The 144,179-nt window shown below is 41.6% G+C and overlaps 1 protein-coding gene across 2 annotated transcripts; it reads right to left on the bottom strand.

Moving 5' to 3' along the window:
- Positions 1-66,278: 66,278 nt before the first annotated feature.
- Positions 66,279-124,316, bottom strand: RNF182 (ring finger protein 182). Of its 2 annotated transcripts, none has more exons than XM_067752036.1 (2): positions 124,213-124,316; positions 66,279-69,392 (listed from the first exon to the last, which is right to left on the bottom strand). In XM_067752036.1, exon 2 carries the CDS (start codon positions 69,179-69,181, stop codon positions 68,438-68,440), a length of 744 nt encoding a protein of 247 aa, XP_067608137.1. In that variant the 5' UTR covers positions 69,182-69,392; positions 124,213-124,316; the 3' UTR covers positions 66,279-68,437. The 2 variants fall into 2 exon arrangements, with proteins under 2 accessions (XP_067608137.1, XP_067608136.1); XM_067752035.1 differs by lacking the exon at positions 124,213-124,316 and adding an exon at positions 123,904-124,182.
- Positions 124,317-144,179: the final 19,863 nt, after the last annotated feature.

Here is a 144,179-nt window from a genome sequence, read left to right as displayed (position 1 = left end):
CCAACGATTCCCCTTTTCTTCTGTTCCTCCCACCCTGGACGTTTGCATCTGAGCTCAGGGCTTGAGGCTGAAGCTGAGCTAAGAAAAATATCAAGGAATCAGAACAATAGAGGCTGAGCCCACAGACTGGGCTCTGAGGGTTGAGGTGGAAAACAGGAGGCCACTAACCAGGAGGTGGGAGGCTGGAGGTGGTAACTGGGATTGCCTTCGCCCCAGCTTGGCCCTGGCTGATCTCTAACCTTCGCTCAGCTGGTACACTGCAGCTCTTGCCCACTGAGCTCTGGGTCAGGACAGCTTTAATGCTCCAAAAGCCAAATGATAGACCTGAGCAACAGACTAGAGAATTCAGAAACAAACCCTACTACAGTCAGCTTTTCAGAATAAAAGAGAAGTGGTAGATTTTCCCCGCACTGACCACCAACCACCTTGACATCTGCCCATCCCAGTATCAGTGAGTAACTCAGATGGGCACCCATGCCTTCCACCAGTATGGACACTTGATGGGCTTATTAAAATAAAGACCCTCAATATATTTTTTAAAAATAAACTCATTTGAGGGCTTCCCTGGTGGCGCAGTGGTTGAGAGTCCGCCTGCCAGTGCAAGGGATGTGGGTTGGAGCCCTGGTCCGGGAGGATCCCACATGCTGCGGAACGACTGGGCCCGTGGGCCACAGCTACTGAGCCTGTGCTCTAGAGTCCACGAGCCATAACTACTGAGCCCACATGCCACAACTGCTGGATCCCACATGCCTGGTGCCCATGCTCTGCAACAAGAGAAGCCACCGAAACAACAAGGAGTAGCGCCCCACTTGCCGCAACTAGAGAAAGCCCATGCACAGCAATGAAGACCCAAAGCAGCCAAAAATAATAAATAAATTAAAAAAAAAACTCATTTGAGAATAATGTTAGATTTACAGAAAAGTTGCAAAGACAGCACAGAGAGTTCCTGTATACCCCTCACCCAGATTCCCCTAAGGTTATTACCGCGATACTTTGTCAACACAGAGAAATTAACATGGGTGCGTTACTATTAAGTGAACTCAGACTTCATTGAAACGTCGCCATTATTTTTTCCATTATTGTCCTTGTTCTGTTCCCAGATCGAATCTGGGACCCCACATTGTTTAGTGGTCACATCTCCTTAGGCTTCTCTAGTCTATGGCAGTTTCTCAGTCTTTTCCTTCATTTTCATGACTTTGAATGTCTCGAGGAGTACTGGTCAGGCATTTCATACAATGTCCCTCAGTTTAGGTTTCACCAGTGTTTTCTCTCGTGATTGCACTGGTGCCACCTCAGTGGTTTGACTCAGTAAATCTAGGGTTTCCTGAAATCTGGACTTTTAACATGTGCCCCAACTGGTTCTGATGCAAACGGTCAATATTTGAGAAATATTGTTAGGCACCAAAACAAACTGCAGGAGGATTAAAGGATTAAATTTTTTAAATATTCAAAATTACTTTTAAAAATGAGGAATGAGAATAAAATACTAGATAAATCATTGAAGATGATACTTTTCTAAAATTTAAAACATTAGGAGAAATCACCAATAAATAAAAAGATTGACATGCTTGACCATGTCAAATATATTTCTTTATAATAAAAAATAAAATTATTTGCCACCAATATGAACAGCAAAATGTTAATATCTATAAAGAAGTCCTTCCAATGTAAGAAAGCATGATGAACCCACTAGATAAATTGTAAAAGATATGGACAGATAATTCCCCCAAAGAGAAAACACAAATAGAAAACAGTTGTTTGAGGGAATGTCCAGTTTCATCAGTAAGCAGATGTAAATGAACTATTTCATACCCTCCAAATTAGCAAAAAAAAATTTTAAGACAGGACTTTGTGCTGCTGAATTTCTGATGACATGAGAACATCCTTCATTGCTGGTAATATTGTCAATGTTCACAATGCTTTTGCAAAGCAAAATGATAATATTGATTTAGATAAAATATTTATATTGTATGATCCAGGTATACAACTCTTGAGAATTTGTCCTAAAAATTTATGCTTAATTCAAATGAAGGAAATGCTCTTTAAAGGAAATATTTCAAAATAGCACGTCACTGGAAAAGAAATACATGAGCAATGATAGCAGCATGATTAATAAATTATAATACATTGTCTCCATATATCCAGCTAGTTGCTAATTACAAAGGCTACAGGTTATGATGGGAAAATATACATAATGTATTATTTAAACAACACAAATTATATAAAAAGTGTGTTATGTTTAGATTTGCATTAAAATGTTAATGTAAATAAAAAACTAAAAGGATATTTACCAAAATAAACTGTTTAAATTATAAAAAATTTTACATCCTCTGGTGTTCCTTTATTCAGTCCAAATCATTTTAGTGTCTGTCATCTCAAAAAACAAAGACCCTTAAAAACCAAGAGATCTTTCCATCAGGCTGTCCTCCTAATTCTTTTGGAGAATTCTGTGGTTTATCTATTGACATGAGTCGAATGCTGGGAAGAGGTGAGCTCACGTCCACTTTGTTCATTGGATGTGGCCCATGTGCTTTAAAATAATCTCTTTGGCTTTTTGTGGTAACAGAGATGGAACTAGGGAAATGAGTAGGTGTGTCTGAGTCATACTGAGAATTTCCCTTTTCACAAGGAATCGTTGGGATAACTCCATTTTTTAAAGCTCCAAATGAATTCCTCGAGCTGCCCTTTCCTTCCTTCTTCCTTCCACCAGCTGCTTGCCCTGCACTGCCCACAGTCCTGGTTTCGCTCCTGCCCCACCCATCACAACCAGGCCTGGCTTGGGAGAGCTGCCCAGGGGTTGGGATGCAGCTAGGAGACTGCTTTCCTCCTCCTGATGGTGGGGGAGGCAGGGGGAGGCCAGAAAAGTCACAGTGTGTACACTGGACTGCAGTGAACCTCAAGCCTCCCTAGACTGAAAGCTTTACGTAAGCCTACACTCCTCTATGCTAAACAAGTACCAGTAAAGCTCTTAACTTGGAGGGAGGGGAAGCATCTACGTGAAGCCCTTTAGCTCAGACTAAAACAACTTGCTTTAGGACAGGACCGGGGGTTACTTTTTGTTTTGCTTTGCTCTGCTCCCGTGTCTAGAAAATGTATTTCAACATGTCACCTCTAGGTGGCAGTAATGAACCACGGAGATTTGTGGTTCACTCGCTTAGAAACAGCCTGCAAACTTTTAAGGCTGAGGAGAACCTCAAGGAAATTTTTACGTGATTCCCAGATGCCAAGGCTACCTACCTGATGGTCAGTCACCACCGTTGTCTCTGGGGTGGAGGGAGGAGGGAAAGAAAGCCACAGGCTCATATGAAGGATGCAATGGAATAAGATATTTGATGGGGGTTTGTGCAAATTGTCTTCTATATTTACTCTCTACACACACACACACACACACACACATATAAACACATACATACACACACATACACACGTATATGCACACATACAGAGACACATGCATACACACATACTGAAGCATGTGAGCCTAAGGAGAGAGTGCATTGGAGGGACAGTTTATTAAATCATTCTCCTGGATTTATTTACAAGAGATTATGTGTCAGTATCCTCATATGTAAAATGGGGCTAATAGTTTCAACTTCATAGGGTTATGAGGAATAAATCAGTTAACTATATAAAGAGAATGAGTTGCCTAACACACCGGAGTACAGAGACACACAGACACATGCACACAGACACACACACATAACCTCTGCAGAACAGAGACACACATGGAACCAGGTAAGTAAGAATGTCAAAAGGAGTTTAAAAGGGAACAATGAAAGCCTGAAGGAGGTGTGCAAAGGTCTTGGCTAATTTGCCTTAGGAATGGGTAGGTAGCGAACCTATTTTTTCAGAGTGAAGGAAGGAAAAGAAGATAGGGTTCATGGGCTGATTATGTGAACAAACCTTGTTTTTAGGAAGTAGCTTTTCTTTCTCCAGTGTCTGAACCCCCTGGGCTATGTGTGCAGGATTGTACGATGGCAGAGTCCAACGCCCTCACCGTGGCCTGTCTTTCTAGGACCTGAGGCACCGCCCTGACCCAGGCCGCGGCGGGGCGTCATGAGTGGAGCCCAGCTGGGTGGGATCAGAGTGGGTTTGCTCTTGGTGAGAGCCTTGTTTGGAAAGTTCATAGCTTTTTGGCCCTATGTTGATTTATGTATCCTGCTTTGAGACAATCGAATACATGGAAATACAAACGTATAAATCAAAAATGAGTGGGAAAGTCTTCAGGTAGGAAGAAAAACTCTACAGTTTACAAAATAATTCACCATTGGACTCCCTTAAATCACTGACGGGATCATGCTTACATTTCCATACCACCTCCCAGAACCGTATTATGGAGTCATCAAATCTGAAGATCTTCTTTAAAGTAGATTCATTAGAAAGCAAAAAGCTTTATAGATTATACAGTAATTATGTCACTATCATTATTTTGCAAAGGCTTTTTTTTTTTTTTTACCTCGTTGTAAGAGGAGAAGACAGAATTTTAACACCTAGGTTCCAGCAGACATGCTACAGAAGCGGTTGTGAGGATGAATGTGGATTTGAAAGGGAAAGGCCTCTCACTCACAGGAAACTCCCACACTGAGCTTCCCGGAGGTTTGTACTAAATCATGATAGACACCACAACTCGAGCGTCCAGATTGCTTTACAGCTGCAAAAACAAGATATGCAAAATGGTACTTTTTCTCTTCCTGGGAACATTTTAATGGTTGGGACCACTTCTAATTAAATCAGTGACCAAATTCACAAATAGTCCCCATCATAACTTTTTATGCTTGGCAGGAGCTGCGTACTGTGACGTGAACCTTCGCTTGGGAAACCTTTTCCTTTCAAGACAATCACAGAAGTTATAAGAAAAAAATGGCATCTCACCAAAACAATAAAAGCTTTTAAAACTCTAAATCTAATTTGCATTTATTATTTTTCCAAAAAATGTTATGGGGCTCACTAACCTGCCTTTAGAAGTTAACCCATTAATTAATGTGGAAAGCTAGAAAGGTATTATCCCAAGGTTGCTATGTAGTTTGTTAGCCGAGACATATGTTTGCTTTTTGCTTTCTGGATAACGTGGAGACAAGACTACACCTTCTGCTTATCTTGTATTCCTCATTGGTTCCAGTGTGGCGCTGGTCAGGGTGTGTAATTAAATGCTTGTTGATCTGATTTGCTAAAAGTCTAGAAGTCTGTCGCAGGAGAGAACGTTATATCAGAAAGAGCACTGGATTGAGATATTAAAGGTCCAAGCCTAATCCAGGGCCTGCAACACTACGACATTATCCTATAAATCTCTTCATCCCTCCAGACTTCAAATATTCCAAATGAAAAGAATAACAATGTTGATGTTTTCCTCTCCCTCAAGCCCATGAGGAAGGTCTCAAAATATATAAGGCAATAATAGCATTATAGCATCTCATCTTTATACAGCAGCTTATGATTTATAAGTACTTCTTGCATTTGGTCCTCACAGCCACCCTATAAGGCAAAAGGCAGCACATTCATCAAAATATTACATACAGGATGGATAAACAACAAGGTCCTACTGTATAGCACAGAGAAATATGTTCAATATCCTGTGATAAACCATGAGGAAAAGAATATAAAAAATAATGTATATATATGTATAACTAAATCACTTTGATGTACAGTAGAAATTAACACAACATTGTAAATCAACTGTACTTCAATAAAATAAAATTTATTTTAAAAAGGCAGTGCATTCGTGTGTTGCAGTATGAAGAGGCTGAGGGGTTTCCAAAACTTCAAGCTCGGGTTCCTTTCTGCTGAGCAATTATTTCTTCAGTTCTTCTCTCCTCTCGCATTTTACTACAATATAAACAGTCAGGAGACACGAGGCTCCACCTTCAACACTTTGCTTAGAAATCTCCTCAGCTAAACATCCAAGTTTATTACTTCCGAGTTCTACCTTCCATGAAACTCAATTCAGCCAAGATCTTTGCCACTCTGTAGCGAGGATCACTTTCCAGCACCCAATGACACGTCCTCGTTCCCATCTGAGCTCTCCCCACGATTGCCGTTAAGATCCACCTTTCTATCAACAGTCTCTTCAAAAGCAGTCTAGGTTTTTCTCACATGTGCCTCGAAACTCTTCCAGCCTCTGCCCACTACCGGTTCCAAAGCCACTTCCACATTCTTTGGGGCACTTGTCATGGCAGTACCCAGATCCCAACACCAAAATCTGTATGAGTTTGCTGGGTCCACAACTACAGAGGACCACAGACTGGGGGCTTAGCCAACAGACATTTATTTCCTCCGAGTTCTGAGGGCCAGAGCTCCGAGATCAAGGTGTCTTCAGGATTGATGTCATTCTGAGGCCTCTCTCCTTGGCTTGTAGAAGGCCACCTTCTCCCTGTGTCCTCACATGGTCTTCCCTCTGTGCGTGTCTGTGTTCAAATTTCTTCTTCTCATACGGACATCAGTTACATTGGATTAGAGCCAACCCTAATGACTTCATTTTCATCTAATTACTTCTTTAAAGACCGTATCTCCATATACAGTTACATTCGGAGAGACAGAGGGGTTAGAATGTCAACATATGCATTCAATACAGCCCATAGCATGCAGTAGAACACAGATGAGAATTAAACCCACAGGTGAGGATATTAACGTGCATAGGAACTTAAAATCTTTGAAATTCTTAAAATTCTTTGAAAAGAATTACACAATAGATTCAAACATCATTGTGCAAACATAAAAAAGACATGAAATTTTAGGTATGTCCTTGCGATCACTGGGGGTTCCAAGAGCTGAATACAACTCCTTGGACCTAAGTTCAGGTCCCTCTCTCACTGGGACTGTATGACCACTGAGAGCAAGTTTGGGGCAAAACAAAACTAATCAAGCTATAAATTGTCAGTCACCTGGTGAGGCCAGGAAAAGAGGAGACTGGAATTGTTCCTCACCAAGGTCCTTTTGGATCCAAAATTCATGGGTCAATGCACAGATTTCTTTGTCATTTGGGACCAGATAAAACCCCAAGATCCTTTCATTTGGGGGCTTCTGCACAGGACAGAAGTGCTGTGGTTGTCAGGCAGCCCCAGGAAAGGAGGCAAGATCTGACGGTTACAATATTTTCCCCTGAGCCTGTCTTTGGTTCTATGGTAATTAATTTAAAAGGACACTAGCACTTGTGCCAAATAATAGAAAAATTGGATTAAGAATGTAATCAGCTGGCTTCTCAACATTCCTGGCAAGTCATGATCAGAGCTGCCCCTTGGCGAGCAGCTTCTGTGTGGGACACATCTTGGCAGGTCTCCAGGGGAAGATGGGCAGGAAGGGGTGGGAGCAGTCAGATGGCTTTGCTGAGGCTGAGCCATCCCAATGCTCTGCACTTGGAGGCTGGTCAGAAACTCTTTAAAGCCTCCCCGGAAGTTTCTGCAGCTCAAGTGTCCATCACAGAGTGAATGATCCCCATTGTCTCCCAACTGGCCTCCCTGCTTCGAGTCTTGCTGCCCCATAGTGTCCTTTCCACGTGGCAACCAGGGCAACCCTGGTGGCACCTAAGTGGGGTCATGCACCCCTCTGCAGAGCAAACCATCCAATGTGTCCCCAGCACACAGAACACAGCCCAAAATCCTGACCGGGGCTTTGATTTGGTCCCCATTACCTCCCTGACCTACTCATCTGGCACTTTCCTGCTCCATCACTCTGCAGCAACCTTACTGGCCCCCCAGCTAGTTCCTAAACACCTCTGCACATTCGGTTCCCTCTGCCTAGAATGCTCTTCCTCCAGATACCCACTTTCTCCCTCACTTCATTCAGGTCCCAGGTCAAGTGTCACCTTGTTAGAGAGGCCCTCCTTCCCCCACAACTCTCTCCTCTCCCTATCACTTCTTCTTGTCTGAAACAACCTCAAACTTAATGAGAAGTTGCAAAAAGAATACAAAGGCCTTTTTTCCTGAACTATTTGAGAGTAAGTTGCCAACACGATGCCCCATCAGCCTCAAATGTTTAAGTCTGGAAGTCCTACAACAAGAATATTCTCCCACACAACCATAATCCAGCCAACCAGATGGGGAAGTTAACACTGGTCCATTACTGCTATCCAGTCCTCAGACCTCATTCAAGTGTCACTAACTGTCCCAACGACATCCTTTACAGCCAAAGGACCCTCTACACAATCCTGTACCTCTTACTTAAAAATTATTAGGAATTTCAAGACAGCGACAGCAGAGCATTAAAACCAAGCATGGGATCCTGCGCAACTACAAACATCTCACGCCTGTGAAGCTCACCTCATCTGTGTTCTTAATGTTGCTCCATTATCAGATGGTAAACGATTCAGCTTCATCTGTTGCTGGTGATATTAACTTTGATCGTCCATTAAGTGGGGGTCAGCCAGGCTTCTCCACCATAACGTTAATCTTCCTCCCCTTGCGGTTGGTAAGTGTTTGTCTGCAAGAACTTATATCAATATGAACACAAGGTTTCAGATTTTATTTAATGGTTTGTAACTCATCACTATCATTGCTCATTTCTTCATTTATTACCATGTTTAAGTTTACATACCGTCCACTTGGCTTTCCTTCTACAAGTATTAACACATGTCTAAACAAGTGTACCTCCCACCACAAAGAGAACACAGAGCACTTCCAGCACCCCCAGAATTTTCTGATGCTGCCCCTTTGTAGTCAAGTCTCCCTGTCAACCACTGAACTCTGCCCCTACAGTTTTGTCTTTCCCAGAATGTTATATAAATGGAATCACACTGTGTGTGATATTTTGAGATTTGAGTCTTTTGCTCACTCGTGTTGTTCCCTGAGTAGGTTTCCATTGCATACGGGCATGCAATTTATTTATCCACTCATCCAATTGTTACATTAAAATTTCTCTATTCAAATTAACGAAGCTGTCTTCATACTGGATCCTCACTGACAGACAGTATGGGTCTTGCATTTCTAACAAGTTCCCAGGTGATGTTGCTGCTGCTGGCCCAGGAATCATGCTTGCATGAGCAAGGCCATAGAGAGGTGACTGTGACAGTGATGCTTGGAAGGGGTAGGGCTGCAGGCCGCGAAGGAGGGTGCTCCAGCAATGCAGGTGAGCAGTAATGAGGGCCTGAGCCAAGCCATGACAGTGGAGATAATAGAAGAGACACAGCAGAAAGATGGCCCAACAGGCTTGAGGGGTGGGGACACCATTGCCAAGAAACCGGAGGTGGAAGCAGGGTGGAAGCGTCTGATCTTGGCGACCCCTGTCTGAGTCCCGGGAGACTGCGGCTCCCTCTATTTTAGAGGCAACGTATACCCGAAAGCTCTTTTCTGCATTTCCTCTTAGCACAGGCAGCATTAATATTTTTACCATGGAGTAAGCTACAGGAAATCGTTACAGAAATATGCATTTAGTAGCAATAGTCTAATTTCCAAAATCAAGATTCTGGTTCAAAAGACATCACAAAAAACCATGACAGGATTCCAAGACCTCAGATTCTCTGACCCCAGGAATAGCATATTCTAGACAGAAGGGCTTGGACGAATCACTTGGTTTCCTCCATTCTAATATTGCATTCCCTCAAGAAACATCACTTTATTTCCCTCCAATACTACGAGGCTAAAGGGACATTTTGTCCCTCCCAAGACCAGTGCAAAAACCTTATTAATATTAAAACTTCTTCACTGTATAATTTTAAATCAAAAAGCATTATATTAAGTATGATCCCAATTTTGCAACCACGGGTAACAGATGCACTAGAAAGTCTGGAAGAAAACAATAAATATCTTAGAGTGATTATGACTGTTTTCCTTTTGTTCTCACTTATTTGTATAATATTTTGTAATTGTCTTCTACAATAAATATGCTTTGCTTTTGTAAGAAAAAGTCCATGAAGGTTCGTAAATGTTTGAAAACTCACACTGCTCAGATTCCAGGTAGGCACTTGGTACTTATTAACTCATTAGCTGAGCGAGGGAGTGAGAATAAATGAAGATGAATGAAGGTCAGAGGCACAGTCTCATGCAGGGTGTCCCTGATCATCTCCTGACCTTCTGACGGATGGCTGCCGCCTCCTGTGCTTGCAAAGAAGTGAAGCCAATACAACTCTAGGCTGGCCTTCTGTGGCTGCGGCTCCCTGAACCCACCCACAGATCACTCATAGAAGAATAACGTCACAGAGGGGCGCGCCACAAGGGAAGTTGTTCGGCTTTTGTGAATCAAAAGCACAGCTCGGAGGCCCCACCTCTAGTTAACTGCAAGGATAAAGGTGAGTGTCTCCCAGGTAAACAGCCTGTCAGCAGCTGTTTGAGACAAATCCCAGAAGACCAGACCCCTGCTAGCCAATTAGCAGCTGCTCGTCTGAGAAGACATTATGTTCCGGGGCCTAAGAAACCTGCTGGTATGTTTCAGTTAGCTCCGCTAGGGGTTATTATTCCACGCTGAACAAGAGGGGATCAAATGGTAGGGGCCTAGTTTTAAAATGCAAGCTGTGCCTTCAGAGGAAGGGTAGAAAATCACGCTGCAGCTGAGAAAACAGACTGATTGCAGTCAGTGTGGTATTTGCTAATACTGTGTAGTTCGGATGTAGTTACTCTGCCGCTGGTTGTATGAACGTGCTTTGATCAGAGCAAATAGATAATCTACTGAAAGTCTCCATTCATTCAATATACATGCACGGAGCACCTGGTTTATATGTTCCACTTTAGCAGCCAAGTGTCACAGCATTTACGATAAGAACTAATCTTTCCCACCTACATGGGAGTGATACGGGCGGTGGTGTGCTCAAGCTGGTTTGTACCAGCTCTTGAAAGCCCATTGTTAAATTTTCAGGATTTTTGCAAGCCAGTTGTTAAATACAACCATGATTTAAAAGTAAATTGTGGGCTTCCCTGGTGGAGCAGTGGTTAAGAATCCGCCTGCCAATGCAGGGGACACAGGTTCAAGCCCTGGTCTGGGAAGATCCCACATGCCGCGGAGTGACTAAGTCTGTGCGCCACAACTACTGAGCCTGCGCTCTAGAGCCCGCGAGCCACAGCTACTGAAGCCCACGCACCTAGAGCCCATGCTCCGCAACAAGAGAAGCCACCGCAATGAAAAGCCCGCGCACTGCAACGAAGAATAACTCCCGCTCGCCGCGACTAGAGAAAGCCTGTGCACAGCAACGAAGACCCAACGCAGCCAAAAATAAATAAATAAATTTATTATTTAAAAAATGTAAATTGTATAAATTTACACTTAAATTATATTTAAAATAAAGGTAATAAATACTCAAATTTTCTATCTCTTCCTAATTATTTTACTACATTTTGCTATTATCTATGGTCTCAAGGTTATTTTCTACAATTGTGCTTATATCATGGAAATACTACATGGCCGTATGCTACTACACATCTCAGGTTGGTAGCGTGAAATAATGGAAGGAGCATTTACACCACAGAAATTGGCAAACACTACAAACCAGGGCTTGGTTTCTTGTTTTTCGTTGCTTGTCCAGACTTAAGAAGGTGATGGAGAAAACGTTAATGATGCAGATTAAACATAACAGTATGTCCTATCTGTGGTTGCTCGATTGTGAATAACACCAAAAAATGAGGAAATACTCTTCTAGTGTTCAAAAACTGTGGTCTGATTCCGGGAAGACGCCACATACTGATGAATGAATGGGGCGCCTACATGTCTTCATTTTTTTCTCTTGTCTCATTCAAAGGACATAACAGCATCCACCAACATTCATGTTTAAGCCATGCTCATCTGTCAGTGCTTTCAGTGACTTTGCTGAACCGGATGGTAATCAAACATTTATTCATAGTCTGATTTTGTCCATTCATGGTCTGATCCCAACTGTAGACTGACAATGGATGCAAGAGTCCAGCGGAAGTCAACAAAAGCACTCTGCAAGTATCAATTGGCTATACAGAATTTACAATAAAGAGTACTGTGTATTTTATAATTATTTGTGAATTGTGTGCTAACACAATGAGAACAACTATGAATATCAACTTGATAGAAAATTTAGTGATAAGAAAACCTACCGGAAATGTGAGATAAGAGAGTGTAAAGCCAGACTGCATTCTCCACTAGAAAATGACAGCATAGCATTTATAAATCCTTCGGGGAGCACCGTCATCCCTCCCACCCATCAAAACCAAAAGTTTACCAAAAACTATGGCAAATATAAAAGGGGAGGCTAGTAATTGACAACAGTCCTCAATGATCGATTCTTTCGCTAGTTCTAGATAAAACAGCTGGTTCTGTCGTGACGTCTTTACCAAATTTATCATGCAATATTAGAAGTCGAAGGCAAAAGAACAATCGAGCTTTTCCTATACACCCCCCGAAATGGTTACGTGATTACTGATAAGTTTCTTGAAGATGGTGACTTTTTTTTTTTGCTGTTTGAAGGTGGAGAACAGGATGTAGACAGACTTGCGGTATTTGGCACAGAATCTGCCTCAGATGATTGGGTGAAATACAAGGTCTAGGTATGCAACATAACATTTAAATGTAGTCCAGACATGAGCTACCAGTTCTATACATCACATATATTGATAAGAAATAGCAGCACCCCTTGTCTGTTTGTTTTACTTCCAGGGAGTCTGAAGAGAGTCACTGCAGACCTTTTCATATCATAAAAGACTTAGATCCGACATTAGACCCTGAATCCTTCATGATCGACTCTGAGAAAGCAAGTATCGTCGTTTTCTCTAAGATATACAGGAATAAAACTACAACCATGAATTTACACACATATTATATGTATGCAACTGTGTTTTTCATTTTCACAATAAAATCTTTTTAAAATTTGTTATTAATTTTTCATATTTCATTATGTCTTTTTTAATGTCCTTCTATTTTATTAGTGTTATTCTATCTTTTACAGCAAAATAGTCTTACAGGGCACAATTCATTGTGCAGTGAAACTGCCTGCAGCAAAGATTCTTACAGTAAAAATACCTAGAACCAAACAAATGAGCTGTGCCGTCCTCAGAGTTCAGAGGCTGCTGTCCCTACCAAACAAGGGACATAGGATGTGTTTCCAATGGACCAATGAACCAGCCCGGCAGTCCAGCATTGTGTGGGTTAAACAAGCTTTTGTGGGCTAGCCTAGGAATCTAACTACCATTTTTAACAGTTTTGGGGGGCATTTAAAAAATAAACCATGTGGGCTTCCCTGGTGGCACAGTGGTTGAGAGTCTGCCTGCCGATGCGGGGGACACAGGTTTGTGCCCTGGTCTGGGAAGATCCCACATGCCGCGGAGCGGCTGGGCCCGTGAGCCATGGCCGCTGAGCCTGCGCGTCCGGAGCCTGTGCTCTGCAACGGGAGAGGCCACAGCAGTGAGAGGCCCGCGTACCGCAAAAAAAAAAAATTAAATCAATCAATCAATCAATAAATAAACCATATGGGCAAGATTGCCTGTTCTACCAAAAAAATAAAAAACGAACAAACAGAAAAACAAACAAACACACACATGCTACCCCATCCAATTAGCCAGCCCCCAAATATGCCATCATGGATATTACTTGACTTCGAGGGGTCTGAATCCTATTGCCCCAAAATGTATACCTTCCACTTCTCTATGTGCTACAGCCTGCATTGACTTAATTAAATAGCAGCACAGCAAAAGTAAATCAATTTGCATTCAATGCAGCATGATTTGTGGGAATTATTTCTCCCACTGAATTCACCACACCAGTTAATAAAAACACATTCAGGGCTCTGCCGGTGTTTGAGGCAGGAGCTCTGCAGGGGAGTCACACGTGCCCCAGCTGGCATGGGGAGTGACACCTTCTCCCCATGTGCAGTCTCTGTCTCCATACTTCACTTCCTCCTTTGGTCCTGTGCTGCTTCCGGGCTCATTCAGCGAAGTGTGTCCAGGTTGTGGAGAGCAGGACCCCTGCTGGAGCGGCCCTCAAGCAGAGGACAGGTTGGCTTTAATTATTTGTGTTAATTTCTGAAAGCAACAGAGATGTCTGCCGAATGACAGAGCATGTAAAAGGCTGAGCCCATAATTAATCTTCCCAGAGCATCAGATTCCTGGCAAGCTTGGTGAGCTGCTGCTCGCCCTACACGTCCTCATGGCCCTCTCCAGCCCCTCCACACATCAAGTCAATGTATGTGAACCCGAGGTGGGGCAAACAAGCACAGTGTCCATAGCTCAGATCTGTGAGATCCTGAGCATGAGGACAGAAAGCCCCGGGGTCCCCTGAACAGGTGCGGCAACAGCAGGAAGGATGCTAACTGAACAGGAAACGGTTCTATCTTTTTAATTGTGTGGCAGAGCCCTTCCCAGCCTGACCAGCAGCACAGCTACGTAGAGACAGTAGTTTTGCTTTAGCAAAATGGACTCTTTTTGCTTCCTGCCATTTGTTTCTTTGTGTATAGTTCTGTGTGAAAGATCTACACTCGCTTCCTGAACTCTGTTTTCCTCCCAAACTCTGGAGACCAGAGAGCTGACAGGAAAGAGAACATCTTCCCAGATGGTCACCAAACCCCCAGGAATGTAGGTAAAGAAGGCTGCATTTTGTGGTAGAAAAGCAAAGACGCCTCCCTCCCTGCCCCAAAAGTGTGGATGTGCCCACATTCCTGCTGTAGGGAATGGATTGGTTCCCACCTGCAAGGGTGATTTAAAGGGAGTAGGGGTGAATTAAAGGGGATTGGGGGACTTCCCTGGTGGTCCAGTGGTTAAGAATCTGCCTTCCAATGCAGGGTACTCGGGTTTGATCCCTGGTCAGGAAACTAAGATCCCACATGCCGTGGGGCAACTAAGCCCGCGTGCTGCAACTACTGAGCCCACACCCCACAACTACTGAGCCCTCACTCCACACTGAGCCCACACGTTCTTGAGCCTGCACACCACAACTAGAGAGAAGCCCACATGCTACAACAAATATCCCGTGTGCCACAACTAAGACCCAACACAGCCAAATAAATATTTAAAAAATAATAATAATACAAACAAAGGGGATTGGGGGGGCAGGACTCAAGTTCCCAAGCCTGATGCTTCACACTGGACAGTCTATCAGATTCGTGTGCTTCCTGACACCTTTGGTCAAAAATAATCACCTGCCTTCTGTTAGCAGCAGACAGATCAACGTGACCTCCCTTGAATCTGAAGGCTCCCCAGGAAAGCCATCTCCAGCCCGGCCTCAACATGTCCTTAAAGTGTTTCTCTGATTGGTTCATTTGAGCGCCCCTCATTTCACCCGCCCTGCCTGCTTCTGTTTGGGAATCCAGTCCTTCTCCATGCCCAGCAGTCTAGCCACGATGCCGGCAGGCAAGACAGGGAGAACAAGGGGCCTTCCAGTAGAACCTGTCTTGCAGTTTAATAAGAATCACTCTCCCTTGCATGTGCGTATGTAAATACGTAATCTGAACAGAGACAAGGATGGAGACAGCTTCCTGCTCCCTGGTCTAGCACTGGGGCCAATCCCAAGCCCCACCAGGGCCAGGTGGGGAATCAGGGTTCAGCAGTCTACACTGGGCATGCCTGGGAGAAGACTTGGTTGGAGAGAGACGCCAAAGTCTGCTCTGTTCCCCTCTGTCTATCTAGAAGACACAACGCAGCATTGGGCTGATACTGGAGGTTGGGGAAAGGGTGGGAAGGTGCAAGGGAGACGCTCAAAAGAGAAAACTCGCTGACTCATGTCAGCCTAACCAACTCCTACACATCCTGCAAAGCTCAGTTCACAACGTCCTCCTTATCACAGATTTCCCTGCCCCCCATCCACCTGGCTTCTCTCACAGGTTCCTGGCTCCATTCTGTGTTCCTACGACAGAAAGGGTCATGGCTTCCCCGGCCTGTGATACAAAATAATTACCAAAAATACCTGAGTTTTACTAGCTTGTTAACCTGCTGACCCAAGCCTTAAGTTCATCCTCAAAGTATCCCCCAGTTATTTCTGTGGGCCTCCAAGGAGTGCAGTAAAGGCACTCAGCAAGCCCTCCGGGTAAACTTGGGCCGTGGTCTTCACCTAGAGATACTATACCACAAGTCCCCTCAAGGAAGACACCCCCATCTGCCCAGCAGATGCCCTGGTGGAAGGTCTTTCCTTCCTGGTCCCTCTGCCTCTCTGGGCTTCTCTAGTCTGTGGAGCAGCACAGGGAAATGGCTCTCCTTCAGCTCTGTGCCTTATTTCATCACCTGGGCCTTGAAACACTCTGTGTGTACCCCGACTCTGAAGAGGCCCCCTTCACCTTCTGTTGTTCTCCCCTTTCTGTTGATCCAGCCTCTTAGACCAGGCCGGAGGAGGGCGCCATGCTGCCCCTCCAGGTTCCTGTCTTTTTCTTGATTATCCTGGGACCCAAGCATAAACCTTTCCTCCCTCTCCTTTAAGAAAACAAAACAAAACAGGAAGGTAACCAGGCTTATGAACCCATGCAAGTTAATAACGTGGTCAGGGCAGGTAACTGGCCACATTCACACGATGTCTGCTCAGACTGAACTGGGGACACCAGAGACACACACTTTAGCACAAGTGGTAAGGACGCTAGTATAACATTTGTCACATTTGTTGTGATTCCATCGCCACAGCCAGCCTCCAAGCTCCCTGAGGGCAGTGACCACAGACTGTTCATCTTTGCGTTCACACCCGCATCCTGGCACTCAGTGAATAACCATCACAACAACTGGCATTTATTGGGCACTTACTGTGGATGGACCAGTGCAGGCTAGGACTTGTCCAACGTGTCCAATTCCTAAATAAAAGTTGTTTGCACTAAAAGCTGAGAAAGATGAGTGATTAACCTTTAACCCCTTTCTCTACTCCCCCTGTTAATTACCAAACCTCCCACAAGACCAAGACAGTGTACACAAAGGTCTGGGACATGACACAAAGACAGCAACTTCTCTAGGTAGAGTGTAGTGAGCAAGGAACCTTTCTTTTTCCTTGACTGGGTTCAAAATACATCTTTCATGTGATACATCTCCCTAAAAGTAGCCCAGCCATGATCTGAGTTTCCTCTCCAAACCCTAAAGATTGGGAATGAGACATATAGAAATTATTCATCGCGAGCCTGACCACGGTACAGAATTTGGAAGGTGGGATATTTGAGCCTGGGCATTAAAGGTTAGCCATTTCTACCCTCTGAGGATGATAGAATCTATGGAGTTTTACGACATATTTGCTTAAAATACCTACCAGAATCCCATCTTGGCTTTCTCGATTTGGTGTTTGATCTTGGTGATACTCCTTCCATAGACTACACCTGCCACTATTACCATTAATAAAAGGACAGTAACTTCCCTGATCTTCTGGAGCCATAAAACCTTCTGGTTAGACATGCGAGATCATTCAGCCCAGTTACCCTCTGATGCCTCAGTCTGCCAGCCCAGCGATGCCCGAAGAGTCTGCAGAAGCTGCCTCCGACTCGCCAGGGAGCTTATTCTAAAAAAAGAGGTTCCTGGGACCCCCCCCCCGCCGGATATTCTGATTCAGTCTGTCTGGGGAAGGTCTCAGGAAAATGAATGTTTAAAAACATCCCAGTTTGAGAATCATTACAACTGATGACATCTCCTGACAGAAGTTCCTCCTGGCTGTGATTAAGTGCCTCAGATGATGGTGAAAAGTCATCCAGGACGACTTCAGACAATTCTGAGATTTTTGTCGAGTCAAAATAATTTCCCTGTACCTTCTACCGATTGGTATGTTCTTTGGAAATAAATTGAAATAGTCCAATCTTTCTTCCACAGGACAGCTCCTCAAATACTAAAGTTAAGTATGAGCGACTCCCTGGAGACTATCTCCCCCAGATTACAATGCACTAGTTGTGCTGACAGCTCTTCCTATAACCATCATTTTTTGGGTACAATTCTTCTATATTGTAGGTCCTAAAAGGCCAGAACTGTGTGTTATTAATCTTTGATCACAGCACCCAGTCCTAAGATATACTTGATACTCATTCATTTATTCAACTACTGTTTATAGAACAGCTACTAAGTGCCAGGCATTGTTCTAGGCTCAAGGATACAGCTGTGAGCCAAATGAAGTCCTGGATCTCATGAAGCTTACCTTCTAGTCAAGGAAACAGACAAAGGGCAAATAAATAAGTGGAGATCCATAAAATGGGATAAGTGCTAAGAAGAGAAATTAGGCAAGTCAAGGAGATGAGATAAGGAGTGGAGGGTACATTTCATAAAAATCTGTTAATTTGAAATCCAAATAGACCTTTATCCTGTTCCACATGTACAAAATGCACCAGATGAGTATTTGTGAACACGTTACCATTACTCTTCTATCCTCAGGGAAGCCACTGGTAGAGAGAACAATCCATGTTTCAGCCAGTAGAGGGCAGCTGAGCGCAAGACATATTTCTGGGAGCTGAGCTCAATAGGAAAAACTTCTCAAGAGTTTATTATTATTAAATTGTCGCCAGGCCACAAAAATACTTCTACTGTATTGAGAATTTTCTTTCCTTACTTGTGCAGAACCAGTAGTCCAGCCTAATAGTAGTCTTCCTAATAGGAAGAAAAAAATATTTCTTTTCCAGGATTTTCCTGAGGTTGAGTTCACGAGCTACACACACAGAAATGAGTTCACTTACTTCTCACAGCCTAAAGAGATTTTTATCTGCAATGTTTGCTTGACTACCCCCTCACTTAATTAACCAGGATTTGATTCATGAAGTAGTCAGTTGTTTTGACACAATGCAGGTCCCAACATAGTAGTCATTGAAAGAAAGGGGACTAGGAAAAATGGCTGGATCTTTAGAGAAAGGAATCAGAGAAAACCAATAAATTATGTTCCTTATTACCCCCAACCTACAGCGTGACCCCACTGATGAAATATCCTGGAATTCAGAGTGGGTACCTAATCTCATCTGACTCAGTAAGCATTAAGATTTCGATAAAATTCAGGACCCACAAAATCACCACCTGTGAAAGTGGGTCACACCTCCATCTGCCCCCATGATGTCCAGCACACACAGGAAAAATTCAAAACATATTTTTACTGCAAGGCAGGGGGTGGGCATCTGATAAACATTCTCTTAACTGATGTCCCCTTTTCCTGGAGACTGAATTAACAGCTCAACGACTTGGCCTCTACAGTCACCTCCCAGAGAGCCATTTATGTTGCCTGCTGGCTTTACCTGACAGCAGGTGCAAGGTAGAAAAACCATGCATCCAAACGTTGAAGCACAATAATAACTGTAATAATTCCTATCATTCATTGAGCACTTTCTATATATTATGCTTTATTGTTCACATATTACACTATTCACCACCTCATTCAACCATACAATGATGTGGACATGGTCTGCATTTTACTATGATGGAAGCTCAGAAAGCTCCAGGAAGAGGGTGGGATTTCAGGCTATCCATAAACAGCTCTAAAACCTAAACTGAAATCACTATCTAATTCTTGTTTAATGGAATTTTGGGGGCAAAATTTTTTTGAGATGCATAGCTTCTGTAGAAAATGAGGGACATTATAACCTGGAGAGACGCGTGGTTCAGAGCAATGGACTGACCCAGAAATCTGCAGAAGATGAGAAAAAAATAAGTAAACTTTTATTTTCTTTTTCACGCTTTTTAAGTTCATCTATGTAGGGCACCCATTAGTAAAATCAGACTTCATAAAAGAAACTGGCAATCCATGTCATGGTGGTGGATTTCATTTCAGTCTTTTCCTTTCTGAACATAAAACATCTGTTTTTGATCTGTGTTTGTTCACGAGACCTTCTGTTTCTCTGATGGAGCAGGAAAATGTCATCGAAAAGCCACTGGAAAATGTGCACAGTTAGTGACCTAGGAGGTATGTATTCACATCACAGAGCACTGAAACAGCATCAGCGGTATCCCATCTTATCTTCCCAACGTCCTGCATCCCTGTTCGGTTGCCTATACACACTTGAGAAGGCTATTTTGGGAGAGTCACAGTAGACAGAAGCTTCTTCAGCCCCCAGGGAAATCTCCAGTTCAACTGGAGGGTGTATCCAGGAGACACTGGAACACCCGCATCTGGCTCAGTGGCGCCCCCTGTGGAGGACAGGAGAAGGACCGGCGGACTGCCCTGGCTTCCTTAAAAGGCATCCTTAGCAGGCGGTGCAGAATCTCTTCCCCAGCAAACCTTTTGCTGTGCCCCACGCCTTTCAGAGCCTTGTTAACAGAAAGCAGACGTGTCCACTTACAGTGATAGTATCACGCCTCTCTGTCTTATGAAACCCTGCACTTTAACCAACACTGTCACAGCCATTACCATCTCATTTAATTTAAACAAACGGACCAGTTTAGCAAAAGCAAAAAAATTCTCTTCTCAAAATAACTGTTAAATAAGCCAGTTTAGTCTCTGTTCATTAGCACTTTGCACTGTTCCTCACACCCATGTAATTAGCGACACCTCTGCTACCAGCCTCCTGGGGTCCTCAGGCTTCCTCAGGGAGAAAGTGAACCTTAACGAAAACCAACCTGGGGAACAGGCATTAGTGTCACTGGCATTGAGGTGACTCAGAGTCCTGGTGGGTCAATGTGTTTATCTGGGTCACTCAGACTTGACTGAGCGCTCCTGGGCGGGTCTATCTTCAGTAAGTACCAGCTGTGGAGCAGAGCATGGAATTTGCCTTCATTCCTTGAAAGAAAAACCTCATTACACAGTCTACGGAGAGACATAGTTCCGAAGATTTGATAAAGAGAGGGTTCCGATGTCTGCGCGCAGCGAAACTCACCCAAATCCCAATGGGCACCGTCTGACCCCTGTGCCCTGTGGGCCACCAGCTGCTTCTACGCCCACCACCCCTCGTCATGCAGGGTCTCCTGGCCTCTGGACTCTTGGGTCCTTCCCTCCAGCTCTCTTTGCATCTTATCCCTTCTTTTCAGGACCTTGCACTTTCTCCTGCCTTCTCCAAACTTGTCTCCTCACACACATTCATTCACTCACTCATTCCTATCTCTCGAGTAGCTGATAGGATATATCAGAGTTCTAGGTGCTGGGGTGACAGCAGGAAACAAAACAAGGTCCGCACCCTTATGTCCTTTACGTTCTACTCAGAAAGACGTGCAGCAAAGAATCTGCATATAATATATATACTGCTAAGTGGTGAACGGTGCTGTGAAGAGGAAAAAAAAAAACAGAAATAGGAAAAGACAAGGTGGGAAGGGGAGGTGTGAGGTAGGGCAGCGGGTCTCGGTCAGGGGAGATTTTTGCCTCCCATGGGAATTTCCCAATGTCTGGAAACACTTTTTACTGTTACAGCTGTGAGAGTGCTACTGGCATCTGGTGGGGAGAGGCCAGGGGTGATGCTCAACAGCTCACAGGAAAGCCCCGCACAACTCAGGATGGTGCAGCCTCAAATGTCACTAGTGCTGAACTTGAGAAACCCTGAGATAGGGCGTTTCCCAATAAGGGGACAAAAGCCACACGGTATCCTGAACAGGGAAAGGTAAATCCAAAGAATTATTAACAGGGAGGCTGGGGAGAATTAAAGAGAATTCTGAAGAATACAGAAGCATCAGCTGTAAGGCTCGGACACTCCCTCCAGGGCTGAGATAGGCCACCCGAGGATGAGCCCAGCTCCGGAGCTGAGATCCCGACGTCCTTGGAGAGGCCGGGGCTTCAGTTCACTGGCTGGTAGGGAAGTCACGGCTGGACCACGTGGAAATCTGACCCCTGGGGTGCCGCTGCTGGGGGCCCAGCCCTGCTGGAAAGGGAGCTGGGGAAGGAGTCTCTGAGGAAACCGAAGAGCTGGAGAAAGCGGCAATGCTGCAGGAGCCAAATGGTACAGAAAGTGACCTGCAGGAGCCTCACGCTGGAGGACAGGGTGCCACTGCGCCTGTCAAGCACGGGAGAAAGTGTGCCCAGCAAGAGCCCGGAGCTGAAGAAAGCCCACCAGGTATGAGGCCAGCAGGTGGGTGCGGAGGAGGTCAGGAGACAGGATTGCAGGGCCGGCCGGCTGGGCGGTGCCCGGCCTGGAGTGTGCAGGGTCTGCGTGTGGGTGCGAGGCATAGGGAGGTGGCTGTCAGGCCAGGGCCAGAGGTGCGGGCACCGCAAGGATCTGCACGCCCTGCACGTGCATTGCTGGATACACGGTGCGACAGGAGCAAGAGAAAACACCACCACAGCGGCCCTGGAACCTGGAAAAGAAGCCCTCCAGCGCCCTCTACTGACAGAACTTAACATCAGACCGCCGTAAGGAGAAACGCTTTCAGACTCCACGCTATTACTGCAGAGCAGGTACTGAAGGGTAAATTTGGAGCCGAGAGGTAGTAAATCGGTAACTGTCACAGGCGACCAGAAGTCCACTCTGAGAAGACAGTACAGTCGGCCCTCTGTATCCATGGGTTCTGCATCTGCAGATTTAACCAACCATGGATAGAAAATAGTTGAAAAAATATTCCAGAAATTTCCAAAAAGGAAAACTTGAATTTGCCATGTGTTTGGCAACTACTTACATAGCATTTACATTGTATTAGGTATTACAAGTAATCTAGAGATGACTGAAATTATACTGGCAGATGTGCATAGGTCATTTGAAAATGCTATGCCATAAGGACTCGCACATCCTTGGAATTCGGTAGCCATGGGTCTGGGGGACGAGAACCAATCCCCCATGATACTGAGGGATGACTATATTTCAGTATTTGCACAAAGGTCTCGATGGAGGGAGGGAGGAAGCTGTGCAGACATCCAGAGACAGAAAGAAGAAGTTCAAAGGCCCCACGGTGAGGTCTAAGCAGAGACGCTGATTGTCCATCACCATCCTCAGCAATAAGGGCCTCTCCTTACAAGGCAGCGGCTGAGGACTGTAAATCACGTTTGTATTCCTGATGCTTCCATAATTTCAGTTTTGATTGGTGTTTGATTTATGTACACTTTTTTGTTAAAGATTTGCACAAATACAATAGGCTGTACCAAAAGAGTGCCTTGGATATCTGCACTTGGATATGATTCCAGCTCTGCCACTTTTTTTTTGGCAGAGTTACTTAACTCTTTCAGTTTCCACTTTCTTATGCTGAAATGAGAACTTGGTCTCCTTTGCAGGGTTACAGTAAGGGTTCAGTGAGACGATGTATGCAACTATATAGCAGTTCCGGGTGCACAGGAGGATCTGCAACATGGTAGCCGTGGTGAGGATGATGGAAAAAACTATAATAAGCAGGTCCCAGGTAGGCATATATTCTGGGCTTTCAGCCCCATATTAGGCAATGTTTTCTTTTTTAATGGGGATGGGGGATATATGGTATCTGACTTGAAAAAAAAAATATCTGCCCCCGAAGAACACTTGTAACACATCTTTCTAGGCATAGGAAGAAGAAAACAATTTTTTTCACCTGCGTTCCTGTCCCAGCCACCTCGGTTTCTCAGCCTCAAATTGTAGAGGTAGGAAAGACCTTCAAGATGGAGTTTAACCATCCATTTTATAGATTAGGAAGAGGAGGCCCAAGTGCTAGCAGAATGAGGAAGATTTGATGGGCTGGGGCCTGACTGTTTCTGTTGGGCATAAGAGTGGTGAGGAGAGCTTACAGGGAGAGGGCTCCCGTAGGCGGACAGCTTCTAGAAGGGGGAGAGTTAGAAACAAAGGGGTCCAATCAGTTCACCTTCAAAAGCTCAGGGAGATTCCTTGGGTAGACCACCTGAGAGTTCCTTATTTACACACTTGCCTATTTCTTTATTCTTTTCTTCTCGCACTAAAATCGGTGTTCTATGAGCTCAGGCTCTTTGTGTATCTGGTCGTAGCTGTAGCCCCTAAACCTCTCCAGGCACTGAACAGGAGCTCAGTAAATGTTGAAGGAGGGCTCACCACCTCCACAGGCCAAACGCTCCTTCAGAGCTCAGAGGTCGTGATGAAAACCCCATCTCTGCCTCTTAGCCTTGGAGTCTCTTATTCAGGTACAACTCCACGCTACAGTTAATAACACAAATACAGTTAAACACTGCAGCTACTTAGCATTGCCTTTGCCAGTAACAACAATATTTTTGAAAGTGTACAGAAATCAAGAGTAAACAAGTGCTTCCATATACATTATTGGATTTTTTCCAATGTATTAGCAACTCTTTTTTAATCATGAACATTCTATCATTAATCACCTTACTCATTGGGCCTTTTGTCTCTTTCCAGGGTTAGGCTGAACCTGGTAAAAGTTGCTGGGGTGGAACTGGATTGGGAAGGTCTTGGGGTCAAATATAACCAGAACGATGTACGCTCAGGAGACCTGAAGATACAGCCAGGATAGACCAAGATTGTTACCAAGAGAACCCAAGTTCGTAACCAGAGATCACACAGGGCTTCACATCAAATCCAGGAAGAAGAAGAATGGAAATCAGAGGAAGAGCCGCAGTGTCTTGACTGGGAGGGTCTCCATGAGGTGTCGCGACCGAGAACAGGAGCAGGGTTCAGCGCGAACCTGGAGAGGTAGATAAGCAATCTCTTCATCTGGTGCCGGTACCAAATGCAGCCAGATGGGGGTTTACAGGAGCTTTCAGACAGGCCGCCAGCAGGCCACCTCACAGGCCCTGCAGTCACTGGAGCGCGAAGGAGATGCATTTTGATAGGGGATTAGGTCTGACAGAAGTAGGCAGCCTTTTTCTCCGTAGCTCTGTCTCACTTGCTTTGACTCCTACAAAGAGCTTTAATGTGGGGTGAGAAGCCCTGTAAGCACTCATAACTGGGGTGTCCTTGCCACTTTTAAATAATTAAACTAAATCAAAAGCCTTTTTACGAGAGAGAATGGAAACTTTATATGAAGTGGGCAGTTCAGAAAATGTCGTAAATCATTCAGAAAGAAAAAGAGAAAGAACCAGCCCGGGAGAAGGAAGGGCTCACTCAGCCTAAAGTGGATTGTCCGGTTTTGCACACGCATTCTTTTGTTCAGCAAGAATTGACGTCTCCGAACACCTGTCTTCACTAGATAATTCTTTCACTCTGCTCCTTGCTGCTTGGGCAGAGACAGCCCTTTCTCTCTCTGTAGCCAGAGAACTGCCCACTGCAAAGTTCAGCTACAGAGGTCCACAGGGCAGCTGCCCCTTCAGGAATTCCCTCCTCACTTGCCATTGGCATTTGATTTTGTGAGTCTCCACCGCCTTATCGGTGCAGCTCAGGAGGCAGCAGGAGGTGGCTTCGTCAGGCCCGGAGAAGAATCACCAATCAGGATGGTGCCGGAGCATCTCTTCAGATGCTTCATAATAAATGCTTCCGTGGGCAGTGCCCCCCACCAATTTTGACACGGGGAAGGATGATAAAATCAAAGCTCCCCGTTGGCGACAGAATTTCTGCCCGTGACCCCAGTTCTACTCAAGGAATTAGTTTATACACAACCTGTTTAAAAGAGTACACATGACAAATCTCTCAAAAGTCAGTGGAAGCAGACACATTTAAAATCTCAGTAAAGAAAAAGAACCCACCCAGTGAGAAAACATGCAAGATTAATGGTCTCCCCACACTGCAGGGAGAAATCAACACCAGCTGGGGGATAGATCTGTCAGAGGCAATGAATGACGTGGGCAGAGGCTGCCGATGAGTTCATTCAGTGCAGAATTTGAAATATGATTTACTGTTGCCCACAGAACACGCAGGAGTATCATTCTTTGCAGAGGATAAATACTCCCCGAATACTCATGGTCCAGCTACAGAATGCAACTTTTTTTGGCTTCTTATTTTGTCCTGACCCTGTGCCCTTGTTGCCATACAATGCATGGGGTATGAAGTACGAAAATTACAAATATAAGTTTTCTTAAGTAGTAGTAAAAAAGGCAACGTGGGGCTGCCCTGGTGGCGCAGTGGTTGAGAGTCTGCCTGCCGATGCAGGGGACACGGGTTCGTGCCCCGGTCCGGGAAGATCCCACATGCCGCGGAGTGGCTGGGCCCGTGAGCCATGGCCGCTGAGCCTGCGCGTCCGGAGCCTGTGCTCCGCAGCGGGAGAGGCCACAGCGGTGAGAGGCCCGTGTACTGCAAAAAAAAAAAATTAAAAAAAAAGGCAATGTGTTGGGGTTGACATATACACACTGCTATATATAAAATAGATAACTAATAAGAACCTACTGTACAGCACAGGGAACTCAATACTCTGTAATGACCTATATTGGAATAGAATCTAAAAAAGAGTGGATATATGTATATGTGTAACTGACTCACTTTGCTGTACAGCAGAAACTAGCACAACATTGTAAATCTACTATACTCCAATAAAAAAATTAATTTAAAAAAGGCAATGTATTCGTGATAAGCATTTTCATAGCAAAACCATCTCAAAAAGTCAACTTCCTATTTGCAAGGACACTTGTTTATGCAAATACTTTAGAGGTATAAATATACCAAGTGTATATTATTTCCATGTAATGCATAATACATTCTTTAAATTGAAACTGATGCTGGTTTTAAGAGATTCTGGTTTAAATGTCCTTGATATGTTGGAGGGCATATGTTTCCAGCTGCCCAACTTGTATAAGGCAAACATTTCTATAACGGCAGCATGATTACCTGTTAGGAGAAAATAAATTCAAATTATGTTCATATCGTTTAATTCCTATGGTGTCAAGCCAATGTAACTGATTTTAAAATATTTTTACCAGACATGAGACTGAATTAACTTTAGGATTTAAATCCACAAATAATCTAATAAAGACAGGGCTTGAATCCCTAAGTCATCTAAACGTAAACGGCATTTCACTTCCTTCCCCAAACCTCTCACCAAAGCATATCACACTCAGCCTTAAATGTCCCCTCCTGGAGCATCCTGACAATGGCATCCTCGTGGTCACAAGTAGTCCAGCAGCAGAGTCACTGCCTGAAAAGGAAAGCGAAAGAAAGCAAGAGAGCAAAGATGACCCACAAACTAGGGCAACTCTGCCCAGCTGAGGGTCAGTCGGGATCCGAAGCAAGCAGCCCCCAAGGCTTCCAGGTGAAAAGCCTTACATTGGAGACACTCAAGCTTTGATCGTAGACTTGATTTTTTTTAAACCTAAAAGTGAGACTTTTCATTAAGATCTAAAACTGACCAGGAAAGCGGTGGGATCAGACAGTAGGCCAAAAAGCTGGGGAAGGAAAGGCAAGGACGGAGAGGAAGCCTCAGGTTTCTCTTGCTGACACTGCATCAAGTCTAGTCCATTCAGTAAACTGGTTACACCAGTTCCACGGGGGCAATGTTCCCAGTCATGCAAACCTTGGACCTTTTGTGGATAAGGGAGCTTTCTGACATGTTGGATGGACACTCACTTGGGCTCCAGGTAAGCTTAAATTGGGGCCAGTAAACAAAACTGCTCTATAACCTTAACTAACTTTTAAGTTTGGCCATCCCGAGCTAAGGGGGCAACCTTGGTCTCAACTCTCCTGTAGCCACTAGGGTATTCATGATTCTGCCCGGAGAATAGTCATCTGCTAACACAGAGCCTTGAGACACTCTCTTCAGGGGAGGGGAGACATGCCGCATCCAGGCCACCAAAGGAATTCTGCGCTGACATCTTAGGGATACGTCAGCCTGCCTGGTGAGGGTAGTCGCAGGTGCAGACCCAAGAGCTAGAAAATGTCAGGCTTTGCTCAGCAAGTCCCTTCTGTGGCTGAGAGGGACTGACGGGCTTGGAGGGAATACAGATGGGACAACTGCTTAAAGCAGCCGCCTGAATCCACCAGCCTCTCCTTGACCCTTTAGAGTGGGTGAAGAAAGAGAGAAGGTAAATCCGTCCCAGCGATCTCTCCCTCACATCGCGGAGACATTACCTTTCTGTGCATGTGAGTCTTTCACATTCTAAATTTCAAGAACTGGTGAAGAGCTACACCTCAGTATTCCTCCCTATTTACAGTTTTCTTTCTGAAATTTTTGGTGTAGAATTGTGTGTGTGTGTGTGTGTGTGTGTGTGTGTGTTGATGTATTAGTTTCTTAGAACTGCTGTAACAAATTACCACAAATTTGGTGGCTTAAAACGACAGAAATTTATCCTCTCACTGTTTTGTCCTCGGCTTCCAAAGGACCATGTCTTTCCAAATTGGAGGCCAGGCAGGTCTTCTCTGAGGATCCCATAGAAGAAAAAAAAATGTTGTTTCTAAAGGAAAATCATCTGATACAATTCTGCCTTCAGTGAAGACATTTTAATTATGTAAAACATTTAGATTCTTGTTGTCTTAAACGTCTTCATTGCAGAAGATGATCTGGGATTTATGAATTTCATAACCAGAAAGTCCATTAAAGTGTTATTCTGCAATTAATGAGAAAGTCTGTCCTCTATCTCTAGAGGAAAATAAACATTACAGGCAGCTTCAAAAAGAGCAGGTCTTTTCTGAGGCTTCCACAGAAGAAAAACAATGTTTCTGAAGAAAAATCATCAGAGACTTACAATTCTGCCCTCAGTGAAGACATTTTAATTATGTAAAACATTTAGATTCTTGTCTTAAACATCTCCACTGCAGAAGATGATCTGGGATTTATGAGTTTCATAACCAGAAGGTCCATTAAAGTGTTATTCTGGGGCTTCCCTGGTGGTACAGTGGTTGAGAGCCTGCCTGCCGATGCAGGGGACACGGGTTCGTGCTCCAGTCCGGGAAGATCCCACATGCCACGGAGCGGCTGGGCCCGTGAGCCATGGCCGCTGAGCCTGCGCGTCCGGAACCTGTGCTCCGCAACGGGAGAGGCCACAGCAGTGAGAGGCCCGCGTACCACAAAAAAAAAAAAAAAAAAAAAAAAAAAAGTGTTATTCTGCAATAAATGAAAAATCTGTCCTCTATCTCTAGAGGAAAAGAAACGTTACAGGCAGCTTCAAAAAGAGCAGTTTCTTCCTATATTGGTGTTTCCTAGGAAAAAAGAAAAAAGAGTGTAGGCACCCTCTGAGCACCCTGTTGTATGCAAGAATGAAGGGATGGAAAGAAGGAAGAAGGGAGGAAGGAAAGAGGACAGGCAGGCAGGGAGGGAGGGAGGGGAAGCTGCTTGGTCAAGTTTGCAGAACTTGGTCATATAATATTTTAATTCTTTGTTTACTCATTTGTCTCTCTCACTACAGTAAGCAACTGAAGAGCAAAAGCTGTGACCTAATAATTGTATATCCCCACATAATGGGGTCTAACAGGTGGTCGGTGAAAGTTTGATACGTGGATTCATGGATGGATGGATGGACACATGGATGTGTGGGTGCATGGATGAGTACATGGGAGGGAGGGAGGGAGAGAGGGAGGAGGGAAGAGCACGGGTAAAATGTTAAGATATGCAATCATCCTTTCCCTTCCTTTGTACCATTTGAAGTGAAACACGATTCTGTCAGCCTTTACCCTCTCGTTAGTGATTCTCATGGAGATGAGGGGTAGTGAGAGTATAAAAACCTCCAGGTTGCCCTTAGGGCCTTGTGTGGTCTATAACCCACATGTTCTCTCCGCCCACTAAGAGCTGCGAGCCTGTGGATCCCGGAGGAGAAACAATGAAAAATATGGTTTTAACCTTCGATGTCTGGCATCTGCTTAAACGTTTGTAGAGGGTAGTGCTCTCTCACGTCCTGACCGCCTTTTGACTCCCGGTAAGGAATTTACACTGGGCGTCTCCATCTCACAGTTGAAGACATTAAGGGTAACCAAGTGATGCGAAGAACCAAGGTCAAGCAGCTGGAGCTTAAATCTAGGTTTTCTGACTCTCCGTCCAGGACTTATTCTATTTCACCACAAGTTAAAACACAGTATTGGTGGGTGTCTTCGTTTCACAGCAAACAAAGTTCCTTGTTAATGTTTAAAGTCTCGGGAGTCTACCTTGCCAAAACCATCAGTTACTGACATGATGCATCAGAGTGAGAGAACAAGCTGTCACCTGCTCCCAGGACAATAATTCCGCGTAAGCCATAGTTAATAACACCCAACAGGGAGCTGAAAGGTGATCAATTCAACCAGAGGAAGAAAGCAAAGTGTACTGCCAACACTGGAGAGGCCCTTTGAGGATGCGCCGCTGAGCACCAGGCTGGTGGAAGGAAAGTCGCCTGGACCAGGTAGCTGGGGCCACACTTGTGTCTCCTGTCAGTGCACAGTGACAGGGCCATGTGTCCTTGAGCGGGTCACTCGGTTAAGCATGCACCACTGGAAGAGCAAGATGAAGGGCAATCCCTGAAGGTGATGTGGGGATGCGTCAGCCGGGCTGCCAGGCTACGGTGCGATAAGATCACAGGCACCGTGAGAGAAAAGGCACATGTGGCAGAGCTGTGCTTAAAGGTACACAGCCGTGTCCAGGTGATGCTGGGCCTGTGTGTAACATCACCGGGGCATCGGCTTAGGGCAGCGATTCCTGTACGTAGAAGCAGGAGGCTAGAGGACTGAAAATGGGCTAAAGGCAAATCAGGGTAGATGTTCTCCACCTCCAGGCCACCCCCTCCTCCCCGTAGGACTGGTGAAGAGGCAGCAGGAAGAAGACGATATGGCAGAAAGTGAACAGGTTTCTGAATCACACAAGCCTTGTTAGATGCTGGCTCTGCAAACCATTGGCTGTCAACTGGGTCCAGGTTCTACAGCTCCTCAGAGACCCGGTTCCCTCACCTGCTTGAGCAAAGATGGAAGTACTCCACCCCGAGAAGTGCACACCCTTTATGAGGCCCTTAACGTATCTGAATAAGGCTAAAAATGTCAAGTACTCATCGAAAGACTCCTTAATTCCTCCAGGACGTGGAGTGCTCACTAACCAGACATGGCAGCACAGGACCCCCAGTTCAACTCCTTCTCATCACGAGTCATAAAAAAAGGTAAGAAATTAAGGCATGTAATGACCCAATGGTGATTATCTTCTCTGAAAAATAACGTCCCTTAAACAGTGTTACAGATTAGGAATCCAATTTGTAGCAAGATTTTAAAACATCGAACTCCTACCCTCAAAGCTAGCATTGCTTTGCACTGAAGCATCCACTGTGGCTCAGTTTAATCTTACCCGTTAGCTTACATGCTTCCTTTCCTATTTCCCCAAATGTTAGAGCTGTATTTCCTTAGTAGTACCATGACTTCGAGACTCCACAGAGCTGTGTTTAAAAAAGAAAGAAAGAAAAAAAAGGAAAAGGAGGGGGGAGAGGGGAGGGGAGGAGGAGAGGGGAGGGGAGGGAAGGGGAGGGGAAAAGAAAACAGAAAAGAAAAGAAAAGCCTCTTGATTTAGCAGGATGGCATGTCACTTCTGCTTTCAAGTTCTACCAATTAGCCCCAGCACGTGGCTTCTCTCGGCAGCCTTCTGCTTCCCATCACAGATGGTATGGAAAAGTCTGACTGCTGACTTTCTGGCTCTCCTTTCCTATCTCCTCTCCCCACCGCTAATTTAAGAAAGGCTACATGGTACCAGGACAACTGTCAGCCCTGCCTCGCTTCCCCGGCCTCTGCCGCCTCCAGCCAGCCCCAGCCCCAGCCCCTGCTGGTCCCCTCCAGAACCCGAGCATGATCTGACAGCAATGGGAAAAAAATCAGCCTCCTTAGCCAGGGTGGCATGGGATTAAGTGACACCCCCCGATGCGGAACCAGTGACCCTGAGCTTCTGGACTCCTCCAAGGTCCAACCACCTTGAGTCTGAGCATCCCTGCCCTTGCAGTCTGGGTCCGGTCCGAGGAGCTGGGCTACCCCCTACTGTGCTGATGCCTCACTCACCTTGGGCAGGGCAGTCCTAAAGTCTGCAGTTCATAGGCCATATCCTAGCTCTCGAGGGCCACTTATTTCTCGATGCCTATCAGCAAGTAGACAGGACTCAACAGGCTCTGTCCATGCAGCCCCGGCTGTGATTATACCTGTCCAGGCCAGCATCTCCACCTGGGTGCTTTCCTAATCCAAACACTCACTTCCTTCACTTAGCTTCCAGAATGCAGGGGCTAGCTCCCTTGGCAGGCAGGCAGGGCAGGGCAGAGCAGAGCCCTCTGCTGGATGGGAGAGAGCAAGAGAGATGAGGTAGGACAGAGTCTCAGCAGTTCCTGAGGACGAAAGTCCAATCTGAGTCTGTGGGAATGGAAAGAGACAGCTTTCCAAACATTGCAGGTAATGGGACAAAAACTCCTTACTGATGGCTGCACGACAGGACGCCACTGCTGCCAGGGAGGGACAGAGAGAGATTTATTCTAAGGAATTAGCTCATTGATTGTGAAGGCTGGCAAGTTCGAGATCTGCAGAGCAGGCCAGCAGGCTGGAGACCCAGAGAAGAAATGACGTTGTAGCTCAAGTCCAAAGGCAACCTGCCAGCAGAGCTCCCTCTTCTTTGGGGAAGGTCAGTCTCTTTTCTATTAACACCTTCAACTAATTAGATGGGGCCCACCCACATTATGGAGGGTAATCTGCTTTACTCAAAGTCCACTAATTTAAACGTCCATCTCATCTAAAACAAGCCTTCACAAAAACATCTAGAATAATGTTTGATCAAATATCTGGGTCCTTTGGCTCAGCCAAGTTGACACATAAAATTAACCATCACAGACATGGTGTTCCAGCTTCTCTTCCTATCATGCTCCTACACGAGCCCTTTTTCTGGCCCACTCAGAGACCAGTGACAGTTCCCTGGACACACAAGGAACTTCAGTAGCTCTGGGCCCTTGTCCATCCCCGTGCGGTCCCAGAGCTCTGTTCCTGTGTCTCAATATATTTCATCACAATTAGGTGTTTACCTGCCTGTCTGCTCACTGGGCTTTGACATCCTCAAAGACACCTTCAGTCTTTTATCTTTTATTTATTTATTTATTTTTGGCTGCGTTGGGTCTTCGTTGCTGTGCACGGGCTTTCTCTAGTTGTGGCGAGCGGGAGTTACTCTTCGTTGTGGTGCGAGGGCTTCTCATTGCAGTGGCTTCTCTTGTTGTGGAACACGGGTTCTAGGTATGTGGGCTTCAGTAGTTGTGGCACGTAGGCTCAGTAGTTGTGGCGCACGGGCTTAGTTGCTCCGTGACGTGTGGGCTCTTCCCGGACCAGGGCTTGAACCTGTGTCCCCTGCATTGGCAGGCAGATTCTTAACCACTGAGCCACCAGGGAAGCCCCTCGGTCTCTTATTCATCCTCGTATTGCCAGTATCTAACATAGTAGTTGGAACTTGAAGAACTTCAGTGATGTTTGTGGAAAAAAAATTGGTCCAGAAAGCTGAAGACACCAAAGATGAGGGCTGAGAGGATAACCAGGGACTGAGAGGGACAAGGAGATGGGAATTCAAAACGTCACAATGAAGCCCAGAATCACTTCGGGCTCTGGAAATCACAGAAGCCTTCATCAAGGATATAGTATTTGCATTGTGCCCCAAAGGATGATGGGATTTCAAAACAGGTAGAGATGGAGGAAGGGCATTTCAGTGAAGGCAATGCCGTCAGTAAAAGCCCAGAAGTGGGAAGATGCAGAGAATGTTCAGGGAAGGGTGGATAGAGTTCTTTCAGAGCATAGGTCACATGGAGGTGGGGAAGGAGGCTGGAAAGGCAGCAGGAACCAGATGCTCGCAGCCTGCGATGCCGGGCTCGGCACGCTGGATGTATTCACATGCGGTGATAAACCATCGGAGACTGTCTACACCGGGCAGGGGTTGGGGAGTGACGTAATGGTTCAGGACAGGCTGTCACTTCTGCCTCTGCCTGGAAAGTTATTTGAGTGAGGTCACTGATGTGCCAGTCCTGAGAGGTGAGCTCACTGATGCTTGAGTGAATTAAGTGCCAGGAGTGGGCAAGGGAAGCCACCTTCACTGTCATTCATTTGCGAACCCTAGCCGGGGCCAGAGATCTGACTGCTTCCATTTCATTTCGTGGTGTCATTTAGACACTATCTGAAAGCAGTGAAGGAAAATGTTCCAGATGCGGAAAGACGAAAACAATGGCTGGGCTTTAGTCCTGGCTGCAAATGCAAGTAAACAAAAGGATGCGTGGAACGATGTCATCAAGATCCTCCCTAACATGGGTGGAAAGGTGGGGCTCAGGGGGTGGGGGCTGGCGTCCACACCTCAGCAAGGCCTGGGGTAGGGGGGCTGGGCTTCATGCCCTCTCCTCTGCAGCCTCGGGATGACCATGGTCTGTCCAGGAGAGTCAGAACCCGGCTCACTCCCTGAAGCACCCACCCAGGGAGGCCGGATAGGTGCAAAATAGGCTGGGGGCTGCTTGGTAGTTGCAATCCCTCCACCCTCTGTTGTTTTCCACTTAGTTCGGTCTTAAACATGATTGGGAAGGAAGACCTACCCAGAACATCTTCTTCAAATGATTTCCCTGGCCATGAGCATCGAGGAAAGAGCGAGTCCCCACCACGCCCCTCGGATGCCTCCTCCCTACCGCTGTCGGAAATTCGTTGCCTGGGGCCCTCTGTTTCACGCCTGCACCTCCCCTGAGGGACTGAAAGATGCTCGTGCCTATTCTCTTGGGTCCCTCACATCTGATAAGCCTGGCCCGGCAGGTGCGCCCCCAGTAACCCCGGGTAGCGGGGGTCCAGTTTCCTGGGCCAGGGCTGGACGTACACTCAAGCATGTTGTCAGCTGGCAGAAAGCTCTGCGCATAAAACACTCAACGCCAAAGTTCTGAGATGCAGGGCGGAGCCTGCCCCGCTGTGCGCACCCCCAGGCGGTGAGATGCTCCCCCTGGGCAAGCTGGCTGCGCCACTCCCATCCTATTTTATTCCTAACTGGGTGTTGGCTGCAGTGCTTTGGAGTGATGAAATCAGAGCTTTAGGAAGGAGAAAGAAGGGCAGAGGACCAAATATCCCAAAATATTTCTTCTACTAAGGTCTTTCAGTGAGGAAAAAAATAGACAAAATGATTTTTCCATTTAAGAAAAGGAAAAGAGTCCTTAGTAGGAGATTAAGAAAATGAATGAAAGGCGTATTAAGCACAGAGGTATTTTGTTTATTCCCTACAGGCTGCATTTCACAAGTATTACCTTTCTTCCTTTAAGAAAAAAAAAAAACGGTTAAATGATAGGATAAATTGTCTACCTACAGCCTCATAAAACTTTACTGAGGCAAGAAAGATCATGTGGCAGGTCCTCGGAGCTCTGTTTCTTCCAGTAAAACGGCGAGTGGTAGGTAATTCCAAGGGCTGTGTCAGGGGTCCCCTGACTCCCTAAGATAAAGCAGGTGGAGCATTACAGACTCCTCCCCAAGAGAAAAACCACGAAGCCCGATTCAGCAACAACAAGATTGGATTTTGACCCTTAAGCACCAAGGAGGGAAGGGCACCCTGTAAGCAGTAAGGTCCCTCCAGCTCTGCTACCCCGTGTCCCATTGTTCCTGGGGCCATGAAGGGCAGCAATACTGGGCGGGCGGCCCACACTGGGCACCGAAACAAGAAGAGGAGATGCTTTGGGTGGATTCATTCAATGAGATGGACAAGACTGGAAGAACACAAGTTTCATGTGAATAATAATCTGGCCCTTAGAAGCAGAAACATATCACATCTAGCTTAAGTGCAGATTATAGTAACAAAGGATTCGTAAGGCTGCTACCCACCAATCCACCCACAATAAAGCCGGATATTAAACACATACACACAAAAACAAAAAAAGAAGAGTAGATCCTTCCCAAGTTCACCACCCACTGCATTATCTGACTTAGCCCTCACTCCAGCTCCATGGGTTAAGGAGGTCCTATGATCATCTCCATTGTTCACATAGAAAACAGAAGCCCAGAGAGGTTAAATAATTTGCCCAAGCTCACACAGCTAGTAGAATTCAAACTCAGGACTGTCTGAGCCCATAGCCTGAGACCCTGACCTTTTTTTTAATTCTCTGCCAAACGGGCTGGCCTGAGTGCTGTCATCAGCTCCTTCCCATCTAGCCCTGTCGAGTGGCCTCTCAGGGTTAGGGAACAGGGAGAGGAACATGGTTGAGCAGAACAGCCAAAGCCTAAGTACAGGGGGAAAAACAGGGACACAGATATGGGCGAACGACACCCCATCCATTCCTCCAGCAATGATGCCACACTCTTTCCAGTACCCCTGGGGGTGACCCCCAGTCTGTGACTCCAACTGGTCATAGATAATTTTTTGCCCAGATATTCTGGGTCTTACCGACATAAAACAGAAACATCAAGCCTTGTGAGATGCAGCATAAGACGAAAAATTTAATACATGTGACCTCCTCCTTTCCCTCTCTTTCAGTCTGCGCTGGGATGTGCCGGGTAACAGGGAGTGTGTTTACAAATGATGGTGTTTTTCTTCACCTTTCTTCACCTCGACTCTCCTCTGTCAGCTACCTCGAAAGCTAAAGGGGTGGGAATTGTCAGGGACAAAACAAATATGGGGCAATGTCATTTTCAGATGCTTAATCATTTTTGAAGATCCGCTGCAAAGGCCAGTGCATAAATCTGCACACCATTGCCATGCGGCACGGTCGCTGTGTTGGCCGGAAACTCTACCAAAGACCTGACAAATCCCGGTCTCAGCTTGGCGATCCATGGAGCTGCCCCAAGACAGACGAGTTCTCCCACTTTGCACAAATCTGTCACTGCTGATGGGTGCCCAATGTGACACGCAGGATTTGTGTAAGATGCAGCTTAAATGACACAAGGTCCCACACGTAGCATCTTTGTCTTCATTAGCTGAGAGAGCGAGGGGATGCAGTGTCTCCATTTGTGTGATTAAACCCTAGCAAGACTTCTTTTTAGTCCTGAGTCATTCATTTTCTACGTTGTTATGATTACTTTCCAAAAGCTTTGCAGGAAGACTCCAAGGACGCCAAATCTTCAATCAGCTCTCTGGGGTGTTGGTTATGTGATACCTGGCAGCCTTCTCACAGGGCAGGGCAGTGGCAAGACAAATAGTGGTTTCTCATTACTGAGAGCAGTGGGGTGTCAGGATGGCGCAGTGGCTGGCAGTACTTCAACAAAAGACGCAAGTCTCAAAAATCACCTTGCCTCTGTATGACAGTAATCCCTAATGAGAAAACAGCATTTACTTATCCCACATAGTCTCTGGGGAACACAACCACAGAAACATCTATCCTGATGCACAGAATCAAAATACCCACTTTGGAACAGTCATCTCTAATCTTGTAGTGCGCTCAGCTGCACCCCATTCCCGGGGCTGCTCCAGCCGTGCACCCTACCTCTTTCTAATGGAAACATACTAGGATAGAGCTGATGCTTTCTCTCTGCTATAAATCAAAAAACAAAAATGACAAGAGCACCAAAGAAAGGAGAATTCTAGAGAGAAAGTAAGCTACTGTCAGAGCAACTTATAGGAGACACCCACTCAGATATTGGTCTACTCCCAAGATCTACAAAACCTATTTATAAATCAGCCGTTGAATTGCTGGGGAACACCTTTGCACAAATAAACGCTGACCAGGAACGTTAGTCCGCAGTAGAAAAAGATTCTTAAGGGACAAATGATGATCTGCAGATAGATAGAAGTAATTCATAGCACTGGTTTCAACTAGACCTTCCCCTGCCCTGCTTTGAGTTGGTAACAAGTGAATTTAGATATTCATTTGTGGCAGACATCTGCTTTTTTGTTTCCATTGCATGGCTGCCTTTTGGGAAATGTTCTTCCTCACCCCCTGTGATTTCCCGGAGCTGTCATTCCTGTAATCGTGCCTTCCATGCACAGGAATGAACATGGTCTGTGCCCTTGTTGTCTGAGGGCGACGGCTGCCAAGATGGCCCCCCAAAATCCTGCCTCCTTGTGCTCACACAGAGGTGTAGCCCCACCATCAGGGGACCAGAGTTGGTCTGTATGACCAATAGGATACAGAGGACATGATGGTATGTCACTTCCAAGATTAGGTTGTAAAAGACTATGGCTTCTATATTGGGTTCTTCTCTCCCCCCTCTTCCCCTCTCCTCTTTCCCTCCTGTCACTCTGGGGAAAGCCAGCTGCCACATGGAAAGGACACTCAGGTGGGCAATGGAGAGGCCATTTGGTGAGGCCTACAAGCGACCACATGGGTGAGCAAGCTTGGAAGTGGACCGTCCAGCCCCAGGTGTGCCTTGACAAGATGGCAGCCCTGGCCAACAGCCTGACTGCAACCTTGTGAGACACCATGAGTTACTACCACCCAACAAAGCTGTTGGCAGATTCCTGCCCCATAGAAATTATTTGAGCTAATAAAGGTTTTAAGCTGCTAAATTTGGGAGCAATTTGCAACACAGCAATAGGTAACTAATACGTGGGCCAATCAGACAAACTCCTGAGCACATCGAACACCATGATTGGTCCAGGGGTGGAAACACAATCTAAGCAGTGCCAGTAGGTATCCTTACAAGGACTGAGATGGAGACGAAGCAACAGAGAGGCCATTTTCTCTGGGATCTCGACCAGAAGCCACACTGCCTCCCTGAGGGGCATTTGGAGATGTAGGGGGCATAGTTAGCAGTCACGATGGACCGCAGCACTACTGGCGTTTGACGCCTGGAATCCAGGGATGCTAACTATCTCGCAAGGCATGGGGTTGCCCCACACAACAAAGAATTATCTATGCCAAATTGTCAATAGCACCTGCACTGAGAAACCCTGGCTGGAACTTTCAGTGGCTTTATTTATTTGTTTGTTTATTTAAGCCACATGGAGAGACCTTTTATGAAAACGGAGCAAATCTAGATGACAGCAGAACTGAAATATAGTGTATTGAAAGAGAGAAAGATAGAATCCCGATGATGGAGTTTGAATCCTTGGGTCCAGTCAAGCCTGAAGCCATAAGTGGTACCCACTGATCTTCCCAATTACGTGAGCCAATAAATTTTCTCTTATGCTTGAAATAGGTTAAACTGAGGTTTTGGTGTTGGCTACCAAAAGAACTGTGGCTGCTTCTTCATTCAACCATCCATTCATTCCAATAATATTTATTAAGCCTTTGCTTTGTGCAAGTCACAGATTTAGATCCTGGGGAATCTATAGTTAAAGATGGCATATTCCAGAAGGACTACAAGTTAACTACTAATTATAATACAGAGTGATATGAGATATTTACACACACACACACACACTTTTTTTTAATGCTGAGGAAATACCAAAGAGGAACATCAGCTCAGTCCAATGGTAGGAGGAGGTGCCTGGGAAGACCTCAGTCAAATATAAGCGGAAATTGATAACTTATAAAGGACTGTCTAGAAATGCCAGGGAGCAGGTAGAGGAGCCTTACTTGACAAACAACAAGTGACTCATGGCACAGGCCCAAGCTTTTAATATAATCTAGTCCTGGCCATAGAGGCCGAGAACACAGTGATTCAAGAATCACTTAGGGGTCATTTGGGAAAACACAGAGTAATAAGTCAAAGCGGCCCTGATCCAATAAACTGTCCTTTATAAAGCACCTGGGTCATTCTCTTTCTCTATTTCTTTATGATTGCTAGTATTTCATCTTGAGAAATAAGTCTCTATTATTAAAGCAACTCTTGTTTTTTAAAAGTGATAAAAAGAAGAAGATATTCTTTCCCAACCAGACTCAGGTCAGAGTGGGCAAAATCGTTTTCATCATCCCTGACATTCTTGCATCTCTTTCACCCAGTACACAGAATTATGGGAGGGAGTCACATGCTATTAATTGGCACACTGCAATAACTACTTCCTAGAGAAGAGAAGAACGTAGAGCTGCATGTCAAGGAGGCTCTCAATCTCTTGCAAACACCCAGGCTGGAGTCTTGCGTATAAGTGGAGAAAAGAAGTAGCCGCTGGATTTTTTTTCTAGAGACTTCTAAACATTCCCCGAGTAGCTCCCCAACCCAGAACTTTCCAGACCTTCCATCAATCACATCATAATATTGACTGGGGGTCATTCCAGGCAACAGAGTAAAACATGGAGAAAGAGTGTCTGAACTTGTTCTCAAAAAACTTAACAATCTTATTAGGGAGACGATCAGGAAATGACAAGAATGGATGTCACAGAGCTGGCTGAACCACAGCGGAAGGATAGTAAGGAGGCAGTCCACGGATGCCTGCCAGGGCCTTGAGCAGAATGGGTAGAATCTGACCAAGAAGAGAGAAGGAAGAACACTTTTCCTAAGGCCAGGAAGATCAGAGGCTAGAGTAGAATCAGAGGAGAAGCTTGAGCCAGACAGGCGGAGCAGTCACAGGCCAGGGTCTAGCTATACACCTATTGCCCATCAGTCTCAAATCCACGCTTCTTCACCTGCTCTGTGACAAGACAGCTTTAAGCATTTCTCCTTTGCAGCAAATGCAATATTAAGCTTTGTCAGCAAAGAGCTCTGTAGGGGGTGTGCAGGAGGAAGGGGCCTCTCTTCCTGGTTCTGGGGTGATGCTATCTTCTCCCCGCCTTGGCCTGCATGGCTCTCAGCAGCTGGCCTCAGCGGTACACCCAGCCTCATCACCCCCGTCACCCAGCCCCAGTCCCTTGTTCACTCAGAGTGACCACTTGGGGAAAATGAAAAATGCAAAACTGAGCTGACGGGCTGTGGGACTAGAGAGTCCGATGAAGAATGGACAGGGTCTGCAGGCAGACTGGGTCCCAACAAGAAAGGATTCTGGGGGAGGAGAGGGGAGGGAAGCAGTAGTTATTTCCAGGAAACCTCCCTTAAGAAAGAGGACACAAGGGGAGGGAAGGAAAGAATTGGCCTCTCTCCCGGCAGCTTCCTTGCTTATAGGGTAAACATACTAACACCTACCGTAGAGTATGGTCTTAAGGATTCAATGCAACACGCTTATATGGCGTTTGGAACTTGGAAATGCTTATTATGTGGGAAAGCAGAGAGCAGGGATGGGTGCCCCATGGGTAGGCTTGGGCCTCGTGGGGGAGGGGAGGGAGATGGATGGGACTGGCTTCAAGACAGGGCTCCTGGCTCCTGGAAAAGAGGGAACAGCAGGCGGGCACAGGCCCTGGGCAGGGATGAGGGGCCCCTAGTGATGAGCAGACATCAGCAAGGAGGGAGTGGTAAGACCCCCCCATGACTTTGCCTGGGGCTGGTGGGCTTTTGAAATTTCAAACTAATGACAGCAACACATTTGTTTGATGTTCCTTGTCCTTTTCTGCAGGGCAGGGTCACTGTATAGGGTCATTCAGAGCGTGTAAGTACCCTTTTTAATGGTAACCTACTGCTTTACACTGGTGGGTCAGAGGTAACTCCTGCTCATCCACAAGTCAGGAAAAGGGCTTCCCTGGTGGCGCAGTGGTTGGGAGTCCGCCTGCCGATGCAGGGGACGCGGGTTCGTGCCCCGGCTCGGGAAGATCCCACATGCCGCGGAGCGGCTGGGCCCGTGAGCCATGGCCGCTGAGCCTGCGCGTCCGGAGCCTGTGCTCCGCAACGGGAGAGGCCACAGCAGTGAGAGGCCCGCGTAACACAAAAAAATAAATAAATAAAATAAAATAAAAGAATAAACCTATGATCTTAGAAAATTCCCTGCAGGTTAATTAAAAGCTTTACTTTCCAGCCTCTGGCGTGTTGTGCTAAATATACTTGTTGGTTTGGATGTCAACAGCAACAGATACTAGTGAAGATCTTAGCAACATCCAAGTGTTGAGTAAAAGAGGGCAAAAAACCTCAAATACCACATGCCTCAGCTGAATAACTGCCTCACCTTCAGCGCTTATTACAATCCTGTAAGTGTACACAAGAAGCACTTTATTAAAAGGCTTCAGGTAAATAAACATATTCAAACAAGGCACACTTTAAAATTAAATAAAGCACTCCAGTGTTCACATTTGTTTATGAGAATATGATCGCACCTCAGTTGAGTCAAGAGTAATTGACAAGTATAATGTGATAAAAATGATCACGTTAAAGTCTTTGGTAAAGCACCCCCCTCAGTACACACACACACGCGCGCACACACACACACACACTATCACTCCCACTCCAGACAAGAGGCTGGGCAGACTCATTCAACACCCTTTCTTATAAAATTAAAGGGAAGAATCAGGATATTGGTCAAGAGTTTCAGTCTCTTGAGCCAGAATTCTAACTTTATTGAAATTCTAAATCTGATGATGACGATCTTGATGATGATTTTTTAAAAGTTTCCAAAACAAAAACCAGAATTTTTCAGAAAGATGTGCTTTAAAGCGATTTTTCCCTTTGAGGGACAGCCCGATTCAAACTTATCCTAAAACTAACACACAATCTCTCAGGAAAGAGGTTTATGCTAATTAGAGCCGATTCCCTTGGTTTATCAGTAAGTAGATACCATTGAAAACAAATTTCATTAAGTCCTTCTCCAAAGTTCTGAACCCTCTGCTTCTATTAATTACCTAACGATTGTGTAGTGTGTGTTAGGAACCCACGGGGAAACTCCAGAAGAAATTAACGTTAGAGTCATTTAGCACTCGCTTACTTGGCTTCTGCAGTGCGTTGATACGCAGGGAAATCGAATTTTAATGGTATCGTGGGAGCATCAGAGCCTAGCCGTCTCCTGCAGGTAACTCTTAGCAGCCACCACGATGCCACTGATTCCACCACCCCTGTCCCATCCGCACTTCAGTCTCTGTCAGATGCCATCTGTCATCACCACATCCCGGGGCTGTGTCACCCTTGCTGTCCCATGTACTCAGCCTACCCCCCTGACCTGGGCTCAACCACAGCAGGCTGAACACATGCCCAGGAAGCATGCTTTTAAGCTGGGTGACTGCACAGGCTAAACCCACATTAGCCACTTCCTTGTCCGTGAGTAAACCAGCAGCCCTATAAAAAAATCAAAAGGCAGATAATGGAAATTCTGTGGAGAACCAGACGGAGAGAAAAGATAAGAAGCATCGACTATAAGTGGTGAGAAAGTCACAAGTAATCACAACTGAATCTTATCTCTCATGATTTAGAATCCTAGCACCTCAGGATTGGATGGAAATTTCAAGTTTGTTGTATTGATATTAGGTAAGGTGACTGCTAGCTGCTAAAACAAATAAACCCAGAAATCTTAGTGACTTAAAATAAAAGTTTACAATTGTGAAGAAATTTAGAGAGTGTAGCCTAGTAGATGTTCAGGAGGAAGAGAAAAGACGTTGATGGGTAACCAGCCAAGCTTCACCATAGTTCCCTAGGACCATCTTTCATACCTCCCCTTCATCACCTATACGAGTACTACGAGTACGGCGCACCTGTCTTTGAGCACCTCCAGTGATGGGCACCTCATCCCCAACTGGAAAACACGTTGCATACTCAGGGCCCAATCAAATGAGCCCATGGAAAATCTGACGGTTGGGCGGCTCCTACCTGTGGTTAGATGACTTTCTACATCCTGTATCAGAAGAGAGATACATGGGTATGGGTTTAATACCTCCACTGGGGGTTAATTCTGAACTCACCATAGTATTGTTACAAATTCAGGCTCTACAACCATAAGACAACTGGAAACTTTGAAAGCCGGCCCAATTTGCTTCTGGAAGGGTTGAAGCAGGGGTTGGTCAAGAGAGATAAAGACCTAGAGCATTTTTTGAGTATCTGAGGCTGAGTGAGTACCAGCGGGTCTCGTTAAAAAATCAGTGCATAATCAGCTGTTGTCTGCTTGCTTGCCTTATAGGCACACTGGGGTGTCTTGTAACCTGTAAAGCTCTACACAGGTAAAAAAATGTGACTGCTGATTTTCATTAACAAGTATGTATTAATTCAAACCGATTGCATAATAGGTTTATTAGTGAATTCACTCTTCCCCGGGAAGACTGAAGAAAATATATGCAACACAGACACACACCCCTAGAATGTTCTGCCTACTTATTACCATCTCTATGGACACTTAATTCCGCTCCTTTAAGTGTTTCACATGCTAGGCATCAGTCCTAAGAGCACGACCCTGATTCTGCATACGGATTACCGCTGTAGCGAAGTGTGATTTATTGGGAAATCTGTCACCTTCCTGAGAGTCAGGTTGTTCTGTAATACAGTATGTGCTAAGTCCTGACAACAACTGTAGCTGTTGGACGCTGCAAACAGTGAAATGCCGTGCAAGAGCAGGTGGAGAGATTTTAACTATCGAAAATGAATTGTATCAAGAAATAAAAAGGCTTCAGGATAAAAAGGGAAGAAGATTATACTGGACAGGACCCACTCTCATGAGATATTTTTTCTATCTTAAATTAGAGGAAGGCTTTACCCCTCACCCCAGAGATCCCCATTTTCTGAGGACAGACAGACAGACAGACAGATGACATTTGTCAGGGAGCAACAACGATGTTTATATTTGAATAGAAGACTCCCCGCATGGTTCAAACATAAGCATGAGCTTAACAGAGACAGGCACAGTGAGGGCTTTGGAAATACAGCTGATGACATCTGCGCAGCGGACGCAGCAAACTCTCACATGAGCACTGGGGTGGGAGGGAGGGCTGGGATTACAGCAAGGACAGCACTGGTGGAGCCATCTGGGGGCTGTGGACTTTGTGGCGGGGGGGGGGGATGGATGTGCTGCTGGCTTGGGGCTGTGTCTCCCAGAGGCAGCCAGGAGGAATGAAAATAGCTCTGATAGCAGATACAGAAAAAGATCTGAGGCTGTTAGCCTCAAAAGTAGCCTATGTTATCTCCCATGTTACTTAAATTCAGGTGCCTTATTATAGAAAGGTAATGGTCTTCACAGTAATTTCATTGAAGAAACTTACTTGTAATGACATGTCCATTTCCAGCACACTACTGATAGATTTTTTTCCCCAAAAAAAACCACAACTTTTTTTTAAAAAAAACCTTCATTTCAGCATTTTTCTCTCTAGCTTGCAATGTAGTATATTCCACACAACCAGGAGTATCTTCTGCTATTTGAGGCCGACAGTTGCTTCAAAGATCTTGATCATGCCAGTGTTTATAAGATTACTATTGAGTACAAATGTTTAAGGGGATGCATTTGCTTTTCACTAAGCCCACAAAAGCTTGTACAACAGGAAAACAGAAAAAAAGTCTTCTTTTCTAACGAACTCAGAGCATTTTAACTCATTCCCAGGTAACCTAAAAACAGCTTTATGAGATAGGTGAAATGGAAATCAGTGTGTCCATTTTACAAATGGAAACAGAGAAACCCAGAAATGACCTTCCCAAAGCCATATGGCACAGTGCACGGGGGAATGGGGAGACACGTCACACAGGGCCCACTGCAGATAAGCCCCCAACAAATGTTTCCTGGTGATGATAGGACATTAAGGCCTCTGACCCAAGGATTAGAAACTTGTCGATGCCCCTAACTTTCTTGACTGACTTCCTACACTTTATCTCAGAAAGATGCTTGAAAGTGCAAGAAGGGACTTGCTGTTAAGTAAAAGATGGGCACAGAGCAAACATTCACTTAGAAAGGGACCTTTCTGATTGTTTTACAGATACAGAGACTGAGGCAGAGAAGGCAAACAGCAGTGAGTGGCAGAGCCGGGCAAGAACTCAGACCTTCAGATCCCTCCCCAGGTGGAGAGGCTCAATGTTGAACTACTCTTTTAAGTCCCCCTTCAACAGCAAAGAGCCAGGCGAGACTAATCGCTGTTTTGGTAAAGCCTGTGTTATATCTGATCAAACTCTGCTGAGAGTTCATCTCACTGACATTTTGATTTCTAAAATGTCAAAACATGTAAAGGATCATGAAGTTAAAATCAAATCTCAGGTGAGTTGGAGAAAATTGTCAGGCTTGAAAAAAGACAGAAAGAAAGAAAGAGAAAAAAAAAACTCCACTTAGCAGTGGAGTGGCAGTCAGCAATGCACTGGCTTCAATGACAAGATCAAGGCAGCCACCCTGCAGAGGCCTCCGCTGGCTTTCCTGCTCCCTCCAAAGCATTCGGTGGAGAAATTCAGCAGTGACAGGACCGGCAAGTGTTTGTAGAGGATGCTGAGACGGGGAGAGTCCTTCAAATGAAATGTATATACTGGGAAAATTGGAATGAGGGTGTGGGACAAGATAAGAATAACTGTACTTACAGAAACTCATTCCCTCCACCCTAAGGGAGCCATGAATCTAAGAAGCATTGGAAAAAGGAAAAGAGTATGAAGTAGGGAGGGCGGGGAGAAAAGAGTATGAATTAGGGAGGGCGGGGAGAAGGCGGGCATCGAATCCTCATCATTTATATCTGGGAAGAGAGGAATAAAGAGGGGAGAGGAGGGAATGAATCACCCTAACCTGTAAAGACACGCCCCCAATACTGAGCTAGAAGCACCTTCCAAGGTACCTGCTTCACCTGTTTTGCCTGCTCTATGGATTAAACACAGAGAAAATGTGATGCAAGAATCCCAAAGAGCAAATCAGTCAATCTTTTTCCATGATAAGAAAAACAATAGACCAGCAGAACAAAGTCTGACGAAGTGTCATCCGGGAGTGGGTCTTAAGCTCTGTTTCTCTAGGGAGGAGAACCGCACTTTCTACTGGAAATGCCTCCCTCAAATTTAGGGACATAGGTGTTTGTGGTCCTGATTTTTAAGGTGCACAAAAGGAAGCATCAGGTAGAGCAGGGAGCACGGCTATGTGCCCACGGTCGTGAATGGAAACACCTGAGTGATTGTCTTAGGGCTGCCCTGAGAATTTACCACTAGAGAACTCTAAGCTGCTCACCTACACTCATTTGGTAAGTAGCCCAATGGAGTCCTCTGTTTAAGTCATAAAATAAGAATCCTAATAAGAGGATTTTCAGGGACTTCCCTGACAGTCCAGTGGTTAGGACTCTGTGCTTCCACTGCAGCGGGCATGGGTTTGATCCCTGGTCGGGGAGCTAAGATTCCCACAAGCTGTGCGGCATGGCCAGAAACACCCAAACAACAAAACAAAACAAAACAAAAACAAACTACAAACATTGTAAAAAAAAAAAAAAAGGAGGATTTTCCATTTTCCTCCATTTTACGTGTTCAGGATGGCTTACCGTGGAGTTAGTCATGGTGAACAAGAAGAGCAGGTTATGGGGCTTCCCTGGTGGCACAGTGGTTGGGAGTCCGCCTGCCGATGCAGGGGACACGGGTTCGTGCTCCAGTCCGGGAAGATCCCACAGGCCGCGGAGCGGCTGGGCCCGTGAGCCATGGCCGCTGAGCCTGCGCATCCGGAGCCTGTACTCTGCAGCGGAAGAGGCCACAACAGTGAGAGGCCCGCGTACAGAAAAAAAGAACAGCAGGTTATGCTGGGAAAAGTCACGGCAGCTGGGTAGCACCTTTTGCACAGCTGTCAATGGCTCCTCATGGTTCACACCTGGGAGTTCCATCTATTTCTGTTGCTACGGAGATTTGCAATGGTTTGAGGAAGTGCACTGACTTTTCCTTTCACCCTGCAATCTGAATAAGAATATGTACGCTGATCTAGGCCTCAGCTGTCACACACCTCTACATAAATTAAGAGATCTACTAAATCAGACGCTTACATCTTAAATCTCTCTCCATTCATCTTCCTCCAGCTCATCAATTTCCAGGAACAAAATAAGTTTCTTTATCAAGATAATTGAAAGACAGCAGCCTGCATAACTGGTCTCTATCACTAGCAACTTATGGGATCATTTCTGACCTTCAACCTAAACTCTCATTTTCATGTAAACTTGGCCTCCTGAGCATAACATCATTATGTCTGTAGTGTATGATATGCACTGGAAGTGTAATGGGATAACAAAATGAGAAAAATGTCCACTCTGCACTATTTCTCATACAAAGTTCCACAGCCCAAACCATCCCTCTCCTATACTTATTTAACCAACATTGAGCGACCATCTCATGGCCAAGAACTAAGTCCAATAGGTTATATAATGCACAGCACAGCCTTTGAGGTTCAGGAACTTACATCCTTGTGCCTATTGAATGTTGAAGGTGGGATGAAAAAAACAAAGCTAAAGGATAAAACATGGGCTATTTTAAAGACATTTGAAAATAATGGCAACTATAAAGAAAAAAATTTTATCACCTGTGCTCTATGAACTGTCAATAATGACTATTAACACGTGTCTTCAATCCACCCCAGCTCTTTTTCTGTTTTCTTTTCCCCATAGCTGAAATTGTACTGAAAATATAAATTTATCTCCTGATTATTTTTCTTTCAACATTATAAGAAGAAAATTCCCACATTACCAGAGAAACCCCGCGGACAAGATTTTTTCCTAATTAGCTGTTTTGCTCTTGCCCTCCTGTGATAGAATCATTCATCACATTTTAAATGCTTTTGCTTCAAGGTTTCATTAGTTTCTGATTAAGCAGGGATTGTAAAGTAAGGTTCCAATGTAACTGAGTTTTGTGCGAGTTTGTTCTAAATCTTGAGTGTGACCATCCACACCTGCATACCCATGGTTCAAAGGGCGAAGAGCTGACATGGATGGGGAAGAATCCACCCTTCAGATTGGAAAAGCCAGTGCCAGGATTTCAGGCTGGCAAATGCAGGGACAAAAAGAGAGCAGAGGGATTATTGGGAAAGCCAGATTAACTGCTGATCTAAAGCCCAGATTATACTTCTATTATCAATAACTTTATTAGATCAGGTCCAAGAATCTCTTGTTAGAGGTAAGCAAAGGCAGTAGTCAGTCCTCCATGGAGCTAAAGAAATATAGGGAAGTAAAAGAACTTCAGGGTTTAAAGAAAGACATGTTCTCTTTAAGCCCAGACACGGGGGACACCAGGGTTAGATGAGCAATAACCAAAAAGTGTTTAGAAGTAGTGTCAATGGCTATTAATTTTAATTAGACTTCTATATTTCTTGAATCTGACTGAATTGCAGAGTTGAATTGTGTTCCCCCCCAAATTCATATATTGACATCCTAGCTCCCACACTAGAGTGGCACTTTATTTGGAAATAGTGTTGTTGCATATGTAATTATTAAGTTGAGGCTATACTGCAGTAGGGTGGGCCCCTAACCAATATGACACCAGTGACCTTAAAAAAAGGGAAATTTGGACTCAGAGATCAAAATCTAGGGAGAACTAGGCAGCACTTAGGCTGCCACAAGCCAAGGAACTACTACAAGCTTGGAGAGGGGTCTGGAACAGATCTTTCCCTACTGGCTTTAGAGAAAGGGGGGCCCTGCTGACACCTTGAGCTTGGACTTCCAGCTTCCAGGACTGTGAGACAACAGTTTTCTGTTGTTTAAGCCACTCAGTTTGTGGTACCTTGTTTCAGCAGCCTCAGAAAACTAATAACAGAAGGAAGCCTACAAGCAATTTCAACCAACCTCCTATTTATTGCACATCTCCTTCCCGATATGGATCGATGTTCACTTCAGCCAGCCTCCATGGAACACTTCCAGGGATGGGGCCACTGTTCTTGGGGCAATGCATGCAATTATTGAATAACTCCAATTATTTCGTGTATGGGTGTCATACTTTTGTGATATAATTGTTAGCAATACTAGCTAATGTTAAGCTTTGCTATTGTTTTTACATAAAGCTCTATTTGACATTCAATAAAAGGGTGCTGCATAGAAAAATATGTGGGCATCTACAGCTTAGCCCATAACCAAGGCACCAGCATTCACTCTGAGGCAGCAAAAGTACTAGGTATGTGGATGGAAACAAACAGCCTCGGAGTTCTGGCTTCGCCAATACAAACTAAAAAGCAAGAGCACACTTCACTCTCTCCTCTGTGAGTTACAGAGCCCCAAAGAACAAATCAATGTTAACCTGCTGACCGACTGAGTCATGAGAAGCACAATCTGTGAGCCAGAGCACAGAATTTTCCTTTCCTGCTACAAAAGGGCAGGGAAGGGAAAGAGCTGTGAGTCATAGAGGACCATTGGTAATAGAGAAATCCCACTGGAGTAGTCAAGGGCATGGAAGAAACATCTTCTCTGATATGTTCCATTGCATTCTTTTTTTTCCAACCAGCCATATTTCAGGACGAACTGAGGGCTCGATTGCTGCCATCTCCCTTCAGTCTGATTCAATAAGTATTTGTCGTACATACACTGACCATTTGCCCCAGGGAGAAACAACCGAGTGATGGAGCTGATGAATCCTTCTGAGCCAGCTGCAAGGGGGCGCCTGGGGGCTGAGTGACTCATGATCAGAGATCAATGCCTCCGGAAGAGGTGGCAAACGGATTTCATTCCCAGAATGCCTGGCTCTGAATGCTGATGAGAAATTCTGTCCCTACTCTGCAAAGGTGGCCTTCCTCCAACACATCCAGTGATGAGATCAAGCCATCTCTGGTAGGAGCAAACTCTCTATTTTCACCCTCCAAGCCTATTAAGAATGTTCCAAGCCCCTTTCCACTGGGGGCACCAAGACCTCTCCACTCATATATTCACATTCAGTGAAATGCACAGACATAAGCGTTCACCAAGTGGTGATTACTCCAGGCCAGCCCCATGCTGGGTGCTGTAAGACCCAAGCAAGCCAGGTACCCTGTCCTCACCTGCTGGCGTCAGTTCCTAGGCTGACAGGTCAATGTCTTTTTCACATGGGGATCGGAGAGATCTAACTTCATACTCTGGCACCAGTATTTGCTTGCTGGGGAACGCTAGGCAAAATCCTGGAGGAATTTCATAAAATTTGACAAACTGATTTAGAAATTCATAGGAAAAGCAAAGGATCGGGAGTCGCTGAGCCAATTTTAAAGGTGATGACCAAGGTTAGGGATCTTTCACTGTAAGATATGAGATCAACAACTGGGTGGAACTGTTGTGATTAAAATGATGTGGTATCATGGACCAATGCTGCCCAAGAGAACGCCAGAAACAAACACGCCAATGTGAAAACGTGATGTGTGACAGAGGCGGTGTCACAGATCAATCAGGAAAGCATGGACTCTTCCCAAATGGTGTTGAGAGAATTGATTATTCCAATAAAAAATCAATTTTGTTTATCAAATACTCCAATTCTCTCCCTCTGGACCCAGGATGGGGTTGCACTTCCCGTCCCTTGTGAAGTTAGACATACATGGTCACATGACTTGCTGTGGCCACTGAAATGCGAACAGAAGACCTGTGTGTCACCTTCAAGCACAGTGTGTGACCTGCCACATTCCGCTCCCTGCTTCCAGGATCCTGGATGCCGCTGTCTAGACAAGCTTCCATCAGCCTGGCTCCCTGAGGGGCAGTGATGTGCAGAGACCCAGCACACCCACAGTGGACAACAGCGTCATGAGACATAAATTGGAGGTTAAACCTCTGAGATTTGGGGTTGTTGGTTTCTTCTGTATAACCTAGGTTCCTCCTAACTAATACAAAAATAAACCCCAAATTAAACTCCAGGTGATTAAAGATCTAGATGTGAAAACTATAAAAGTTTTGAAAAGGCAAATATTTCTCTGACATCAGAGTACAGAAAGATTTCTTTTGAAGGTTTTTAAAAATTATAAACCATGACGGAAAAGATCAATGTATTTGACTGCAGCCAGCTTAAAGTCATCTGTTCTCCAATACACACCATAAATTGAAGAGATAAGCCACGAAGTGGAAAAGATACTTGCAGTGTATAGCCGACAAAAGATTAGTGTAGAACATACATTAAAATACCCTAAAGATCAATAGAGAAAAGACAAACAAGCCAAAAGAAAACTAGGCAGAAGGTGTGAAAAGACAATAAACATACAGAAAAACTGTTGAAATCCTTTAGTAATGTCCATTAAAGCAATTTAAGCCATTTCACACTGGTCAGTTTGGTAAAAATGTAAAATTTGATAATACCTATGATTGTCAAGGATGTAAAGGATGTAAAGGATGTAAAGAATGTCAAGGATGTCAAGGATGTAAAGAAAAACTACACTTGAAGAGCAACTTGGCCAAGTCTAGTGAGGTTGAGAACAGGCATACCTTTCAACCCAATGATAATTCTTCTTTTCAGTGTATTTCCTAGGAACTGCTGCACATTTGCACAAGGAGATGTTTAATCAGGAATGTTCAGGGAATTCCCTGGTGGCCCAGTGGTTAGGACTCCATGCTCTCACTGCTGAGGGTCCGGGTTCAATCTGTGGCTAGGGAACTAAGATCCCACAGGCCACGCGGTATGGCCAAAAAGAAAAAAAAAAAAAATTGCAGGCTTGTATTTAATGGCAAATAATTAGAAACAATTCAAATATCCATCAGCAGCAGGGTAGGTAAGTAATCTGCCGTACATGCAATGGAATACTACACAGCCCCTGTGTCAACATGGATAAATCTCAAAAACACAACACTAAACAACAACAAAAACAATGAAGTTGCACAAAGTTGTGTGGTATATGTGCCATTTTTACACAATTTGAAAACACATACACTTTAATTCATACATACATACATTGTACGAATACAATACATACATTGTAAGAGTACTAAAGGGTGCATGGACATGATAAACACAATTGGAGACAGACGGTATTGGGGTCAGGAACATGGGGGGTTTCTAATGCATATGTATCACTTTAATAATTAAGAAAAAAAATGAAACGAATACAGCTGAACTTTAGATTGAATTGAAATTGGACAGAGCGGGGAAGTGGGTTCACACATGTTCATTGTGCTATTCTCCGTACTTTTCTACGAATGAAATTTTTTTCATTTATGACTTCCCAAGGCCTCATAATGAGCAAATGGTAAGATGAACCCCAGATTAGTGTTTTATTCACCTCCCCACACTTATGTTAATAAATTTAAAATCAGTAAATCCTAATTCTAGCATTTCCATACCTCTTTTGCATAAGCCAGCTTCGGAAGACACTGGTTCTCAAACTCGGCTCCGTGTTGGAATTGGTGAGGCCCCTGGGTCCCACCTCCAGAGAGTCTCATTAAATTCATCTGGGATGTGGTCTGGGCGGTAAGGGATTTTTATGGCTTCCAGGTGATTTTTAATGTGCAGCCAAGGTGGAGAATAACTGCTTTCAAAAAAATGGGGGAAAAAACTCAGATTTTAGAATCTGGGGGGGAAGAACCTCAGGTCTACCATTGCTCTATAACCTTGGGCAACTGCACTATCCATTTCTCCATCAGTAAAATGGGGAGAATATCACCTGTTTTGTTGGGTTGCTAGAAGAATTAAATAAGAATGATGTGTATAAATTACCCTATTCAGTATCTGATTTATAGCGGTAGTAAGTGATTTTTCTCCTTAGGAATGAGAAATAAAATTCTCATCTATTTTATGGAAGTAAAAATGATAACCACCCCAGATGATCTTACAAGAAATGGACACCAAGCAGATTGCTCAGATCCTGGGAGTGGAAGTAGCATCTTAACACCATCCTCCGGCCCCAGCCCCAGTCTTCTTTCCTCTTCTCCTCCAAACCACTGACTACTCTGCGAAACAGCCTATATATAATCCTGCTGCTCTCTCAGCCTATCTTATTTTAATGAATGCTTGGAATTTTGAAAAGCCACAGTTGCATGTTTACACCCCAAACACAGCCCTTCAGCCAACAACTTGGTCTGTTGATTTCTCAACGTTTCTTCTTAACTGATATCATTATCTCAATGTGTCAAATAATACCGTCAAAGTGATGAATGAAAAATGCTTTTTCCTTTTTTTTTTTTAGTTTCTTACAATAGAGGGAAACATGCCGTATTACAAAGCCACAGCCTTTTAAACCACTTTGCTCCTGAGTGACACTTCTCTTGACTTCAGAAGACTGGACTCTATTTTCAAGGTCTACTTACTCTTTCTGTATATCATGTACTATAAAAACAATTTTATATGTTCATCATTTTCAGAACTATGTATTTTCTCAAATCTTTCTTTTACATATGTGAGAAGAGACAAGATAAGGAGTTTAGATATCCAAGCCATAAAGAACTATACGTAACGAACTACTATATAGAGAATGGATAAACAACAAGGTCCTACTGTATAGCACAGGGAACTATATTCAATATCCTGTGATACACCATAAGGGAAAAGAATATGAAAAGAATGTGTGTGTGTGTGTATATATATGTGTGTGTGTGTGTGTGTGTGTGTGTGTGTGTGTGTATATAGCTGAATCACTTTGCTGTACAGCAGAAATTAACACAACATTGTAAATCAACTCTACTTGAATAAATTTAAAAAAAAAGAACTATATGTAGCCTATCAGGTGATGTTGCTAAGCAGACCACATTTGGTGCTCAAGCAAATGTTTAGTGTGTGAGTGATTCATAAGACATAGTTTCTTTTTACAAGGCATATGTTAAGATACTTTTGAAGAATAGATATAATCTTGAAAAGATAACTCAACATACAAGACAGTAAATAATTTAAAGCTCTAGAGACATTCTGTGCAAAAAGAGACCATGCCGTGTGGCGTGGGAAGGAGATCACGGGGCAGAGAATGATGCTTGGTCTGGACCTTAAAGGAAGGATGGTCTGGCAGACCCGGGGGTTGGGCTCCAAAGTCATTCTCCCCTTCCTCATTGCTTCTAGATCCCTGATTTTGTTGGGACAACCATGTGCATATTCTGGAAAATAAACCATGTCTTACAACAATCCTGCTCTCTGTGCAGCTGATGGAACTAGGGATGGGTTTAGGGTCCTGTTTTGCTAAAATTCTGGGAAATATTTTCTTCCCTTCTGCCCCATTCCCTTTCTTTCTGCTTGGATTCCTGTCCTTTACAGATACGATTCTGAAAGCTGAATCATCCTTTTAGTGAACAGTATGGGTGGCATCACCAAGATGATGAAGATAGCAGAACACAATGATGAACAAGTCTGGGTCACCGGTGACATTGCAGAGCCATTCTGTCCACTCTGGGACTGCTCACCTCCAAATTTTCTGTAATATGAAATAACTATGCATTTATTATTTAATTATTTTGTTGGCTATTCCATCACTGATACAGATGGGCAAGGCATTCCAAGGAGGACAGCAAGAGCTATTAGCATGTTTGGGGGATAATGAACAGACAAATTTGACTGGGCTAGACTTGAGGACTTGATCAAGGGAATAACATTAAGGTCTAGTGAGAAAAAGTATGGGATTCAGAGACCAGAGAGACAGGACATCCAGTCCTGGCTTAGTCATTTACTATCTACGTAACCATGGCAAGTTATTCCACTTGGCTGCATCTAGAGTTCACATCTGTAAAACTGGGATATTTATATATGCCTACCAGTGTTTTTGTGTTAAACACTTATAAATAGTATGTGTTCAATAAATGACATTATTGTTTGAAGAGGAGGCTGAAATACTAGATTGAAGCCAAAATACGGAGGTGTTTGACTGCCAGACTAACAAATTCAAACACAGTTACATTGATAATACAAAATCCTTGAAGTTTTGCCTATTTACCTCAGTTCCTAGTACGTAATACAAAATGTCTAGCTTTCAACAGAATTACCAAAAATCACATAAGAAGAATACAGAAAAATCACATGAAAATCACATGAATAACCCTATATCTATTAAAGAAATCAAAACAGTAATGAATAACCTTCCAAAAAGAAAAAGCACCAACTTCAAATGGTTTTCTGGTTATCCTACCAAACATTTAAAAAAGAAATTATGCCAATTCTCCACAATCCCTTCCAGAAAATAGAAGCAGAGGGACTACTTTGTAACTTATTTTACGAGGCCAGCATTGCTCCAAAACCAAAACCAGATAAAGACATTATAAGAAAGAAAAAATACAGACCAATATCTCTCATGAACAGAGACGCAAAACCCCTCTACAAAATAGTAAATGAAATCCAACAATGTGTAAAAATTATATACCATGACCAAGTGGGATTTATTCCAAGTATACAAGGCTGGTTCAACATTTGAAAAATCAATCAACGTAATCCACCACATCAACAGGCTAAAGAAGAAAAATCATACAATTATATCAATCAATTCAGAAATTGCATTTGACAAAATCCAGCACACATTCATGATAAAAACTCTCAGCAAACTGGGAGGGGGAATTATTTCAACTTGCTGGAGCATCTACAAAACTCTACACAGCAGCATACCTAACGTTGAAAGACATTTCAACATTCTTTCATGTTTTCTCCAGAAATGAACTACAAATATAGTCAACAGGTCTTTGATAAAAGAGCAAAGGCAATTCAGTGGAGAAAGGATTTTCTTTAACAAATGCTTCTGGAATAATTGGATATCCATATACCAAAAAAAAAACCCCTATATACAGACTTTAAACTTTTCACAAAAGTTAACTGAAAACGAATCATAGACTTAAATGTAAAACATAAAACCATGAAACTTTTTTAAAAATTTTTTTTATTTTTATTTTTGGTTGCATTGGGTCTTAGTTGTGGCATGCGGGATCTTTCGTTGTGGCACGAGGGCTCAGTAGTTGCAGCCCTTGGGCTTAGTTGCCCTGCGGCATGTGGGATCTTAGTTCCCTGACTAGGGATCGAACCCGCGTGCCCCGCATTGGAAGGCGGATTCTTAACCACTGGACCACCAGGGAAGTCCCCATAAAACTTTCTGAATAAAACAAAGGAGAAAATCTAGGTGATCTTGGATTTGGTGAGGAATTTTTAGGTACAACCCCAAAATCAGCATCCGTGGGAAAAAAAAGTAAATTTAAAGCAGAGAAATCTAACAAATGTTACCTCAGCCATGTGATCAAGGCCCATAACCACCATAAAAAGTCATGTTGACACTATGGACCATGATATGATGTGATGAAAGTGGCACCTTATCTTTGCAATCTTCCTCCCCCCAAACCCCAGTCTAATCACAAGAAAAACTTCAGACACAGTTTACTTGAGGGACATTGTACACAACACCCAAAGCTCTTAAAACTGCCAAGGACTCCTTAGAACTACTTGTCAGTCTCCTTAAGGCTTTCAAGGTCATCAAAAAAAAAAGGAAAGTCTGAGAAACTGCCACAGCCAACAGGCACCTAAGCAAACATGACAACTAAATGTAATGTGGTGTCCTGGATGGGAGCCTGGAACAGGAAAAGGACATTAAGGCAAAACCAAGGAAATGCAAATAAAGTATAGACTGTAGTTAATAATAATGCATCAATATTGGTCATTAATTGTGACAAGCGTACCATATGATGTTAGATATTAATAAGAGAGGAAATTAGGAGTGGAGTATATGGGGACTCTCTATATAATTGTCTAAATTTTTCTAAAAGAAAAAGTTTATTTAAGAAATATTTACTTAATGTTGCTCAGAAGCTTGGCATTAAGCCTTCCTCAGAGTCTCCAGCCCAAATCAACAAAAAAGCTCGGATCTAAGAGTTTAGGGAACAGGGAAATGCAGCCAGTCGTGGAGAAATAAGCCTGGGAGTTGAAGTATATATATTAAGTTATAAACATAATCAACAGAAAGACTAGAAATAGCATAACTAACAAAACTGGAGAGAAGAGAAAGTAGCAGGTAATGTGAGTTAAATATTTGTCTTCTTAGGGGAATCAAGAAGTACTGTGTAAAGGAGATATGTTTTAAAAAAATTTTTTTAAAGGTTGAAAGGAATACTTCTAGGAAGTGCAGGTGGATTTGGAAGAAGAAAACTTTCACTTTTCACCTGGTACCATCCTGAATTTAGCTGCTAGATGGAGATATTAAGACAACTGCTGTGACGATTGACTGAGATCAGGAACCTAAGGCACATGGTTCACCCAAAGTGTAGCACATGGTAAGTGTCCAGTAAAACCCAGAGAGGACCGTCATCGCAGGCCTCCATAAACACATGCTACAGGAAGAGGGAACAGGGCCTCAGATTCCTCAGGGGCTTGACTCATAAACACAAGGTAACTTAACAAGTGCAGGAAACGACTTAATTGCTCAACAGAAGCTATCACTTCCGCTTTAGTACTGCTTAATGTATAGCATGTTATCATTTTGCAACCCAGTGCTAAGCAGTAATTAGCCGATGTACCAACGTGTCAAATACTTTTACAGGCAACAGACTCCACCTTCACATTTACCTGTGTAACTGAAAACAAATTATGTCTGACAAATGCTTAATTATTTCTGAATTTCATATTAGCACAGTATCAGCATCTTGCAAAATAGATTTTGACGAAGAGCTTGGCCGCAGTAAACCTTTCAAAAGAAAAATACTGACTTTGATGATCTGAGATTTTCAGTTTATGCGGTCATTAATCATGGCAAGTGTTATGTCTCATTACTGCTAGAGAGTTATTTTCTACCTTAAGGGCTATGGAATGTTTATTAGACATAAGTTAAAAAAGAAAATGGTTTCTGCTCATAGATATTCAAATTCTATTAAAAATAATTTCTAAGCCAACGACGATTTTTCCCATTTCTCCATTAAATATAGGAAAGAGTAAGCTTTTAAAAAATCTACCAGGCTGCTCTGCCCAATTTTTCACCCCCTAATATAGTGAGATGATAATAACACCCACAGATAAAAAATCTTTCTCTTTGGTGAGACTGCTACCGAGGATGGGTGTCTCTTGCAATTCTGAACTCCAAGGGACTCCATCCATGTTTCAGGGGGAATCAGTATATGACAGTGCATGGGCTTTTTGAAAAGTTTAACCTTCATTGTGTTGTATATATACCTTGACCACATTATAAGAAAAAGTTCTAAAATTTCTGGAACCCATCGAAGCTCATTTGCAATCACCGCAGCTAATAAATATAGCGAGCATACATTTTACTGGAAGCCGCTCCTACGCCTGCAGGAGTGGCAGCAAAGGAGAAGAAGGATGTCAAAAAGAAGCCAGTTGATGCATGAACCGGAACCTTGGAAAAGCTCAAGAAAAGAGGCACCATCTCTGAAGATGGGGTCACAGAGCTGTTGAGAGTTGGCACAGAAGAAATTACCCTCCGGGCCCTCTTGTCTCCTCCCCGCCTTGCTGAAGACGAAGGCTTTCTTTCTAAAGGGGTTGCATCAGAGAAAGTCTTTCTCCAGAGGCACAGGGAGCACCTGGGGGTGGAAGTCCAGAGTCCTACTGAGAACAGAGGTATTAAATGACAGGCTACATATTGAAAAGGGAATCTGACACCCTCCTCCCCTCACTCAGCTTCCAAAACACTGGCAGCCAGCATTTCCTCTGTGGAGAAACTCATCAACTTAAAAGAAAGACCTAGATGGAATGAGAACTGAGCATCCGCCAATGAAACAGGAGGACCATCCCCAGAGGCCCATCAGTTGACAAGCCCCAGCCATGTGTACAGTTTCCAACCGGCGTGTTTAGTTCCTCACTAAACTGAAAAGACAGCCAAGGATCAGACAGATGAGGATGGTTCTCCATGCAAGACACAGACCAAAGGAAACAGACAAAATTAACTCAGAGGAAACAGTTGATGGGGGAACAAAAGAACATATAAAAATTCTAGAATGAATATTCTCACTGAGGTACAAAGATACTGTGTTCATGAAATGAGGAGACTGCTGTTTAAAAAAAAGAACAGAAACATTCAGAGAACAAGAAAGCACTCTAAAAAATTTAAAATGATGGCAAACAAAATTAAAGAGAAGGGCTGATAGATCAAATTGAGAAAAATTCTAGGAAATTAGATCAAAAATGAAAGAGATGAGAAATAGGAGCGAACTAGAAGATCAATCAGGAAGGTTCAAAAGCTAAGCAACATGCATTCCAGAAACTAGAAGAGAAAAAAATAGAGGGGAAGATATTTTGTAAAAACGAATACAAAACCATTTCTAGAACCAAGGGAATAAATTTCCACATGGAAAGGGTCTACTGAACACCTAGCACAATAAATGGGGGGAAAAATGAATGTATAACAGTTTTTCACTGCGAAATTTCAGAACAATGTGGACCAGAAACAAAAAAGACACTAACAGTTTCCACAATGGAAAAAAAAAATCACATACAAAGGCTCCAAGACTAGAATACTGTAGAACTTCTCCATAGCAAACTGGGGTTGCATGGCAAAGAAGCAACAAGAGAGAATGACTTCTAAACACAGCATCAATCGAGCCTAAGGCTAGAATAAGGATATTTTCAGACATACGAGGTCTTAAAGAGTTTACCTCTTATGCCTTTTTCCCCCTGCAAGCTGCTGGACAATGTGCTTCATCAAAAAATGAATCAACCAAGAAAAAGATAGCATGTGATTTAAGCAAAGAGGATTCCCAGGATGAAAGGAAGTCCCTGGATGACAGCTGTGCAGAAAGCAACTAATCTAGAGGAGGTCAAGACTACACAGGGCTGCAGGAGGGTAAACGGGTAGATTATCCTTCCTGTTTGAGAGGAAGGAAAGGCTTTTCAGTAGTGAGAGACTCCAAGGATGATCCAGTTATAAGTGCGGAGAAAGTGAAGTACATTTTTAAATGAGGCAATTAATTCCAGGGAAAACTACAAATTGCAAAAGAAAGAAAGTGGGGGTGGTTTCCAGGGACTGAGGGGCTGGGGAAACAGGGAGTTACCGTCCAGTATCCAAGAGGACTACGTGCTAGAGACCTGCCCTACAACCCTGCGCCTCCAGTTAACAGCTAAGTGTTATTGAGAGTAGATTTCAGGTGAAGTGTTCTTACTACGAAAAAGGAGGTGGGACAAGAGGAAATTACCAGAGGTGATGGATTTGGTTATTACCTTGAGTGTGGTGATGGTTTCACAGGTATATACACACCTCCAAACTCATCACATTGTATACATTAAAATGTCCAGGGGTTTTTTAATTAATTAATTAATTTATTTATTTGGTTGTGCCAGGTCTTAGTTGTGGCAGGCGGGCTCCTTTAGTTGCGGCTCGCCAGCTCCTTAGTTGCGGCAGGCAGGCTCCTTAGTTGTGGCATGAGAACTCTTAGTTGCATATGGGATCTAGTTCCCTGGCCAAAGATTGAACCCGGGTCCCCTGCATTAGGAGCTCAGAGTCTTAACCACTGCACCACCAGGGAAGTCCGTGCCCAGGTTCTTTTGTCAATACTCTTTTCCTTCTCCTAATGACCACAGCTATCTGCCTGCTGTGTGTGATAAAGCTCTTCGTGTTTGTTTCACAGTTAAGTTTTCAGTACCCAAATGCTTTGATCTTACTTCTCTAGGAAAAAGGAGGAAGCTGAATAACTCCGATGATTATTTCTTGTCTTCATTACATATTTTTACAGCTAGATATGACTTCTAGGAATAAAATAATGTCTGCCCAGCTGCATCTTGGTTGCCCATAATTTCGCAATCCATGTGGAAAACAAGTTGGCTGATGTTGACTCAGCAGCAGGGACGTGTAAGGTGAAGAGCAGACTTGGACTTCAAAGGCCTTGGTTAGAACCTGGCTCTAGCACTTCTCACATGACTCCTTTGACCTTTTCTCAGAGTTTTACAGTCTGTGAAATAAAGCAGCTGGACTGTGATCTTAGAAATCTTTCCAGCCCTAACATTCGATGATCAAAACTTTAAGTCTGGTACATGTTTTTCAAAACTTGGAACCTTGTGTTCCATTGTTTGAGAATTGACTGGGGAAGTTTCATGGGCTCAAAACACAACCAGCACTTTCTTCTGCTCGCACCCTCCTTCTGCCTACATGTAATGTGAATATGGGTGCTGGGTGAGAGGCAGAGTTTGACTGTGTCATTCCATAAAACTTCAATAAGAATGTGAATGGCTTAATTTGGAAGCAAGTGAAATTATCGACATTTTACTGCCGCTGCTACGGTCAGCCTGTTCCTGTCCTCCTTTGCATTTCACCATTCTACTCGGACCTACTGTCTGATTATGACTTTCTTCTCGACTGCCTTCTTAATTCATGTACTGGCCCTGTGATTTACATCTGTAGGCAGAGTCCACGTTATGGCTGTTTTATCAATTTTCTAGTGAAAATTTCACAAAATGGGCTCCACGGAGCACTCATTCCACACAATATCAATCGATGTTTTGAGAAAAACTAAGTTTGAGAAAACATTGGATTAAATCGCTAAGTAGGTTTCTTTATCTGAATGTCTTGAACACTTTCCTGGGCTGATGCTCAGTGAGCATCTCTAAGAAGATACAGTGTGCACAGCTACTCAAACGTGCACAGCCGGGAGGTCCTCTCTTGGACCACCTACCTGGATACGTTCCATGTCATATATTTCAGAACAACTGCTTTAATAAGATACTCTTTTTAAATGCCAAGATTGTCTTTATATTTTTCAATAGAGTGTGACAGACATGGATAGCATGTCAAAAAGTCAAGGAATATTTGTATATTATGCATAAGGGAATCAATAATATGAGTTAAATAATGAATCGTTTTATCAAAAAATCTGACAAGGTTCCCATTTGGGATATAAAGCTGTAGGTAAGGAAGAGGATGAAGTAATCAGACGTGCAAACTTCCTCCTCAGTTCCAAGAACTGGTCTCCTGGTGCCATGTCACTCCATCCTCCACTGTAGCAGCAGAAAAATCTCACAAAATGATGATACATTTTGCTGCCTTTCAACTAGTGATTAGAGTTGGTCAAATTATGAGCTGAGAATAATTCTATCATTTTTAAAACTCTAACCAAAAATAAAATTTTTGATGACAATAAACTTAACCATAGAAATACATAGTTCCAGCTGGAATATCTTGAAACATCACATCAAACGGAAGCAGTGTCACCAACCAGCCCATCGTATGGCTCAGGATAACTTCCATTGCTTAGTAACGGCGGATACTGTACAAGAGGAAATGACTACCCCTGAGACGAGCAGCTGAACCCATTATTCTATGAGAAGTCATACATGTAGTTGTCAGAGGTCACAAAAATATTTTTAAATGGTCCTTAAATGGATAATTACCAACGGGTGGGAAACTAATGTTGTTCTTTTTAAAATCTCTTTCAAATTTCATAAAATGTGAAGACTTGGTGTGTGTGTGTGTGTGTGTGTGTGTGTGTGCGTGTGCAGGAGATGTGGAGGGGGGTGGCAGTGGGGAGCTGTGGGTTCTTCCGTAAATGGCATTAAAGAAATCAGAGGAAATGGGAAAAAAGGAAAAGTGCAGAGGTTTTGGCTCAGCACGTAACAAACACAGATGTTCATTTATTGACTAATAAGGTTATTTAGTATTAAAAAGTAACATTTCATAGCAAAAGTGTTATTTTAATTCACCTTATATTCCACATTAGAAGCGAAGCTTTCTTATCTACAGATATGAAACAATAAAAATCTTAATTTATTCTAAACTATTGAGAAGGAATTTGAGGCATTAAACCAACTCTCAGAATGATCTGACCCTAGTCCAGTATACATTTATTAGCCAAAAGATAATCCATGATTGGCTCAACCAAATTAGAACTGTATTGGCAAGAGTCAGGGAGAGACATTAAGTTTAGGATTATACAGCATACATCTTACCTACGCATAATACTTACTAAACATTTTAAAACATTATGTAAAGACTATAGGATCTATTATGTGCACTGGCAATAGCTCTGCATGTATTCCATCTACCACTCAAGGCACTGGAAAATCTAAAAACTGGAGTGCACGTGGGGAAAGTTCTCAAACAGTATCAAGGCTGGAAACATACAGTGAACTTTATGAATGAACCCACCATCTAGATGGGTTTTAGGAAGGGAGGGAATGGTCAGACAATAAACAAGAGGTTATTCTGACCAAACAAGATCACTTTGAAGAATAAACTGAGGAGTGAACTAATTACTAGAATAACAAGAAGATGGAGCTGTCTTAAGTGAAGAGTTCAAGAAGAAGATCTGATAAAGAGTTAGGCAAAGGAGTCTGAAGAAAAATCACACATAGTCCAGACATGATTTGAAAGATAACCAGAGAGCTTGATAAGCAACTTAAGTAAGAGTGTAATGACGTGTTTCAGATGGGTGGTTAAGAAACCCACGTGGTACACTGAAAGTTTGAGGCTAGAGTCAAGGGCAGTATTTACAGGTTTAAAACACTGTTATTTCACATAAGATTTGGGTTTCTTCTTCTCTGATCTTATAGAAGATACCTCAGGAGATAAAAGATTATTATACATTTCAGTTTAGTCCTTCAATAATTGGATGACTGTAACGGTGTGTTCCAACCTTAAGATTTACCAAAGCATTAGACGGGTGTAGGATCCTATGATTCCATCTCCTCCACAATTCACCTGCCGAGAGGCACTGGACCATTGTCTCTTGAAAACCTAGATTAGACGAGATTTCATATCTTTGGAAGAATGAAATAATTGATTCAGGCAAGGATGATCTCTGGATGCTAAGGCCATCAGGTAAAAGTTTTTAGGGAAGATGATAATTTGCACGGTGCCAAAGTATCACCCCACAGATCACTTGCTAATTGCACAGGGGAAATGGTGAGACTTGGAGGTCACCCTCTTAACTGAGTGATGGGTCAGTATTTCTAATGGTGGGGCAACATTCCATTCATGTCTCATGTGATGCAATTCCAAATGCATGGCATCATCTAAGACAACCTCTTGCCCCAAATCTGAATCCAACCACACTTCTAAACCTAATTTTCAGTTTACAGGAAATACAAGTGATAGAATAACATTCAACACCACCATTTGCCTGAAAATCATACAAATCCAGAATGTGGGACATTGTCCAAAGTAACTGGCCTGCTTCAAGTCAATGTCACAGGGAAAATAAGGTGGGGTGACTGTTCCAGAATAAAGAGAATAAAATACACAACCACCAAATGCAACGTGTGAAGCTTAACTGGATCCTGGTTTGTGCTTTGTGTTTTAAACTCTAAAAGATATTTGGGGAACAAATAGAAAAATCTGTATAGACTGCTTATTAAATAATATCACAAAAGTATTTTTGAATGGTCTTAGATATAGTAATGATATTTTAGTTAGAGTAAGTCCCTTATGCTTAGGGGAGAGAGAGAAAAACAGATATAACAAAAGGTTGACTGCTGACAACTCTAAGTGGTTAGCGTACTAGTGATCACTATAGGGTTCTATCAACTTTTCTGTATTATTTTAAAACTTCATGAAAAAAGCTTGAAAAATCTTTTAACATACTAATCTGTGTTCACCTAGTAATCCTAATTCTACCTTCTGTCTCTCGGCTCCGGTGACCACACGTGCCCCAATTTCCATGCCTGTCCCACCTCCCTCGCTCTGGCTGCTCCTAGGCAGTCCCTTTGCTGGATCCTCTGCTGATCCTTCAAAGTTACAGCTTCAGAGCTCAACCTTGGCCCTCTGCTCCCTCTCTCCATTTCTCTATTCCCTTAGCTTCAGTTGCTATTGAATGCCAAAGACTCCCAAATGTAAGTCTTCAGGCCAGACCGCTGATCTGGGGCAAATGAATCTGAACATTGAAAGAAACTTTCGTGCCTAAACCATCACACTTCACGGGCAAACCAAGGTCTGAAATGACTTACTAACAGCCTATTCTTTTCTCTTATGAAATTTAAAGGGAAAATGTTAATATGTTGCAAATCTATAAACTTCTGATTAATTAAAATGCTTATACAGAGTAATCGTTCCATGTAATTGAATGTTTAATTAAATCAAGGTTCAACCACTTTTACAGATATATTAGCACCTACTCCTACTTAGTATACAAAATATTCAGGACATAATTTTTTTTTAATTTCTATTAAAGCACCTTCATGTCAGAACCATAGAGATTATCTGTACACTGAGTATACTTAGATTTGGATTATAACACAGATTTAAATGCTACAAGCAACCGAGCTGAATCTGTATTGTCTCCAGGACTCACTTGGAATTTACACCAATTTTAACATTTAGTTACCTGCATTATTACTACTACTACTACTACTATTCTTATTCTCTTTCTTCTCTTTCACACAAACCTAAACTTGAAGGGAAGACCCAATATTCTAGCATCTCACAGAGGAGTAAAATTCATAAAAGATCTGAGGCAAAGAGAAGTAGACATCTAACACAGGGGTAAAGAGGTGGAAAACATACAAGACTCAAGTTCGAGAGCAAACGGTTAAACTTTTTCAGGGATCTTACTTTTAACCAAACTGCTCATTGGTTTTGAGGAAGGTTCTGGAATAATTTGTGGTGCTTCTGCAGTGTTTCAAAAGAATTAGGGCAAGTATTTATTATTACCAAGAAGACTGAAAAGAGAACAATTCCCCAAAAATGCAGAAACATGCAGAACCGTAATTTGCCTCCAATATACTCTTTCAAGTTAACTAATTTCCATCTCTTCTACACCCCAGGACTCACAGGGCTCGTATTTATAATGACTGTCAGTTTGCCTATCAATACAGCATTACTTTGGTTTCCACATCTACCTGGTTGGCAGATTAAGAAATTTCTTCAAACTCAGGGTGTCTTGGAAGCCTAGTATCTCTTTACAATCAGGCAAATGCACATCACTTGAGGGTCTCTCAGCAGATAAACATGAGTTCACACCTTAGGTTATGACTAGCACAGGTAACTGTTTTCCTTAACAGGTCTTTCCTCATTTATGTAGATTTCAGGAGTGAATGAAACCATTACTCTCAATTAACATATGGTGCCAATTCACTAATTATCATAAGCATAAAACTGCTACATAGTCCCAAATTATTGCTACTTTGCCTAACACTGGTCATGTTTAATTATCAGGTAATTTTTTTAAACTTGCCCAGATCACACAAGATTAGTGAATTCCTAACTAAATTGGATTCTATTTTGCTGAGTAGCTCGGCAAAATCTGGAAAACAAATCAAACAAATTAAAAGCAAAAATTTTTATTATAAAGACAATGTTTTTATTTCATCTTTCCTATTTTTTCCTTTTTTTCTTTAAAAAAAAGGTATGAAGGCCTTTTAGAAGTAGGATGGAGAAAATCAGCTTTGTCAGAAACTTCTGGAATCTTCATATGACAAAGGGATTAGCTTAACCAATGTTTTCGAAAGCTCACGTTTGCAGTTATCTAATGTTAAAAGCAGTCCAAAATAAAATTGAATTTCAACCATCAGTCAGAGAAATCAAACTTCTGGCTTGGAAATAATAACAATTTAATGGACAAACAAAACATCACCACAATAAATAAGACTGAAGCACTGTCCTTTTTTCATTCAACAGCACGAAGAGTTTTTTGTTGTCATACATTTAAAACTCTTTAACACCGAATTAACTTACTGGCAACTAAAAAAAAAAAAAAGACTATCACGATACAAAGAGAGACACAAATTTAGCACTGCAGACGTTATACAAAGAAGCAAAATGCATAGTACCCATGTCCAGAGCTTTCTAGAAATCTCATCCTATGATAAGTCACCAATTTATTTGATGTTACATTTCAGGCAACATGAACATTTTTTAAAAACCTTATAAATATATAAATCTGGACCACAAAACATCTCCTAAACATTATATTTACTCTAAGTACAAATGGATATTTGGAAATTGCATTCACAATGCTATCTAAACTAGATTTCGTGAAATTATAAGTGTATTTAGCTGTATTGGGGCTTAAATTCATTGGGCCACATCCCACATATACTTTCCTGTCATACCTAGCCTGGGCATACATATTCTCAAAGTTAATAGTTACAGAATTAAAGTCAAACTACTATTCTAGAAATAAGTGTCATTTTTTTTTACTGAATAAAAGAGATTGGAACTGGTTCACTGTATTTCAAGCAACAAATGTTTCATCACAAACAAGTTAAAGTAGTCTTAGTAATGCCCCTTTCTAAGAGTTATAAATATTTAAATGTTTATCATCAGTAATGAGTTTTAGACTAAAAAGCTTTTTTTTTTTTTTGCCTACTTTCTGTGGGCATTCTATTCCCTCAAACCTAAAATGTGCTAACCAATGTCTTCTCATAAATATATACATTCAACTTCCCCTACATCATGAAAAGAAGTTCATTAACTCAAGTCACATAGCTTATGCTTTTATTTGAAATCGATTGCATAAGAACTTGAATCCATTCTAAAAGGGACTTAACAGGGATGGCAATAGTCACATTGCACTCTGCCCCTCCATCCTACTTCCTTGAAGGATCTTTTCGATTCAGGGTATCAACTTGGCATGATGTTTCTTGCCCATCCTTCTCCCTGACCTACTGCAACACAGTCTGGCACATAAGCCTAAACCATAGTATTTTGGTACAGCTCAGTAAAGCACAGCAAAATACTTAGGTTCTCAGCACATCAAACCATGAGCCTGAACAGCTCCTGAATTGTTTCTGGGTTTCCACTGCCGCAATTTACCCCAAATTGTTATGGGATTAAGTTGAGTCCGTAATAGAATTTAAAATACAATGGGAAAAAAACAAAATCCACATAAAGTTATGGCAACTAATTTGAACGGAACCTCACTCAGGATAAGGAATGGGGCTGACTGAACAACGTGGTTTAAAAAAAAGAAACTAAACGAAAATGCTTTAAGGAAAAGCTCAAATCAGATCTCTGAACGATAACTGCTCTGAGAGAATTTCAGAGAAGGCTGGAGAGTGGAAAATAAATGTGGAGGAAAGCGCGTGTCTCAAAAACAAGCGGCCACATTCCGCCTTGAAGTTTACTCTGATGCAAATTCCTCAATGTTTTTAATTCTCTTTAGTGATGCGGCAAAACAGGTACATAACTGAAACCACACAAGAGGCGAGGGTCCTCTTGGCAAGGAGCATGCGCAGAGGGAACCAGCATCCGGGCTGAAGAGGATCCACAGAAGCGCCAACAATGGGGCAGGGGCAGGGGATGAGCACTGAGCCAACAGGTGTGTCTCGGGGCTGCTCTCCTCTTGGACCACCCTCCATCCCCGGCTAAGATTATGAGAAGAGGAATCAGTTCATGCCTAACTGTCCACAAAGACCCCTACGGCAGCATAACACGCCTGGCCCTGGCGTCTGTCTAGCAGCTCTGAGCAGAACCTGCCCTTTCTCTGGGAAGACTCAGAAGGGCTCTAGGAAGGCTTAGCTGATCCCTTTTTCTTTTTTGCTAACACATAAGCAGCAACGAACGTTTTTATTTCCAGCACACAGAGGAACCAACTGAGTCAACATTTTGATGGAAAACGGACCACGAATATGTGCCCAGTGGCTTTGTTCACGCCATGGGCACCGATCACAGAGAATGCGCGAGAAAAGATGGGCTAAATGACCTCACTTGAAACGTGGCAACGTGTGTCAAATTCTGAGCGTGCGTCTCGGTTAAGAGGACGGTGCCAAACAGTCTAGGAATTCGTGACAGACGCACTGGCAGAAGCCATATACCATCAGGATGACGAGGCTGGAAGGGACGAGGCTGACGAAGACCACCCCGAGGGTGACCTTCTTGGATACCAGTAAGTAGATGCCCAAGGGCAAGGAGCTGAAGTACAGCAAACCTAGCAACCATACCAACACCCGGATGGACGTCTGAAAGAGCAGGGACGTGCAGTTCCACACGGTCCAGTTGTGCGACATGGTGGTCGCGGAGTCGAAGCTGGAGGGCCTGTAGAACTCGACCACGGGCGTGGAGCTGAGCGACGGTGAGCTCTCCCTCTGCACCTCCATGATCGTGATGACCAGGCAGTTGGAGGACGCGTGGGAAGGGCTGACCAGCGAGGCCAGCCGCTTGGGGGTCAGCAGCAGCTCCGTGGGGTTCTCGGGCAGGCACTTTTTGCCTTTGCCACCACAAGTCAAGTTCACGAGGATGTTGCTGTCATCGGGCAGGCTGCCGACTTCGTCATCCGGCAGGCACGTCTCGAACCTGCAGAAAGGGCAGACGATGACGCCGCGCGGGGAGTCCCCGAAGTCTATGATCTTGTAGAGGCATTTGGCACACACCCTGTGACAGCACTCCAGCACTTTGGGTTTCCTCTGTCTCAGGTTGTACCGGTTGTAACAGATCTTACACTCCAGCTCGTCCGAGACCTGAGACTCAGCGGCATCCTCTGGCGGCTGACTGGCCATCCTGAATTCTGTACGTCCAGTCTTGGGCCAGATGGGTCTCCTTGAAGGACGACTTCGATGAAGCTGTCTCTCCGAATATCACATCATTCGAATCAGGCAGAGATGCAAATGGGCAGGAAGAGGAGGGACAGAAATCTTCCAGGCATTTTTTTCAGCTGCTACTTATCTCTCTGTGTCTCAAACGCATACTTACAAAGGCCACATGAAGGGTCTGCAAAGGAAAAGAAATTCTAATATTGTGAACAGTTCACTGAAAAGTGCTTTATGGAATTTTCTGAGCTTCAACGATTAGAAGCGGTAGACTTGAAAGGTTAAATCCCCTTCATCTTTTCACACATTTCTGCCTCCAGGATAGGAAAGTGTTATCTCCATGCTCAGCTTTTTCAGTCCACAAATATGATAGTAAAGAAGGAATTAAGAATCGTAGTGGTGTGAAGTACACTCCAGAGCACTGTGGATATGGCTCGATATAGAGATTTTTCCCTCTGAAACTTGTAACAAATGCTGGCCTCTATGAAGATTGAATGGGACACTTACCAGAAATAGATGTTTGCAATTAAACTCCATTCAATATAGACTCACTCATTCAGCGGATCATTGGTATAAGCTCCAATTGTCTAAATACCCTCAATAGTGCTTAGGAACACACAAAAGAAGGGAAATCTTAAGGATGAAGATTTAAAATGTGTTTTCAGAAAGTGCTTTATAAAGGTGAGAGCGCATTTAAGTACAGCAGACGGTTCTCACCTTCCCCGTGTAAAGAAATCTGTTATAAATGCCTTCCTTATCTGACTGATCAATTCAAACTTTTTGTTTCAATACTAGTCTTGCAAACCATGGTTGTATACATACATACACTCAAGGAAGAGTGAAGCATATGACACCTGACATAAGCATTATAACCAAGTCAAGTCTAATTCCCAAGACAAAGAAGTAAACAGAGCACATGTGCAGTTATGTCTCCAAATATGAAGAATCGTGCATGCCTGGCTATCAAGAAGTACTCAAACTTCACCCACTTGCCTACAGAAAGCCTGATACAATCAACAGCCCTTAATGTTGACCCCTAGTTGCTATTACTACTGGCTCTGGACAAATGGCTGAAAGCTGATTTCACTCACGTACACAGTCTGTTCTCAATTATTAGCACTAATGGAAGGGAGCAGCAATATGGGAAATCTCTAAATAATTTTTATTTTGCTTTAATATATGTGATTGGGGCGGTAGTACATTTGTCTTAAATTATGTTTTGCTTGGAAAAATATCAAAATGTAATTGAATTTCTGAGCAGACCCCCAAGCAATAACAGCAGAAGGCTGTCATAACAGTGCTGAGAGGGAGACTGCAACTCTGCTAGAATTTTAAGTTTGTTATGGCTCCTACTGCCTTAAAGAGAAGAGGCAGTGGGTAGGGAAACTTGGATGATTTTTGAAATCATGTATAATTGGTTTGTGAATACATATTATCTTCCTTTTTCATTATGACTTAGTTAATTTTTAAACTGACTTCATATCATATAAGAATGGATAGTATAATGGTTAGCGTGGCAAGATACTCTTGGTGGGAAAAGGAAGTCAATCAATCAATAGAATCTCTGGCATCAGCCAAAAGAATGTAGGTAGAGGTTTTTTTAATAGAGTGACTGTATATGAAGGCATGTATTTCAAAATTGCTACCATAAGCTAATTTCTCTGTATCCACACTTACATGCAAAAAAGAATATATAGACACAAACATCAGCTCTTCTATCCCTTTCCCTTCCACGTGCCCAAGTCCTTGCAAAATGTGACTTTATCTTGCCACAGTTCTACAAAGCTGGCTTTTTATTCTCTTGGGGGATGAACATCTCCAGGATGACAGTCAAGGGACAAGAAGGAGCTCTATCCCTGTCACCACTGCCAGTCCTATAGCTGCCTGCAGAGGATGGTCCCTAGTCCTGGGCAGGTCACTAGTGATCCAATTCCTGGATGGCTCCCATTCCATCAGCTCTCTTGGTAGCCACACACAGACCCAAGGCCCATCCCAAGAGAACACGTTGTACTCTCTCTGCAGCTACCGTCCCACCCAGCCTTGCTGGAGCTGATGGTAACAGTAGAACTCATAGCAGTAACTGCCTCCATTACTGTCAAAAGGACTGATGGGCGTGAAGCTGTGTGAATAAGGAGAAAACAGAATGCAAGCGTATACATAAAGACATCAGGAAAAGAGAGAGTAAAACATTCAGTGAGGATAAGTAAGCACAATGACATCTACAGGCACAGAGAGCCAGAGCATACATCTAGAAACACCCACAAAAGGCTTATGTGTAATGAAACTAGACCCCTACCTTACCTCAGTCACAAAAATTAACTCGAAATGTAGTAAAAACTTCAATGTTTAAGACTGGAAACCACAAAACTCCTAGAAGAAAATATAGGGACAAAGCTCCTTGACATGAGTCTCAGCAATGACTTCATTTTGAATATGACACCTAAAGCACAAGCAACAAAATCAAAAATAAACAAGTGGGACGATATCAAACTAAAAAGCTCTGCACAGTAAAGGGAACATAGACAAAATGACAAGATAACCCATGGGATGGGAAAAAAATATTTTCAAACCACATATCTGATAAGTGGTTAATATCCAATATATATAAAGAACTCGTACAACTTAATAGCAAAAAACCAAATACTCTAATTTAAAAATGGACAGAGAACAGGAATGGACATTCTTCCGAAGAAGATATATGAATGGCCAACAAGTACATGAAAAGGTGCAGAACAGCACTAATCATCAGAGAAATGCAAATCAAAACCACAATAAGATACCACCTCCACACCTGTTAGAATGGCTATGGCCAAAAAGACAAGAGATAACAAATGCTGGAGAGGGTGTGGAGAAAAGGGAACCCTTGCACACTGTCAGTGGGAATGTAACTGGGTGCATCCACTATGGAAAACAGTGTGGGAGTTTCTGCAAAAAATTAAAAATAGAACTACCATATGATCCAGCAATTCCACTTCTGGGAATGTATCCGCAGGAAACAAAAACACTATGTCGAAGAGATATCTGCACCCCCATGTTCATAGCAGCGTTATTTACTACTTACAATAGCCAAGACGTGGAAACGATCTAAGTGTTAAACATGAATAAAGAAGTATATGTGTATATACCAACTTCTTCATACATATGTGATGGAATATTATTCTGCCATAAAAAAGGAAATCTTGCCATCTACAACAACATTGATGGACTGTGAAGGCATTATGCTAAGTGAAATAACTCAGACGGAGAAAGATAAGTACTGTATGATCCCACTTAACATGTGGAAACTTTAAAAGAAAGACTCATAGAAAAAGAGGTCACTTTAGATTTGTGGTTACCCATAGGTGGGGTGGGGGAAGGGGGACTGGTACAAAGGCAGTCAAAAGGTACAAACTTCCAGCTATAAGATAAATAAGTACTAGGAATGTAATGCACAACATGCTGACTGTAGTTTTGACAATGCTGTATGTAGTATACTTGAAAGTTAAGAGAGTAAATCTTAGGAGTTCTCATCAAAGGGAAGAAACATTTTCTTTTTCTTTTTTTCTGTATCTATATGAGATAATGGATAACTAAACTTATTGTGGCGATCATTTCACAATATATGTAAGTCAAATTATTATGCTGTATACCTTAAACTTACAGTACCGTATGTCAATTAGATCTCAATAAAACTGGGGAAAAATTAAAAATTTTTAAAAGGCGTATGCATATGTGAGAATACATTACACTGTCAGCATTTGACAATCGGCTGGTTACATTAATACTTTCTGTACCAAGCTTCTTACCATTAGAAGAGGAGTAAGAATGTTCTATGTTAGGCCCACCACCATTTTTAGTTTCTAATTCTGGGAACAAGTTATTCGCTTAAGCAGTATTGAGCTGTCTAAGAGAATAACTTTATTTTAAATAAAGCTTTCTTTTTTCACAGAAACACTCTTCATACCTTTGAATATGTTAAGATACAGTGTTATGATCATAATGTTCATATTTATAAAAATTCATATGGGGGCTTCTTGGTAACATGCAAAGAAAATACTAAATGTTCAAACATCCAATTAAAAAGATACCTACTTTAATTCTGAGTTTTCTAGCAAACCCACTCCATCAGCTTGAAATACTTCATCAACTCCTGCCTCTGCAAGTGGCACTTCTGGGCAGGACTGGCTGAAAGCCTTGAGCTCTGGTAGCATCCCTGGAAATGGGACCAGCACAAGTGTTTCTTTCTAGAATGGCATAAACAGCACAGTGATTGCTCCTCTTGGGAGGATGGGGTACCAACCGCTAGAGTTCTTAAATACTTCATGTATCTCATTATGATTCTAAGGTCCCCCAAAGAACTTGGATAATAATCTGTAACTTTATAGGGTTACGATCAGTGGAGGCGTTAATTTGATCCTCTAAAAGACGGGCATTCCAGCCCGTTCCCACCCTGCGTTCACTCCGTAATTGTGGGCAACAATTCAAATGTTGAATGAAAGAAGAAGCCAGACCGCAAAGAGCACATACTATATGATTCCATCTCCAGAAAGCTCAAAAAATAGGCAAAACTAAGCTGTAGTAGGGATGCAAGTTTAGGTGGTAGAACTAAGAAGAGAAGCCAGGTTGCGATTAGCATAAAAGTCAGGACAGCAGATGCCTTTGCGGTGGGGGGAGGAAGAGGGGGGCTGTTAAGAGGCTGACGAGGTTCCATCTCTTGACCTGTTGGTGGAACCTTGTGAATGTCCATGTCGTGCTACACCATCAGGCGGGACATTTTTCTGTACTGGTGTCATCTTTACAGTAAAAAGTTAAAAAAAGAAAAAAATCCACGGCTAAATACATTAGCTACTTTGATAGCCCAGATTTTTCTGTCAATGGATATTTCAGATCAACTTATTTTTTCCTCTGTGATCTGTAAATTCATTCATTTTTTTCACAAAATTGAAATGTCAGTCATTCATTTATCACCCAAATATCCAAGCATCACTATAAATCAATATTAAAGAGGATGGAATCTTTAAGGTGAGCAAATCTGGAGCACTACTTGATGGGAACAACTGCTACAAGTATGTCTCACCAGGCACAGGAGAAAGAAGAATCTGGCATACTAAAACTGCCTTAAAAATAAATACATGTAATTATGTGAGGTGAGGGACATGGTAACTAACCTTACTGTGGTAATCATTTTGCAATATACACGCGTATCAAATCACCACATTGTGAACTTTAAACTTACATAATGTTGTACATCAACGACATCTCCCTAAAGCTGGGGGAAAAGACAAATGCGAAAGATTTTCTTCTCCTAGAAGAACACCTATTCAAATATCTGAAGCTGACATTTCTCATTAATCACTTAAGCCTTTTATAAATCATCTGGGGTAAGAATATACAAGGAGATAATGACCTACTATAATTCTTATAAAGCAATTTGAGCTTTTGGGCAAATGACTATTTTCATTGCCCTACTTAGTATTTGACTCAAATCCACTTTCTCTACTACTCAGTTCCTTTGATATTGAAGATGCAAACTTGGCTTGTATTTCGAAGCAGAGTCCCTCCAGTGGATATCTGTTGCCTGCCTACCTAGGATCTTTTTTTCTCCTTTAGACCACACTGCTTCCTTCCCAACTGCCATGGCTTCTTTGGGGAGGTCTTCCCCTCACTCAAATTCTGTGGCTGTGGTTGGGTTGGTGCACTAATCGCAGTGCCTCCCTTCTTTCCCACGCTGTGGATCCGTGACCCAGCTGGCTCATCGCAGGACTCCACTAACCCCCTGCTCACAAGGACCAGTCCGGATGGGCATGCGGCTCAAACCAGCCCTGTCAAAGCTCCTTCCTAGGACTTTTAAAATTTGAAGCTTGGAGGAAGAAGAAACATGCCAGGGGCCAGGGGAAGGAAAATAGACCAGAAAAGGATGTATCAGGGAACTGTCATGCCATCAAGAGGGAGACTAAGAGAGAATAAAGCCAAAAACAAAAAGAGGAGTCAAGGAAGGCAGGAGGCAGAGATACAGACAAAGGCAAAAGACCTTTGATGAGAGCTGAACTGAGCCTCTGGACCTAATCGTGTGTGAGGCTCCCATAAGCCAATAAATCCCCGTTTTTGTTCACGCTAGTGTTTTTGGTTGGATTTCTGCTACTCACAACACAGAGAGCCAGGATACAACTACCATGCTGCATTTGACTTTGAGAATTTACTGTGCTTTCAGAGCGAGGCTCCTGCTTAGTACTGCAGAAATTATAAATAAATAATGGAATAAAGCAAACAGGACTTCTTTACTTTTAAATTTTCATTTGCACGTGTGTGCATACATGCATGCCTGCACACATATACACACAAATTTATATACAGAAACATATAAATGTCATCATACATATTGTTTCTTTATTAGCGGTCTGTGTGTGTGTGTTTTATTTGGTTAACTTCTCCTCCTCACTTCCCTCCACTCACATCAGCCTGAATGCCACACCCTTGCCCCCAGTAACCCATATTAACTACCTGCTGTGTTTTCTTCCATATATATTTCCACATGCATATATTTATCCATGTACATATAATTGTAAAGACACCATAAGCACATTTTTTCCATTGTTTTTTTCTAACTACTATACCCAGTTTTCTGCATCTCCTTTTTCCCACTCAATAATGGTTCAGAAAATCTCTCAATTCAACCAATACAGCCCCGAATTCCTTTTTTATCAGCTGTATAACGTTTCACCATTTGAACGTATGTAATATAGCTCACCAGTTCCTCCCCTGGTAAGCATTCATGTATCTCCATTTTTTTCCCCGACACTAACATTACTGCAGAATACAATCTTGTGATACACATCCGTGCATACAGGTGTTTTATTTTTTTTAAGAGAACAAGGAGTGGAATTCTTGGGTCAAACAGATATTACTCCTAACACATGTTGCCAGATTGCTTCCCCAAAAGACTGTAACATGTACTTCAACTCAGTAATATGAGTGTCTTTTCCTCTAACAGCAACAGATGTTATTGAGCTTTATTATTTTTGCCAATCTGAGGGGTGATGTATCATTATTTGAGTTTGACTGTTTTCTCATTTGTTGGCCGCCTCTGTATTTGCTCATATGTCTTCATATTTTTTACTTATTTTTCTATTGGGTTGTTGGTCCTTTCAATTTATAAATGCTTTTTGCTTTTACAAGTATTAAATTCTATATCCTCTGTATTACAAACACTTCCCCAAATTGACTGGCTTTGCTTAATATCCTTTGAAAAGCAAAATATTTGACTTTTTGAACAGTCATATATTTATCTTTTCTCTTGCAGCTTCTGAGTCTCTGATCATAGTTAATATTAATATCGTATATGCAGTTCCTAATATTGTACATGTAGTTATTTTCTTACAAAATTTTTCGTGCCTTACTTTTATTTTTTATTTTTATATATGGTGTAAGGTAGGATTCTAATTTTCTTTTCTTCCAGGTCAATAGCCATCAGTGTCAATTCCATTTGTTAAATAATCCACCATTTCCGGATTAACTAAAATTCAGTCTTTGTCATATATTAAATTCTCATGCATTCCAAAATCTGTTTCTGATTTTCTATTGTATTCCATTGATCTATTTGTCTAGCCATCTGTCTCGACCATAATAATTTGAATACCATGGCTTTTTAGTATATTTTGATACCTGGTAAGTTATGTCTCCTCTAGGGAGTTTTTTTATTAATTCATTCAACTATTTATTAAGTGTCTCGTATGTTCCAGACACAGTTATAGGTGCTGAAGATTCAATAGTGAGCAAATTCCCATCCCTCCTGAGCTTACATGCCAGTGGTGTGGAGGGAGGCAATGGAGGAATTATATTCTTGGCTACTGGTAGCACTTAACCTTCTGTTATAAACCTCCAGGTCATTTTATCAAATTGAAAAACAAAACTGTTGGGATTGGAATCACATCAAATGTATACTTCAATATTAAGACTCCAATCCAAGAACATGGTAAGTCTCTAATTTGTTCACAATCTTGATCTTTGTTCTTCAATAAGACATTTTCATTTTCTCCATGTTTCATGCCTTTCTTTTAAACTTATTCTTCAGTATTTTTAAGGTTTTGTCACTATTCTAATTTGTCCCTACTCTTCATTTCTAAGGGCCTGTTGCTATTATGGGGCAAGAAGGAGGCTTTTGATTTTATTTATTTTTAATCCAGCCACTTACCAAATTCATCTTATTCATTCTTACAGGATTTACTTGGAGTGTCTTGGATTTACAAGGTATACAATCATATCATTAGGGGAAAAAAAGATAGTTTTAGCTTGTCTTTTCCAGTATTTATTCCAGTTATTTCATTTTTCTTGTTTTAACAAACTTACCAGAAACTCTAAGACAAGGTTAATAATTCCCACAAGAATGTAAGCTCCATGAGTCACAGCCTTTTCTCTTCTTTACTCATTCCTGAGAACACAGACCAATACCCTGGCCCAAAGTAAGTGCTGAAAAAACATTTGTTAAATGAATAAGTTTAGTTTAGTTCCTAATACTAACTGTAAATTTTTGTGTGTTTTGCTGTTTAGGATGATACTGTTGGTTTTGGTAAATGGCCTATTATATTAATGTAGTTTCCATTCTTAATTTATACTTTTTATTAGATGTGTCTATACATTTTATTAGATACTTTTTCAGCATCTATTGATGTGACCATGTGGTTTTCTAGCCCTAATTTGATCATGTGAGGGATTTCACTGAAAAATTTCCACTCGTGTTCTTGGAATAAACCCTACCTAGTCATACATAGTTGGGTCCTCAAATACACTGATGGGTTCTATCTGCTAATCTTATATTTAGAATTTTACATCCGTATTCAACATTAAATTGGTCTCCAGACTAGTAGTTTTGTACTCTATCAGGTTTTGTAATTAAATGTATGCTTATTTTACAAATGAATTAGGGGCTTTTCATCATCTTCTTGAACAGTCCAAATAATGATAAAATTATTTGTTTTTTAAAGGTTACATAAAACTCAGCTGTAACTTCATATGATCCCCTTGCCTTTTTAAATGGAAGATCTTTAATCACTTTTCCAATCTCTTTTACGGTACTGTCTTATTCAAATTTTCCACTTTTTCCTGAGTCAAATTTAGACATTTATATTTGGCAAGGAAATAATCCATTTTTTCTGATTTTTCAAATTCATTGCCATAGAGTTGAATGCAGTTATCATTGTTATCTTCTTTGAATTGCTCCTATAGCTCTGATTATGTCCTTTTTCTCATTTTGTCTTGTAAATATTTTATTCTTTATTAATTTCCTAATCAGACACATAATCTTTATATCTACTTTATTGCTTCAAAGAACCAGCTATTATTAATGTATTTATCCTTTCTATTATTTTTTATTTCATTAACTTCAGCTTTTATCTTTAGTATTACCTCTTTCTAATTTATTTTAGTTTGTTTTGTCATTCTTTTTTCTCATTTCATGATGAGATACACTTTGTCCTTATTCTTAAATAAGGAACACATTCAAAGGCTGTAAAATTTCCACTGGCTACAGCTTTCATTCTACTCTATAGCTTTTGGAATGAATCATGCTCCTTTTATTGATTTCTATATATCTTGTAAAGCGACTTTTGTCTCCTCCTTTGATACAAATGTTATAAAGAGTGATTTTAAATTGCCAAGTAAATAGTTTCTTTTTTATTACCTTCTCTTTTATTTCTAATCTTACTGGATTATGATCAGAGAACAAGAGCTATAAAAATCTCTTTTCCTTTGCCTTTGTTAAGGTCTTCTTTGTGGTCAAGTATACAATCAAGTTTTGTAAGTAATCCAGAACAGAATATTCTGTATTCGAGGGATGTAAGGTTCTAGTATATCCGTTAAATCTAACTTTTTTTATTTATTCAATTTCTCCATCTTGGGCTTCCCTGGTGGCGCAGTGGTTGAGAGTCCGCCTGCCGATGCAGGGGACACGGTTCGTGCCCCAGTCCGGGAAGATCCCACATGCCGCGGAGCGGCTGGGCCCGTGAGCCATGGCCGCTGAGCCTGCGCGTCCGGAGCCTGTGCTCCGCAGCGGGAGAGGCCACAACAGTGAGAGGCCCGCGTACCGCAAAAAAAAAAAAAAAAAAATTTCTCCATCTTAGGGGTCTGCACAAAGTTAAGACGGGTTGAGACAAATGAGAGAGGTTTATTAAAGTGTCTCACCATAACTGCATTTGCATTTCTAATACTTTGCTTTACAGATTTAGTGGCTATGTTATTTTATACATACATGTTTATTTATCTTCTTAATAAACTGTGCTTCTTTAGAATCATTATATAATTTCTTTCCTTATCCTATTTGTGCATTTAACTTAAATATAACTTAAATACTAAACCTCATATTGCCAGTTCTTCTGACTCTATATTGGCCTGAGATCTCTGCCCATCTTTTTTTTTTTTTTTTTTTTTTTGCGGTATGCGGGCCTCTCACTGCTGTGGCCTCTCCCGCTGCGGAGCACAGGCTCCGGACGCGCAGGCTCAGCGGCCATGGCTCAAGGGCCCAACCGCTCCGCGGCATGTGGGATCTTCCCGGACCGGGGCACGAACCTGTGTCCCCTGCATCGGCAGGTGGACTCCCAACCACTGCGCCACCAGGGAAGCCCCGTCCATCATTTTTTTTTCAACTTGTATCACTTTGTTTCAAATGTTTCTTTAAAACACCATATACCCGGGTTTGCTTTTTAACTTAGCCTAACAGTATCAAGTTTTTAATGGGAAAATTCAGTTCATTCACACTTAATGTAAATATTATTATATTTGAACTTATTCTTTCCTTCCCACTTGAGTTAAATGGTTAATTTAGAAATTTTCAAAAAAAAAAAGGAAAGAAAAGAAAAGAAAAGAAAAATTTCCTCTGCTATTATCCCTGCTCACCTTGAGGTATTGCTGATTAACTTTTTGTTTGGATGCTTTTTGTTTGATACTCTTTCCTTGAGTATTTTTGTTAGAAAATGGGTGATGACATCTCTGAATTCCTGCGTAACAGTAAATGCCTTTTATCCTGACAGAGAGATGGCAGCCTGGCTATGCATGTGACTTTCAGGCTGCTGGCTTTTTGTCTCCGTTTTCTACAGAAGTTACTCCACTATCTCTAGCTTCAGATGTCACAGATAAGAAATCTGCTGCTTAGTCTGATACCCCTTAATGGTGGGTAATTTGTTCTCTCTGTCTGGAAGATTTTAAGATTTTGCTCTGTATTCTTAAGAGTTCAAGAACTTTTCCAGTACACACAGAGCATTCGTAAATCTGGCTTGGAACTTGATGAGCGATTTGAATGTACAGAGTCAAATCTTGATTGTTAAGCTCAGAAAATTTGTTTCTTATATTTATTTAAGTATTGCCTTTCCTCCATCTGTCCTTTTTCTCCTTCTGGCTCTCCTGTTAGTCATATGTTATATTTCCTAGATCTATTTTCTCTTGTGATTTCCATCCCTTTATATTTTTGTTCCGTGCTTTCAGATTCTTCCACTTCACCTACCTGGCTCCTCATTCAGGTCTCAGGAATGATCATCGTCTCCTTCAATTCATTTACTGAAACGTTTGATTGGAAAAGCATGCCCTTCATCTCTAAGAAGTCTTCTTGTGCTGCATTTAAATCTCCTTATGTGCTCTTACTATTTTTTGTCTGCTCGGCGTCTGTCTCCAGCTGTCTCTCTGTTATATCACTGGGGTTCTGGTCTGATTGTTGGAGGACCTACGTGACTACACTTCCGTGAAAGGTGGGAGCGCGGTAGTCTCTACTCCTGCGACCTCACAGAGCGACAGCAGACAGACACCAGGGTCCTGCCAAGTCACCAGGAGGGAAGTTTCTTGCAAATTTTCCTCACACCCTCCCAGCCTACAAGACAGGGAGGAGTCACTCAGCCCAAGTGTTCACGTTCTCCTAGGTCTCTTGTGGGATACACATCACAAAGACACTCAAGTACATACCGTGGGATGAGGGCAATTTTCAATGTTCCTCCCAGAAGTAGCCCCAGCCTCTGTAGGTCAAGCTCTTTATAGCATCCAGTGCATTCTGGTCCTCCCCCAAGACTCATCAGATGGCAATCTTCACTGCCAGCCCAGCCCAGCCCAGGAAGAAGGCCCTCACCTGTCCCCCCTCACCTCCAACTTCCACAGAGCTCAGGATTTCACCTGAACCCAGGGCTCTTTTGGCGCCAGGAACGGTTTGGGTCAGGAGAGCCAGAAACAGTAGAATTGAGACTGGCTGGTTAGGGAGCCACTGTATCTTGCTATCTTCCCAGAATCCTTGCCAACTGTAATCCCTGGATTTTTTTTTTTTTTCAAATATTTATTTAGATGGGAAAGGTGGGAATTTGTGATAAAAGTTTAATTTGAGGAGAACACTGTCAGTCCTAATCACGTTTAGTGACTATCACATAAAGATATGTATCAAACTTTATTTCTTTTAATCCCTAAGTTCATACCTTTTTTTTTTTATTCTCCCTTCTGCACATTCGTTTGTTTTCATTCTTCTGTAGCAAACTGTCTAACCCCAAGAATCAATAAATATGACACCCGAGAGTATAAGGATCCTTTTACTTTCCCCTTGGATATCTCTCCTAAATTATACCTCTCAAGTTCTACGTTTTATTTCAGAGAGTTGTATTAGCACACACCATTTATACCAAAAAGCCAGTAGATAAGGATTCTTCATATTTTTCTATTTCAAAAACATTCAGGGCTTCCCTGGTGGCGCAGTGGTTGAGAGTCTGCCTGCTGATGCAGGGGACACGGGTTCATGCCCCGGTCCAGGAAGATCCCACATGTCGCGGAGCGGCTGGGCCCGTGAGCCATGGCCGCTGAGCCTGCGCCTCTGGAGCCTGTGCTCCGCAACGGGAGAGGCCGCAACAGTGAGAGGCCCGCGTACTGCAAAAAAAAAAAAAAAAAAAAACCCCACTCATATCTACTTTTTAAAACTTAGACCATTCAGGGTCTTTGTTCGGGGTTTCTTTCCCCAGCTTTTCATGATGTAACTCATCTATTTCAATCTTAAATTTACTAGTAGACCATTTCATCTAAATACCCTTTTGCCTTCCCCCATCATGTGTAGGGGTAGTAATATGGCTATCGTCATTCTCCACAGCCCTGTACAGCCTTTGCAATGTGACTTTCCATTCAGCCCATCAATGGCTGGAGGAATCTGCTTCCCCACCCCTTAAATGGAGGCTGGCCTTGTGACTTGCTTTGACTCACAAAGTTGAAGCGACTTTGTGAGAGTTCTCAACCCTGGCCTCAGGGTGCCTTGCAGCTTCTGCTCCTGGCCTCTTGGAACTTTGGGCCACTATGTGAAGAAGCCCAGGCTAGGCTCCCTGAAGATGAGAAACCAGAAAGCGGGGTTGGGGGCAGGGGGAGCCCAGACAAAAGCCAGACCAACACCAGTCATGTGAGTGACACCATCATAGACCAATCAGCCTCAGATGAACCACTAGTGACTGCAGCCATTTGTAGGTGTGACCCAGAGAGAGACCAGTGAAAAAGTCATCCCAGTAGAAAATGCTGATCCGCAGAATCATGAGCAAACAAAACGACTGCTGTTTCAAGCCACTAAGCTTTAAGGTGGTTTGTTTCGTAACAACAGGTGACCAACACGTCATGCTAAACTATCCCTTTCCAGAGCTAATCCAAAGCTGATCCAAAGCTAATCTCTGTCCCAAAGAAATTTTCTTCATTTATCCACGGCTATCATCCCACCTAGAAGACTTTCTTACACACTTTGAAACTGCCTAACTCTGTAGTTCTGGAAATTGTGTTTGTGTTAGAAAGTTCTTGGTCAAAATAAAGTTCCTGTATATTCTTCTGTATATAAACTTCTATAATTTTTACTATAATGACTTCTGTTAATTCAGAGAGTTTCTCTAAGAAGCTCAAAAATTTTAGAAACATTGCATAGCCTTCACAATAGTGAAGGGCACCATAATTCCCATTCAATAGATGTGTAAATGCCCATGAAAGGTAAGCATTTTTTCCAAGATTACATAAAAAGTCAGGACAAAGGGAGCTCAAAAAATAAGCCATCACTGTGATCCTATTTTTTGCCTGCCCAGGGCTCTCTCCTGTGTCTCACCCCACTGTCCACATGAATTATATTTATACGTCTCGGGGTGAGTTTAGTTTCTTCCAAGTATTTCTCATACAGCTTTCATTTAGCCTTAATCACGCTCACGGAGTTCATCAACCATTTTAATTTGTCGTTAACAAGACAGGTTATACTTTCCCCCTTATGAAACAGCAACACTGCCAAGTTTTGATTCTCATTTCCTGGATCCTCCTCCCATTGTAGAAAATCAACAGTATTAACATTGCTCCCTACTTGAGAGACAATCCCTTTTAAAGGGCTCTCTAACCAAAAAACTGATACACATTAAGCAACTGTCATTTTCATTATCTATGGTTCCTGTTTCTAGAGATGGTGCTAAAGACTTGCTTCTATCTTTAATTTCTTTTTGTGCAAAATGGAACATCATTATTCAAACATAGTCGGGTTTTGTTCATCAGTTTTTATGACATCCTAAATTGACTAATAGCTCTCCCCTACCCCCAACATACGAGAGATTCTGACACTTCTAGCACCATCCTTCTTTGTGAATAACCGACGCAGGACATTGGTTTTAAGCTCAGCTACTGATAAATGACACACACATGCTATCTCGCTAATGCCAAATCTCTCATTCACAAAACCCTGCACTCCAAATCTTAGTGTTTACGGCATTTGAGTCTCAAATTAAGATTAAACCATACATGTGGCATCTACCCTCAAGAAAGTCCAGGTTTTCCATATAGAGATTTGTTAAGTTGGCTTCCAGTTAGACTTTAAAAGGCTTGCATTACTGTTAATGATTACAGATCGTCAATAATAAGCTGGTCTCAGTCCCAATTATTACAGTTCTCCCTTAGGGAACATTAACACTATTTAAGCTTTTGTAGAGCGTGATAGGCTCAGATTTGGGGGTTTTGCCATGCCTTTACATTAAGAAAAATCCTTCTTGTCATAATAAAAGGCTCTGGCTTAGAAAACCCTGGAAGAAGAGGCTCAGCAGGCTGCCGAGCGCTCGTTCTTGAAGCATCAACAGCTGACTCTAAATGCATTTAACCCCCAACACCAATAACCCTTAATGGCTGCTTGGCAGCATTCTGAGCACTTCCAGAAACCTCCCCTCAGAGACTGAAACTCTTACCTTATCCCTCCTCCAAGACCAAGCACTTTAATTTGATGGGGAACCATAATCTATTTATTAGAATACAGCCAAGTTAATGACCTAGAGCTCCAGGCTGTAATTCTGGCTGAGAGGCCACTATTGAAACAGATGGAGAAGGGATTTACAATGCATCATTTGCCAGAGCTTTTAAACCAGTGAATGTCCAGCAACGAGGGAGAAAAGGCGGGTACTCCTCACCCTACGTATAGCCACGCCTGCAGCCTCGGGACCTGTGCAGCCAGAAGCATGGCCACCGCCTGCAGGCAGCCTGAAGTGGAATCAGGAGACCTAGATGTGGGGCCTGACTCCAGGACTGACACGTTATATATGAGCTTGGACTAGCAGAGAACATCTGCCTCACAGGTTGTTGTAAGGACTCAATGAAATCATACGGGTAGAAATATTTTACATAAGTTAGCACTATAGGGATGCTATTAGAAATTTAGAAATAATGTATCCATTGACATTAAGTACCTCAGCATTCTAAACTGGCAGTAGATATAAGATATGCATCAAACACAGTATCAAAAGGTACCCAGGTTTTCTATCTATAGATAGAACATACAGTAAGTAAGACGTAATCTACCAAGTGTACAGGATCCTAATAATCTCCACTACCTGATAAGATGAAAAGGAAATTTCATTCGTTTTTTTTTCTTCTTTATTCTATCTATATGGGGCACGAACAGATAATGTATAAGTCTTATAAGTTTAGGTTGTTTGCTTGGTACCTTACTCTTTACTTGGAAGACGCAAAGGTATAACATAAGAAGATAAAACGTTAATAGGAATATAGGTTGCAAATTACATTATTAAAAGTGACTGAGCCCTTTCCCATTAGACAAATCTCTTTGCTATTAATTCCTTTCCCCACAATTTCCCTTGGTCAAAATTTAATAAAACTCTCTAATCATATCAAGAAAGAATCAAATGATCAAAGAAACTAACATAGGTGTTTTGCACAATTTCTTCAATTTCAAACTTAGGTAGAAGTAAGTTAATTATTTTAATGATTGTTTCACTAAATGAAGCTAATCTCACACACACACACACACACACACACACACACACTCTCTCACACATACTCAAATGTTCCCTCTTCTTCCAAACCAATATAACTGCCTTTCTTCTGGAAGACAGAGATGATATACCTACTGGTATATCGCCCACGCCCCTCCTCCTGAGACCCTCTCTTCTCATCCCTGCCGGGATGCCACGCTTTCCCAGCTCTCTTCCTGACCACTCTTTCTCCGTGTTCTCTACAGCTCCTCTTCTACCAAATCCCCAAGAACCTGGCCTTGAGCCATTGTTCTTCTTATTTGCAATCTTTCCCCCAGATCATCTTGTCTGCTCCTACAGCTTTAAATACCACCTGACAGCTCCCCCGATTCTGTGTCTGCAGCTCATACCTTTCCTCTGAGTTCCAGAGCGCCTACTGGACCCCTGCCCTTATATTCTTACCAACCTTTCAAACGTAAGTTAAATCTAAGACAAGTTTGGATCTTCACTTCTAACCTCACCCAACACAGTTACCCCATCATAATAAATGGCACCACCGATTCTCTGTTCTGCAGGCCACAGTCTAGGCGTCAGGTTTGACTGCACACTGCGTCTCACTCCTCACATCCAGCCCATTGGCGGCATGAGTCAATTCTACCTCCAAAGTGTCTCTCCAAGCTTCCAGCGTCACCCAACATTTGATCTTATCCATTACGATACTGCCTCTTAACTGATCTTATCTTCCTGCTTCTCTCTTGCCCTGGTACAAACCCTTTTCTTTGCAGCAGCCGAATATAAGCTTCTAAAAATGTGAATTAGATTATATTTATATAGACATCACGCTGAGGAGGTATATACTTTGTCATTAAGGCTTTTACATTTTCTCTAAATGTTTCCTAATATACTAAGCAAAACAGTCACCACCGTTCAATAGTTTTCTGTTATGCAGACAGTAGAATCCGGACTCCATACAGCACGGTGCTCACGGTACAATCTGGCCCTTGCCTTCCCTCCAGTCTCGTCTTGAGTCACCGCCCACATTGCCTTCCCGTCACATCTGCCTTTGTTAAGTTCCAGGAACAGTCCAAACTCTATCCTGCTTTAGGCTGATATGAAATGTCCTTGCCAAGCTCATTCCTTTTTATTGATCTCAACTTCGACAGAAAGTCCTCAAAGAGGGCCTCCCTAATTACAGGTATCCCCCGCTTTTCGAAAGTTCACTTTATGTCACTTCCCTTTTACAAAAGACCTACCTTAATACCTGTTTTTGCTAATCGAAAGAAATCTATGGAAGATTTTCAATTTTATGAAAAAAGGCGACAAGCGAAAACAGTGTTCGGTATTGGTTTTGCAGCAACCGTTACAGAGGCAGCGCGCACCCCAGCAGCAAGAGGGGCCCCACCAAGCTCCTTCCTAGGGACCGCGCTCAGCATCTCAACATCTCAGCATCCAGCCGCCATAGCTTTGAACTATGTCTGTGAGCATCTGTACTTTTCCTCAATTTACTTTGTGCAGCTGTTAGCAAGATGTGTCCTAAGGTCATTGCTTCTTCGCTTTACACCATTTCCGCTTAACGAAAGGTTTTATAGGAACACTCTACCTTCAGATAGCAAGGAAAACCTGTACCTTATTTTTTTAATTCCTTACCCTTTATTTTCTATTACAGCACCCCGTTTACGTTCTTCAACAGACCTCTACAAGCCCAATTAGACTAAAAATTCGTTTGTCTACTCTTGATGTCCACAACTAAAACGTCAACTCTAAGAATACAAGAGCCATCGATCCACTGTTTACCACTGTAGCACAAGCGCCCAGCAGAAGCCAGCACAGAGTAAATACTCATTAAATACTTGCCACGTAAATAAATAGACTGCATTGTCTCCAAGACTCCTCCTATCTCTACCAATGTGTGATGATGGTACAACACACCCTTCTAAGTGTGGTGAAGTCAGCACGTTGTCTTGGTAAATATTCTTGAATACTATACATTTTTAATCCAGATTTTTAAATTATAAATCTAACACCCTACCATTTCTGTAAAGAAATATTGAATCTGATTATCTGAACTCCCCAAGAAATCTTTAACTATAAAAGTATGTAAGGGGCTTCCCTGGTGGCACAGTGGTTGAGAGTCCGCCTGCCGATGCGGGTTCGTGCCCCGGTCCACGAAGATCCCACATGCCGCGGAGCGGCTGGGCCCATGAGCCATGGCCGCTGAGCCTGCGCGTCTGGAGCCTGTGCTCCGCAACGGGAGAGGCCACAGCAGTGAGAGGCCCGCGTACCGCAAAAAAAAAAAAAAAAAAAAAAAAAATTGAGCTCTTTAAAACTGTCCATTTTTTTCCCACTAGGCACTAATGAAAAACCAAAGGGTATTAAATCAAATTTCAGATTGTAGGCTAACTAAATAACACTCCATTATGAACATTTAAATGTCAATTTTGCTTTTAATAGCAGTGACCCAGTCATGATTAAAAACAAGTGTTTTAACATAGATTAAAAACCATGTAAAACTTCGAGAAGGAATCTAATTGCTGAATTTGAATGAATTTGAAAAACATTGTTTTTCTTACCTAATAAAACTGAAAACTAGAGCATCATGGATTCTACAGCTGCAGGTGGAGACCACTGATTTATTGTATGACAAGTGTACATCAAAGACATTCTGCCGGACAGCTAAAAACGCCTAGGAAGTGCCACATGGCTGCAGTGTGACTATTAAGACACTAGCCACTAGGCTCTCCTGTGCATCTACAGGGCCTAAGTCTAGCAGGACTGAAACATCAAATATGTAAAAAATCAGTAATTTCGGGACTTCCCTGGTGGCGCAGTGGGTAAGAATCCGCCTGCCAATGCAGGGGACACGGGTTCAATCCCTGGTCCGGGAAGATCCCACATACTTTGGGGCAACTGAGCCCATGCGCCACAACTACTGAGTCCGTGTGCTGCAACTACTGAAGCCTACGCACTGCAATGAAGAGTAGCCCCCGCTCGCCACAGTTAGAGAAAGCCCGCACGTGCACAGCAACAAAGACACAACACAGCCAAAAATAAAATAAAATAAACACATAAAAAAATTTTTTTAAAAAATCAATAATTTCATGATGATATTTAATAAAACAAAATGATCACCTTTGGAAGATGCTAGGAACCCAACACCTTATTCTGAAGATGTATAATAAATAAAGGGAAGGACTCAAGCATTTACCCTGCCTTTCCTCGGCAAACAGTTCCTTAGGGTATAGCCAAATAACTGATGGGGCAAAGTTCTTCTTTATAGAAGCGTTTCATAAACAAAGAAAGAATGACAGAATCATAATATTATTTTGCAACCCCTAATGAAATAACTGATGTAGGTCAGGAGTTGGCAAATAAGGGCCAGCAGGCCAGATCTAATCTGGTAAATAAAGTTTTATAGGAACACACTTATACCCACTCATTTACATATTGCATCAGGCTGCTGTCTGCAATGACAGAGACCATATGGCTCTCAAAGCCCAAAATATTCACTATCCAGCCCTTTACAGAAAATGTTTGCCAGCCCCTGATCTAGACAATAATTATCAATGGTTGCTAAAACCACTGGGCACAAAGCAGATGGGGAAGTTTATGATGGATGGATCAGGCTGACAACACCTGTTCACAGGTCAAACTTAACCTCACAGACAGGGGGACCAGGTAGTATGTGCTCCCTGATGTCCTACAGTAGAAAGTATATACCATCCCTTCCTGAAATCTTGCCAAAAAATGGAAAATCTGTCAAAGCTTTGGTTCTAATTACCAATTTACAGGAAATATAGGGGACAGAAAAATTAAGCTACACCAGGGGGTATAATTAGCAAAACTCCACACTGTGGGAAACTCTACAGGCAAAGGATCTGTTTTTTTTTTTTTTTTCAATAAATTGCAAGGGGGGGAAAAGGGTGAACCTATAGATTAACAGTGTCCTAAGACATTTATCAGCTAAATGCATGTGTAGTCCTTATTTGGATTCCGACTCTAACACACCAACTGGGAAAAAATTTACAAGACAATCAGGGAAATCTGAACACTGATCAGATATTTGATGACAGCAAAGAATGCTGTTTTCTGGTGTGCTAATAGCATTGTGGTTATATTTTTTAAAAAGGCAAGTCTCTTTGTTGTTTTAAATATACACCCTGGCGTTTTCACAGATGAAATAGTACAACATCTGGGCTTTGTTTGAAATAATCCAATGGGGAGGGGGCAGATAAAGGAAGCTAGATTGGCCATATGTTGACCATTGTTAAGGCTTCTTGATTAGTAAAAAGGGATTCATTCTACCATTTTCTCTACTTTTGAATATGTTTAAAGTTCTTCTATAATAAAAAGACAAAAATAAAAACCAGTAGCAAAGCTTCCTGTCTCTGCTTTCCAATGTTTGTGTTCAGGGATGTTGAGTTTCTCCTGCTGCCCATCCACCATGTGTATCTGTTCATAAACCAAATATTTATTGGACCTCGTGCTTGGTGTTGATGATGATCTAACCCTCAAGGAAAGTACAATTTGAGGTGGAGCCCAAGTAACTCGGCTATGACAGCACCTGATGATAAACGCTGCGAGAGGAAGAGTCAAAGGATGCTAAGGGGATGCAGGGAAGGGGGAGCTACACCTCCTGCCTTCCTTGTTTCCACACCTTAATATTCTTTTATATTATAGTCAACATACCCTGATTTTCTACTTTTCTCTCTTAAGGAGTAGATTTCCTTTCTCTAAGTGGCCCTGACTGACCCCATCTTATAGCCCAGGTTTCCCATTGCCTATTCCATGCCTCCATGAAAATGAAACACCGTTCTCTGCCTCCACTCTATTCCCCACGGGCCACTTTTAAGTCACTTTTGCAGTGACTTAATCTGACAGCCCCCAACTCCCATCCTCGCCCCCTGCTCTCCTACTTATCCATGCTCGTTGGTCGTTAACAACTCCCCGCTCACTCACGTCCACCGCAGCGCTAACCCCCCTGTTCTACGGCTTTGCTAGTAACTCCACCTATCCCCCCGTGTGACCCAACAGAATGAAGAGCCATGCGATGTTTCCACACCCAGGGGTCCAGAAGGCAAGGGGGAAAGTGAGACCACATCAGGCTAAAAAGCTTCTGCACAGCAAAGGAAACAATCCACAGAGTGAAAGGGCAACCTACATAATGGGAGAAAATATTGGCAGACCGTATATCTGATAAGGGGTTAACAGCCAAAATATATCAGGAACTCCTTCAACTCAACAGCAAAAAACTAATAATCTGATTTAAAGATAGGCTAAGGACTTGAAGAGACATCTCTCCAAAGAAGACATACAAATGGCTAAAAGGTAAAAAACAAAAAAACAAAAAAAACAAAAAAACTGTTCAATGTCACTAATCATCAGGGATGTGCAAATCAAAATCACAATGAGACATCACTTCATACCTGTTAGGATGGCTACTATCCAAAAGATCAGAAAATATCAAGTGTTGGCAAGGATGTGGAGAAACTGGAACCCACTTGGTAGAAATGCAAAATGGTGCAGCCACTATGGAAAACATGACGGAGGAAACACTGTATGGTCCAGCAATCCCACTTCTGGGTATTTATCCAAAAGAACTGAAATCAAGATCTCAAAGAGACATTAGCACTCCATGTTCACTGCAGCACTATTCATAACAGCCAGTATGTAGAAACCACCTAAATGTCCATCGATGGGTAAACGGATGAAAAAAAGTGTGGTATACATACAATGCAATACTATTCAGCCATAAAAAAGAAGAAAATCCTGCCATTTTCAGCAACATGGATGAACCTTGAAGACATTATGTTACGTGAAATAAGCCAATCACATAAAGACAAACACTGCATGATCCTACTGGGTTGGCCAAAAAGTTCATTCGGGTTTCTCCACCACATCTTATGGAAAACCCGAAGGAACTTTTTGGCCCCTCCCAGTACTTACATGAAGTAGCCAAAGTAGTCAAATTCACAGAACCAAAGAGTGGAATGGAGGTTGCCAGGGTTTGAGGGGAGGGGGAAATGAATTACTAATCAACCGGCAAAAAGTTTCAGCTAAGCAAAAAGTAAGTTTCAGAGATCTGCTGAACAACATTGAATCTATGGTCAACAGCAATGTATTGTACACTCAAAAACTCATTAAGAAGGTAGATCTCACCTTAAGTGCTCTTACTGCAGTTTTTTAAAATGGGTTATTTTAGTACTGAAAAAAAATGCAGAGGCAAAGATGAAATTTAGGCATAGGAATACAGAGGGAAAATAACAAGGGGGAAACCAGCTTACTGTTTAACACCTAAAACAGCATAAATGAATAGGTTTTGACATAAGTTAAGAGAAATGATGTATTTCGATCTTTGAAATTTTTAAAACACTCTAACGGTCACATTTAGGCAAAAAAAAATTTTAAGGTTTGTTTTTGTTTTTAGATCTGCGTTGGTTGCTTTCTTATTGTTGTCAAGTTGCTGTTACTTTATTTCTGCCTAAACTATAGTCTTGGGGCTGGGGGCGGGGGCAGAGAAGCGGAGGGTCACTCAAAAGAGGTTTAGCAGATTCAGGCAGAAGTGTCTGACACAGAGAGCTCTGCTCAATCACTGACAGGGCTACAGGGACACTGCTGAGTCACTGCCGTCTCCACCCACGGGCAACTTCACCTTTTAAGGTTATTTGCTAAGACAATGCAGTGGCAAGGCTGTGGCAGTTTGACATATAGTAAATATATTCTGTGATGAGGACATCTTAGGTAAATCCCCAAATTGGGCTGCAATCATTTTTGGTTAAACCAATCCCAGCGTTTCCTAATGAGGAGGCTCTGGGATCTTGAGTAAATCACTCGGGAAAATCACTTAACCTTTCTGGGTCATGGCTGTTTCTCCTGAGAAATTAAGATTCTGGACTTGATGGCTAAAGACCTTCCTGTTCCAACATTACAGGGATCTAGGATTAGGAGTGGCCTTTCCATATGTATGGGGGTGTCAGCAGTCATTCAAATGACAGCTGAGAGCATCTACATCTGGACAAAGCAAATTACTAGTAATACTCTTACTTTCTCACTAATCAAAGTTTATTAGACCTTACAGGGTTCCCTGGCGGTCCAGTGGTTGGGACTTGGCCTTCCAGTACAGGGGGTGCCGATCTGATCCCTGGTTGGGGAGCTTGCATCCTGCATGTGGCTGCCAAGGGACCAAGACATGAAGTGGAAGCACTGTTGTAACAAATTCAATAAAGACTTTAAAAATGGTCCACATCAAAAAAATCCTAAAAAAATAAAAATAAAAAACATGCTGGATTAAAACAAAAAGAAAACAAAGTTTATTAGATCTCACTGAATTTACCTCTTAGGATCTGACACTTAGTAAACAGCTTATCAGTATTAACTGTTACTAATGTAAACTACTTCTAAGAAAAGCAAATTGCTGTATCACAATATTAAAATACATCCTGATGACCATGCACAGATCACATATTGGTACTTGAAGTCAAAACAATGTGGATTTGAATCCCAACTCCGCCAGTCATTAACTCTATGACCCTGATTATGTTATTTAAAATCTCTGAATCTCTGTCTCTTGATTTAATATGAAGATAGTACTGACCTCACAAGGGTTATTAGAAAGATTAAGTAAAAATAACAGATGTAACATGCCCAAGTAAACAAACATTAGTCCCCTCTCCCCCCAGCAATTACTGGACATTAAATTCTTCTAAACATCCCTGATCTCTATGCCACTTCTGGTTTCGTCCTGGATTTCCATTCAGAAAATACCCTTGGCTCGCCCTGTGTTACTGACAAAGACTCTCTCCTTGACCAAACGTTCATCAGGCTCCCCTGTGACCTCTACTCAACTGGGCCTCACCTTGGCCTATGAGACCTACAACTTTCAGCACAAATGGATTTCATCCACCCTTAAGTACACTAAGAGACTTAAGCAAACACTAGCATAGTTTCTATCAGCTCAAGGCCATATTCCTAGCATGATGACCCCAGCTCCCTGAAATGCCTGCCTTAGAAAGCTCAGAACTGCCGAAAGAATTCAGTTTGTTCCAGCCGACACCTGACTACCGACCCCTGACCTCCCTTTTCTTAGAGCTTTAAAAAGCTTGCAATTATCAACTTTTCCTGCCCCTTTGAGATGTAACTCTTCTACCACCCAGAAACATGTCCCCAGTGAGCTGGGAGCTACCTCTCTGAAATGCAAACACCCAGGGAGAGAGCGCTCCTGTCTCCCAGTTCCTATGGGAGGATAGGAGCCTAACTTCAGTGGGCACCTTGCTCCAAGCTGCAAAACTACTTCACTTCCTAAAGATAGGAGAGGTTTGTTTCTCCTCCAGATAAGGGACAATGAACAAACCCAAATGGCCTAACCATCTGGACCAACTCCCCTTAGAGACCTTTAGTGCCCTTCTGTTAGCACACCCCAGGACTTCCTAGGCTTCCTGCCTTTTGTCGCCGTGGCTCAGTTTACACTGGAGTCTCTCTCCCCTACTGCAGAAGTACTGAAGAAAATCTCCCTTGCCATTTTTAACAAGTGTCCAATATAAAATTTTTCTTTAACATACTTACTTAGCCAACATTTTTTTTTTTTTTTTTTTTTTGCGGTACGCGGGCCTCTCACTGTTGTGCCCCCTCCCGCTGCGGAGCACAGGCTCCGGACGTGCAGGCTCAGCGGCCATGGCTCACGGGCCCAGCCGCTCCGCGACATGTGGGATCTTCCCGGACCGGGGCACGAACCCACGTCCCCTGCATCGGCAGGTGGACTCTCAACCACTGCGCCACCAGGGAAGCCCAGCCAACATTTATAGAGCACCTCCAGGTACCATATACCTAATAAGGAGCAAGGAAGGCGCTGTCACCCTCCTCACAGAGCTCACAATCTAGTGACAGGGACTAGCATGTACGTAAAACACAGGAGTTACAAGGCAGCGAGATACATGCTGGTGGCATCTCGATGTTCATTTACCAAGTAGTCTAACTTATTTGCTGCAAACTTATTTGCTATTTCTGTATTTCCTTTGAAAAACCATGAACTCCAAAGCAGGAGCCAGCTCCAGGGTTCTAGTAAGAATGCCTTACATTGTGTAGCATTTCGTAATTTCATCAAGGGTTTTGATATACATACTGTTATTTGTTATACTTTCTTATCTGGATGAATGAAAGTATATAGCACTTTACAATTTAGAAACAACTTTCACTATCTAGATGTCTATAAGGTAGCCATTCGTGTCCCCTATGTGTAATTAAATACTTACAACTCTATCAAGCCTTATTTCATATCTACTAATCTACCAAATAGGAATGTCAGAAAGAGACAAAAAACAGGGAAAGGTTTTCTTTCAAATGTTCCTGTAAAGTCACTGGTTTCTCCTTTTTTGTTCTGCAGTGTACTATAAATATTTATAAACTTAATATATTGAACAAAAACATTTATTTTAAAATGTTACAGGCTCCACTTTTGAGCTTCTATTAATTCAAAATCAACGTCTATCAAAAACACAAACATAAGGACATTATAGTTCATCACAATATTGGTTGTTTACCACAGTGGTATATATAAAAATAAATTAGGGTTAATAATAAAAAGGTTTCTCCAGCAATATATCAGGGTAACACTGGTATATCAGAATAGGTGAATGTGATTTCTGTGTATCTAACAATATTTTCGAAGATTTTTTTTTTTTGAGCAGTTTAAGATTCACAACAAAATTGAGAGTAACATACAAAGATTTCCCACATACCCACTGCCCCCCACATTATCAACATCATTCATCTGAGCAGTACATGTTACAATTGATGACTCTTACCTAATAATTTTTTTTTAGTTTTTAAAAATTTATTAAAAAAACAAAACATAATGGTACAAAAAGGCTGAAAGTAAGAGTGGAAAAGATATATTGTGCAAATATAAACCAAAAGGAAATTATATAATAAGATACAGTAGACTTGAAAGCAAAAGTGTTACTAGAAATAAACAAGGGCACTTCATATCAACAAGACCAATTTACCAGGAAGTTTTAAATTTGTATGCACTTAACTTCAAATTATATAGAGCAACAGAGCTACAAGGAAAAAATAGACAAATTCACTATATAATAGGAGATTTAACATACCTCTTTCAGAACCAGTAGACCCCCCCCTAAAAAAATTAGTAAGGATATAAAAAACTTAAATAATGTGAGCAGCAAATCTGATTCAACAAGCAGATATATAGTCACAATACTCCAAAACTTTAAATTACAAATTATTTTCAAGCACACTTGGAACATTTTTAAAACTGACCATATAGTGCTATAAGGCAAATTTTAACAAATTTCAAAGTATTAAAATTATACAAAGTGTGTTTCTTGACTTGTAGTTAAGCTACAAATCAGTAACAAAAAAGTAACTGGAAGTTATGAAATACACTATTTCTAAGTAACCCCCCAAAAAACAAATCACGATTGGAGTTAGAAAATAATGTGAACTGAATGATAATAAAAATATTACATACCAAAGCTTGGAGGTGACTAAAGCTGTGCTTACAGGAAAATGTATAGTCTTTTTTTTTTTCTCAAGATAACAGTACTGTTGTTTTCTTTTAAATTGCACACGTCTATAAACCTAATAAATAGGTTTTCTCTATTTTTTTTTATACAGCAGGTTCTTATTAGTCACCAATTTTATACACATCAGTGTATACATGTCAATCCCAATTGCCCAATTCATCACACCACCACCACCACCACCACCACCCCTGCGTCTTTCCCCCCTTGGGGTCCATATGTTTGTTCTCTACATCTGTGTCACAATTTCTGTCCTGAAAACCAGTTCATCTGTACCATTTTTTTACGTTCCACATACATGCATTAATATACAATATTTGTTTTTCTATTTCCGACTTACTTCACTCTGTATGACAGTCTCTAGATCCATCCATGTCTCAATAAATGACCCAATTTTGTTCCTTTTTATAGCTGAGTAATATTCCATTGTATATATGTACCACATCTTCTTTATCCATTCGTCTGTCGATGGGCATTTAGGTTGCTTCCATGACCTGGCTATTGTAAATAGTGCTACAATGAACACTGGGGTGCAAGTGTCTTTTTGAATTGTGGTTTTTGCTGGGTATATGCCCAGTAGCGGGATTGCTGGGTCATATGGTAATTCTATTTTTAGTTCTTTAAGGAACCTCCATACTGTTCTCCATAGTGGCGGTATCAATTTACATTCCCACCAACAGTGCAAGAGGGTTCCCTTTTCTCCACACCCTCTCCAGCATTTGTTGTTTGTAGATTTTCTGATGAAGCCCATTCTAACTGGTGTGAGGTGATAACCTTATTGTAGTTTTGATTTGCATTTCTCTAATAATTAGTGATGCTGAGCAGCTTTTCATGTGCTTCTTGGCCATCTGTATGTCTTCTTTGGAGAAATGTCTATTTAGGTCTTCTGCACATTTTTGGATTGGGTTGTTTGTTTTTTTAATATTGAGCTTCCTGAGCTGTTTATATATTTTGGAGATTAATCCTTTGTCTGATGATTCATTTGCAAATATTTTCTCCCATTCTGAGGGTTGTCTTTTGGTCTTGTTTATGGTTTCCTTTGCTGTTCAAAAGCTTTGAAGTTTCATTAGGTCCCATTTGTTTATTTTTGTCTTTATTTCCATTACTCTAGGAGGTGGATCAAAAAGGATCTTGCTGTGATTTATGTCAAAGAGTGTTCTTCCTATGTTTTCCTCTAAGACCTTTATAGTGTCCAGTCTTACATTTAGGTCTCTCACCCATTTTGAGTTTGTTTTTGTGTATGGTGTTAGGGAGTGTTCTAATTTCATTCTTTTACATGTAGCTGTCCAGTTTTCCCAGCACTACTTATTGAAGAGACTGTCTTTTCTCCATTGTATATCCTTGCCTCCTTTGTCATAGATTAGCTGACCACAGGTGCATGGGTTTATCTCTGGGCTTTCTATCTTGTTCCGTTGATCTATGTTTATGTTTTTGTGCCACTACCATATTGTCTTGATTGCTGTAGCTTTGTAGTATAGTCTGAAGTCAGGGAGTCTGATTCCTCCAGCTCCATTTTTTTCCCTCAAGACTGCTTTGGCTATTCGGAGTCTTTTGTGTCTCCAAACAAATTTTAAGATTTTTTGTTCTAGTTCTGTAAAAAATGCCATTGGTAATTTGATAGGGATTGCACTGAATCTGTAGATTGCTTTGGTAGTATAGTCATTTTCATAATATTGATTCTTCCAATCCAAGAACATAGTATATCTCTCCATCTGTCAGTATCATCTTTAATTTCTTTCATCAGTGTCTTATACTTTTCTGCATACAGGTATTTTGTCTCCCTAGGTAGGTTTATTCCAAGGTATTTTATTCATTTTGCAATGGTAAATGGGAGTGTTTCCTTAATTTCTCTTTCAGATTTTTCATCATTAGTGTATAGGAATGCCAGAGATTTCTGTGCATTAATTTTGTATCCTGCAACTTTACCAAATTCATTGATTAGCTCTAGTAGTTTTCTGGTGGCATCTTTTTTTTTTGTTTTCTGGTGGCATCTTTAGGATTCTCTATGTATAGTATCATATCATCTGCAAACAGTGACAGTTTTACTTCTTCTTTTCCAATTTGTATTCCTTTTATTTCTTTTTCTTCTCTGGTTGCCGAGGCTAGGACTTCCAAAACTATGTTGAATAATAGCAGTGAGAGTGGACATCCTTGTCTTGTTCCTGATCTTAGAGGAAATGCTTTCAGTTTCTCACCATTGAGAATGATGTTTACTGTGGGTTTGACATATATGGCCTTTATTATTTTGAGGTAGGTTCCCTCTATGCCCACTTTCTGGAGAGTTTTTATCATAAATGGGTGTTGAATTTTGTCAAAAGATTTTTCTGCATCTATTGAAATGATCATATGGTTTTCATTCTTCAATTTGCTAATATGGTGTATCACATTGATTGATTTGCATATATTGAAGAATCCTTGCATCCCTGGGATAAATCCCACTTGATCATGGTGTATGATCCTTTTAATGTGTTGTTGGATTCTGTTTGCTAGTATTTTGTTTAGGATTTTTGCATCTATATTTATCAGTGATATTGGTCTGTAATTTTCTTTTTTTTGTAGTATCTTTGTCTGGTTTTGGTATCAGGGTGATGGTGGCCTCATAGAATGAGTTTGGGAGTGATCCTTCCTCTGCAATTTTTTGGAAGAGTTTGAGAAGGATGGGTGTTAGCTCTTCTCTAGCCTCCATGTGTTTGGGTTTTTTACATTTTTTCCCCTGTAATTCATTTCTAATCTCATAGTGTTGTGGTCAGAAAAGATGCTTGATATGATTTCAATTTTCTTAAATTTACTGAGGCTTGATCTGTGACCCAAGATGTGATCTATCCTGGAGAATGTTCCGTGCACACTTGAGAAGAAAGTGTAATCTGCTGGTTTTGGATGGAATGTCCTACACATATCAATTAAATCTATCTGGTCTATTTTGTCATTTAAAGCTTCTGTTTCCTTATTTATTTTCATTTTGGATGATCTGTCCATTGGTGTAAGTGAGGTGTTAAAGTCCCCCATTATTATTGTGTTACTGTCCATTTCCTCTTTTACAGCTGTTAGCAGTTGCCTTATGTATTGAGGTGCTCCTATGTTGGGTGCATATATATTTATAATTGTTATATCTTCTTCTTGGATTGATCCCTTGATCATTATGTAGTACCCTTCCTTGTCTCTTGTAACATTCTTTATTTTAAAGTCTATTTTATCTGATATGAGTATTGTTACTCCAGCTTTCTTTTGATTTCCATTTGCATGGAATATCTTTTTCCATACCCTCACTTTCAGTCTGTATGTGTCACTACGTCTGAAGTGGGTCTCTTGTAGACAGCATCTATATAGGTCTTGTTTTTGTATCCATTCCACAAGCCTGTGTCTTTTGGTTGGAGCATTTAATCCATTCACGTTTAAGGTAATTATTGATATGTATGTTCCTATGACCATTTTCTTAATTGTTTTGGGTTTGTTTTTGTAGGTCCTTTTCTTCTCTTGTGTTTCCCACTTAGAGAAGTTCCTTTAGCATTTGTTGTAGAGCTGGTTTGGGGGTGCTGAATTCTCTTAGCTTTTGTTTCTCTGTAAAGCTTTTGATTTCTCCATCAAATCTGAATGAGATCCTTGCTGGCTAGAGTAATCTTGGTTGTAGGTTCTTCCCTTTCATCACTTTAAGTATATCATGCCACTCCCTTCTGGCTTGTAGAGTTTCTGCTAAGAAATCAGCTGTTAACCTTATGGGAGTTCTCTTGTACGTTATTTGTCATTTTTCCCTTGCTGCTTTCAATAATTTTTCTTTGTCTTTAATTTTTGCCAATTTGATTACTATGTGTCTCGGCGTGTTTCTCCTTGGGTTTATCCTGCATGGGACTCTCTGCGCTTCCTGGACTTGGGTGACTATTTCCTTTCCCATGTTAGGGAAGTTTTCAACTATAATCTCTTCAAATATTTTCTCAGGTCCTTTCTCTCTCTCCTCCTTCTGGGACCCCTATAATGCAAATGTTGTTGCATTTAATGTTGTCCCAGAGGTCTCTTAGGCTGCCTTTATTCCTTTTCATTCTTTTTTCTTTATTCTGTTCCACAGCAGTGAATTCCACCATTCTGTCTTCCAGGTCACTTATCCATTCTTCTGCCTGAGTTATTCTGCTATTGATTCCTTCTAGTGTATTTTTCATTTCAGTTATTGTATTGTTCATGTCTGTTTGTTTGTCCTTTAATTCTTCTGGATCTTTGTTAAACATTTCTTGCATCTTCTCGATCTTTGCCTCCATTCTTTTCCTGAGGTCCTGGATCATCTTCACTATCATTATTCTGAATTCTTTTTCTGGAAGATTGCCTATCTCCATTTCATTTAGTTGTTTTTCTGGGGTTTTATCATGTTCCTTCATCTGGTACATAGCCCTCTGCCTTTCATCTTGTCTGTCTTTCTGTGAATGTGGTTTTTGTTCCACAGGCTGCAGGATTGTAGTTCTTCTTGCTTCTGCTGTCTGCCCTCTGGAATTCAGTCTGCTTTTTAAAAGGATTTTTGTGTCTGTATTCGTGAGGAGTTATGCTCTATAGTTTTCTTGTTATAGCTTTATCTGGCTTTGCAATCAAGGCAATGCTGGTGTTATAGAATGAGCTAGGAACTCTTCCCTTCCTTTATTTTCTGAAAGAGTTTGTGAAGAATGGGCTTCATTTCTTTTTAACATTTTTTATAAAAAACCATCTGGCCTTGGGTTTTTCTTTGTGGGAAGATTTTTATTTACCAATGCAATTGTTTTCCTTGTATAGTTCTATTCAGAGTTTCTCTTTTGAGTCCATTTTGGTATTTTTTGGGGGGAATTTGCTTATTTCATCTAAGTTGTCTAATTTGTGGACATAAAGTGTTTATAATATTCTTGTATAAGCCCTTCCATTTCTGTAGGGTCCATAGTGATGTCCTCTCTGTATATAACTTGATAACCTGACAACTCACATCTTCTGTTTTACTAACAGAAGCTTAACTAACTTAGCTTAACTAGCTTAGTTGGTTTGTCAGTTTTGTTGGGTTTTCCTTTACAAACCAACTTTTAGTTTCAGTGATTTTCTCTATTGTTTTCTGGCTCATTGATTTTCTTTCTAATCTTTATTTACAGTATCGATCTTTCTCTCCTTTGTCCAATCTATTTGTATGTTAGAACCTGAAATGTTTCTCTTCTAGATAGCATCTAGTTCAGTTGTGCTTTTTTTTTTTAACATCTTTATTGGAGTATAATTGCTTTACAGTGTTGTGTTAGTTTCTGCTATATAACAAAGTGAATCAGCTATATGCATACATATATCCCCATATTCCCTGCCTCTTGCATCTCCCTCCCACCCTCCTTATCCCACCCCTCTAGGTGGTCACAAAGCACTGAGCTGATCTCCCTATGCCATGCAGCTGCTTCCCATTAGCTATCTATTTTACATTTGGTAGTGTATATATGTCCATGCCACTCTCTCACTTCATCCCAGCTTCCCCTTCCCCCTCCCTGTGTCCTCAAGTCCACTCTCTCTGTCTGTGTCTTTATTCCTGTCCTGCCCCTAGATTCTTCAGAACCATTTTATTTTATTTTTTAGATTCCATATATATGCGTTAGCACACAGTATTTGTTTTTCTCTTTCTGACTTACTTCACTCTGTATGACAGACTCTAGGTCCATCCACCTCATTACAAATAACTCAATTTCGTTTCTTTTTATGGCTGAGTAATATTCCATTGTATATATGTGCCACATCTTCTTTATCCATTCATCTGTTGATGGACACTTAAGTTGCTTCCATGTCCTGGCTATTGTAAATAGTGCTGCAGTGAACATTGTGGTACATGACTCTTTATGGTTTCTCAGGGCATCAGTTGTGCTTTTTTAATCAGTTGGACAATCTCTGTTTATTGATTGGAATGTTTAATCCATTCACTTTTAATGTAATTATTGATATGATTTTGTGTCTGCCATTCTGCTCTCTGTTTCATGCCTCTCTTCCTCCTTGACTTTTTTGTATTAACTAGTTTTTAGTGGGACATTTTAATTTGTTAATTTTTAAATATGCTTTTTTTGTTGTTGTCATTGTAGCTATTTTCTTAGTGGTTGCTCTAGGGATTACAATGTGTTGTAATTTATAGAAGTGTACTGCAGATTAACAGTAACTTAATTCTGTGAAAATAGAAACTTTGTTCAAATATATATCCTTTTCCTCCCCCTTCCTTTGGGTTCTTTACATATATTAAGAACTGAAAAATTGCCTCTATATATACTTCAAACTCAACAATATATAATTATTGCTTTCTACAATTTTATGTGTTTTAAGGAAGAGAAGAAATGAAAAAATATATTTATTTATAGAACATTTTGTATTTACTACATATTTAGCATTTGGAACACTTTTCATTTCTCCATGTTAATTTAAGTTAATGTCTGATGTCATTTTCTTAAAGCTTGAAGGACTTCCTTTAGTATTTCTTGTAAGCCAGGTCTGGTAGGAAGAAATTCTCTCAGTCCTTGTTTATCTAGGAATATCTGTTTTTCCACCTTGGTTTTTGAATCACAGTTTTGCTCAGTTGATTGACAGACTGTTTTTTTTCCCAAAACTTTGTCATCCAGTGCCTCTGTTGTTTCTATTGAGAAGTCAGTTGTTAATCTCATTATTCCTTTGTATGTGATGAATGGTTTTTCTCTTGCTGCTTTCAAGATTTAATCTTTGTCTTTGTCTTTCAACAGTTTGTGGTGTGTCTTTGTACAGATCTCTTTGTTACATCAAATTTGGGATTTTTTTGGAGTATATCTTCAAATATTTTTTTCTGCCCCCTTCTCTTTCTCCTTTCCATCAGAGTCTCCCATTACATGTATGTTGGTATACTTGATGTTATCGCAAAGGTCTATGGAGCTATTTATTAATTACTCATTAATTCATGATCTTTTTCTCTTGTTCTTCAGACCAGATAATATCACCTCATCTATCTTAATATTAATCTTTATTTTCCCATCTGAAATGTAGCATTGAGCCCCTCTGCTGAATTTTTCATTTCAGTTATTGTAATTTTCAACTCTTGAGTTTCTATTTGTTCTTTAAAAAATAATATTTCTTTATTGAGGTTCTTTATTTGTTGAGTCATTATTATCATACTTTCCTGTAAGTTTTTCAACCTTTTTTTTCTCTTTAAAGTTCTGTAAATGTATTTATAGTAGTGGCTTGAGGTCTTTGCTAAACTCAGTATCTGGGGGCACTCAGATAGTTTTTATTGACTACTTTTTCCCCCCTGAGTGTAGGTCACGTTCTTGTTTGTTTGCATATCTTATCTTTTTTTTGTGGAATACTGGACATTTTTAATAATATATCACAGCAACTGTGGATTGTGATTTATTTCCTCCTAAGGGTGGTTGTTGTTGTTTTATTTTGTTTGTGATTAATAATTGGCCTAAATTTGTGAAGTCCCTGCATGATGTGTAGCTGATGTCTTTGCTCAGGTTTTTTTCCTCATTGTTTATTTTTAAAGCTTGGCTTCCTAGGGATCTTTTCTGTGTCTGCATAGCTGAAGGTTCAGCCAGAGATAGAGGTTGTGCTCAAATGTCTCAAGCCAGTAAGGCTTCCACCGTCTATGGAGAGATCTGCATGTGGCCTGGGGAGTCCATTCAAAGTTCAGGGCATTTTCAAGTCTGCCCTTGTTTTTACTTCCATGGGCACTCATATCTTCTCTGTGCATGTATTCAGACTCTATTTGCTGTGAATATGTTAGTGTGTTAGACATTAGTCTCTACCATGTACGCGCCCAGCCTCTGGTTAACCCAGGCTACGTGGAAACTTTTTCAAGCCTCCCTTTGCTGTCTTAACTTCTGGAACACCATATCTGTGGCTTGTCTCAAACAATTGTTTTCTTAGGCTCGTGGAACTTCTGTCTCTATTAACTTGTGACTGAGATCACCACTTTGAACAACATTGTTTCATATCAAGTGAGCTTCCTTGAACGTGGCAGCAAAGTGGCTATTTCTCACAATTGGTTCTGCCCTGGTTCAACTAGCATGCTGAAGGGGGGCATGGGGTGATGGGAGGGGCCCCAGGCAAGAGTACTACAATACTTATGTTAATCTCACCCAAAGTTCACCTTCTCAGTTTGTTGTGCGCCGGAATTTCCAGAATCCTGAAATGATTGTATTTGACTGTTCTAACTGGCTTTATAGTTGCTTTGTGGGGAGAGGGTTTATCAACCTCTTCACTCCATCATGCCAAAGTGAATCTGTTCTAGTTATTGTATTTTTGAGATTTACAATCTTTATTTGATTCTTACCTTTCTTTTTTCTTTTTAAAAGATTCCAGTTCTCTGGTGAAATTCTTCACTTGTCATTTTATTCTTTTGAACATATTAGTCATAGTTCTTTTAATGTCCATGCCTGATAAGTTCAGTATTTGGATCACCAGTGCGTCACTTTGTCTTATGTCTCCCCCCACCCCCAACTCCTCTGTCCCAATTTTAGTCATTTGGTCTTGTCCCCTAGCATGATATTTTTGACAGAATGTCAGACAGTGTATTTGAAAAACTTGTAGATGCTCAGAATGATGTTATCTTTCTTCAGAGTGCAGTTAGTTTTCTTCTGGAAGACAGAGTTAGGGCCCGCCTGTTTTGGTTCAGTCACGAATTGAAAAGATTTGATTCTGAGTTTCATTCTTTTTGAGGAATATTGTACTTTGGTTTTCTTTTATTCCTAGGGCATAGCCTTTTAGAGATCCCAACTGAAAACCTGAAGTGTTTACTGGGGTCTTCCTCCTTGGTTAGACTGAGCTCCACTTTCTGTTTCCTCAGTCCTACAAATCTACCAAAAGCTCTACTTAGTATTTTAACCTCATGTATGCCACTTTCTCTGGTTTTCTGGTGTTTCATGTTTCGCAGCTTAGGAATCTTGAAGGGAAACGTTATGTAGAATATTGGTCTTGCTCTCGGCACTTCTCTTTCCTTTGGGGTCTTGGCTCGTCCAGTCCTACTCACTTTGGTAAACCTGAACTCTAATTTTTGAGCACATACTGCAGTGAACCAAAATACTTGAGCTGCCACTTTCTTCTTGGCCTCCTGGCCCCCAATTGTGCCAAAAATTGGCAAATGCCTTGAACACTGAAGTGGCAGAGAATGTCAGGCCCACTTTAGTGCATTTCCTTTCTTTCCAGCAACTTGGTCCCTCAAGTCCTGGTTGCTTTGGTTGCTGTTTAAGAAATTAAACAGTTTTTCGCTTTTGTAAATTTTGTCCCCTCTTTCTTCATGGGATCGTTGGTCTTATACAGACTGCTTCACTCTTTATGGAAGTGGAACTCCAAAAGCATTCTTAGGGTTATTACTTTATTTGATCTAAGTTGACAAAGAGATGTATGATCATGCAATTTTTTTTCCTCTAGATTAGAATCTTGGAATAATCAGGAGCCTCTTGAAGATATTATAACTAGACAGGAAAGGCTAAAAAATCATCTTGCAAAATTTGAACTAGAGAAATTTTACTCAATATATATCAATAGCTAAGAGACTAAACTGTTTTGCCTAAACTGACCTGCAGTGTTGTTATAATTTTGGTGTCTTGAATACTTTCTTTTGAATCAGTTCTTTATTATTTCTTACAGTAAAATTACTTATAAATATATAAGGCAATTTTATAAAAAAATGATATGACTTTTAGTGTAGATCTTTATTTGTAATTTGTGGAATATTAAGAACCATGTTATTTGAGTTTATTATTTGAAAAACACAAATATTTAACTTATTACTGTCAATTTTTTAAAAAAATAATTTTTAGAAAAATGACACAGAATGCTTAATTTTTCATTTTAGTTTATTTTGAATTTAATACTTTTCATTGTATTATGGAAAGTAAAAATCTGTTTTGAAAATGGCTTTTAAAAATTATTAGGTAAGAGAGCAGTCAAGACGGCGGAGTAGAAGGACATGCTCTCACCCCCTTTTGTGAGAACACCAGAATCACAACTAGCTGCTGGACAATCATCAACAGGAAGACACTGGAACTCACCAAAAAAGATACCCCACATCCAAAGACAAAGGAGAAGCTGCAATGAGATGTTAGGAGGGGCGCAATCACAGCAAAATCAAATCCCATAACTGCTGGGTGGGTGACTCACAGACTGGAGAACACTTATATCACAGAAGTCCACCCACTGGAGTGAAGGTTCTCAGCCCCACGTCAGGCTTCCCAAGCCGGGGGTCTGGAAACGGGAGGAGGAATTCCTAGAGGATCAGACTTTGAAGGCTAGTGGGATTTGATTGCAGGACTTCGACAGGACTGGGGGAAACAGAGACTGCACTCTTGGAGGGCACACACAAAGCAGTGTGCGCGTCAGGACCCAGGGGAAGGAGCAGTGAACCCAGGGAAGACTGAACCAGACCTACCAGCTAGTGTTGGAGGGTCTCCTGCAGAGGCGGGGGGTGGCTGTGTCTCACTGTGGGGACAAGGACACTGGCAGCAGAAGTTCTGGGAAGTACTCCTTGGCGTGAGCCCTCCCAGAATCTGCCATTAGCCCCACCAAAAGCCCAGGTATGCTCCAGTGTTGGGTTGCTTCAGGCCAAACAACCAACAGGGAGGGAACCCAGCCCCAACCATCAGCAGACAAGTGGATTAAAGTTTTACTGAGCTCTGCCCACCAGAGCAACACCCAGCTCTACCCACCACCAGTCCCTCACATCAGGAGACCTGCACAAGCCTCTTAGATAGCCTCATCCACCAGAGGGATGACAGAGGAAGACAGAGGATGATGAAGACAGAAGACAGAGGATGATGAAGTTACATCCTTAAAGCAATGAAAGAAACTGACAACTGAGACTTCTACATGCAGCAAAAATATACTTTAAGAATTAAGAAAAAATAAAGTTTCAAACAAACAAAAATACAAAGAAATACTAAAGGGAGTTCTTCCAACAGAAGGCAAATAATCCCAGAGGGAACTAAAGACTCACATGAAGGAATGAAAAGAAACGGTAAATATAAATGAATACTAACTGCATAAAACAGCAATAACAGTATGTCATGAGGTTTATTCATATGTGAAATTAAAATAAATGACAGCAACAGCACAGAAGGGAGCAGGGGATTCATTTAGTTGAATTATTCTCAGAGCCATGCATTTTGAGGAAAGTGGTTAAAGTAACAATTTAAATTCTCAAGTGAAGGACAGATGCTGTCCTCTCTAGGATAATGGCTAAAAGAATAACAACAGAGTATATCATTAACAGGCCAATAGAGAAGAAAACTGAATGTTAAGTACTTGATTAGTTTAAAAATGCAAGAAAAAAAGAAAACAGATCAGATCATTAGAAAACAAAGAGTAAAATGGTAAATTTAAACCTAAATATATTATCAATTACTTTAAATGTAAATGGACTATTAGATACTCCAAAGATTTGTAAGGTGAGAGAAAGAAAGCAAAATCCAACTACATGCTGCTTATAAAAGAAACAACTCAAAAATAAGTCTGAAAAGTTAAAGTATAAAAAAGATACACCATGTAAACACTAACCAAAGGAAAGCTATACTAATATGACAGGCAGACTGTAAGTCAAGAACCATTACTAGAACTAAAGGCATTTAATTATAATAAAAGGATCCAACACAACAAGAATATATAACAATTATACATTTGTATGTATCTAATAACATATCCTCAAAATATATTTGAAACAGCTAACAGAATTAAAAGGAGACATAAAAATTCATCATTTCAGCGAGAGATTTAGCTTATCTATCTCAGTAATTGACAGAATTGACAAAAAAACCCTATGGATAGGAAGTTTGATCAATTCAATTAATAAATCTGATCTAATATACAGATATAGAATGCTACACCAATAACTACAGAATATACTGTACAGTCTATTCAAGTGTACACGTATCATTTACCAAGAGTAACCACAACCAGGCTATAAAACAAGTCTCAAAAATATCAAAAGACTAAAATCTTTATAGCATGTTATTTGGTAATAATGGGATTAAGCTAGAAATCAGTTTTAGAAGATCATTAGAATATCCCAAATAACTGAAAATTAAGCATTAAGTGTCTAAGTAACCTATAGGTCATAGAAAAAAAACTACAATGGCCATTTTAAAACTTCTTGAGCAGAAAAATTTAAATATGACATCAAAACCTATAGGATGCTATTAAAACCATGGTTTAAAGGAAAATGCAGACCTTTGAATGCATATATTAGAAAAGCAGGCTGAAAATCAATTATCTAAGTATCTTTCTCACAAAAAGTTAGAAAAATAACAGCTAATTATAGCCAAAAAATAGTAAACTTGACATAAGAAGAAATGGCAAATATGTATTGGTCTATACTTAATATAACTGTATCCATAATTTAAAACTTTACTACAAAGAAAATCCCAGTCTCAGATGGCTTCACTAATGAATTTTCTTTCAAACATTGAAGGAAGAAGTAATACCAATCTCTTCCAGAGAATTGGATGAAAAAGGGAAACACTTCACAATTGATTTTATAAGACCAGCATATCCTCGATACCAAAACAAGGCAAGTTCATTACACAAAATGAAAATTACAAGCTAATCTCTTCCCTAAACATAGATACAAAATTCTTAAGCAAAATATTAGCATTGAATCCAACAAAATTGAATCCAACAAAACAGAAAAATGATAGCACATCTGTTGGGTTTATGACAGGAATGCAAGATTGTTTTAACGTTTTTTAATATGATTACCACGTTGACAAAATAAGGGAAAAACAAATTATATGATAATCTCAATAAATGCAGAAGAAGCTTTTGAGAAAAGTCAACACATGTTCATGATTTAAATGCCTATCAAATTAGAAATAAGAGAATTTTCTTAATTTAGCAAAAAGGTTTCAACAACACTAAGTAAATGCCTACTTTAAATATTGAAAACTTTCTCCCCTGAAATTGAGAATGAGAGTAAGACAAACATATGCTATCATCACTACTATTCAAAATTATAAACAATGTCCCAGCTAGTACAATGAGGCAATAAAAGAAAAAAAGGAAAGTATAAGAACTGGACAATAAAAAATAAAACTCTTTACCACATAAAATGATCATGCACACAGAAAATCCAAATGAACCTATGGATAAACTATTAAGACCAAGAAATGAATGTAGCAAAATCCTTGGAATCGAGGTCAACACACCAAAATCTATCGTATTGCAGTAGATTTATACAGGCAACAAAAATTAGATGGTGAAATGTTAAAACATGTAATTTGCAGTAACGACGAAAAGAATACAACTTAATGAAAGATATGTAAGAATGCTACAAACAGAACCTGAAAACATTAGTTAGAGAAATTAAAGACAGCCTAGACAGACAGCTCTATAAAGTTCATTGACTAGAGGGCCCAATATTGTGAAGATGTTAACTCTCCCAAATTGATCTACAAATTCAATGAAATCCTAACCCAAATCTCAGCCAGTGTCTCTTTTTTTAAGTGGACTTTCTCTGGCAGAAAAGTCTACCACTTATAGACCAATCAGCCGTGACCTAGAGGTTAATTATCAAACCATTTAAATTTACTGCAGACCAAGGAATAAACGAACCTCAGTCCAGATATAATTTTGAGTTCTAAAATGCTTTAAGCTCCTCCTAATTATGTGTCTCACTGTTGCAGTAAATATTTTTAAAGGTCTCAAACTCTTCCATCATTGTCTATAAGATATAGGGAAACCCTGTCTGTTTATATTCCCAGAGCTTAGAACTCTGCCTGACCCACGGCAGCCACTCAATAAATATCTGTTGAATGAATAGTGGTGTCTGACCTGGTCAGGAGTGTAAGGGAAGATTTCCCTAAGGAAGTAACAACTGAGCTGAAATTGGGAAAACAAGCAGCAGTTACTGAGGGAAGAAGGAAGGGAAGGACATCCACACAGAAGGAACAGCCAGTGCAAAGGCGCAGGGGCAGAAGGAGACACTGCACAAATGAGGGCTTAAAAGAAGATGCATGAGACTGGAGGTCAGAGTCCAAAAGGAAGTAATAGCTGAGAAAGATGTTAGGAGAGATCTGTTAGCTGTTTGAAGGGTATAAAGGCAATTCTCACAGAATGAGATTAATACGCCTGTCAAGTCTGAGCAAAAACAAGAGCTGTATGTAAAAAACACTACATAATTATTTCATAATAATAAAACCAAATGTGGCATATAAAAAAGATTAAAATGTATTCAATACGTAATACTTTTTTAAAAGGCATTACTACAATAAATTTAACCTAAATCCCATAATTTAATCGTCTCTATTCTTATTTTTCTATCCTGATTTCAAATGATTGCTCCAACTAAAAAACAAAAAAAACCTGCTATATGAAAGATGTTTTATAAAACACATCAACTGATGAAAATTTATTTGTAGATCTAGTTTAATAAGAAACACTCGTTCTATTCGTTGAGATATTATTGATACTATAGTAAGTATGTCTGATATTTTAATGTTAAACTACTTAATAGTAATATGTGTCATTTATCTTACCTCTGTAAATGCGCTATGTAAATGAACATATTCTCTTATGAAACAAAAAATTCATGGGCTAAGTATAGGATTGACACCAGAACTATACATAATAAGAGCTTTAACAAAAAGAGTACTCTTTAAAATGTGAACTTCCTGCCTTATCCTAACAGATTTATTGATTCCCAACATTCCCCAAATCATTCATTAACAGCCCTCTCTTCAAAGGAAGAGCTAAATCTAATTACTTCCCACCTGCAGACGGATATCAGTTACGAGAACACACACTCTAAACCTGGTGCTCTGTAACTCCAATGAAACTACCATCACTTACAAAGGAGCTAAAATGACAAAAACGTCTTTAAATCTACACAAATCAATTCCCAGCACTAGAAAAGGTTATGTTCAAGATAGTTATACCATCTCCCCATATAAAACTGTAATTACTACTATCCACTTCTATTATAATCTCCCCAAATTAATAATGTTGTATAGCTAATGAGAAACATAATACATAAGCTGGTAATAAATAACAATAAATACATATATTACCTCATTAAAAATTTTTTTTTTGTTTTTTTGGGCAGTGCAGCACAGCTTGCAGGATCTCTGTTCCCCATCCAGCAATCGAACCCGGGCCCTTGGCAGTGAAAGCCTGGAGTCCCAACCACTGGACTGCCAAGGAATTCCCTCATTTAATCTTTTAACCCTCCAGACAGCTCACCATGATAGGTACCATTAGCGCTCCGCTTTGTAGTAAGGAAGGGAACTTACTCTAGGTCACGCAGGTCACTAGGTGGCAAAGCCAGGACTCGGACCAGATCGGACCACCAGGAAGCCCATGCTCTTCATGTCTGTGCAATGCAGGCACCGTGAGCCAGCAAGGCAGACCATGCACCAATGAATAACTTCCATCTTTTAGTACCTAGGCGCTAACTTAATCATCTCCGGTAAGTCTGTTCACTTTCTCAGGACACATGGACGCAAGCTCAAAAGGAGAAAGTTCATAAATGACACCCACACATCAGCTACAATTAATAGCAAAATTGTTTTTTAATTCATAGGTTGAGAGTGGGGATATATTTTGTATTTTCTATAGTCCTGTTCACATTTCAGTGATTATGAGATAATTAAAAGCTCTGCTAAAGCGCAACTTTCCAACCCCTCTCCTCCCCAAAATACATTTACTTCAGTTTGAAAAAGAGATAAATCTATTAGACTTACTTGATTTTGCAGCCTCTAGCTCTTGGGACACTATGTTTTTTAAAGTGCTTGTTATTATCATTAATATTTGAATATCTGCAAGCAAACTGCTAATTCAAGCTTATAGAGAAGTGGGTTTTAGGTGTTCTCCTTTTATTTCTTAGACCTAAAGTTGCACATAAGAAATTCTAGTTCATATTTACATTGGCAAGAGTTCAAAAATGATCTTCAAATGGTTTATATCCATTTTGACAAAGACTTGATTAGACAGTACTATACCTTTTTTTTTTTTTAAGACTTCAACAAAACAGTTAACGTATAAAGGAACTATTATAAGCCCTCATCTAATAGAAAAAGTCTCTGCCGTGGAGATGCTCGCGTCTCGATGATTACAGATGTCTCAAGTTCTACCACATAAGTAATTCTGATCTGTTTACCAGCACAGAGGATGGCATCTTCTGTGCTCTTCTCTGGAATCATTTAGTAAGTTACAGAGACAACCACTTGACAACACTAAGGTGTGACTATGGGAATCTAAAACTCTTCTATAATATTCTGGAGTTTTTCTAAGATTGATCCCCTGTGCTGGAATCAGGCATCCGATAAAATTCTTCTATTCAGTCAAGAAATATTTATTGAACACCTACTATGTTCTAGGCATTGAAGCTGAAAATACAGCAGGAAAAAAAAACAGAGCCACTGTCTTTATGGGTTTTATACAGTAGAAGAAAGAGGAGGACAAAGAGATATATACTTTTTGTTTGTTTGCACGATGTGCTAGGTGGTAACAGTGCTGTTGAGACAAACAGGTAAGGGGGACAGAGAGTTTGAGAGACAAAAAGATTACATTTTTACAGTGTTTGGGGGAAGTCACTCTGATAACACTCAAGTACAGACCTGAAAGGAACAAGGAAGTAAGTCATACAAATATCTGGCGAAAGAAGAGTCCCAGCAAAGGGGACAGCAGTGCTAAGATCTGGAGGCCAGAGCAGGCTTGGTACGTTCAGAGAACAGCAAGCCTGGAGTGCAATGAGCCAGCAGGGGGCGGGGTGGGGGCTAGCAGGGGCCAGAGCATGTGGGGAGGCCTCAGAGGCCCCTGAACTGACTTTGCCATTCATTCTAAGTGAGAAGGGAACCTGGGGGCCGGTGGGGGGGGGGGGGGGGTTGTATTTTGTTTTCTCTTGGCATCACAGTCCTTTGAGCAAGGAAATGATTGTAGCTGATTCCAAGTTCCAAAAGATTGTTCTCATTGTTACAAAGGAAACAGACTGTAAGGTATTCAGGGCAGAGGCTGGGAAACCAATTAGAAGGTACCTGAGGTAAAACAAGAGTAATGGTAGCAGACTGTACTTACTGGGGGTGGTGGAAGTGGTGACAAATGATCAAATCTGAAGGCAAGGTCAACAAATTCACTAATGGATTCAACTTAACACATGAAGGGAAAAGGGAGAAGTCAAGGATGACTCCAAAGTTAGGGTCAAGGCCACTGAAAGAACGAAGATGCCATTTACTACGTTGGGAAACGCTGTGGGAGGAGCAGGTTGGGGCAGTATTGGTACAGGGACTCAGGAGTACATCCCTGGACCTGTTGAGTCTGAGATGCCTAGTTAGCCATCCAAGTCGAAATGTCAAGTGGACACACGAGCGTGAAATGAAGGGAAGAATTTTCTACTGAAGATAAGAATTTGGGATTCATCAGCAGGTAAGATGATATTAACGCTGTGCGATAAGATGAGATACCTAGAAAACTGGGGTAGACAAAGAAAGGAAGGACTCCAAAGACTAGATCTGAAGGCCGTGCAATGCTTAGAGAAATCTGCAGAAACCGTCAAAGGACGCTCAGCTGTAAAGCCAGTGAGATGGGCAGAGAAGCAAGAAAGCAAGGTGTTCTGGAGGCCACGTGTGATGTGCTGAATGACTGTTCAGCAAATATTCACTCCCCTTCCCTTCCCAACTGTGGATGGAGTGGCGTCCCTGCCCACCGATGTCAGGCCTGGCTATGTGAGTTTCTTTGGCCAACAGGAACATTAGTGGACAAGACGAAAGAAAAGGCCTTCGGTGTGCTTGTGTGGCTCGACTTCACTGTGGGACCCTAATGATCTGCCATGACAAGCGCAGACCCTGCGTAGTCTCCTCAGCCTAAATCCCAGCACAAATACACAAGGAGCAGATCTGAACCCAATCCACAGCCTGGAGCAGGGCCACCCAACTCAGCCCAACCTAGATCAGTTGAAATGCAGCCTACCTAGGAGACCCATGAACGAAAAATTAAATGTGAGCTACTGAGTTTTAGGGTGGTTTGTAATGCAGCATGACTAAAGCACCAGTGAATGCATACACCAAGTGAAAAAGTCTTTCAAGAAGGCATTGATCAACTCTCAAATGCTACTGAAAGGCTGGGTAAGATGAAGATTGCGAACTGATTCCGGATTTGGCAAGGTCACTTTGAAGCACTTTCAGTGGAATGGTGGGTGTGCACATCTAACTGGGATAGATTCAAGGATGGGAGGAGAGAAAGAGCAACTCTTATAGGACATTTTGCTATAAAGGAGAGCAGAGAAATGGTGTTGAAGCTGAAGAAAAATGTAGGGGTTAAGGAAGTATTGTGTTTGTGGGGGTTTTTAAGGTGAGCTTAAATTATTAAAGTTTATAAGGCTTCCCTGGTGGCGCAGTGGTTGGGGGTCCGCCTGCCGATGCAGGGGACGCGGGTTCGTGCCCCGGTCCGGGAAGATCCCACATGCCGCGGAGCGGCTGGGCCTGTGAGCCATAGCCGCTGGGCCTGAGCGTCCGGAGCCTGTGCTCCACAACGGGAGAGGCCACGACAGTGAGAGGCCCGCGTACCGCAAAAAAAAAAATGTTTATAATATTACAGTATATAAACTGATGGAAATTATCCAATAGTGGGGGGAAACTGATGATAGAGAAAAAGACCATTATCTGTGAGTGGGCAAGAGGGGAAGATACACAACGCACAAGTGGAGGAGGAGGGTTTAGAAAGGAGCCCAGCCACTTGGGGTCCCTTGGGGAGATGGTAGTAGGTGTGCGTTCAGAAGCAGGTGAGACTGAAGACGCAGTGGTAGAAGCCTGTGCAAGTTCTCTAGAAGCAAGGTCATCGGCAGAGGGCAAGGAGGCAAGAGGGGGCACATGTTTGAGGGGAGAGAAGAAGACGAGAGACGGTTGGTGAGGATGGCAGGATAGTGAGCAGACAGGGAAAAGGAGGAGGGTTGCCAGAATCAGCCACTTGGGCTCACACACGGGTTACATTGAAGTCTTAACATTTCTCTCTACATGGCAAACCACGTATGATGAAACAGTGCATCTCCTTTGAAACTACTACTGCTGTAAATGAACAAATGAGAAAACTGTCTGAGAAACCAGTTGTAAAAGTAGAAAAGAGTTGAAATTGGGCTTTAAAGAAATGACACTAAAATGCCTTTCAAGCCAATCGGATGCCATTAAAATTACTGTGAGCTGGAGAAATGAAGAACCCAACTGAGTAGAAGAAGATATCTGAAACAGCAGCGGGGCTTAGCCTGGAGCTGACAGAAAAATTAGGTGAGAAGCAAATCTGAATCCAGTTTGGGGCTGCACTCGTCAATATGGTAGCCACAAACCACATCTGGCTACTGAGCATGTGAAATACGGCTAGTGCAACTATGGAAAAGATAATTTAATTTTATTTAATTTTAATTAATTTAAATTTAGAAATTGAAGCAATGTCCAATATTTTTCCATCAACGACAACTTTACCATTTGCGCAGGACTACACTTCATTGTAACTGGTGGAAATTTCGCATCTAAATTGAGAAATTGTGTAAGTGTGAAATACATGCCAGACTTCATGAACAATTAAAAAGCATGTCAAAAATCTTGTTAGTGATTTTTATATTGTTACATGTTGAAATTACAATATTTTGCACATGTTGGGTTAAGTAAAATCTCTTATTAAAATCACTTTTTACTTTTTTAATATGGCTACCTGAAACTTAAAATGACATATTGGACAGCACTGGTCTAAGGATTAAAACACCAGTACTATCTGAAGAGCACAATTTGGAGTCACCTGTTGTCATGGTGACTACAAAAGAGGGTGAAGCCTGTCATTCAAGGTCACAGGAAGAATTATCCAGGATGTATGTAGCCCAAGTGCAGCATCTAAGCCTTAACTCTATGATCAATAAGGAGCCATGTTTTAATGAAAAACAGTCAAGCAGTAACTCGAAATCAATGTGGAATGGTACGATAACGAAAGTTCACCTAAGACGGTACCTCCAGCCTACCCGAGATAATAAACTTCTTTCCAATGGGTAAGTGCCTTTCCAATCTAGAGAAGGTTTAGAGTGTATAGACATGATGAAGAAAATCAGACTCACGTTAATACTTTTTAGAAAAGTTTAGAAATATGTTTTATATTAATTGGAACAGTTTGTGCATAATTATTATGTTTTTAATGTTTAAAAGAATCTGACATAAACTGACAGATTAGCCCCGTGATTCTCGTTTAAAATGTGTGCTATATTTAGGCATATGATTTATTTAGGATTTGGCTATGTCTATAAAATATTAATTTTGTAAGTGATGGAACAGTCAAAGGAACTTGAGCTAAGTATTTGGAAAGGTTTCACTCATGTGAGTCGTACATTTGCCCACTAAGCATCTGATTTGTTTAAAAAGAAAATCAACTATATGAAATTTATATACACAATTGAAAATGTTTAAGGGTTGAAATTTAACTAAGTTTATCAATGAGACTGACAGTTTAAGGCGCTCAATCTGTTCGATTTGAACTAAAGTTTCATTGAAGAAAAAGTGAAGGTGATGGCTCACATTTACCAGTTCTATAAGCAGAATAAGAAGATAAGTAAGTTGGAACTTAGAGGCCTAAAGGAAACTCGATTTCTATTTTTATCTGTAAAAACATCAAATATCAGTTGTTCTTTCTGTAGACAAAACGTACTCTTAATTGCTAATAATTAAGACTTTACACATATTTATTCGCTTAATCCTCACAACCCAATGAAGTAAGTAAATATTCTCCCCATTTCACAGTCAAGAAATGATGACACAGCACGATGAAGGAGCTGCCCCAAGGTCATGCAGCTAGATGGTAGGACAGCCAGCATTCAAATACAGGCCGCCTGGCTTCAAAATGCATGCTCTTAACCACTGTGCTTTACTGACTCTCAGATTGCCCTTGAACCTGAAAAAAGGCTCACATCGACAAAAATAACTAATTGTTCAAAAAAGTGAGCTTTTACATGCTGTTAAGATTTTAACTAAAAGTCTCTCATTCCTCTTTTTTCCCAGTAGCTACCAAGAAAGGTCTGCAGTAGGAATTCCAGGAAAAAACCATGATGTCCAAAAGGGAGTGACCCAAATGAGAACAGTTTTCAAGGCTTCTGACTTCATTCTGATCCCCATACTCCAGGCCTCGGGATTCCTGAGACAAGGAACTCTCCCGCAGTGTCAAAGAACATATTGCTCTGACCCACAGAGAAGTCCAGCCTGAGGGATGTGACATTTATTGAGTTACTTTTCATTGCATTTCTTTTCATCCTGTAACATCTCATATGGCCCTTTTGGGGGTTAATTCTGAATCCAGGGCACAGTACCAAATAAAACAAATTCAGGAGAGAGAAGATAATTCCTTTTCATTTTGTTTTTAATTCTAAAAATAGGTTTCAGGGGAAACGTTCTCCCCCTCCTTCTACACCAAAACCCCACCTAGAGTCTGCATCAATGAACATAAACAAGGACATATGGTTTTGGTTACCTCCTGAGAACCATCTCCCCTCTCGAAATTGACCACACCCACCATCCTGAATCTGCCCCACCAGGCAGTCCTCAACTGCACTCTTTCCAAAACATACATAGTCAAAAAGCATCTTCACTGCAGCAGGAAGGCCTTCTTTGTTGGCTGGTAATGAACAAAGCAATCATAGTCAACTTCAGATTGTGATTTATCACGCAAATCATGTTTTTAAATGTACCAACTCTGTGCGATCCTGGATAAGCTATTTATTAGCATTTTACACATGAGGAAACAAGAGTTATTGTGAAGTTCAGAAAGATATTTTGTGTAGCATACTTAATAGACTAATGATAGCTATTACAATATTTATTATTAAAAGAACCTACAGAACTATATTTCATTACTTGCTTTTATGGACACCTGTCTCTTATTTAATCTTACTTTTCATACAGCTTAAATAAGAAAAGCCCCCTGAAATTAAAACACTTAATCACTCTTCTATGGAGACAGTGAGAACATGAGCTTATAAAGGGGAGAGAGGTTAGAAGGTAAAATACTAAAAGCATTATAAAGACAAACGTAAATGATTTTTAAAGATCCATTTTTTGCTCTCTTTGACTAGAATAATCGAAAGTTTATGCATAACTGCTCGTATAAAATTAAGCTAGCTAGTGTTTTTTATGCTTTTTACATATAACCTTTTAAGAAAAGACCTTCAGGAACCCAAATAATTTGAAAATGAAATTGTGGTATTTGATTTCTAATGTTGTACTTCAAACAACTAAAAGCTCAAAGTAATTTTATAGTGCCCTAATGATACCTTTTGAAACTTGGATAACTGAAGTAATACTACTCTAAGAAATTTGAGTCACTTTCCTAAGACCCTAAAATTGACATTTTTAAGGCCCTCAATACTGACTTTGGAACTAGATTTAAAAATAATAATTTAATATCACATAAAAAATCTTTTAAGTATTCAAATAAGAAAAGCACATTTGTACCTATCTTATCTTTGGAAATGAGTAAGTTCTTGTTCTTAAGAAGTTTACAGTCTAGCACAAAAAACAGATACATGTATTTTCCAACAACATGCTAAATTGTTAAAAAAAAAAAATGGTATACACAGAGTTCTCTTGGAAGAGAATGAGTGAGAAGGGAGTATCACCTGGTCCTCAGGACAGGTTAGAGCTACTGAGAAAAGAACAGGTGAGCTTATAGCACAGGGAATTATAACTTATATTGGAGTATAATCTGCAAAAATATGGAATCACTATGCTGTCTTCCTGAAACTAATATAATATTTTAAATCAACTGTACTTCAATTTTTTTAAAAGGTGAGCCTAGACTGATGATAGTCTACATAAGGCAATAAAAAATAGACACATATAAAAGATATATTTACATGTATATAGCAAGGCTAACACCATAGGGAATATATATTCTTTCAATATATGAATACAAATAAGAAGTGAAAAGAACAACTACCTTCAAAAGTATCTCTTGTATAAATTAGCTTATTCTAGTTCTTTAAAGTATAGAACACACTGGCATATGTCACAATACACTATGAAGAAATGATTCTCATTTTATGACTTTAGGTTTCGTTTCTTTTCATTAAAATAAGAAAAAAGTCCAAGTGCTTTTATTTCAGTGAATTAAAAAGCAAAGCTTGCTGCATTCCTTGACATAAAGAAGCCAGGAATCTGGTACATTTTGTGTATCTGTAGGTTAATATAACAGAGAAAGATCACATCAGTTTCCTCCTTCTGAAAATAGGGAATCACAGTAGTACCTACTTCGCAGAGTTCTTAAGAGGATTAAATAAATTAATCTTTGTAAAGTGTTTAGAACACAGCTTCTATTAGGAAGCGCTAGCAAGGGTTTGATTGATAGAAAAAAGATGGAACTGCAATCATACTAACCAGGGTCAGAGGAAACTATATGAAACAAGACGAAATGCCAGATAAGACCACACAGAAACCTTTCATTAGAGGTTTACCATTCAAGAGTCTGAGTAAGCATCTATTCTTCAATACAACTATGCCTGACACGACACGTAGTGATAAAATTGTGTAAAACGCCATGTCTCCCTTGAACGACTTTGGTTATCATAGAGGGAAGACAGTTCACAATGGACTGATACTCAGAGCAACAATTTCTCGTTTGAACACACCAAATATGTGGGACAAACACATAGTTTTATTTTATAGCTCCATTACTGTCTTGATTATCTAACTGTTCTCCCTGACCAATTAGATTATATAATATATCTGCGTCGAAAATCTTTATTCTTATTTCCTAATTTGTGGTTTATAATATTCAAAGTGCACTTGCACCACAATTCAGGGGAGTCACTTTTTACTCAGTTGGGAGAAAAAGCGGGGCTAAGTGACGAGAACCGCATCTCTGTTGCAGGAGTCTCTGGAAACCATGTAAACAGCCCGTGGGGAGTTGCTTCAGGACCTTGAACCATAAGGTGCTGAAGAGATGATCAGTGCCCTCCATCTTTTTCCTCCCCTCCCCTTCACTCCAAGCCAGGCGGGGTCTCAGTGTGTATTAATCTCCCTTTCTAACACTTTTTAACTCACTGAAGCCTCCACTTTGAGGTTCTTTGGCTTTCATTTCAACTGATGATGAGGTAAAGAAGCAGAGATCTAGATCCAGGCAGTTAGGGAAATGAGCACTGGGTCACCTAACAGGATCCCAAATTTTCCTGTCCACCACACAACCTCTGTACATGTCTGAAATGTGAAATTAAGGATTATAACATGTGTTGTGGGTTTTTTTTTAATTACACACCATTATAAACTAAGTTTCTAATATTTTTCTGATTGAATAAGAAATTAACCAAATCATATTTTCTAAAAGCCCTGGGGATATAAAATTACTTAAATAGCATTAAGAATTAACTGGTAACTTTTCCCCATAAGAAAAGGAAGGCTGAAAACTAGGCCAATGGAGAATATTTGGGTATTGTATGTAATGAGTTACACATACAATAAAAGAATAATCATAGTAGTTGGAAAACAAGTAAGTCCTCAACCATAAGAGCTCAGGTGACTTTATCAAGTGATACGGAATAAAGAGAAGGAAACCCATGATAAACATTTGCTGACTGATGTCCAAAACTATATAATTGCTACAAAGAACTGGCACATATGGAAATCAATCACTGACCTCGAACTATGTTTATAACACTCCAATTCTGTGCTAGACTGTATAAATATGTGTTTCCCATTTTGTAAAGTGGTTTATAAAATGGCTTAAGAGAGCTTATCCTCATTTTAACTGAGGGCACAAAAAAAATGAAGTATGGGCCCACAAATGTTTTTCAGCCTCCGTCAATCTCTGCTAATAATTCACGGCACAAAACACCCCTTCATATCACCACCAGCATGGGTTTCCCATGCCTTTTCTCAGCACAGTGGTTATAATCAATACCCACCACGCACAGCAGGTCAGTTGACAATACCTTACATTTATAGCATTTTTTCCTCGAGGTCACGGGGCTAACATTATTCTCCCCAGCCACAAATCCAAACCTAAGTGTTTTGGTAATGAAGAAATCATTTTTAAAAGAAACTATCACTTTTTCAGAAATGTGCTTTTACAAATGCTACAACACATTGTACAACATGCTAAATTACCAAGCAGTCATCACATTACCACAGTGCTAGAAATTGCTAGAGAACACTGACCCAGAAACAGCCAACAAAGGCTTCTGTGGCCTAATACTGTCTATGCAGGCTCATACGGTTACAAACAAATGACTTTCAATGGCACAAGTACAAGGTTAATCCTACTTAAACAAGAACATGCCTTGGCTCTTTTTATCTCTTTGGACCTGCTTGGTAAGTCAAGTTACATACTTCTTCAGGTAGAACCATGGCTGTGGTTTTAATTATCAGACCAAATTTTACAACGTAAACCAAAAATTAGGACCAGGTTTTTTTTTTTAATCATTAAATTAAGACTTTATAAAACTATGACTTTCCAAAATTATAAAATAATTTTACAAAATTAAGACTTTTCTAATTTTAAGACTCTGAAGCCTAGAATCGCAGAAGACTCCTATTACCGTGAATGAGCGAGAGTGACAACTGGTATTCTACACCTGAGGATGCTGTGTGCTGTTCCCTACTTCCACCAGGTGGCCAGTCTCAACCATGGACGTACACCACACTCCCATTGGCATTTCCTAAGAAGGTACTGTGGATATCACAGCACTTTTTGCTTTCGTTATTTGGTTATGCACCTACCTCATGATGCTAGTAACATATATAAGCATGCCAAATTGTTGTTTTTCACTTCACTGACAAAAGCTTCATTTCCTGCTTCAGAGCCTGTGTAAATAAACCACTAGAACAAAGCGGGGCTTGCAATACATGCCTGTTTATTGCTGATGTTTACTGACTTTAGTTTTTTGGCAGAAAGCGATACGGCTTTAAAGATGCCAAACTGTCTTGAATCCTGTGCCTTGTGTGAGCTAGCAGCAAAGGCAAAACATGAGTCCTTATTGTGCTGAACTAACATTGGCTATCTCCTTTCTTCAGAACACAAACTAAGGGCCACAGGCTAGAACTCATAGTGAGGGGCCCATGTGGCTGAAAAGCAGGTCCAGAATACTTTCACTTGAATGTTGGATTTGCTAACAGGGATGTGAATAAAGCTGTACTCTTGGTGCCTTAAAAAGAACACAAAAACGATTATTTTTGTTACAAAACATGAAACTATATTCTGTCTATATAACAGGACCAGGATTCAATATCCTGGTTGCCTTTCATGCTTAAATGAGAAAATACTTATTTTTCTCTCCTGGTTATCTTCTGAAAACAGATAGACTTCATTTTAATCAATGTCCCATTTCATTACCATCATCAAAGAGTATTTAGCAGAATATCTGTGAATCACTCTACAGGTAAAATTCAGTTGAACAACAAACCCAATTGTGAAATAATCTGCAAATTGTTGCGGCAACTCAATTCTTTAGTTTCCAATACAATCTTCTAATGAAGTGACATGACTTAAAATTACTAGCAAAGGGCTTCCCTGGTGGCGCAGTGATTAAGAATCCACCTGCCAATGCAGGGGACACGGGTTCGACCCCTGGTCCGGTAAGATCCCACATGCCGTGGAGCAACTAAACCCGTGTGCCACAACTACTGAGCCTGCGCTCTAGAGCCCCCAGCCACAACTACTGAGCTCGCGTGCCACACTGCTGAAGCCCGCGTGCCTAGAGCCCGTGCTCCACAACAAGAGAAGCCACTGCAGTGAGAAGCCCTTGCACCACAACGAAGAGCAGCCCTCGCTTGCTGTAACTAGAGAAAGCCCGCTCGCAGCAACAAAGACCCAACGCAACCAAAAATAATAAATAAATTAAAAAAAATTTTTATTACTAGCAAATATGAACAGACTTAGAAACCTAGTAATCAGCTAGCTAACAGGTGCTGAAATCCCAAAAGAGGGAAGAGGAATATCACTTTATGTCTAACACCTCAAGTAGCTTTAACATCCGTAATGCTAATCAACTTAACTGCAATTCAAAATGATCACTGCCAATGATTTCTTCTCGTTAACTACCTTTTAGCAAAAATATAATTTCTTGCTTTCCATATAATGTTCTCTAACTGACCTCTTCCAACTTATAAATTATTTTACTAAGTTGGGTACACAATTTAATAAGTTGAATTATCTTCCAGTTATCAATGTGACATTTCTCCCCAATTTAAAAAATATTAACAAATACATTATTTCCTTCTGAATTGATCAGCTATATTTCTAAAAATGAAAACTGTTTTCCGTCCTTCACATGAGTACACCTAAGATGATACCTAAGTAGCTACAAAACAGTCTTCACAACCCTATTTTTAATCCATTCTTTGTGTCTGCAACAAACTAAATATCACGAAATGATGGCGAGGCTTGGGGCCGTTGAGAAAAGAGGAGGTTACCCATAACTTGAGCAATTCCCCATCCAGTACCCGAATGCCCTTAGCAACGCCATCGAAACCCTCTGCATCACACTCATAAACAGATGCAAACACCGCCCAGATACCTGCCCTCAGAGGTGCTTTGGTTTGCACCTGGTTCACACATAGAAACGCAAGGCATTTTCCAGTTCCTTAAAGCACGAACACAATACCTTCCAGAAACAGCAGCAATGACATCGGTACCAAGTATCTAATCTACAAAGTATTGATCCTATTAACGCTGGTATTGCCGGATGGGAAAACCGGGCTACCTTTCCCATTTAGTTACACCTTCCAAAGATAAAGGCGGTTATGTTCAAAATCCAAACGAACTTCAGAAGCACCTCAAAATGCTCCCGTCCCAGGCATGTAAGCCTGGGCTCACTTTTCAGAGACTGTTTTAAAAAAAAGTCTCGTTTGTTCCCTCGGAGACCTTAGCATCATCCCGTCCTCAAAGAGAATCAACTAGGAAACATTAAAGTCCAGAGGTAAATATTTTCGTATCTTTTTTTTTTCTTTCTATAAGCCTCGGTAACACGCCGAGAGGGAGAGGGAGAGAGAGAAAGGATAACGCAGGCAGGTACCACCCCCGCCTCTCCGCACAGCCTCACCCGCGCGCCGGGCCGTCTCCGGGCAGCTCCACGCCCCGTACGCCGTCGAGCCGGGACTGGCAGGGCCGTCGCGCCGGGAGGAGGCTCGGGCCCTGCGCCGACCGCGAAGTTTGCCGCCCGCCGCCGCCGCCGTGCCCCGGGCGCCTCCGAGGTTGCGGGGCGGCCGGGGAGACCGTCACCGGTGGGGACGCGCCCCTCGGGGACTCCGGTGCAGCCGGGCCCCGGCGCCCGCTCCCCGCAGCGTGCGGACGGACCCCCACCCCCGGCGCCCGTCCGGAGCCCTCCGCGCGGCGGGCGCGCTCGCCTTACCTGGCCCGCGGCGGCGGCGGCAGCCGTGGCGGTGGCGGTGGCGGCGGTGGCGGCGGCGGCGGCGGCGGCGGCGGGAACGGGGCCGGGAGCCGCTCCGGCGGCGGCGGCGACGCCTGGGAGGGGAGGGCGGCGCCGGCGGAGGAGGAGCTCGGGCGAGGAGCTGGCGGGCAGGCGAGCGGCTTTGTTTCCACTGCGCGGAGCCACCGACCCTGCGTCACCATGGCAACCGCCGGGGCCCCCAGGCCCAGTGGGGACCCCCCGGCGCCCGGGGTCAGGGACCCGCCGGGCCGCCGCCGGAACCCCTGCCCTTCTCCTCAGCAGTCTGGCTTCTCCGAGGAGACAAGGACCCCTAAGGAGCCGCCACCACCACAAACACACCCCTCTCTCAGGCTCCGTTGCCAAAGCGTCGGTCTCGCCCTAGCAAGAGGGGAAGGGGGGCCAGAGCCAATTCCTCTTTGCCTCGTAGTGGGCACCCCCTTTGGCTTCCCACACTGGACATTCCAAAGCCCCCTCCACACCTTTCTCCTTTGGAGCTGTACCCTCAAAATGGAAATTCACTGAAGAGAGAAGAAAGCAGTGCAAACTGATGAAGCGTGCAGCAACTGGTCCTGGTGCTCCTGCGGCCGCTGCCGCCGCAACCTCGGAGCTGCCAAGACGCACGTGCCGCCGCCGCCACCTCCCTCTCTTACCAAGCTTCGCCTCAGCGGGTCTGCGCTCACTCCACCCGAATCGGGTGGAGGGCCCCAGTAGGAAAGAGGGGGAAGGGGGCTTCAGTTTTTATCGTAAACACAGGATACGCTTGTAACCTTACACGCTAAAACTCAACTTTGAGGCTGCATTGTGAATCTCTGCTGCTTCCACTGCTCAGCTACTGGCGGTGACTGCTAAGCGCCTACCTTGAGCGCTGGCTTTCTCTGTGCCAAGCCCGGACCGCGCACTGCAGGCCACCGTGCTCCATAGAAGATAAGGGTGAGGCCAACCATGGCACATGCTAGGCATCCTCTCCTAAGGAAATTCTTGGTGAAGGAGGGAAAAGTACTAGCACATCCACAGTAATGCTTCCTCCAAAGGACAGAGCTGGAGGACAGCTACCACGGGGTGAGTCATCACCCCATACCATGTTTTCTTGAAACATCAGTTACTGAACCCAAAACGTACAACGTCTTCGTTTAGACCCCAGGGAGCATGGCCTTTATTTTCTGGCACTTGTGAATCACCAAAGGAATGTCAATTACTTATAACAAAACCCCAGGGTCGCTGATGTTTTCTGGGCTTGCTACCTATCTGAGAAGCCATAAAGCAGAACAATGTTATTACCAATTGAAGCTACACATATTAATTAATGAAAATAGAAGATTCATTTTATGGTGGAGAATAGAAACAGCTTGTTCCTCAGAACGGTTGGCCATTTTCCTGTACTGGGAACATTGGTACTTCCAGATGAAGTCAAGCGACGAGGTCTTTCCCACAGGCTGAAAAGCAGTTTGATAGTATTTGTCAAAGTGTTCAATGTACATCCCTTTCACCCAGCTATCTCGATTCTCAGAAATTTGTCATACAGAAATACACAAGTGTATAATGATAGATGTACAATGGTGTGCATTGCAGCAATTATGTAATAGCAAGAATTTGAAACAACTTGTATGTCCATCAGTAGTGATGTGCTTAAATACGTTTGGCACACTTACACCGTGTAACACTATGCAGCCATTAAAAAAGAACAAAATATATAAAATACATAAAAAGATACTGATTTCTTATTAAATAAAAAAGAGGGGCTTCAGAACAATGTAAATGGGGTAATCCCATTTCTGTACAAGAAATTTCTAGGTAGATAGAAACATAGACATAGACATATAGATAAAGGTCTGGGGAAATACACACCTGATTGTTAATAGTGGTTACCTCTGAAACTACCGTTTAAGAATTGAAGAATTATATGCAATTCGATTTGGTCTGATTTTTTTTTTCAGTGAGCAAGTATTAGTAATTTTTCAATGAAGAATCAAAAGACCCTTAATAAGTGTTTGTTGACCTATGCATTGCTGCCTGCTTGAGAACTAAATACAGAACAGGGAATAGCTTTTGAGTTGGCCACCCCTAACCCCGGATGCTGAAGGCTTGGGAAAGCCCACGTTGGGCCCACACGTAGTGAATTCCTTCATGACCTGGTTCTCCCTTATTCTGTGAGGTATTCTTGTAGACATTCGCTTTTCTCAAGGAGATTTAGTTTTATCTTAAGGTCTACCCCATTCTAGCTCTCAGACAAAATTACAAGATTGTAAGGAAACCATCCATTTAAAATTTGTCACCTTACCTGCCAGGACATATCATTTGAACAAGTTAAGTGGCAGCCATTAATCCAATGAGTTAAGTTGGAAATGAAGGTAGTACAGCTGAGAAAATTATTGTATGGATGCATGACTGGCCTTTCTTATTCTCACCATTTTTGAAATATGTAAAGTAATGAATTTTACTAGTGTTTATGCTAAAAATCATCAAGAAACCCAAAGTTAACTTTTGGTTAAAACAAAATATAATTACCTCATTAATGCTTTCCAATTCATACATGTGCCATAATATAGCAATTTATGTTCAATGTTTTCAACCTATTGAAAATGTTAAACTTATAGCAAAATGTCGTAGACAAATAGTAGCTCATTTGCTTATAGTTTAGAATGATTTTACCACAGACACCAAAGTTAGATTACCTGGGCCTGAATCCCAGCTCTGTTTATTAGCTACATGACCCAGGCAAGCAGTTTAATACATCTGGTCCTCAGTTTCCACATCTGCTAAATGGGCATCGTAATGGTACTTACCTCGTTGAGTTGTTCTGAGAATGAGATAAATGAATGTATGAAAAATGTATGAAAAATGTATGAAAAATTCTAATTATGATGCCTGATCATATACAATGCTGAATAAATTTTAACTATTATTTTTATTATACTTTGTCAAATCTGTCACTTATTCTCTTAACTTTCAATTCTGGTTAGTCTTTATTTGTCTGGTTAGTCATAACAAATCTTTCCATCTTCCTTTAAATAAACTGATTGGCACTGTGGCTGAGCCATCCAATTTTAATTCTCCTCACCCCTGAACTGGTTATAAAATTATTATCAAAATCAAAGAGATATTTTGATCCATTTTAAAATAGCAAAATAAATGAAAATTTTCCATTACATCAGCATTCATAATAATTTCATTTTGATAAAAGATAAGATTTCCAGGTTTAACAAAATGCAACAACTACCCTCAAGATAATATACATTCTATATATTATCATCAAATCCCTAATATGTAAAATAAACAAGATATCTCGACTGAAGCATTTATATAAAAATTTTCCTGTTCTATAATTTGGAATTTGACCCTACCCGAGTCCTTATTTCTTCTTCAATTATAAATCATAATAATAGCTAATCTTTATTACACACAGTTATTTAGTAGCCAAATTCCTAGACTCTTAAGCACTACACACTAAGAAATTTCCTTAAATTATTTGAGAGCTTGAGCTCAAATATGTTTTATCCCATGAAGCTATGAGTTTAGGAATAAACAGAGAAAAAAAAACAAACTTCAGTCTTCTCCAGTTACAACCTCATTAAGTATATCTCCTTTGACCCCTGCCTCCTAGTCATGTTCTGACATTGTTTAATGAGGTAATATCGACACATTCGAAACATATGTAAAAAAATACTTCTGTGGTCTATTTTTAAATTAATTTTCTTCATGGATAGTTTCAAAATTATTGGAAAAGCCCAGTTCCAGCCATTTAGAAGTCTTGGGGAAAAATAAAAACAACAACAACAAAAAACCAAACATCCTGCAGAGGCTACAGAAGCTAAAAATTCAGAAGTCACAAATTCCTCTCCTCCCAATACCACCCCCGTCAACCAGGACACTAGGCAAATCTGTTCTTAAAGGCAAATATTGACTATCGTATCCTCTCAAGTAGAGAAAAACACACTCCTTTACGCACTGCCCGTAAGTGGTATGGACATCCTTGCTCGAAGAAGGTATTTGGGTCCCTTGGACTAAAAAACCTGTGGCCATACAGGACAGTTTAAATCATATTTGTTTCAAAGGCTCCAAGAGATGCCCAATTAACATTCTCAATTCCTTCATCAGAGTGAATCTCTTAGAGAGATAAAGATCCAACCAAATGACAAGAATGTCACCTAACTTGAAATGAGCACTTTGTGTAATGTGTTGGTTGACAAAAGACTATGGATTCCCAAATGGCTCTAGCTAGCTTTCTTACCAAGGCCAAACAGATCCATTATTGTTGATAGGGCTGAAGGAGGACTAACTTTTCACTGCAATCCATTCCACAAAGATAAGATGAATTTTGAAATTACCTTGCTCTTTATCCAGGTATTGCAAAAATTATTGTCAATAATTGGAAGTGGCGATGTATTTAACCACTGAGCTGTCTGACCTATCAACATCAGTGTGAGAAATTTGCTGCTAATTAGAGTAGTGTATCCTGTAGGAATCCTGGAGAATACAGGCAAAAGTAGACAGGATTGAGAAGCACTGTCCTATTGAACATTTCTTAGCCCCTGGTGTTTATTGTGCAGCCCAATTAAAAATATATACATATTATTTGCCAGTGGGAAAAACGGCAGGGAAACAGAGAGTTAAACAAGCAAATACATCACAGTTCCTTGCCAAGCGGTCTCTATGGAGAGATCCGACATGATACCTCAGCCAAAAGTATAATTTGATATCGACCAGATTCTATTAAACTTTTTGATGTGCTTTAATCTGGTTTAAATAAGTTTTGTTTTAAATAAATTAATTTGGGGCTGTGTTCAAAAATGTTGTATTCAGAGGCAGTGTAAAGATGTTGCTTTCAGGCTTCCCTGGTGGCGCAGTGGTAGAGAGTCCGCCTGCCGATGCAGGGGACGTGGGTTCGTGCCCCGGTCCGGGAAGATCCCACATGCCGCGGAGCGGCTGGGTCCGTGAGCCATGGCCGCTGAGCCTGCGCGTCCGGAGCCTGTGCTCCGCAACGGGAGAGGCCACAGCAGTGAGAGGCCCGCGTACCGCAAAAAAAAAAAAACGTTGCTTCCTTTTCTCGGGTCATTGACAGAGGCTCACACCTCTTTTCAGGGCTCCCTGGCATCAGACCTTCTCCACACTCACAGCTTACCTCATTCCAGCAGCAAAAATGTGTCCGAATATAAACCAGTTCCAACATTATGTTTTAAATTCATAGTTCATTTACTTATTGATCCCTGACAGAGCTGCAAATTAGCTCTTAGCAGAATGGAAATGATTTGTTTCTAGTTTCCTCATCCATAAAATGAGGATATTGAAGGCTGCCCTTATTCCCAGTAAAGAATGTCATAAGTTTGAATTAGATCGTTCAGTAAAGCTCATTGATCAAAGGTTCTGAGTGATTCTAATGCTGAAATACTTTGGGAGTGAGAGACTAGAATTGGTATCAAAGGGAAACCACGTGCTGTACACATCGTTATAATAGTAAAACGATTTGAAGGGCCCTCCTTGTGACCAGGTCTTTTGAAGGTTAAAAATGAAGAGCTCTGCGCCATCAAAGCCATGGGTGTTGTGACCAGACAGGCTCTTCGTGGACGAGGCACACAGCACATCGAGGCAAAGATGCCCAGCAGCCTCCCACTGTTGCCTCACCATCACTCTGAGAGCATACCTTGCTTTGCTGGACAGGCACAGATGACAGGAAATACCCAGACGTAGGCTCGTTTACAGTGGCCAGACAGGGCAGCTTAGGCAGGGGTAGAGGTGGGAGAAAAACTCTGCTCAGTGGGGTGGAGAGGACTCCAGGCAAAGGGCAGGGTAGAGTTACCGGATAAAATACAGGACGTGAAATATATGGGACATACCAATACCAAAACATTTATTCTTTGTGTTTATCTAAAATTCAAATTAACTGGGCATCCTCTATCTTTATTTGCTAAATCAGGCAACATCAGGTACAGATGCAGCTCCTGGGAAGAACCTATGCTAGTGGGCAGAACAAGATCTCTCGTCAACACCCTCATGGTCAATGGCTAATAATGGCAGTGCCAGTGAATGGTCCACAAAGGAAGTGAGGGCAGATGTGAGGAAGCTCTGGGAGAGGAAGAATGCTGTTCTTAGAACAGGGGACAAGATCAAGGCTTCAGTGACAAGAGGGAGCTGACAGTGAGTCTTAAAATATTGGGCTAGAAGGGTGGTTCTCAATGTTTCTGCCTCCAAACCATTCCCAGAACCAAAGAACCCTGAGAACCCGGAAGTGCATCAAATTTCCCAGCAAGGAGATACTAGAGTCTGAAAAAATCCATCCCAAAGCTTCTAACAGGCATGACCACATGAATGAGGCTGTCTCCCCAGTTAGCAATGTTTTGAAGATCTGTGTAGTTTATGGAGAACGGATTTGGGGAGAGCAAGATGAAAACAGGAAGACTCATGCGTGTATCAATGCAGTAGATCAGGTGGGAGATGATTTTGAGTTGGGCTGGGTGGGTGATGGCAGAGGAGATGGAGACAAGTGAAAAGATTAAGGAGGCATTTAGAGGAAGAACAGAGAAGTCTTAGGAAGGGGTTTCCTCCAGCACAAGAAGGAGAGGATTGCACCAAGAATGCCTTCTAGGTTTCTGGCCTGCCGTGAAGGATTCCGTGCTGAGGGAGATTACCTGGGCCAGTGAGATTCTCTCTCCTGAAAGAAGAGTGGGTAGAAGTGGACGGAGCTGGAACGTATGATACACGGCCAATGCTGACCACCATGCTCATCCCAGGGCACAAGGAGGACAAGCAACTGCAAAGAGAGAAACAGAGACCAGAGTTGTGTGACTCTCTAAGAGGCCTAAAGCCTCACGGGTTTGCTTTCTGTTCTCTGAATACATCAAGTGCGTTCCTGTCCGAGTCCCCTGCCCAGATCTGCCTCCCTTGTATCTTTCCAATACCCCCTCAAATGTCACCCACTCAAAGAAAACTTTCCCAGCCGTCCAATCTGCAAGAGCACCCAGTTTCTCATTACCACATCATAATCCTCCTTTATTGTTTTCAAAATACCATCTTCTAAAATTGTCATTCGCTTACATGTGCGTTGTCCACCACCCCTGCTTCTAGGATGCAGGCTTCCAGACCAGAGGGACTTTTCTGGCCCTTTCATGCTGATGCCCCCACCCCTAGAACAGCAGCTGGCATGGTGGGCACTCAGTAAAGGCCTGGTGAAGGGGTTCTGAACCAGATGGTTTCCCAGCTCCAGGTTCTAGCTCGCAGGGAGCCGGCCATAAATTGTTTTCTACCCTTGGATGCCGTAAAATAGCCATGTCCTTATAATAACCTTTTCTCTTCCTTGATCTCATTCGAGTGGCTTCTTGACCTTACCAGCAAAAGGCCATACTTGCCGCTGAATTAGATTTCTACACGGAGAAATCTAATTCAGCAGAGGGGCTGGATGAGGACCAGGGAATGCACCAAATAGGTCAACCTCTAATAAAAAGAAAAGCCACAGACATTTTAACAAATGAGAACAGATATACCAAGAGAAGAATAATCCACTAGTAAGACACTAGCCTGTTTCACTGTTGATGAACGTTAGCGAATTCAAAGGTTTTATTCCTTCCATGTGCAGTCTCCGGGCTAGGCCAGAGATCCAGAGACAAAGAAGGGGCAGCCCAGCCCTGAGGCAAGGCAGCCCGCAGGGCAGATAAGGGTGAGAGTAACCGTAGCACAGGTGGTGAGCCTTCTGTAGCAGTCTGCAGATCAGGCTTCGGGTCTTGATGGCCACCAAGAAGGTAATTTTCCCATTGGCTCTTGAATAAAGGAAGGGGGTCATTCCAGGTAGGGGAAACAACAGCTGCAAGGCGCTAAGATGCTGAGCCAGTGTATCATATTCTGAGACCTTGATTCAGTGTGGCCAAAATTCAAGGTATTTATGGGCCAGTGGCAGGAATGATACTGGGACAGTAGCAAAGACCAGATTGTATGGACTTTTGTAAGGAAGAGTCCTTTTCTTTAGTAAAATTAAAACTCAGGATAGTAAAATCTAGCCCTGGAAAAATTCTGTCCTGGTGAACAGGACCTCACAGAGCCTAACTCGCCTCCCTCATGGAATTTCCCACTTCCTGGTGACTCTCAATACTAACAGCCTCAGGGGACCCTAGTTCTTCCAGCTGAAGAGCTGGGACTTTATTTTCTAGGTGAACACACCCCCCCCACACACACCCCCACACACACACACATCCTTTCTGGAATGCTGTTTGACATTCTCTTTGAGACTGCCTTCAAAAGAGCTGAGCAAATATTAAAGCAGAATGTGATTAATAATGAAGTGTATTGGAAGTTAAGAGGCTGGCTGGTCCCAGTCCAGGTTCCCATGGATGGATATCCAGTGTCGCCAAGACCAGCGCCATTGTCAACATCCTCAATGACAGCTTGCCGGAGAAAGGCAGCGAGCCAGCAATCCTCCAAAGCTGCCTGTTGTGTAGGCCCAGGGAGATCGCAGAATCACAAGGGGCTTCAGTTAACTCATTTAACAGGAAAGACATTCATTAGAACAGTTTGATTTTCATGAAAACAAAACCTGTTGGCTGAGAGGTACTCTGTCCTTTCAGAAACTCACATTATAGAGGAAACCCCCAGTGAACGTTTTTTTCTCTGCTTTCTGGCAATGTGCCACATTCTGTCAATTTCATGTTTTTACTTAAATTTCAAACGCACTCTCCTACTCACTTTCATTCTCATAATTCTAGTAAGGACTTTACTATATTTTATCTGAAATATCATAATAGCTTTTGAACTGGTCATGTGACCTTCAGTCTCCCCTCACGTTGTGTCATGTGACTCATTGTTTCTGGCCTCATCTTCCTAAAGCACAGCTTCGAACGGGCCATGCTATGCTCCCGGACTCTCTGTTAACCCCCCAATTGCCTACAGAAAGACAACGTTGCCCAACTCTTTTGCTCTCTGCGATCCGGCACTAACTTACTTTTCCCACTGTAATGCCTACTACATTGTCTTCGGGCCACAGCTGAACTAAAACATACTGTCCATCTGTAGTGACAGGTTTATTCAGCTCAGAGTGCCCTTTTCTCCAACTTTCCCTGGGTTCAAATATTACCCACCCTTCAAAAGCTCACTTCAGATGCCCATCCTTCACTGAAGCAATCTCTCATCCTTTTGGTGGGATAGAGTCACCCAGTAGCTCCCATAGCACACGACCTTGCATCTCTCTTGTTGGGCTTACTACCTTGCATTTTGTGCTAGGGTGGTATTTGCATATGTCAGGAATAAAAACTCCTGAACCACAAAGCTTGGTGTCTTCTCTTTGAATCCCTCATAGCCCCTAGCATGGTTTCTTTCCCCCTAGCCTGGTGTCTTGCCCTCCATAGGCAGTTTGTTTGTTGAATTAATTAGGTAAGTATTTCTTCCCACACAGAACTCCCAGCCTAGGTATAACTTCCATCAGGGTCATTGCTGTGGCGTCTTGTTTAGTTGTCAGACAAGAGTGCACATCAACGATTTGTTTTTTCTCTTTCGTGTGGGAAGTGGTGGTTTGTTGTTGGGGGTTTTGAGTGAGGGCAAACTGAAGAGGTGCCCATTTGTAAAACGTGGCCTGGAAATTAACTCATCCCACTGCTCTGAAGGCACAAAAGCCCAGCTTTGGAGTTGCAATCTGAGCTTCCTTCCCTGCGTCCCTAATTACTCACGTGGGCTTCTTTTGTTGGAGGTTTTTTTCCTTCTTGGACTTTTGCCCCGCTTAGCCCTGAACACCCTAGCGCTGGAGACACATTTGTTTCATCAGCTTTTCCTCGGAAAGGATTTTATAGGATCAATTTGCTTAAGCAAACTTTTAATTTGGTTTTGTTTTCTCTTTAGGGACTTTATTTGTAAAACTGGAATGCGTGTGTGCAAAATCAGAGGATTAAAGTGATTGAAATGCCAGGGAGCAGAAAGACAGTTCAGCCTCGGGGGACACTGGGCCAAACAAACGGCATACGTCCCAGATACTCGTCTTGACTGTTTTCACGTTTGTGGCAACAAAATGATCAATTGCATTAAAGTACCTGTGTCTTAGTCCTTTCGGGCTGCTATAACAAAAATACCACATACTGAGTGGCTTCAACAACAAACATGTATTGCTTACAGTTCTGGAAGCTGGAAGGTCCAAGATCAAGGTGCCAGCAGAGTCATCTTGGTGAGGGCCAACTTCCCAGTTCATAGACAGCCATCTGTTTGCTCTAACCTCACATGGCAGAAGGAGAAAGGATCTCTCTGGGGTTTCTTCTATAAGAGCATGAATCCCGTTCGTGAAGGGGCCACCCTCATGACCTCAGCATCTCCCAAAGGCCCCACCTCCTAATACCATCACATTGGGAAGTAGGTTTCAATATAGGAATTTGGGGGGGACACAAACATTCAGACCATAGCAACTTAGAGCAGGAAGGATGCCTTCAACTACTAGGAAGGAAATAACTGACCCAAAGTAGTACCAATAATTGTGTTTATTTCATAAAACAAGACGTCTAGAGGAAGGCAGTTCTGCAGGAAGGCAATTCTCATGACATCTGCAAAGGATGGGCTCTTGCTGTCTCCTTGCTGTCCTCTCCCAGTAAGTGCCAGTGTCCCCAAATGGCTAGCATGGCTGCAAACGTCACGTCTTCACACAACTACCTCCAATAGGTAGAAATGGGATGTGACAAAAGGCCTTTTTCATCATGTTCCTCCCTTTAATCAGGGAGGAATATTTTTTTCCCAGAATTTCTCAGCAGCCTTAGTTTTGGTGGACTGAATTGGGTCACATGCTCACCCTGGGCCAATCACCATTGAAGAGAAATTCTGAAGCCATGATCGCTGTAGACCAATGACATCATTCGCTGGAGCTGGGCACTTCGTCAGGTAAAAAAAAGAAATACGTTCTGAGAGCAAGAAAAAGGGGACAGGGTTATTGGGCAGGCAGCCCACTGTACCTGCTAAGTGCTGTACACTGCTCTTCATCTAGTTCAGTATTGAGAAGGTACTTTATGGGCAATAAATCAGTACGGATAAGAGTGAATGAAGGACTTTCCATACAGGTTAATCCAAACCAAATCAAATAATAATAATAGCCCACTGTTATTGTTGTTATTATTATCATCATCATCAAAAAGGATGATGATAAAGGGCTGAATTTAAAGACCAAGGCTGTCATCTTGATTTAAGCTATAGTTCGTTTCATTGTCCTGGATATGTTTATACGGGGTTACTGAAAACATTTATCTTATGTTTACTTAAATTAAGCCGAAAGGCTATCACTATTTATTCTTTTCACGCTCATTGCTAAATTAAATAGTGGCTGTGTATAATTACTGGGCCCCGGAGGCTTATCCTGACCTGTGGGGAAATTCCTCTCCATCTGTCCATAACTGAGAGCTTTCATTCAAACTGAGTCACCCAACCTTTGTCACTTCCTGCTAGCCTGACTACAGCTGCCATTTATCTTCTATCACTGCTTCTCAGGATGCTTCCGTACAGCCTTCCTTTTATGGTTGTTCTGGCTCACCTCAAATTTATTTCCTTTATTCTTGCAGGGATGGCTCTTCCCTCGTGTCTTGGATTCACAGATCCACTGCCATGTTCTTCTGACCGTGTTGCAATCTAATGCTGCCCACAGACATAGAAATTCCCCCCAAGGGAAACCTTCACCGTTACAAATCTAATGTAAGACTACAAATATCAGAGTGTTCTTTGAAGCTCAGCTCCATTTTGAGCAGTTCAGGAGACAGCAATGGGAACAAACAGAGCAATTGAACAATTCAAGAAGGCAGATGAAAATGCCAGGGAACAGAAAGGTAGTTCAGGCTCAAAGAAAGCTCAGAAGACCTTGGACCAAATGACTGCCCATATTGTAAAGAGACAGGAGGAGTACGAGAGCTGTCGGAGGTCTGCTATAGAAGGCTAATTTAGGTAAATAAGAGAATGATGCATGAAAGATGGCTAGGAGGAGGAACAGTGATGGGGAATTCGATCATACGCTAATTCTGAAGGCTTTCATTGGTACTCTGACTTTAAGTCACTTACTAGGATGTCAAGGTTTGTCTCTGCTCCCTCATCTTTCTCCATAGCCTGCTGCTAGCCACCCACTTTCTCACTAGATTTAACAGTGAAGCAGAAGTGGAATACCTAATAGTTTCTCCTACAAAAAAGAATACTCTAATTTCAGGCAAGATCTTTCTGCAAATTTAGTTGCCTTGAAATCCTCTGATAATACATATTGAAGAGAAACAGACACTATTTCATGGACATGCTTGCATATTATTTCACTTTACCACTCATAAATCCCAAATCCCCAACCAATTTTATTGCCTACTCCATCATGTTCTTTTTAATACTCCTCCAACACCATCCATGCATTCTGACCTACCTCTCCTCCCAGATTCAAAAATAATAAAAATAGAGTTTAAGAAAAAACTGTCTTCCTGTGTCCGCCAATGGCTAGGACTTTGTCCTTGCTAAACCTTCTGCGCGTCGGTGACAGGATTCAATGAAGAGTCCCAGATGGGGAACAGTAGATGAGGCATCTGTATCAGCTCCACCCTACGTGTGCTCTTTCTTCCTGTATATTAAATGAGGAGGGGTTTAACCAGGTGATTTCCTCTCTCACAGGCAGCATGACCTATGATTAAGAGCAGAGATTCCTAGTTCTACCCAAAAGACTCTAACTCAGCCTCTTGAAAGCTAAATAACCTTGGGCAGCATCTTTCAATCCCCCCGTGTCTACGTGTCTACGGTTAGGTTTCCCTGCCTGTAAAATAGGGAAGATTAAAGTCCCCACCTCATGAGATTGTTGTGAAGATCACAAAAATTAACATATGTAAAGCGCTTAGCAGAGTACCTGACAAAGTTCTAAGGAAGTAGCTGTAGCAGACTACGTATTCTTTTTTTTCTTTAACAGTTTTATTGAGATATAATTCACATACACACAATTCACCCACTTCAAATGTATGATTCAGTATACTTAGAGTTGTGCAATCTCCATGACACTCAATTTTAGAACATTTTTATGACCCCAGAAAGAAACCCCATGCTCTTTAGCTATCATCCTATCCCCTCACATCCCACCCCCCAACCCTAGGCAACCACTAATCTACTTCTGTCTCCATAGATTTGCCTACTCTGCCATCTCATATAAATGGAAGCATACAATACGTTGTCTTTTGTGACTGGCTTCTTTCACTTGGCACGCAGTGTTTTCAAGGTCCATCTATGTTGTAACATATATCAGTGCTTCGTTCCTTGTTATTGCTGAGTAATATTCCATTGTATGTCTATATCCATGTATCAATTAATGGACATTTGGGTTGTTTCCACATTTTCACTATTATGAGCAATGCTTCTATGAACAATCACGTACAAGTTTTTGTGTGGACATACATTTTCATTTCCCTTGGGTATAAACCAAGGAGTGGAATTGCTAGGTCCTTTTGTAACTCTGTGTTTAATCAGAACCGCCAGACTGTTTTCCACAGGGGCTGCACCATTTTTCACTCCCACCAGCGGTGCATAAGCATTCCAATTTCTTCTCATCTCTACCAACATTTGTTGTTTTCTGACTTTTTGATTCTAGCCATCCTTAATGGGTGGGAAGTAGTATTTCATTGTGGTCTTGATTTGCATTTCTCTAATAACTAATGTTGTTGACATCTTTGTATGTGCTTATTGGCCATTTGCAAGCCTTGGATTTTTATAAAATACCTCTCGCTCATGCTTCAGGAAACATATCACCAGAGATATTCTGAGAGCAGATCCAGGTCCTAGGTTCCCAAGAGAGTTTGAGAAGATCCAGTTCATACAATTTGACCCTTGCCAGGTGAGGACACTAGCCATGTGTTTAATGTTATGCCAATCAAGGGAAACTGAAAGAATAGGATAGCTCATCTTGAGTTCAATATGCCTTCTACTTAGCTTACATTTCTACCCAGGCCTCTTTCGTATCTATGAAAACTCTTTTATTCCAGTATCTTCCAAAGACCCCACTTACCATAATTTGGGTTTTCTCAAATTCTGTTGCCTTGATGTCATTTTGATGTGTGTAAGCCTTCCCACTGTAAAGTCTTCAAAGATATGGAACATTTATATCTTTCACGATGCACATGGAAGTAATCTGTACATACTAACTGAGAAGGTCAAAGTCTTCCCACATCTCAAGAAGGGGCCTCCTTAAACTAGCCAAAGCAGTTTAAACCAGATTTACAAACTTGGACAAGTTAATTTACTTCCACTCCTGCATTGGTCAAATGAAATTCACAATCTCTAATTTATAGAGCCCTTATGAGTAGTAAATGAGAAGTTGTATATATAGTACTAGACAAATAATAAGCATGGAATAAAAGGCATATACCTACCAGTCGGTTTATGCTGACTTTCAATTATTCTGCCTAAAATCATCTGCATGTTGACTCTCCAACCTCCTGGGGCCAGCAGTGCACATCAGGACTCAGATAGGCGCTGCCTAAGAATACAATTTGCTGAGAGGTTGGGAAATTAGAAAGAGGGACTCCAGACCCGCAGAGACCAAATGGACGAGGCTGAATTGTCAGAGCACCTCCAATTTGTAAGGCTTGATTTGAATGAGTCAAGGCAGGAGGCGGAGGCACTGGGCAATCCAGGGAAGCCCTCAACCACGTGCCCTCCCTGCATGGCCTCGGCCCTCCCTGTTCAGCCTTGATCCTCCTTATTTGGCCATGACCGCTGCTTCGATGCTGCTGGGGTTCTTCTCCGAAGCCTCAGAAGAAGAATCAAAGCAGAACAGAGTTCTCCAGCTCTGAAGAGAAGAACTGCATCTCAGACAACTAAATGAAACATCCATCAGAGAGGTAATCTGTCATCTTCCACGTTCTTTCCTTTACCAGGGTTTTACAACCCAGGGGTCTGATAGAAGGGGCTAGAAGGCCCAGCAGTCTAGTCACTTGCTGCCATCTATGGGTAGGACATTAAAAGTGACTTAAGGGGAAATGAAAATTTCTCATATCCATTACTGCACATTCGAATGAAATTCTATGGAAAGTACCAAAGATTTTTTTGCTTATTTGTTGATTTTTCTCTTATGCAGAAACAAAAGAAGGAAGATTTAAGATATCTACCAACTCTACAACAAATATCACCAAGTCTTCCTGAGAACAGTGATTCACAGGTTATGCTATCGGTTTGAAAAATAAATTGATTCTGATTTCTCTAGCCCACCACAGCCTTTAACAGAGAGCAAGCTGAAAAGCAGAGATCAAATTAGGTTAAGGGATTTTTTAATAACAAAATGTCATTGTTCTGATGGAAAATAAGCTCATCAAAACCTATTAGAGCAAAAGTCCATTTGTCATGGTTACCATGGAATTAGGCTCTTCACAATTATTGTGTGTGTGTGTGTGTGTGTGTGTGTGTGTGCGCGTGTTTTTCCAGCATCATGATTTAATTAAGGGAGCATATTCATTGTAGAGAATATATTGATGATTGTAAATGTGACTCCTCATCACAGCCTTAGAATTGTTGAAACACCAAAGCACAAAGATGTCAATTATATATCCAAACTACAGGTACAAAACAAGTACATGTATTTTCCATGCTCCAAAATTGAGTACACACTGTACTGTCATAGGGAAGGGGTTTACCAATGAAGACCTGACAATAAAGTACTCGAAATACCAAAAGTACCAAAATAAAATGTAAAATAGGAGTTTATAAAAACATGTTTGACAATAGCAGAGAGGACCCTTTTCATTTCTGAGCAAAAATCCATTTCATTATACATACTCTCTCCTAAAATGAATAAACCGGTCACTTGAGAATGCTCTATTTTCTCTATTATACTACAACATTCTCCATGTCTTTTGAAAAAAAAAATTGTGCAGGAACTATGGGATAAGCATGCATGTGGGTGGAACAGCACGATTGCACTGGTTCTTGCAACTCACTTCTAGATAAGGAGAAAGTGTTATTCATTAGTATGGCCCAGTCTTAGCCAATATTCAGTTTGGAAAGACACTAGGTTAAGATCAGAATGATCTGAAATTCCAAGTTCTAGAATGGATGATTTTATATGCCATCGTATTAGTTAGGCTTCTTTTTTTTTAAAATTTTTATTGGAGTATAGTTCATCTACAATGTTGTATTAGTTTCTACTGTACAGCAAAGTGAATTCGTCACACATACACATATATCCACTCTTCTTTACATTCCCCTCCCATACAGGTCATTATAGAGTACTGAGAAGAACTCCCCGAGCTACACAGGAGGTCCCTATTAGTTATCTACCCTTACATATAGTAGTATGTATATGTCAATCCCACTCTCCCAACCCATCCGCCTGACACACAATTATTTTAAAATAGTACTTTCACTCCACAGCTAAAAACTTATGCATACAGAAACAGAAGAATGGGCTTTAACGTGAAAAGCTCACTTGTGACCCAAAATATTTATACCAGCTTTTCAAATAAGTATAAAACATTTACCAGTTCTGCCTCCAAAGACATCCTTGAAAAGGACAGGAAATGTAACCTCTGATTCACCAAAAACAGAAACAAAAAAAGTTTTGGCTTGTCTGGTCTGCTGATTTTAGGCAAATTAAAAAGTCTAGGGTAGGTGACTAGAACAAGAAAATGGGAAATGGCGACTTTAATTGGGTGATGGAGGAAGACACGCTGCGCACACAATTCCTGAAGCATCCGCCATATTACTGGTTGATGTGCCATCTCCTAAGTAGATATGAGACATTTGAAAGCAGAAGTAGTATTTTATACATGTATCCTCCAAAGGTATTCCAAATGCCTAAAGTTTAGACCATAAATATTTTTAGATACCTAGCCAACAAAAATTTATTTTGCAACTTCTATGTACCAATCACTGTTCTAGGTGCTTATTCTAGGCACCGTTACAGGTAAAAGGAAGGACAAAGGGAGGGAGGGAGGGAGGGAGGGAGGGAGGAAAGAAGGAAGGCAGGAAGGAAGGAGGGAGGGAGGGAGGGAGGGAGGGAGGGAGGGATTTTAGTGTGTGTTGAAAATATGAGTGCTAACTTTAGCAATGCAGGCATGATACAAGGCAGGAGAAATGGTGTCTTGTTGGATGGATGAGTGCAGATGAGGTCGTTTGTTTTAGCTAGTAAGTTTGCTGTGGTTTAGCCTACATTACCAAGAAGATGTAATGCATAAAGGCTAAACTTTGGTGGGGTATGTTGACTAACTTCAAGTAGATTCGTTGATTACTTGCAGCTGAGGAAGGCAACAGCCCCACCTTTAGGGGAAAAAGAAAATAGATTATCTCTTTTGTTTGCAACTCTATCCCTGGCACTTAGTTCTTGGCACATACAGCTCAATACATATCTATGAATAAATATTAATATCATACCCTCCTCCTAGAGGCCTTATCTGGCATACTAGTGAAAATGAGGCCTTCAGAGAGATGGACTGATCCTCCCAAGGTCGTTTAACAAGAAACTTTGAATTCCCACTGGTATCCAATTGCTCAGTTTCTGAGATCCCAAGGTTAGTCGTTCGACCAGACCATGTTATGCTGCTCAGACCTCAGATTCTAGTCTTACTGACACTGGCAAATAAATACACACGGCCTCTTCACCTGCCTTTGCCACAGAGCCTGACTCTGCCCTCCTGTCTGAGGCTATCCGACAGCTTCCATGATCATCACTGAATTACATAAGCATCCAAATGAGATTGTACTTCCATCTGTTAAGGGCCATCAGAGCCCCCGTGCAATGAATTTCAATTTAAGGAGCTTTATGTCCCATCTGGAGCAAGAGGATTCATTCCTCTATGACAGAAAAAGATCACTGTGATTTTAACCTGGTTTTCATGGCAATGACTCAATTCAAGTTTTAAAATTTAAATGACATTTAAATATTGTATGTTTCAGCACACAGAGAGAGAATGATCTTGCCAACAATTATTTTCAAAGTCACATTTTCACAGCAGTAAATGCTCATTAAAAATAAACCATAGAGTCAAGAACTCTCATGGCAGCTTTGTTTGCCAGAGGAGAAAACTTGAAGCTAAACCAAAAGTCTATCAAAGGAGCGGAGTTACAGAAACTGTGTTATGTTCCTACCATGAAGCTATGAAAAAGAATGAAGTAGATCTACACGTGCCAATGTGACACGATTTTTAACGTCTACCAATAAATGAAAAAAGAAAGATGCAGAACGCTGTGTGTGTTTCTAATACTAATGATAACAGCAGTAAATGTCAGCATGTGCATATCACAAAATCTGGAAGAATGTACAACAAACTATAGACAGTAATTACTCTAGGAAATGACATTATGGGGTAATTTCATTTTCAACCGTATGTATCTCTGCATCATGTAGATTTTTACAAGCATCACATATTACTTCTGTAATTTTTTAATGCTTCTGTCTCATTTTAAATATAAATAGGTATAATAAATTTAAAATTAATAAACCAGAAGTTTTAAATGACAGTTTATATCTAAATAGAGCGTGATCCTTCTAGAGAGTTACTGTGTGTCACAAGCATTGTTCATATCCTTTAGTCCAGTAATCTTTAATACAGAAAACCTTTACCCAGAAAGCTGTTTATTACAATTCTGTTGTAATAGCAGAAAGTTGGAAATGACCCAAGTGGTTACCAGAAAGAATGGTTAAATAAACGGCCATTCTCAATAAAATATTATGCAGCCTTTCCATAAGAAGCGTCAAGAAGACTATAAAATAACATGAAATGCTTACGTTATAATATCAAGGGTAAATGGCAAGATATAAAATTATATTTTCAAATGTGTGCAGTCAGACCTTTCAATGGAAAATGGAACAGAAAGAAACTTACCAGAGCTGAGAATAACGTTATTTTGATGGTGGCGTTCTTGTTTATTTTTCTTCCTTACACATGTTCATAGTTTCCAATTTTCTAATTACCACTTGCTACATGTATAATGGAAAATAATGCCATCAGTGCCGTTGATGGGATATTACAGACAGCAGCATTCTTATTACTGGCCTGGTATAGAAATTTACTCACACGTTTTCTTTTACTCGATCCTCAGGTTCATTCGAAGGGAAAGCGAGTTCTATGCTCTGGAGCAAACCACCAACCTCTTCACTCCATAGCTGTGAAATTAGACCATGTCATCGGACTAAATGAGAAACTGAATAATTTATGAAAGATGAAATTCCCGCAAAAGAAAGTCTGTTATTCTAATGATTAAGCTTAGCATCACAAGCGATCAACCAGTGATTCCTGGAAGGATTGACAGTCCAGTGTCAGGACAGTTGAGCTCCAGTCACAATTCGGACACTTAGTGAATACTCTTCCTGCCAGTTAGCTAATGGCTACATTTTTCTTCAGCATTTTTGCTTGTAAAATAACTGTGTTGAACTAGAATCTGAATTTTAGACATAGAATTTTCCTAAAATGAAGGGAATAGGAAGTACCTAATGTGTGCCAGGAACATGATAGATATCACCTTTATTTGACAAATAAAGAAATGAATATATAAAGAGGGTACGAAAGTTGACCAGGGTAGTGACTGATCGAGGATTCAGTCCCAGGCCGTCTGACTCCTTCTCTTTAAGATTTTGTAGGTCTTCTCCTGTTGACCCTACATTGACATGTTGACATGACATGACGTGACTGAATATCCCACCCCCGTTCATGTGAAGAGGGAAACACTTCTCCCAAAATATGCAGCCCTAACGAGCGTGGCCACCCTGAAGTGTGCTTATCATTCTCGGAAGAAGGTGAAACTCAGCACCCCCTTTTCTCAAGATGTTGTTCATACCTGGACAGCACTTAGGAGAATGGGATAGGAGGTCAGACGTGAAGGTCATGAGGTGGCTAGATTTCCCAACTTGCACCCTGCCTGGAAGTTGACTTTCAGTAGCATAAACACCAGGAAGAAAACAAATGAGATGTTGCTGTTAGTATTTTTTATTATCAGGGGAATGTATGTGTGATTTCCTTATAGCATATGCCTAAAATATAATAAATATA

This window comes from Pseudorca crassidens, chromosome 10 (genome assembly GCF_039906515.1).
Source record: "Pseudorca crassidens isolate mPseCra1 chromosome 10, mPseCra1.hap1, whole genome shotgun sequence".
In the NCBI taxonomy this organism is placed as follows: domain Eukaryota; kingdom Metazoa; phylum Chordata; class Mammalia; order Artiodactyla; family Delphinidae; genus Pseudorca; species Pseudorca crassidens.
Note: the sequence above shows the minus strand (reverse complement) of the source record. Positions and strands in the feature narration are given on the sequence as shown.

Bases quoted from the DNA above. Each gene is read 5' to 3' on its own strand.
- RNF182 (XM_067752036.1), bottom strand. From the start codon at position 69,181: ATGGCCAGTCAGCCGCCAGAGGATGCCGCTGAGTCTCAGGTCTCGGAC.